Raw genomic sequence first — 144,179 nt, forward strand, 5'->3', positions numbered from 1 at the left:
TTACGGTCTGTTTGCATGTTGGCGCAAGACCAATATGGGAATTATGTTGTACAGGTTTGTTTGTTTTTTTTTTCATCGTTTTATTGGATGTCTTAGCTCTGAAATGTATTGCAGCTGACCCTGTTTGGATATGTGTTCTTTTTCTTTTGGGCTAACCGCACATTTCGTAGTATTAAATATCTGCTCACTAGTTTTGCAAAAATGACTAGTTAACGGAACGTGGCTTTATGACTTTTCTCATTAATAATGGCTTTGTTCACTAGCTTTTTGATTGATACATTTCCATTTACAGCATGTCTTAGAGCATGGAAAGCCACATGAACGTACATCCATAATTAAAAAATTAACTGGACAAATTGTTCAAATGAGCCAGCAGAAGTTTGCTTCAAATGTCATAGAGAAGTGTTTAACATTTGGAACACCTGTTGAGCGCCAGGCTCTTGTGGATGAAATGCTGGGTTCCACTGATGAAAACGAGCCCCTTCAGGTTTGACAATTTTTATGTGCACAGTGCACACCATCTTTAATCCAAAGAATGTGTTAATTCTTATCTGGGCAAATTTTGCTTTTCCAAAAATAACATGAAAAGAAATAATGTAAAATGTACAAGGCTTGCTTGCTTTCTATTAGTAGCACTGGTTCCGTGGAATATTACATTTCTCATTTTTGAGTGATTGAGGATGAAATTGAATGATTTTATTCTATTATGCACCTCCTCTCTCATCTTACCCTTTTTTTGTAACATTTATATTGTTTTACAAGGCCTTTGTTTTGCCATGGTTTCGAGGATTTAATTTGTGATTGTTTTGAATAATATATTTAATTTCACTGTGGCCAATCTTGTTGTTGTCTTTTAACCCATTCTTATTTTGGATTTTGTTTCTTGTGACTTTGTTTTAGGTGATGATGAAGGATCAGTTTGCAAACTATGTTGTACAGAAAGTGTTGGAAACTTGTGATGATCAACAACTCGAACTAATCCTTAATCGTATAAAAGTTCATCTGAATGCTCTCAAAAAGTATACTTACGGGAAGCATATAGTTGCACGTGTAGAGAAACTTGTTGCTGCTGGAGGTACTTTCACCACCCTCTTGTTCTTTATCATACTCTTTGTTTGCATATTTCATTCACTTCAAAAAAATAATAATAAGTTATTATTCCCTTTGTCCAAGTTTTGGTTCAAATTCTTTTTCTCCATCTTTAGTGTCTGCAGATTCCTTAGAATTTAGGCATTTGATTGATCATGGTACTTTCTAAATAACTGACATGGTGATCTCTAAATCTTTTGCAGAGAGGAGGATTAGCATTCTGGCTCCACATGCTGCTGCAGCAGCTGCAGCTGCTGCCGCTGCCGCTGCCGCCGCCGCCGCTGCTGCTCAGACAATGGCATAGGAAATGAAGTTGTTGTACAGCTAACTGAGGATAGTACGAGTGCCCTCTCTCTTTTTTCTTCTTTTTCTTAATGTCTAGTAAAAGCTCCGACTATTATATTCTATGGAATGGACGGTAGCTAATTGAAAAATAAATATTGTTGGTTGTACCTAAACCTGTACATTTTTTTTAGTTTGAGGATATATAGCTAGAGTCAGGCTAGTTGATGATGAGGCTCAGATTGTGAACACACACACCTGATGCCCTTTGCAGAGGAGATAAATTTAGTGTACAAGTTTCAAGGGTGTAAAAAGGGAGGAGGTAGTAAATTATGTGATCGTGACTGTACAAAATGTTCTCAGGTCTAGAATATGCTTGTTTTATGGGAGAGTCCTGAATTTTTCTTATGTATGGGATTCAATTTTTTTCCCCTTAATTTAAGAAACTTTTTCCCTTTCATTTATTATCTGTGGTATATGCATGAGCTGTGAGTAACATGCAATAATGATCTCCTCTTGTTTACTTTTTCGTTATTAGGATTAATATATGTGAATATTCTAGTCATTTACGAACCCATAACTTGAAAAAGAGAAGAAAAAAAAACAATTTGTAATGTCACTAAAAGGTATAATGATGCTTTTGCGTTCTAACTGGAGAAGATTTCAGAAGCCTTTCATTTGATTCATGACTCGTTTTCTAACTTGAGAAAGTTTGTATGAGCTTTTCCATCCATTTTTCTCCCTAAAGAGTGTATAATATAATCCAAGTACTTCATGGTCTTGTACATTCTTGGCTGATCCTGCATCATTGATTCCACAGGACCAAGTTCAATTCCTTCGTGTGGAATTACAAATGTTGCTATTGACATTCTTGCTTTGTTCTCATTAGTTACGGCTCTGTGCTCAATGCTTTTGTACATCCCATTGCTCCAAGCCTGAAAATCAACTGTTTCAGTTTTTTTTTTTATCCCTAAATGTTGATCCCAATTAGAAATGATAAGACAAAATGTCCAAGTTAGACTGTACAGAAAAGACATTAATCACTCAATATTCGTAAACCTTATTTTACTGTCTGTTATGTATTATCATATAGCATATACATTCAACTAGTGTATCTCAATATTAGTAGCTATTCCCATTTAGTATTTAACCTATCTCTAAGGATTACCTCAACAACATCACCGATGTTGACCACCAGTGCGTTTGGGATTGGCTTTACAGGAAGCCATGTTCCCTTATATCTGATTTGAAGACCGGTGATGTCGTCGTCCTGGAGAAGTAGGGTTATGGATCCACCGTCGGAATGTGGACTAACACCGAGAACAAGGTCAGGCTTGGAGCAGGGTGGATAGTAGTTCATTCTCATTGATTGTTTCCTCACTACATGAAGCCTCTTCAACCCATTCTTATCCATTCCCATCAACAAAGACATGCTGGCCATGATTTCCTCACTTACTCTCTCTATTTCTCTTGAGTATTCTTCAACTGCTTCCCTGTTCATAGTTTAAACACAACAAGAACATGGGAAATCTTATAACCTTTAAATAGTTGGAATAGACTGAAAAACACAACTATTTATGTAGGCATATACAGTTGCAATTTTCTGTAGACTTTACTAGTACGTACTTGAAACCTGATAAGGTTGTTGGCCAGTACTTCATGTTTCGAGCTTCAAGTGGGGATGTCATTAAGTATATCAAGTCACCCCAATCCAGTTTTTGGTCTTCTGAAACTACGTATGCCTGGCCATATCCTTGAAGGTCATTCTCTGCCATTGCATACTTCTTTTTCTCTTCCAATGGGAGATTGAAAAAATCTGCGACAACAGCCTTCATTTCACCTAAAACCTCCTCTGGAACCCCGTGGTTTATTATCTAGACAGATAAACATGTTCCCATATTGAATATGATAAGCATAGAAACTATGTAATACAAAAAAAAAAAAAAAATTGTTACTGAAATTGGATAGTGTACCTGAAAGAAACCCCATTCTTTGCAGGCAAAGTCTAGTTTGTGTAGTTCATCTTCATCTCCATTGATCAGCAGAGATAAATCTATGGCTGGAATTTCATTAAACTTGGGGTAGAAGGTGGAATCGAGTGGCCTGTCTTTGCTCTCCTGTATGTATCTTTCCGGAACAAACTCGGAGTCATTCCTCACCATCTCCTGGACACTTGGTACTGGTAAAGACTTTCCCCAACCCAATTCTCCATCAACTTTAATTCCTCCATGTTCAAGTTCAACCTCTGAATCCATTGTACGAACTTACACTACTTTGTCCAAGTAAGCACATATATATTTACATGCAACTTGCCCAGGATTGGAGTGCTTAAATATCGAGTTTATGACTAGTAGAATCTATATTTTCCTCTGATCGAAATGCCCTTTTTAACGCTTGTGCCATTGTCTTTAATTGCCATCTTGTTACGTTAAATTCTATTTTGCCAATCGTTATGTTCAATGATTAAAAATGACCAAACCATTGGAGTTTTCTTGTAGAATCTCGCTGGAGTTATCTGTTTGTCACCACAAGGACAAAAGATAATGAGGGAAAAAGTTGAAATGATTATTGCAATGATAATGGAGCCTGCTCTTTAGTGATAATTGTAAATTTGTGAGGCCATGACAGCTAAACTATCTCCATCTGTTTCGATGGTAATGATATATGAACAAAAACATTACACACTGATATACTTTTTAAAATAGTTGGTTGTAAACACCCCTATGAACAGCAACATCATTCATCTTATTCTAAATTCTAACATATAATATTAAAGTTAAACTAAACTCTAATGAGCATTTGATCCAAAAAGACCCTTTTGTGATCCATTGTGAGTCCAAAATGACTGACTTAACCTCTATTTGAGACATATAAGTCAATGTGTACTAATTTCCAGTATTAGGGTCTTTGACTTTTTTTAAAATCTACAAGTTTTTCGACGTATACACCTACAAATTTTCTGATATTTAGCCTTGTGGGATTCTTTCAAATGTCATGTTTGACCGTGTGATCTTTTAAAGGTCATTTGTTATACACACTTTCCAGACCCAAACGTGAGGAGAGTGTATTAAAGTTAATCCCACATTACTAATGTGTGGAAATAAATTATCATATATAAGATGAATGAACTACACTCCTCCTATTGTCAATTGATTTTCGTCTTATCCCAAATTCTAACATTAAATATTCCAATTTATTTAGAGAAGCCCTTTCCTAATTTCTTTATACCAAATTAACACTATGTTTGGCATTGAGAAATTTTACACCTTTTCTTTCTCTTCTCTCCATGGTTATGTTTGGTAGCCATCCATCTTCAACACTCCTCATCCTTTATTCAATTCTTCATTTTTTTTTTCATTTCTCATTTCTTTTCTTCTTCCTACCAAACATAACATTGGCAAACTATAATTAGTTAATATATTTTTTTTATAATAGTTATTAAATTAAAATATTTAAAATTTTATGTTAAATTATACTAATGACAACATATTATCAATAATTGAATTTTAAGACATTTGAGAGAGAGAGAGAGCCAACTCTCTTTCTATCCCTCTTCATTCACCTATTTCTCCTTCATATTAAATATAGTGTGAGCATTGTTATGGGATATCAGTGGTGTTTAACACTTTTAGATATATTGTTTTGCGATTGGTTAGCAATACTCATTAAAAATTATTATATTAAACTATATAAGACCTGATATTCAGTTGGACCAATTGTTAGTGACGATTAGTGCGTTTTAACCTTTCTCATATAGTGTAAGTGAGCTATTACTTTTCATGAGAGCTACTAGGTATTCATGGACATTATCATCTCGATCTAGTAATGTGTCCAATACATTATGGGTGTTTTTCAAATTACCTACATTGTATAAATATAAATAGTTGTATAAATTCCGATTGAACCATATAAAAAGAGAAGATTATCTTTAATCTTAGTATGATCAGCAATGATTACACATGCATCCATCTTCCTTTATATTTATTTGATCAGAAGGCTAATCGTAAACATAGGTTGGTTCTAGAATCCGCCATGATATTGACTTGCCATTCTTAATCATAGGCAGCCAATGGTGTATTATTAGTCTTATTGATTCTAGGTACAAGTTACAAATAATGGTTGAGTATTATGAAGATTAATATCTGTGATGTATGATTGTGTGTTGATTAAAAATACTGAAGAGAACACTGAACTTGCGCAGGCTGTGTGATTTTCACAGTGAGATGCATTTTGGTGTGGGAACAACAAGTTTTACTTCATCTGTTGCTTAGATTTTTTAGCTAAAACCTGGAAGATGACAATGTTGATGAAATCTTTGATATTAAGTGTGATCTCGTGCTTCATATAATCGAGCTAATTTAGTAGAAGATTACAATGTTTGTATTTTCTTTGCTCTAATATCAGTGTAGATAGATTCTTGAAGCAAAATAATATATATATATATAAATATTTATATATATAGCATAAGATTCTTACATCAACAGAGTGCATAGACAGCACAAGGAAAAAGAAGAGAAAAAAAAAATGAGAAAGGAAAAGGAAAAACAATCGTTTCATTTAAGTGTAAGTTTTAATTTGGTATATGGTTGGCATTTTATTTTAGAGATTAACAAAGAAGAAGAAGAAAAAGAAAGGAAATTGGGGATATTCCTTGGAGAGTATCGTGACAAAATTCATATGTTCATTTTTTTTTTTCTATTTTTCTTTCATTTGGAACTTTATAATTTTTACTCATCTTATGAGTTAGTTTCTCTTCTGCTGGAATTATTTTTGTTGAATAGAAATTGTGATTTAAGTACTTTGTAATATATGTTTTAGTGAATTTATTCTATATATTTAAGTATGTTTATGTGTAATTGCTTATTTTTATTTGATCATTATCAGTAATTTAATAGCTAAATATAAACTACTGTGTTAATGTCGCGAGCTACATGAAATAAATTATCTCTAAAAGTTTATACAATAAAATTATTTCGTGTAAACTATATTACTAGCACACCAACTCAATAATAACATTGCATATAACCATATGTAATGTATTTTTATTCAGTTCTTCAAATTATAGAGTTACAAATATCTATTAGAGAAAGTAAATAACATTGCCACCAATTAAGTCCAAATCAGTTCGAAATCAGCCCGTTCAAATTTTTAAAAAATGGTGTACATGGTCCTAAATATAACTTTTTTCCTTAAAAAAAAATAAAAAATAAAAGTTAAAAAATATAGAAAAACATTAGAAAATAATTAATTATTTACTCTTAGGAAATAACTGGTAAATTTAACTGATTTTCTTATAGTTTCTGATTTTTTTCTGAAATTTCTCACAAAATAAAATTTTCTAGTTTAAGAAAAAAGCAATACTTTGCCAAAAAAAATAATAATCAAAATAAAATTTTCAAATTAAAATATGAAAATATAATTAATCCAAAATATAACCAAAACTTAAAAAAGGAAAAAAAAAACTTTATATTAATTAGGAAGGAGTAGTTATAGGTGGGCAAAATGTAATGACATAAGGAGAAGCCGTACAAGAATTAAGACCCGTTGACTCATCATACGGATAACTGTAAGCTCTCGGGCAAATAGCCTTAAACAAACGGTTATAAACCGTCGGCTTACAACGCTCCGCATTTCCAAACTCCCCTCTACAACAGTACCTGTCCGACCAATTCGCCGCCACGCAAGCACTCTTGCACGCCACCACTTTCCCTCCACGCGCCACCCTCAGAGCCTTCGGACAACACTCATTCAGGTCAGCCTCGCAACCAGCAACCCCGCAACTTCCGCCGCCACCTCCGACCGGCCTCATCGACACCGGCACGTTGAATCCATCCACAAGACTAACGTCATAGTAGTGCAGATCTGAACTCGGTGTCCCCAACGTCATTTCAATGACTGTCGTCGGAGGTTTGCCGCCGGTGCCGGAGCATTGGAGGAGGCCGGCGCAGTCTCCTGTTTGGCATTCACCTCTTCCAGTTGTTGGATCGAAACAACAGCCTTGTCTTGGCCAGATTCTACCTGACCAGTTGTCCGGGAGTTGAAGGGCTTGCTCTTCACCGCTCTTGAGGAGGAATCCGCCGCCGTTTGGAGTTGGGTGGCCCTCCGTGGCTAGTAGTCCCGGCCATATGCTTTCCTTGCAGTTGTTCACTAAAATAAGTTCAGTGCCATCTGCAGATATATACACAAAAATAACTCAGACTAACAGGAAGTGATCATATCAAAATTATATATAGTAGCATATTTTTATATATATATATATGCATAAATCTCACCGGTGAAAGTGGAGAGAGAGATGAGGAGGAGGAAGACGTAGAGGATGATTGAGAAGAAGAAAGAGGAAGTAGGCATATTTGAATCTTTGATTTGATGATTATATGAGATTATAGTTTAGCAATGTATTTATATACATGTAATATACATTTTTATTTGGGTATATATATATGATTATATAATGCAACGTACGTGGATGAGAAAGTGAAGAGGCACGAATCCTTCATTTAAAATGGGTTTTATCGTTTGAAACGGAACCGTTTTTGATGACGGTTCCTAAATATAAAGAAAAATCTTATTTAATTACATAAAAGAAACATAAAAAGAGAATTTTAGACTAGTTTTTATTTATTTATTTATTTAATTTTAGTAAAATACTTGTTATTATAAATTAAAAAGTACCCTATATGCTTTCTCAATGATGGATGTAGTATGGAATCCTTTAATCATTCACTCATCACATTAATTCCTAAGATTAAGGTTCCAAACGGTATGGGAGATTTTAGACCAATAAGTTTATGCAACGTCATCTACAAAATCATTTCCAAGACTCTTGCCATTCGATTCAAGGAGGTTCTTCCCTATGTAATCTCCGAAACACAAAGCGCTTTTCTCTCCAATCGTCTCATCACGGATAATATACTTGTTGCTTTTGAGTTGGTTCATCATTTAAAGCATAAGACAAGAGGGAACAGAAGCTACTCGGCTCTCAAACTAGATATGAGTAAGGCATTTGATAGAGTGGAGTGGACCTATATTAAGGAGGTTATGAGACAGATGGGCTTCCACGATAGATGGGTTTCATTGATCATGAATTGCTTGCACACTACTAGTTTCTCTTTCATGCTCAATGGAGAAGAAGTTGGTCATGTTCAGCCTTCCCGGGGGTTACGCCAAGGTGATCCTTTGTCACCTTATCTATTTTTGATCTGTTCTGAGGGCTTATCTCGATTGCTACAAAGTGAAGAATCATCCAATAATCTCAAAGGGTTGAGGTTAACACGACATGCTCCATCGATTTCTCATTTGCTCTTCGCAGATGACAACCTCCTCTTTTGTGAAGCTACAAATAGTTCGGCAAGGGCCATTAACAAGGTCCTAGATATCTATCACAAAGCTTCAGGCCAACTTTTGAACACAGCAAAGTCAGTCATGTCATTCTCACCCAACACTACACAAGCTGCCCAAGATTTTTTCCATCAAACATTAGGAATGCCTATTAGTGAATGTCATGAACGTTACCTTGGACTCCCTGCATTTTCAGAGAGGGATAAAAAGGAAATGTTTAGTGATATCAAGGAGCGTATTTGGCAAAAATTACATGCGTGGAATGAAAAACTATTCTCAGTTGGTGGTAAGGAGGTGCTTTTGAAAGCTGTCGTTCAGTCCATTCCAACTTATGCTATGAGTTGTTTCCGTTTACCAACAACTTTCTGTAATCAATTGGAATCAATGATGGCAAATTTCTGGTGGGGTTCAAACAAAGATGGTTCTAAGATTCATTGACGAAGTTGGAAATTGCTTTGTAAGTCGAAATTTGAAGGAGGCATGGGTTTCCGTTCTTTTGTACACTTCAATCAAGCTCTCCTTGCAAAGCAAGCTTGGAGAATTTTTGAAATGCCAGATTCTCTTCTCAGCCGACTACTAAAGCATAGATATTTCTCAAACAATACCTTCTTGGAGGCACGTCTTGGGCACTCTCCTTCACTTACTTGGCAGGGCATTCATTGGGGACGTCAACTTTTAGTTGAGGGCCTGCGTTTTAAGATTGGAAATGGTTTTAAAGTGCTGGCTGGTGTGGACAAATGGATTCCCAGTCACTTTCAATTCAAACCAGTAAGCTATTCGGGTCCTAACAATGTCTTAGTGTCACATTTTATTACAGAACAATGTGAATGGAATGTTCCACTTCTCAATGCATACTTTCAACCGATTGATATTGACAAGATTGTCACAATCCCTCTTAGTTTTTTCCCCAACAATGATCGATACATATGGCACCATACCACAACAGGTATTTATTCTGTCAATTCGGGCTTCCATTTGGCTGAAAATTTAGCTGAAAATCGTCAATCTACTGGTTCAAATGCACACAAAGATTGGTGGAAAACTTTTTGGGGTCTGAATTTACCATCAAAAGTAAAAATTTTTGCTTGGAGAGTAATGCAAAATGCCTTGCCCGTGGCTACTGCACTATGCCGAAGAAAAGTCATTAACTCAGCCACTTGTTCTTTGTGTCACAATGCTTGGGAGTCTATAGGTCATGCCATGTTCAATTGCACAAAAGCTAAAGCAGTTTGGAGAGAAACAAAATTCAGTATAGACCATGCTCATGCTCAGAATATGCATAGTGGAGATTACTTAATTCATTTATCTTCAGTCCACTCGAAACCAGATTTTGAATTGATTATTTGTACGATGTGGGCAATCTGGCATGAGCGCAATAAGGTGATTCATGGAGGAATTTCAAGAACAAGCCTAACCATTGCAACTTTTGCTCAATCACACCTGGAAAAATATGTTCGGCACCAACAAAAAAACCAGAAAAACAATTTCAGTGCTGGTGTTTCATCGGCTGCTGCTAGGGCTGTACAGAAATTTTCGTAAACCGCCCAACCCGAATAACCCGACTAAACCAAACCGACAAAACCGAAAAAAAATACAAACCGACATAACTTGACAAAATTCTAAACCGCCCAATCTGTAAATTGGGCGGGTTGAATTTTGACCCAAACCGCCCAATTAACCCGCCCAAACCGACTTAACCCGATTTTCATTTTTTTTTTTTATATTATATAATATATAATATATATTGAAAAAAACATAAACCCTAAATTTTAGTCCCTCAGCCCGCCTCTCTCTCTCTCTCACTCGTTAGTCCCTCAGCCCGCCTCTCTCTCTCTCACTCATTACTCTCTCTCTCACTCGTTAGTGCGGTCGCCGTTCAAGGGGCTTCATCTTCTCAGCCCGATCTCAGCCCGCGTCTCTCTCTCTATCCAACTATCATCTTCATTCTCTATCTCTCTGGTTCAAGCTTCATCAACGCCGAAGCTCGGAAGTACCAGTGACCACGGCAGAGTTCGGAAGTACCCCAACGCCAGCCGATTTATATTAAATGTATATTATTTACATATATTTGATAGTTCTGAAGGGTAAGAATAAGAAATGCTAGAAAAGTACTCTGTTAAGCTATGGATTTTGGGTTGAGAAGAAAGAATTTAGCAGAGAGAGAGAAAGATAATTTAGAGAGAGAAGGGATTATATTAAGCTTAGCGAATGCCACACAAATGAAATACCGTTTGATATTAAGATTTTATTTTTATTTTTATTTTCAATATTTAGTTAATATGTTCACGCACATGAGAGAAAATATATTGGAACAACTGAGCAATATTTAGTTAATAATTATTTAGATATATTGGAACAACTGAGCAATATTTAGTTAATAATTATTTAGTTATTTTCAACTAAATAATTATATATTGACTCATGTGTTAATAATTATTAGCAATATTTAGTTAGTAATTATTCATGTGCGTTGTTATATGTTTCAATTGTTCTGTTTTCATTTTTCCAATTATGAAGATTGTGTAAATATTGGAACAACTGAGCAATGATGTTAATTTTCATGCAATCATATTATTATTGTTAATTTGTAACTGTAGTTGGTCTTGTAAATTTTGTTACTGGTTTCATTGTTGTGTTGTGAACATGTATAAACTTTGTTACTGGTTTCTATTGAGTTGTTTCATAGAACAATTAAACACAATGAATCAGATATCTCAAATAGTCAAATCTTTTTGCTATATCTTTTTTTTTTTTGGCAAATAATAAAATTAAACAAGTGTACTCTAGTGTTAAACCTGAAATTGTTTAACTCTAATCAGCAAACAATATCAATAGGTATAATAACAGTAAGTAACTCAATATACCAAATCAATCAATACAAGCCCTTTTCAAGCAAAAGAAAATGAATAAATGTTAGAGTAAAAACAAATGAAGGCTTATACATATATATAAATTATTCTTATTATTAATTTGGTCTCACTTTGGTGTGCTATTTTTATCATATACATTTAGATTAGAATGTGTATGATGTATTGTTTTGTAGATCATTACTTATGGAGAATGAAGAGGAAAATGTAGATGATGAAGTGCAAAAATGGATTAAGACTGTAGAGAGTGAAGAAACAAAGAAGGCTACAATTAAGATACCGCAGAAAAGGAAGAGGCAAGGGACAAGAACGTCAGGCATTTGGGATCATTTTACCATAGTTAAAAAAATGGTAAAAGGAGCAAATGGTAAGGAAGAAGAGAGGGAGAGAGCACAATGTAATTATTGTGAAGCTGATTATGCAGCTGATTCCAAGAATTGTGGGACTAGTACTCTGTGGAGTCACATTGAACACAAGTGTAAGAAGTGTCCGTTTAGCACATATGTTCAGAAGCATACAAAGCAAGGAATGATAACTGATCATTTTACCAAGACAATTCAAGAATCTGAAGTTAATTCAAGTAAGACTCGAACCTCAATGTTTAGTCAAGCTAAGGTCCGAGAATTGATTGGAAAGTACTTCATTCTTGACGAGCTTCCTTTTAGGCATATCGAAGGTAAAGGGTTCCGCTTACTTGTTAGTCATTTTTTCCCTACATTTGAGTTTCCTTCGAGGGTTACTATTGCTCGAGATATCTACCAATTGTTTTTGGAAGAGAAGAAAAAATTGAGAAAAGCTTTTGTCAATCGTAGGTTGTCTTTAACTACTGATTGTTGGACTTCCATACAAAATATTAGTTATATGTGTTTGACTGCTCATTGGATTGATGATAGTTGGAAGATGCAAAAAAAGATTATTAGTTTCATTCAAGTTCCTAGCCATAAAGGAGATATGGTGGCAAAAGAACTAATCAATTGTCTCAATCAGTGGGGTATTACTCAACTTTTCTCTATCACAGTTGATAATGCCTCGTCAAACGATGTAGCTTTGAGAAAAGTAAAAGAATATTTAATAGAAAAAGATAAAGCTTTAGTGTTGGATGGAGAGATGTTTCATATGCGTTGTTGTGCGCATATCTTGAACTTGGTTGTTAATGATGGTTTAAAGGATATGTCTTATGCCATATCTAGCATAAGGAATGCGGTAAGGTATGTGAGATCTTCTCCAGCTCGGTTGAAGCGGTTTAGAGAAGCTTGTAAGGAAGCAAATGTTGAATCAAAAGCATTGCTATGTTTAGACGTGGTGACAAGATGGAACTCCACATACATGATGCTTGAAGCAGCATTGAAGTACAAGAGTGTTTTTAAGTATATGGAAGGGGATGCATACTACACTAAGTATTTTGAAGAAGAAAGAGTCAATGGGGAAAAACTTGATGGCCCACCAGAAGCTAGTGATTGGAGCAATGCTGAAGTATTTGTTAAATTTCTCAACTCTTTTTATAAACTCACTTTGAAGTTCAGTGGGTCATTGTACGTAACATCAAATCTTTTCTTTCAAGAGATTTTGCAAGTTCAAGTTGAGCTCAATGATATGAAGGCTAGTAAAGATGAGTTGATTAGCAAAATGGCAGGGAGCATGCAATTAAAGTTTAACAAGTATTGGGGCAACGTGGAGAAGGTTAACTTGTTGCAGTATATTGCGTCTATTTTGGATCCAAGATTCAAACTTGATGTGGTTCGGAATGGTTTCCGGTAAGGTTTTGACTTTTTTCTCATTTATTCTCTTTTATTTATTTTTACATATTTAATATTACATATCATATTACTATTTAGCTTTTTATATATACATTGTTTAATGTTTCTATTTAATTACTTGTTAGGTATCTCTATGATGCAACTACAGCTGAAATAATGATTGGAAAAGTTGAAAATATGATGACTAGCTTATATGCTTTTTATGAAAAGATTGTTGTGCTTCCTAATTCCTTCAAGGATCAACAAGCAACTGAAATTGCCACTTCCAATGCAAGCTCAAGTAGCACATCATTCCTTATCAAGCTTAGGTTTGTGTCAAGTGAAGTAACCACTAATGATTTAGATGATTATTTTAATGATAGAAAGGAAAAGTTGCTTGATAATGAAGATTTTGACATTCTAGATTGGTGGAAAAGGAATAGTAGTAAGTATCCTATTGTCTCTCACATTGCTAAAGATGTTTTGGCTGTTCAAATATCTAGTGTTGCTTCTGAATCAGCTTTTTCTACTGGAGGACGGATACTTGATCCATTTAGAAGTTCTTTGTCTCCAAAGACAGTTGAAGCATTAATTTGCTCGAAGAATTGGTTGACTTGTGAGTATGCTGCTCCTGTTGTGTTGAGACAATACATGAATGAAGTTGAAGATTTGGAGATCTCTGAACTAGTTGAATTGGGTAAAATAAATTTATCATTTCCTATATATATAGTTTAATATTCTTATCTTACAAATAATTTGTTTCTAATATATTTTAATTTGATTTTTCTTCTAGAGGAATCATGTATTACAAGCACAGGAACAGAGACAACTACCACAACTACTAGTGGCGCTTCATAGTTAGTCCCATGAAATTGTTTTACTGGACTAGTTTATGATATTTTGAACTATGCATGATGTCTTATTTTGTTATGTTTTTTTTTTTTAACTTTTGGATTAATGTTTATTTCTAATTTGGACTCTTGTATTTCTTATTTTGAATGTTTGGACTTTAGACTTTTGTGTTTTATTATGGTGATGTGAATTTGGATTTGGACAATTGAATTTAGATTTGGAATATTATGTATTTAATGTTATTAATTTTTATTGTAGTTGAATCTGAAAAAAAAAAAAAAACATCCTAATTCGGCTCGGTCGGGTACAGAAATTTTTTTTTTTTAAATTGGGCAGTTTGCATGCAGAATTTTATAACCCGATCTTTATGTTGAGTTGGAAAATATATAATATAAACCGACTAAACCGACCGATGTACAGCCCTAGCTGCTGCAGCAGATCAGCACTGCTCCAGGTTTGTTAATCCTGCTGTGATAGATCAGCGACCTCAAAGGTCCATTCCATGGACACCACCTACCAATCAAGGACTTAAATTAAATGTTGATGCTGCTGTTAATATTGATTTGAAAATTCTGGGATGTGGTGCACTTGTTAGAGATTGTTGTGGTAATGTCATAGCTGCTATCTCCAAATCAGTTCAAGGATGCTTTAGATCTGATGAAATGGAGGCTAAATCTCTTTTTCATAGTCTCAATTGGGCGCTGCAATTACAACTTCCAATCACGCATATTGAGACAGATGCTTTAAGAGTTTCTACGGCCCTCAATTCTGCATCAACGAATCTTTCTAGTTTTAATGATTTAATTTCTGATATACGTTATCTTTTATCCTTTTTCTCAGGAGTAACTATCTCTCATGTTAGGAGAGATGCTAACCATGCTGCACATGGTTTAGCTAAGTATGCTCTCGAGGTGGATGAAGATGTCTGTTGGATGGGTGAAATCCCAAATCCTATTTTCTCTGTTATTGTAAATGATTGTCGGTTTTAATAACATTGAAAATTCTCAAAAAAAAAAAAAAAAAAAAATGGAGGAGTATTGCATATATATTGTCATCGAAAAAGGAGGAATTCAAGTGAATTAACTATATATTTAAAGTTGATTTCCGGTCTCCCTGAATGTGCAAAATCACGTGATCTGCAACATTGAGTAGTGTATGTAGTTCTCCATTAATCTTCTTTCTAGTTTAGTGAGCTTGGTTTATTACCCCAAAATTGGATCAGACCATCTTTTAAGAAAAAAGAAAAATAAAACAACGAAAAGCTGAAGATTGATGTACTATATTAGTGCTAAAGATACTCATTTTATAAATTAGTGACAAATGTCATTAGTGTATTTGTAGTTAATAATTAGACATAATATTATTGTATTACAATAAAATTATCCTAAATATTTATTTAGAACTAAATATAAATATATATCTTAAACAAAATTATAACACCAATTAAAAAAACAAAACAAAACAAAATAAAATTATAAAGTATGATTAGAATTTAATTAACAATTTAAATAATCATATAAATAGTAATTAAAGTTATTTATTTATATGCTTTATTACAATAGTTTTATTATTATTATTAGTTTAATTCAAAACACATATATTACTTTTTTTTTTTTGTTTAAATGTAAAAAAAAAATAAAATCAATATAACTATATATTGGATACTAAATAAATTAGAAAATAATAAAAAAAAAAACAAACAAACAAAGAAAAGAAGAATATGAATTGTTTGTATTTAAATTTATAATAATTGGTTTGACAAAAAAAATTATTTAAATAGATAAAGTAAATAAATATAAATTGAAAAATATAATAATTAATTAAATATGCTAAAAAAATTGATGAACTAAACCGATAAAAATAATTAAAAAAAACATAATAATAAGATTATGACAACTATTAAACAATTAATTAGCAATCTTTTAAATTTTTTTTAAGGGAAAACAATATAAATAGAATACAATAAATAAATTAAAAGGATAAATAAATTAGAAAATTACAAAATAGAGAAAATAAGATTTAAAAAAATGTAATAATATCAATCAATCAATCATCATATATCAATATCAATATATCTATTCTATATAAAATGTGGCTATATAACAGAATTCTTGATTTATGAGAAATTATTGGGTGATTTTTTTTTTTTTAAAAATTTATATTAAAAAATAAGAGAGGTTAACTCTCACGTTAACTTCAAACAAATTGAAATTAAACCCTTTAACTAATTCGAATAATTGATATAGTTAATAGTAATTATATTGAGAATTTTTTTTTTATTTTTTTTGCGTACAAATCCGAATATAGTGATATGCACATATATATGTAGAAGATGTTGCTGTTATCTAATATCTTCTTCCCAATATTATTTAATTGAATTTATTTTATATTAATTAATAAATAGGTGAGTCGATTTCAATCTTATTTAATCGATAGATGAGTCGATTCGTAATCAAACAATCGATTCTAGGTGGGTTGCACATAATGCTTAGATCTTATTTACATAATATAATTTTTATTTACTATTTTCTTAAATCTGATAATGCTTTAATATTTTCTTAACACTATATATGTAATGTATATTGAATATGATCTTACAGTTCTAAATAGTTAATTTGAAAATAATTGGTTAAATATAATGACGATTCAAAGTTAACTAAGAGAAGTCAGTTCAATTTCCTCTCTGGTGATCAAGATGGTAGAATGTCACTTGAATGTTATCATTGAGTGAGTACAATTGGTATTTCAAGCAATAATTTTAGCTTCACAGTGTAACTTAATATCTATTTGAGTGTTTTTCTTCTTCAGGGTAATTATGATTTTGCTTTATTTGTTTTTGTATTTGTGTGGAGACATTTATTGTTTGGGGTTGAATGTGAATTTTTGTGTTCTTTACATTGTAATGTTCTTACATCAATTTATTTGTAAAATCCAGTTAAAGTTTCTATTTGGATTATTTTTCATAATGAAATGCCTTTTTTTTTTTAAAAAAATAATAATAATAATAATAATAACGTGATCATTTTGCTTATAATTTCTCATTTCAAGAATTACTAATGATAAAATGATTAACTTTGATAAGCTTATGTGCAGGTTATATAAGCAGTAGAGGGAGATTTGGGGATCTATTATCTTTACTGCATTTACATGACTCAACTTTTCCATAACTCCTTTCAAATTTTATCTTTCACTTGGTAAAGTTGCTTCTTTCTTTCCAAACAAATTTATTTGATTTTTTTTCTCTTAAAGCTTTTTGTTCAACTCATTAGCGTATTTATTTTTGGAATCAAACCTTATATGGCTCCATAGTAGACTTAGTTTGATTGTCTTGGGGAATATTTTAATCTTTAAAGATACCCATTCGATGTCAAATTCATTATTATTTATTTTGAGGGCACTATTTCTAAATCTAGACAACATTTGTCAGGCTCATTCAAAGACAAGGGCAATGGACTTTCAAGTTTTGGAGAGAACTGAAATTGATGTTGCTGTAGTTATGTGGTTAAGGATAGAGACAAAGCATTCAATTGTTGAAGGAGATTAAAGTATAGATGATGATAGTGATAAGAATTATGCTAGCATTTAGAAACTTATGTTTGCTGTCAAAAGAGAGCCCAACTTTAATTCTACCTTTTCAGAATATGGACATGCTATCTTATGTGTGTAAGGTATTATTAATTCTCTGATGTTCATTTCATTGATTGTTGACACTAAATTGCCCAAACATTAGCACTTTCTTTAATTTGGTAGGAGAAGAATTTCCATTAAAAATCAATAGAAATAAAAGGGATCTTGAATTAGAGTTAATAAGAGTATTCCTTGTTGTAGTGATAGAAATGATTAGATTTTGGAAATAAAGTGTCAATTTATATAGAGTTAATCGATATATTAAATTAATGAGATATCACTCAGAATTCTCCAAACTCTCTTTCTGCCACTATTTCAGTAGTTGGAAATCCTTCCAGTAAATCTCTCTCTTTTGAAAGTGAAATTCCGTATTTTAATATTCCCGGTTTGATTATTTAATTAAATGATTAATTAAATGCGGAATAATAAAACTGGTACTGAAAACAGTTTTCTGTAGTTACAGAATGCAACTCTGTAACTCCAGAGAAACCCAGAAAAACAAACAGTGCATAAAAGTAAAAACACACAAGATTTTTGTACGTGGTTTCAACAATCCTTTCAGATTGTTACTAGTCCACGAGGCCACGCCCAGAGATAAGATTCATTAGATCGGTATCAAAAATACAAAGTAATTGACTTATGCATAAATAGACTCCCTCTTATTGTATGCCGCAAGCTTGATGTATTCCACCTACTAACCGAATCTTGATAAAACTCCAAGAGCTCGAACTCCCTTCGATCACCTTGAAGAGTGCTTGAATCCTCCCGATTCAAGGCTTAAAGGCTATCTCCCGAAAGCCTATACAACCATCTCCCGAAGGTTGTGTGCTTGTATCATCCCGATGCAAGACTTCAAAAGCAATCTCCCGAAAGCTTGTAAATACCCTTCTCCCGAAGGTGCACTGATGTTCTTCTTCGTTGTAGACTTGAATACAGACTCAAGACAATACAAACAACAAATAAACAGAGTAAGAGTAGAACAACTCTTCTCTACAAAACAAAGACACTCTTTTCTTATGATATGAAAGTGAATAAAAGAGTTAACAAAACAAAGACACTCTTTCCTTAAGATATGAATATAATTCTAAGTGTATGAAAAAGATACAAAACCTAGCTACTATAAGATGTATTTATAATGAATATACATCTCATAGACAGCTTACATTCGGTCTGAACAAGACCTCAACCCACTAGAAACTTCCCTAAAATAATTCTTCAATCAGTCCAGGAATTTCTGTTTCTGTACCTACAGAATCGTGGGCAGTAACTACAACTTTTCTTTTATAGAAAAGGAAAGTTTAGCTCCGGTTTTCTCTTCAAGAAACCTGATCTTAGAAAATGGGAAACTCAACACAAGATCAGAATAACAGCTGGTTAGCAAAGAATCAATGTGTAATCAAAACTTACCATATTTACCTCAATTTCCATAAATAGGAAAGCTAGTCAACTTTCCTTCCAAGTTTAGATTTACACAAATATGGAAACCATATCAATAAATGCCAGCTGAAATATACTAAGAATAATAAAATATTTTTGTCAATTAAATATGCCAAAAATGGAATTAACAGAAAGGATATGCTTTAGTATTTTATTTCTTTGCGTTATGTATAAATATATAAAAGTCAGAGATTACCATACAATAAATATTTTAGTACTTTCATAAATACTGCTATATTTATCATGCTAATACTCATTATTGAAGTGATTTATTTTTACTTTGTTTCTTAGAGAATTATTTTCTAAATTTCTATGATTTCAATTTAATTATAAACCACCTAATATAAAATTATGTATACGTGCCTTGCACGTAATTTTTTTCTAGTATATATATATATAAAGGAGAAGTATGAGACGGTGACATAACACTCTACTTTAAAGCTATTTTTGTATCCTCTCCTTAATTCTCTCATTTTTTTAATTTTTAATTCTATAAAAAATACAAAAATATCTCCATAAAACTTAAATTATATTAATAATAATATAATATTAATCCTAAACCTATATATCAATCTATATACAGTAGAACCCCTATTTAAGAATACTCTATTCAAGAATAACCTTTAATTTGTTATAAAAAAAATTAAGTCCCAATTTAGGCCAGTTATAAATAAGAATAACCTCTAAATTGTAATTAGTTATATATTTTCTAAGTCCCGTATTAACAAAGTATAGCTCTATATAAGAATAATTACATCTTAATAAAATATATACATGTATTTTGTAAATTTATTTATGTAAAATTAATAATTTTATTTTAAATTATAATACATGTATGGAATTATATTTACTCTAAAATATTTCTATTATGATATAGTATTAATGATTATTTATTGGTTATTATTGTTACATTGATATTTTTTAGTTTTTAATTTTTTTTTTCTAGTGTAACTTTATTTAGTTATAATCTCCCAATAAGAATATAATTTACTTGATCCTAAGTGTATTCTTGGATAGAGGTTCTACTGTATATACATACATTACCTACACACATGAATTCTCCTCTTTATTTCCTAAAAAATATATATATACATTACACACATAATCTTAGGGCTGAACATTTTGAGCGGGTTTGACCCGAACCCGAGCAACCCGCCCGAACCCGAACTGGTGAACCCGCAAAAAAAAATTTAAAAAAGTTTCGGGTGGACAAAGATAACAAAAACAAACATGGACAAAGTCATAAGTTCAAAGCCATACACCTATCTACAAGGCTTAACAAATTAATTAAGAACATTCTTGCCTTTGGTACAATTGGTATCAGCCACTGCCAACACTATAGTCGCGTTGCACACCCTCCACGATAGTTGTACCATTATGATAGTATCAGTCTATATCAAAAAGTACCATTGATCATAATATCACTCTTAACCAGTACTATACTTGTATTGTCAACCCAATACCATAGTTTGTATTGCTATGACATCATCAATTAATGCTTTATGGAATTAAGTATTAGTCAAAACTAGTACTATACTCACATTATTGACCCAACACTATAGTTTGCGATGCTATTATGATACCAATTCATTCATTCTAGGATCATAAACATGTATATCACATGCACAAACATATATGTATATACATTTTATACTAATCTTACCATGTTTTCGAATTCAAGTGTGCCGGTCAACCTGAATGGAAATTTTGTTTGCTAAATAGAGGCCCAATGTCATATTTACATAAAATGGGTAAATAACTTGATAAAACCTTCTCGGGGACTTCAACTCAAAACTAAAAATTTCCATATCGATAAATAGCATAGAAATACTCTAAATGTCGAGGAAATACAAAAAGAATAAGACTTCAAAAAAACTGCTTGAAAATGGTAGTCCATTTCTTTAAAAATGGCAGACTATTTTTCTAGGCCACTGCCAACAAAATGGTGGTCTGCCATTTTTTGCTGTAGTTTTCCACAAAACCTCATTTCAAGCCCAACAGAACCCCAAGCCTCAAACCAAGCTCCTGAGCACCTAAATACACCTCCATAAACATATCCTAAGTGATAAAAATAGTTATAGCTCACAAAAACAAAAATCACCATTGTTGAGCCAAGTTTGAGTTCTTAAACTCAAACTTGCTCAACTCCTCATACAACCAACATATTTAACTCAAAGAAGCTTCATAAAACTCAACAATAACCTAGAAACTAATCCACAACTAACCCTAGCTCAGACAGAACCATTTCTAACAATTTTTATGCTTAAACCAACAAAATTCTTCAAAAAAACCAAAGGAAAAAGGGTTCTAAGTTTACCTTGGATCATAGCTTCCAATATTCCTTTAATTCTGGCTGAAAAACTACTAAAATTAATGAGAAAAATCTCTAGTTCTTGATGGTTCTCGTACGGCTAAAATTGGAGGAAAAAGCTTGAAGAGGTGGACTTTGTCTTATGTTTCTAAGTAACCTATTCTAATTCTTCTTTATTTTATTAAACATATTTAGAATATAACAAGACGTCTACCAAATCCACTAAATGCCAACACTAATCCTTTAGGAAAAATAACCATTTTCCCCTTTACTTCAAGCTTAACTTATCTTAAGGCTTAGGGGTGAAATGATCAAATACCACAATCCTGCCTAATCTCGATATTAAAATATCAAATATACTTACCCCACTAATTAAAAGGTTCTAAATCTTACCCATGTGACTCTATTGGCCAAACCGTCACATTTGCATTGTTACCGAGCAAAAATTATAAAAATATTATTTTACACATATGTCATACATATTACACCTAGAGTTTAATAAAATATCTAGAATTGAGAAATTATAATTCTAATGCCCATTCTTAAAAATAGGGCTCACATAATCCATTATTCACATATATCATAAAATATATTTAATTAATGCTAATTATCTTACTAATCTCATATCTTAAGTATGTGGTGATTACAAGTCTTCAGAATACTTGGTTAAAGTGAGTGGGAAGAAATTGCATCTTTCGCTGTCACTGACCTAAGCCACCATCATGAATTTGTTTTAGTTGGTTAGGTTATCCCTGGGGTCTGTGCGACCTTCATACAATTCCATGTTGGGCATGCAAAAATTGTCTGGCTGAGGCACTTCTTAAATTCTTTGGCTTCGGGTTTTCATCGTCCAAATAGGACATGGTGCCAATTTCCTTGCAGACCAATCAGTCTGTGATTTTGGTTAAGGTGACGATTTGATCCTCCAACTTTCCGATGTTGTCGTCTAGGACTTCACATCCACAAGCTCAATCATTGATACTATTTTTGAGGTCCCCTCCGCGACGCTTGGCCTTCACACACTTTGAATTTTCCCTTTTAACATTCAAGTGCTCCTTAGGTCTACCATTGACATGCTATCTTTAAGATCCAAGTCTTCTACATCGACACTATAGTTAATAAAATTATTAGGGTGGTTTTTCCTTCCTTAAACTTTAGGCTCTGGTACCTAAGTACAGGGCCTTTCATTTTGTTCAACTCTGCTCTACAGATCGACTAGACAATCTTACCCTCGGGCTCTAGCGGTCTTCTCTTTTTGCTGGAGTGGGTTGGTCACATTTGTGTTTTTTTGTGGAGCATTATGCGTGGCCTCAGTGGATGGTTCTTTTTTTGGGGTTCAACCATTTTGGCTTTACCTTTGTTGTTCACAGGATTAGAGGGTCCAACCTCAGGATGATTATTTCCCCCTCATAGGTTTTTACCATCGAGGCTTCCCTTAGCTACCAGGTTTTGTAGTTGTGTGAGAGTTTCTTGAATGTGGTGTGTAGCTTTTTCCTCTTTTTCAATTTCCTTTCCTGATCTAAGACCGCTTGTCTTAGCCTCACCACCTCGAGGTCTTCCTCATAGCACTCCTCTTCATAGTCTTGTTGTAACCTTCTTTTTTATTCTCATCAAGGCCTTCCCTGTTGTCCTCTTATAGTTGAGGGCCTTTCCAAGGCAAATGACTTTCCACCTCTAATGCTTCACCTTCCCTCATGATGTCTTCTTGAGCGTCCGCTGGTGGGGGTCAGTTCATATCATCAACAACTTTATGTTCTCAGTCTTGACGAGCATGGGGTCTGACCAAGGTGTTTTGAGTTACAACCTTTGCCCTAGATGATAATGATGGAGAATACTTTATTCAACTCTCAATGAAAGCACCAAAATATATACCAATATTTTTGGAAACTGAATTAATAAAAGACTAAGCTAAAAAGAGATGATTTAGGAGTAAATAAGACAAATATGTTTACATGGTTAGGGCGTCAACGAGCCTTAGTCACGAGTCAATATCATATAAGCTCTTTGGCTATGGAGTATTTTACACAATTGTTCTTGCCAATTTTCTACAAAGTTTCTAGCCAAAGTTCGTAACCCTTTGCATGAAGGGATAAAGCATATTTATAGGCTAAAATTGGGTTTCTGGGTAAAACCCAAACCCGATAGGGTTTGATACCTTGAAATAATTTCACTAATGGGGTAAAATACAACATAATATTTGTTGACCTCAAAAAGTGATCAATCGACAGCGGTCTCGTATGGATCTGATGCTTGCTACATCTTACACAAATAGAATAGAAAAGTAATAAACACACAGATTTGTTATAAAGGTTTGCCCCCTTAGTTTGCAGGTAATGACCTACTCCCCTTTTGGTTGTATTGATACCTAGGGATAATACTATTCAGATTGTTATAGGTGGGAGCTGATATAGCTCTCTATAAGGATACAAAACATGAATCAGTAGGCAGATCTCTAATGTGAGAGTGAAATTGCCTTAGAGGCGTGTGAGAGATGAAGAGAGGAGAGAGCCCTTGGGGCGTGTAGTAGAGAGAGAGAAAGAGAAAGAGAAAGAGAGGCTAGGGTTTCTAACTTAGAGTGACTTGGAGGCTTAGCGACTTAGGTTTCTAGGCTATGGTTAAGGCCTTTATATAGGAGGCCTAAACCCTAGATTACAATTTAAATCCCTAGATATTTGCATAGGTTAATAGATAATTATAAAAGACTAAAGTGCCCTTGAATCTAGATATTATTCAGTCATTTTGTTGGCCTTTTAAGGCCCAATTCGCAGCCCATGACTTTTTGTCCACGTTTTAGGATGTACATAGAGTCCTGCCATGTTAATCCTGTCCGCCCATAGACCTACAAGGAGGTCTTTGCCACCCAAGGCGTACAGGATCTGGAAGGTCAAGGTCTTGAGGGAGACACGTAGATGCAAATGGTGTGACTAGTGTTCTTCTTGTATTAACCATGGCATTTGATCAGATACGATAACCACGCTCTCAATGAAAGCACCAAACTGTCGACCTTAAACCATGATCAATCGATAGTAGGGTCGTATGGATTTGATGCTTCCCACATGTTACAAAAATAGAATAGAAAAGTATAAACACACATATTTGTTATAGAGGTTTGGCCCCCTTAGTTAGCATGTAATCCTCTTTTGGTTGTATTGATAACTAGGAATAATACTATTCAGATCGTTACAGGTGGGATCTGATATAGCTCTCTATAAGGATATAAAAAATGAATTAGTAGGTAGATCTCAAATGTAAGAGTGAAATTGACTTAGAGGCGTGTGAGAGATGAAGAGAGGAGAGAGCCCCTAGGGGCGTGTAGCAGAGAGAGAGAAAGAAAAAGAGAGGCTAGGGTTTCTGACTTAGAGAGATTTGGAGGCTTAGTGACTTAGGTTTAAAGGCTATGGTTAAGGCCTTTATATAGGAGGCCTAAACCCTAGATTACAGTTTAAATCCCTACATATTTGCATAGGTTGTTAGATAATTACAAAAGACTAAAGTGCCCTTGAATCTAGATATTATTCAACCATTTTGTTGGGCTTTTAGGGCCAAATTCGCAGCCCAATGACTTGCTGTCCATATTTTGGGCTATACATAGAGTCCTACGAGGTTAGTCCTGGCTGCCCATAGACCTGCAGGTGAGGTCTGGCCGCCTAAGGCCTATAGGATCTGGCAGGTCAAGGTCTACAAGATCTGGCAGGTCAAGGCCTGCAGGACCTGGCAGGTCACTATAGCTCTACCAAGAGGAGGCCAACCTTTGGGTGTGAAAGACAGCTTTGTACATCATTTCCTTGTAGAAACCACCCTTGGTCGAACGAAAGCTTCCTTGGTTTGGAAGTCACTTATTAGCAAGCCAGCTTGTGCACAGATCCCGATTGCCCTATATATAGGCTCACCCTAACTAGCCTGTAGGCTTCTCTTGGTCGATCAGGGGTGTTAGTAAAACTCCTTGAGGGCTCACTTCACTCCATTCAGTTGCTGCTTGACAATTTTTCTTAATCTTGCATGGAGGTCTTGTTCTGAAATTGGCAGGGTTGTACCCTTCCTGTACTCTATCTTTGGCTTACGTGGACATGCCACATCAGGTAGACAAAATTTGAGATAACAATATTGACTTTGGGTTTGGTAGGCTGGGTCTAATGGAGGGATAAATGTCGTGCGTACAACAATTATTATCTAATGTGGGTAGGTGGCCATACGGTGTTGATCATGTACATTGCGAGTCGGAGGAGTGGGCATTGGACAAAAAGGTTGGTTACTTTTTGTGCTACGCGCTTTTCCCAATTGTGATTTGAGTGACAGACCCCTTATTCTATGGGCTTCAGCATTAGAGACATGCCACGTTGGACGAATCCCAAAAGGTTAGTTTTTGCGACACCCTAGAATATTGGCTTCCGTGACAAACTTTAGACTATCCTTCCAGGATACCCGTGGAGTATCCATTTGTGTCTTTTTGTAAACTTGATAATTCATCTATGTTAGTTCTCCAGATTTGTCAGTTCGACGTAGCCCTCAATCAAGACTTAACAAAATCCATACCATATGCCTTTCGACTTCGTTATTGGGCAAAATCGCTATGTGTTTGGGCCTTGAAAATGGGCCCGCAAATTGATTTGGGGACACCAAACGAACACGTGTTGCTTGTTTGGAAATACCGATAACAATACTTTGCTTTTGCTACACGATGAGGATTTATTACAATAATTATGGTTACTTTTATGTTTTTTTAGCTTAAAAATTGAAAAATTTAGTATCTCTGATAGAAAATACTTGATGAAGAATATGAAGCGATATTAGAAAAGTTATTAGGTATAACTCATCATAAAAAAATTGGCTTGTATTAACGGAGGATATTCCTCACCTTATTAAGTGGATAGAGTATATATCTCCAGTCAATGTGAGATTTTAATATGACCTTTAACGAACAATATGGACTATGCCAAACAATTGTAAACAAATTGATATTGGGGCACCCTTTATAAAATTGGACCCGCTCTGATAATATATTAGAAAACTTAGGATGTATATCTCACCCTAACAAAATTGGATTGTTACTCAAGGATTGCCCTCACCTTATTAAATGGATCAAGAATACATTTGTAACCAATGTGAGACTCTAATATGCTTACACTGTAGGTATCATTTTTTCTCTTATTAGAATATGTTATTACCTAAAGAACTTTTAGGCATTAACTTATAAATTTTGTAACCTCCAATTACTATGAGTAGAGTTTAGGCAGAAATTTTAAGCAATTAAAAAATTAATACAAAAATACTTTATTTTATTTACTTATATTTTTTTTTGAAAGAATAAAATATCTTATTTGACATTATCCTTTTTCTCTACTATTAGAGCATTTGAAATGTTTGACGTCAATGCTTTAACTTTTTTACTTGCCATGTCACTTAATTTGGTTTTGTCTCATACCGTCTTAATTGAGCACTTACGAAATGATAATATAATTGAGTATTGTTATTAAATATTAGTAGTGTCTGGTGCTTTATGATTGGTTGGTGATATTTCTTAAAAGTTATTATTCTAAGTTATATGAGATGTGATACTTAATTACACAATATGAGTATGATACTGACGAGAGTAGAAAATACTAATAGTGTGTTTTAGCATTTGTCAATGTAATGTATGGTGCCTAATTGATTACTCTTAATTAATATCCTTTAAATTGTAATATTTTCATTAATTTAATTAAGTATTAAATATTAAAAAATATTACTAATAAATCGTAAAATAATACATTTAGAAAAATCAAAAACATTAGTGATGCCTAATGCTCTATAATACAAAGTCAATTTCAAGCACATTTATGATGACAGACATGCGGAAATAAAAAAAAAAAAAGCACATTTATGATGGGCTAATTAATGTATAGCTCTCAAAACACTTTTGAATGTAAAATGAAACAATTGTTATGGCTCTCAAGCAAGTAATACAACGTGATTATTGATATTCACAACGTTTCAACACTTTGTTCAAATCTCTTTGAAATTAACATTTATGAATGCGTGTGTTTCGTACAGTGGAAATTTGGCCAATGTCTTGGTGCCTCGAGGATTGATTTCCCAATTCCCACTAACATTTTCAAAACATTTACCAGCAATAACCTCATTTTTAGGGAAAAAAATTGAATGTAGATAGATAAATTGGACTTTCCTCAGGTTGAGTTGGATCCGTCTTTATCGAATGGCTAATTCTACTTACCATTTTACCCACCATTTAGCAAGCCTAAAAAATCCTATAATAAAAATGCTCTAAATTTGTTTATTAAAAAAAAAATAAAATAATTTACATTATAAATACTTAAATTTAACTTTTAATTGTAAATAAATACTTTACTTTAATTTTTAATAGTATTAATACTTAATTTATAATTCTGGAACATATATAGGTACCTGACTGTTAAGTGTAAGTCAACGTCCATTTAATAGTCTCTGATTGGTCCAGATTATTAAAATTTTATTTTATTTAAAAATTAATTTAAATATACTATTAAAAAAGTGACACGTGGATAATGACTATCTATATCTATATCTATATCTATATATAAAGGAAAGCATTAGAGATGTTAAGTGACACTCTACATTTTATTTCATTAACCTTTTCTATTTTCTCAAAATTTTATATTTTTATTAATTTTGTAGGCAGCCGATTTTGTGCCCATATATGCAAAACACGGATTGGAATCCGTTGTACCGCAGGGGGGTCCCACCGTACTTTTAAATGTTTTTTAATTTTTGAAATGTAAGTGGTAACCGGTTGTTGTAGGTGTGGTTACCGGTTGGGAGTTTATTCTTTTAATTAAAAAATAATTAGGTACGGAAAAAGTACAAAATGGTACTGTTTGTGTTAGTTAGAGTACAAAAAGGTACATCAGTCTTCACTGTTCCTGGCAGTTGATGGTACGAAAACACTGTAGGCAGTGGGTCCATGTTGTCGGATTAAGGCTATTTTGGTATTTTCCTTCATTCATAAGATCATATGTATTTGTGGGATGGTAATTAAGTACATTATATAGAGTACCGTGTACATTACTTGTTTCTGCGTGATGTTTAGTAAAATTAGGGTACATAATATCACGTACCGAGTACAAAATTTCACGTACCGAGTACGTTCATTTACGTTTCGTAGTATATTGTTTAGAATTTTTTTTTTTTAGTGATGAAATTATTTGTTGTTATACATTGAGTTTTTAGTTGGTGTAATTTTGTAATTTTAAATATTTCGTATATTAAAAATTACCAGAAAAATATATTTTTTCACCTTATAAGATTCAGTTTTTTTTCCTAGGCATAATTTAGTTGTTCGTCAATAATAATTTTGAGATTTGGTGAAGATGAGAGAATTACCTTAAACACACCAAACATAACAAGAAGTATATAAATGTAGAATTTTTGAAGCAATAAGTAGAGTCATAAACGTTAAAACAACAATGGCTAAAAGTAGCTAGTTATAAGAATGACCATAGTAAGACTCTTGTGTGGAGGAAGGCGGTTCCGGGAAATACGCGTTGGAGTGGTCATTGAATGAGTCAGATGCTGGTTGATTGTTTGGAGGTTGTTGCCCCTGAGATCCAGTGTTATGTTGACGATTTGGGCACCGTCGATAATCATGGTCTGATGAGCGACAAATGCGACAATGTCTTGAGTTTCTTGGGATCTGCTCCCCGTTTGGTCCTTCCCTTGTATTTCCCGTACCCTTTGTTCTCACAACTTCGGGGTCTTTAATAATGTTGGGGTTGCTACGATATCTTCCAGGTTGTGGCGTCTCTCCTTCCGGATTGGAATTCAAGTCAAATTCTTCCTTGAACATTAGAGTTAGCCGTTCAAGCTCTTCCTTTGCACGGTTGTACGAGTCCTCTGATTTTGCTGCATAGAAAGTGAAGTTATAAGTCAGTGAACTGAGAGATCCAAACCTAGCCATCTCGTAAATGTGCTGTTGTGGTTGTGCTGGCGGGTTAAAATGTAGGTGGAGATTTATCTTTGCGGATTTGCTCCATCGCTTCATGAGAAGAGAATTAGGTATTCTTCTCATGTTTAATCTTTTCATTGTAGCCCATAAATGTCTACAAGGGTACCCTTGACTTTCATAGAGCAAGCAACTACAGTGTAGTGCTCGTCGGCCTTCACAGTAATGAACTCGGTATTGGACGTCCGGATGCTGGAACTTTCCAATGGTGAATATCTGCCACTCTCCTTCTTGCTCTTGAGTTAGGACAAAATAGTTATTCTCTAAATCAAGCTGCTCAGCAACCTTGTGGTACATAGTTCTTGTGTAGAATTCAGCACATTGGTTGTAGTAAGTGGTCAAGCATGTAGGATTAGGTGGGTGAGGTCGAGTGCATCTACTTTTGAAGTCATTTGCAGTCTCGTTGTGTCTGAGCTTTGAGACTGTCATATCTATGGTTGTTACAAATTCACGCAAGCAATAATTCTTCTCTAAAAATTTTTTTAGAGCGGAGTTGATGGATTCGCAACGTTGTGTGGTTCTCATTCCTGCAACGAATGAACCCCTTAAATACGTTTCTGCCCATTGTTGTCTTGACTCGAATGTTGTTTGACACCATTCATTATCTGTTAGTTGTTGGGTTTGGATGACGTCTAACCATCTTGCTTCAAATTCTTCCTCCTCGTAGTAGTTGTACATGAGATCCTTAAATGTTTTTAAGAAGATCGGATCTTTAACCTTTTTTGAAGCATTTGTATTGAGATGCCAAGCGCAGAGACGGTGCGTAACATCAGGCATGTGTTCAACGATAGCCTGTTTCATGGCCGCATCTTGGTCAGTAACTACAACACTTGGCTTCTTATCTCCATGGCATTCTAGAAATTTTTGAAGTAGCCAAGAATATGATGGAAGCTTCTCGTGGAGGAGGAGAGCAAATCCGAAGATGCATGTGTTGAAATGGTGGTTGACGCCAATGAGAACAGTGAGGGGCTTATTGTACTCATTCGTCATGTAGGTTGTGTCAAATCCTAGTACATCCCCAAAAGCTACATAGTCCACGCGTGAGTTTCCATCTGCCCAGAATAAGTTAGCCAAGCGATTCTCGTCGTCAACCTGATAGACAACGAAGAAATTAGGATCCTTCTCTGCGAGACAATCAAGAAATCCCAGAGCCCCTTCTGAGTCCGTCTCTATCTTCTCTTCTCGCTTCGCACCAGCAACCCTGTTGTACACATCTCGAAGTTGACATGGCATTTTCTCGTAACCTCCACTTTGCAAAGCAACATGAGACATTATGTTGGCAGTTTTAATTCCTACGGAGTTCATCGACCTAACTTGGGCAAGCAACCCATTGGAGACAACTCTATATGATCTCAAAAATTGTACCTCACTTGATGAAGCCACTCGTGATTGTGCATTGTGCTGAACTCTTTGCATTTCCAAGTGTTACACGGTTGTGTGAGTAAAATACGCAATGCTGCCTGACATCCGGTTCTAGTGACATCATGAGGTCTTTTTTTTCTTGGTGTGTCCGGTGATGCGATTTTTTTCGAACCCTCTGAACAACAAACCCACCTCCGCATTACAATGACCCCATGAGAACGTCGTACATCGTCTTTCCTTGTGCCGAAACCCATCCGTTTCGCATACATTTCGTAGAATGCTTCCCATTTTTCCAGTTTGTCGAGACTCTTGCCTAGCACATCCTGTATCTCAATCTCATTCACTGGTTTTATGATGTTTAGCTCTGCTGTGATGGTTTCCCATTCATAAGTGTGTTCGTCATTCATGTTGGCTTGTTATTGATTTGTAAGAATTGTAGATGAGGAGTAAGGTGTAGAGGGTGCTGAGGGGATTGAAATTAGATTTTGTGAGTTTAAAAGGCTGAGATAATAGGGTTGTGTGGAGTTGGTGATCACATTTAAAGCTGTTGGGCTGATATTAATGGGCCTCTTCAATATTACAATCTGAACTCAACTCCTCTCGTACGTCATAACAGTATAATAGTACAAATTGTTTTAATTTCATTCCACATGTAATTGTGAAATAAGGTTATTTGACGAAAAATTTGAAGGGTTGATGTTATTGAGTTGAAAGGTTTGGTGGTGGGATTTAAATAGATTGGGGTTATGTTAATGGGCCTTCACCTAAGTTTTTCAATGAGTTGAACCATATTCGTACGTCCGAAATAAAACATTGTACTTTTATTGTTTTTGAAAAAAAATATGTTAAGAAAAGAAGAAAATTTTAATAAATGGTTAGTTGTTCACATTTAAATCCATTGGGCTTATATTAATGGGCCTATACCAACATCTTTTAATGAATTCAACCATTCCTGTACTTTACAAAGATAACGCAGTACTATTATGAAAACCCCATGCGTGTACACGTGTATTAAAGTGATGACTTTTTTTAGTAGAATGGGTAGTTTTACTGATTTATATATGTTGGGGATTTATTTATGTTGGGCTGATATTAATGGGCCCTTCACCTACATCTTCTTATAAGTTAAACCATCGTCGTACGTTAGAACGATGCGAGTAGGACATTAGGTTTTTTGGAAAAACGGGATTGATGAATAATGTTGACATTTGACCATACTACGTACGCCTACACGTGTATTTAATTGTGTAATTCAGAGATTTAAGCACCCCTCTTTTGACACATCACATTTGCCCAATGGAGTACATCCCAATGGAGTACAGCTAACTAAAAAACGTACTATAGGGTTATTCTCCACGACTTATATAAGACACTTGAGACGTTTTCCAATCCAGCATCAACTTTATAGAGAAATTAACTTGTAACTTAGTTATTAACATTACAATATATCAAGTATGAGTTCAGGTCCACACTGGGTTATTTTCAATGGACCAAATGAAGGTATCTATAGTACGTACGAAGATGCTGTAAGCAAAAACACTACTTCTGATGCGTCCATAAAAATAATTCGTTATGAATCTTTCATAGAAGCTTTTTCTGCTTTATGTCTACATGGAGAGACGGGAGAATGCTTCACTGGGCAGAAAGTTAGAGAACTTTGCTGTGTTAATGAGTTTCCCTGCATGTGGGATTCTGATGATGATAATGATGAAGAGGCTATCCTTAATTCTGTTTGCTCACTGTTTGATGAGGGTGAATGTTCTGGTGCAAATAAATCACCCGAACAGGACAATGTGAAAGATTCGACTGAGAAAGGTGAGGACCAAAATGGAGATGATATAGAAGTTAGGGACAAAGGAGGAGTGGATACTTCTCCCAAAAACAGTAAATGATGCACTGTGTTAGTGTCCAAGTTATGTTATTTTATATTTTAAGCTATAATGTTGTACGATCAGTATTTGTTATGAAATATGTACTTTGGTTTATTTTGGAGTATTAATGTCACTTTCCTCATTAATTAATTGTGAAAGTAAAAGTGAAGTGAATCATTGTGAAATCACAACTGCAAACAGAAAGCAAAAAAACTTAAAATAATATAGTAAAGTTACAAACAAGTAGATATATAATAGAAGTGCTTCAATCTCATTAAATGGCCTAACAAAAAGTTGATTCAACGGCCATATGAGATGAGTTGTAACAAAAGTACAGTATATATATATATGAAAAATACCACGACTGAAACCGAACGGATGTTCAATCAAGTTCTATAACTTGAGGGAACTTCCTTTGAGACGGAGGGCTATTGTCTCTGAACGGGGACTTTGGTCGTGAAGGGCTTTCTCTTGGAGTAGTGCTTGGTGATTCTTGTTTCACATGAAGTGGGTAGTGGGGAATGGACACCTCGATGTAGTCGAGAATGTCATCCATGATACCCTCTAATTTTTCTCTTGAAGTGTTGGCTTCTTGCATGGCGTGGGCTGAATGGTACAGATGTTCCGCGAGTTTGTATGACTTTTGCGTGGCCTCCGTGGCTCGTAAATGAGCCTTCTTTATAATTTTTTCGTGTTCGTGGAGAACAGACTCGAGCCTTGCACAGTTAGGACATCCTGACATGGACGCTGAACGGAGTCTTGGACTCCGTGACGGTGTACCTACGGGTCTTGTGGAAGAAAAAGGATGCGGTGGGGATTTTTGAGGACTTGTTTCAAAAGGGTTGAAGTTTTGGTAAGGGTCCATTTGATGTAGGTAACAGTAAAACGGGGTTTGATAAAATTGCTTAGTAAATAGACATAACCTTTACTTATATAGTGGGTTGGTGGGTTGATGTACACGTGATTGGGTTGATGTAATAATATTGGTTTTCTTTTTCCGAATTTAACCATTTAATAGTTAATAAATTTTGACAATGGTAATATTTACCCATTTATTAGTTAACCAATTTTAATAGAAGGAGAAGGTGAATCAAATCCCACAAACAAAATCTAAGCAATATCGGGAAAGTACTAAGTGATGTGACATGTTTATATTAAAAACAAATATACGTACGGTTTTATGATTTAAATAATAATTTCTAGGATTAAAGTAAAAATAAAATGCTTTTAAGTATTAGTACAGATGGAAGACATAATGAATGATGTGAATTGATTTATTACAGTATAAAAATGTCACATCACCATCTTTAAATAATAAGTACATGGTTTGAAACATAAAAAATAGTGTTTTTATTTTTCAATCTAAAATTCAAAATAATACCCAGATTTTGTTTTTGAAAATATTTAACTAAATCAAGAATTTTTATGTAGACCCACCTTTTGAGTTTATAAAAACATAAAATTGTTTTCAAATCTTAAATAATAAGAGGAGTCACTCTCAATTTTTCTGGTTTTGTTTTTATTTTTTTTAAAATTGTTTAAAATAATGATAATATAAAACATACTTTGAAGTTTTCAAAAAATAAAAAATATTTGTTTGATGTAATTTTCTAAAAACAGAAATTATTTATTTATTCTTTCTTTTTTTCTTAGAAAATAAACTTCAATAAAAACATTAATAAATATATTCATAAAAAAGAAATGCATTTTAAAAGTTTTTTCAATAATAATGAGATAAAGTAATTTGGAAAAAAAAAATTGATGAAATTAAACTCCGACAAATAACTTTTTGGTGTTCTCAAAATTTTATATTTTTTTTATTTTTTCTTTTTAAAAAAAAATCTTCTGAAAATATTGTCAAACACTTATAATTGTATTATTAAAAAAAAAATTTAGTTGTTAAGAATAAAATTTATTTTTTAATTATAGTGTCAAAACACCATCTAAATAATTTGTCAAAATGAGTGTTTGCCTTCTTTTTTGTTAAATGTTGTATTAATATAAATTTACTAGCCTAAATTTAAATAAGAACACAAAATGTTTCTAAATAAAATAATATATATAAAAAAAATCAATATTAATTGAACATAAAGATCAAATGTTAGAATTATAAAATTAATTTTGAGAAAAAGAAAAAAAAATGAAACTGTATTATATGTATTAAAATAAAATGTTATAATATATTGATATCAAATCATGGTGCTCTTAATTGTATTAATCCTAATTATTTTATTAGAAATAAAGTAACTATATGTAGGATGTTTGTCTATTTATAGAGATCAAAATATAAGGTACATAGAATAGAACATTCCCTACAATTATAATAAATAATAAAAACAAGTTTTTTTTTATAATATTTGGCACAATACTCGAAGAATTCACGTGACATGTATGACTTTTTTTTTAATATTTTGGTCGGATCCCACAGAAGGAGTAATTATTTAATGAATACTTTGTCACCTAAATATTTAAATGTTATGGTAATAATAAGTACATGGTTTAAATGGTGAAATTTAAAAAGGTGATGTGACATCTACTCATTTCAGTAGTGAATAATTTATTAAAATTTGACATCATAATCGTTGTTGGTACTACTATCATAATTTATTAAATCTGACCTAATTGATTTGTCCAAATTTTAATAAGAAAAATGTCATATTAGTATATTAGAGCCCAACAAATATTAAATCTCCTTAAGTAATTACTGGTAGGTTTCGTGTTTTGAAATAGTATATTAATTAACTCAAATCAGGGAATCCCATGAGATCTGCATGTCAGAATGTAGTCAGTTTGATTTGATGTTACACTGTGAAATCGCTGACGTACGTTATTTAAAGTGTAGGAAATACTCCATTTAACGTCAGTGAGTACACTGTGGGACGTACACAGAAAATTAAATATTGATAAGACAACTATTGATTTTTTTAGTTAGTATCTACAAATTAAAGAGGAAATAGTCCATACTTGGTTAAGAAGATTACAATATTTGGACAATTTTTAAATAATTCCCAACAACTTAAAAACGTGGTCCTAAATAGGAAATGGTTCAAAATGTATTAAAATAAGTAATGTACGAATAAATATGTTCGAAATTATAGTTTACATTTGAAAAAAAATCTTATTATCTCATTAAATTCAAATATTGAGTAAACATAATTGCACCGTACTGTATTTTCGATTTAAGGTACTCTGCACGTATATTGATGTACGTTATTTTCAAACTTGAACTTATTGAGATATGGGAGATCCAGCTTCTGACGTACATTGAAATACGTTCCAAACATATTTTCATATAATTTATTTCTGTGACTGTTGAAAATTGATTTTAGGGTTGGAAAGACATACGTAGAAATACGTTATTAGAATAAAGAAATCTTTTATATATGCTAATTAATTTGTAGTAACCACATTACAATTTCTCACTTCTTGATTACAATAAAGTATTCAACATTACAATTTTCAAATAATAAAAGTGAACAACCAACTAATGGATTAACATTTGGATTAACCCAACAAAATGGATTAATTTTTGTCTTTTGTTAATAAAAACTCCTACAGTACATATGATGTGACATATATATTTAAAACTCACCCAAGTACGGTTTTATAATAAAATAATAATTTTACCTAAAAATGTAAAAACGCTGACATTTGCCTCCCGCGTATCATTTTTTCGAGAGTCTGGCGCACCGTTGTGTCAAATATGATAGATAACACTCATCCCTCGGTGGCCTTATTGGAGGTTTAGGTTCGGTTGGATGGCATATTTGGGTGCCCGTATTGGAAGTTGTTCGGGCCACCCTACTCCACCCATCCGAAACCTTCGTCAACGTTTCCTGAATATACATATACCACATACATAAAATTTTTAAGAAACAATTCGTAATAATATAATTTTTAAAAAAATAGACGTAAATAGTTGAGTTATTACCGAAATTTCTAATGAGATGATTGATTGAATTGCTGAAATTCCCTTGATGCACCTACAACACACGGTTGTAGTGCATACCAATCCTTTTGTTTACACATCTTCACTTCGGTGCAACAACAATACATAATTTACTTTTTTTTATATATATTATCCCTATACATACGTCTACAGATAGGGAGTGAGTTTTCTAGGAAAGAAAACAATACTAAATTGAGAGGTGAATGAGTAAGGAGAGGTAGAGGGGTATATATAGTACTTGTGGATGTGATTGTTGAGTGTAGTCTTGTCAAATATTACAAAATAATAATTAATATAACCCTAGGTACGGCTAAAGGTGGTATAACCCCAAGACAAATTTGATTTTGTCAATCCCTTGAAAAACGTAATTTGAACAAACCCAACCCCCTATTAACTTTTCCTTGGAAGACGTAATTCCAACCAACGAAATTATCGATTTTGTTGTGATTTGGTTGATTGTGGTTAGAAAAAATTTCTCTTTTATTATTATTATTATTAAAAAACTGAAATAATGAGCTATTCACATATTCTCACTTTAATAATTTTAAAATATATTAATTCAGTGCTTGTACGTTTTTTTTTTTTTTGTTGCCAATTACTTTTTTATTTATTATTTGTATATGACTCATGACATATATAGTAAAAATATATTTTTTTTAATAATAATAATAAACTTGTCAAACATTCTCTTTTTTTTTTTTAATTTTTTTTAAAATATTTTAGTCTTTTTCTTTTTTTTATATATATTTTGTTAATAAATAAAGAATATTTAAATTTAAATAAAATTTAATGTATGAAACAACTGAACAAGTTACTACTTTTAAATTTTTTATATTTAAAATTAGAAAATTAAATAAAAAATAAACTTATTTTTATAAAACTATTTTAATAAGTTACATTTAAAACATTATATGAGTTACATTTAAAAAAAAAAAGTAACTTCAGGGTATCTTAAATAATATAATAACATAATATAGCTTAAAAATATAAAAAAGTAACAAAAAAATACTTTTAATATTATTCTTCATTTTATGTTTCTCACATATTAAAATGAGTACATACTGTTATGAATACAATAGTAGTTTGAGACAACAAGAGACTGTAGTAATAAAGTCTGGAGAATAGTGACTCTGGTACGCTTCATGATGAAATGAGTACATACTGTGCCACAACGGGCCCGTAAACACCGCAAGTCACATTGTGAGTAGTACGAATGGTTGAGTGTCACTCAGTACAACCCCAGGTCGAACTGGATTCGGTGAGTTTGTTGGGAGAGTAGTGATTCCGGTACCCCAAAGCTAACTTGAGTACATATTGTGTGTCACCGGGCCCGTAAACACCGCAAGTCACATTGTGAGTCGTACGAATGGTTGAGTGTCACTCAGTACAACCCGAGGTCGAACTGGATTCGGTGAGTTCGTTGGGAGAGTAGTGATTCCGGTACCCCAAAGCGAACTGGACTACATACTGTGCCACAACGGGCCCGTAAACACCGCAAGTCACATTGTGAGTCGTACGAATGGTTGAGTGTCACTCAGTACAACCCCAGGTCGAACTGGATTCAGTGAGTTTGTTGGGAGAGTAGTGATTCCGGTACCCTAAAGCTAACTTGAGTACATATTGTGTGTCACCGGGCCCGTAAACACCGCAAGTCACATTGTGAGTCGTACGAATGATTGAGTGTCACTCAGTACAACCCGAGGTCGAACTGGATTCGGTGAGTTCGTTGGGAGAGTAGTGATTCCGGTACCCCAAAGCGAACTTGAGTACATACTGTGCCACAACTGGACCGTAAACACCGCAAGTCACATTGTGAGTAGTACGAATGGTTGAGTGTCACTCAGTACAACCCCAGGTCGAACTGGATTCGGTGAGTTTGTTGGGAGAGTAGTGATTCCGGTACCCCAAAGCTAACTTGAGTACATATTGTGTGTCACCGGGCCCGTAAACACCGCAAGTCACATTGTGAGTCGTACGAATGATTGAGTGTCACTCAGTACAACCCGAGGTCGAACTGGATTCGGTGAGTTCGTTGGGAGAGTAGTGATTCCGGTACCCCAAAGCGAACTTGAGTACATACTGTGCCACAACGGGCCCGTAAACACCGCAAGTCACATTGTGAGTAGTACGAATGGTTGAGTGTCACTCAGTACAACCCCAGGTCGAACTGGATTCGGTGAGTTTGTTGGGAGAGTAGTGATTCCGGTACCCCAAAGCTAACTTGAGTACATATTGTGTGTCAACGGGCCCGTAAACACCGCAAGTCACATTGTGAGTCGTACAAATGATTGAGTGTCACTCAGTACAACCCAAGGTCGAACTGGATTCGGTGAGTTCGTTGGGAGAGTAGTGATTCCGGTACCCCAAAGCGAACTGGACTACATACTGTGCCACAACGGGCCCGTAAACACCGCAAGTCACATTGTGAGTCGTACGAATGGTTGAGTGTCACTCAGTACAACCCCAGGTCGAACTGGATTCGGTGAGTTTGTTGGGAGAGTAGTGATTCCGGTACCCCAAAGCTAACTTGAGTACATATGGTGTGTCACCGGGCCCGTAAACACCGCAAGTCACATTGTGAGTCGTACGAATGATTGAGTGTCACTCAGTACAACCCGAGGTCGAACTGGATTCGGTGAGTTCGTTGGGAGAGTAGTGATTCCGGTACCCCAAAGCGAACTGGACTACATACTGTGCCACAACGGGCCCGTAAACACCGCAAGTCACATTGTGAGTCGTACGAATGGTTGAGTGTCACTCAGTACAACCCCAGGTCGAACTGGATTCGGTGAGTTTGTTGGGAGAGTAGTGATTCCGGTACCCTAAAGCTAACTTGAGTACATATTGTGTGTCACCGGGCCCGTAAACACCGCAAGTCACATTGTGAGTCGTACGAATGATTGAGTGTCACTCAGTACAACCCGAGGTCGAACTGGATTCGGTGAGTTTGTTGGGAGAGTAGTGATTCCGGTACCCCAAAGCGAACTTGAGTACATACTGTGCCACAACGGGCCCGTAAACACCGCAAGTCACATTGTGAGTAGTACGAATGGTTGAGTGTCACTCAGTACAACCCCAGGTCGAACTGGATTCGGTGAGTTTGTTGGGAGAGTAGTGATTCCGGTACCCCAAAGCTAACTTGAGTACATAATGTGTGTCAACGGGCCCGTAAACACCACAAGTCACATTGTGAGTCGTACGAATGATTGAGTGTCACTCAGTACAACCCGAGGTCGAACTGGATTCGGTGAGTTCGTTGGGAGAGTAGTGATTCCGGTACCCCAAAGCGAACTGGACTACGTACTATGCCACAACGGGCCCGTAAACACCGCAAGTCACATTGTGTGTAGTACGAATGGTTGAGTGTCACTCAGTACAACCCCAGGTCGAACTGGATTCGGTGAGTTTGTTGGGAGAGTAGTGATTCCGGTACCCCAAATCTAACTTGAGTACATATTGTGTGTCACCGGGCCCGTAAACATCGCAAGTCACATTGTGAGTCGTACGAATTATTGAGTGTCACTCAGTACAACCCGAGGTCGAACTGGATTCGGTGAGTTCGTTGGGAGAGTAGTGATTCCGGTACCCCAACACTTGACCCCGTATAAATGATATTTCAGCTTATGTTCGTTTGGAGAGTATGGACTCCGGTATGGTCAACATTTATAATAATTAACATACATGTTGTCATATGATTAAAAGAAATAAACATACAAATTGCAAACTCAATTAATACAGAAAAAGTATTGCATAGTCTGTTTATTAATTTTGGCCAACATGTGTATTTGGACATAACATAAAATATAAGAAAGTTCATACAATTCCATTAAACCAAACTAAACCGGCTGTATATGTGGTTTATTCATGTGGGGAGAAATATTTATGTGTTGTACTTTTAACTGTTCATAGAGTTAACATAAAATATTATTTTAATTTGATTGGACTGCTTGTGATTGACACTACTTTTTTGTATATAAGTATAGTGCACCAAAGACTTTGAAGCAAATATTTGAGAGGCAGCACGAAATATGCTCCCCAAGTTTAATATACTTTCTAACGTTTTCAAAGAAATTCGGTTTCCCCCCTAAATTTATTTTCACAACCTATTTCCACCATAAGGTTGAGGGAAACACTCCTTTTCAAGCCTCACTAACACCCTAATTTGGTTTGTTAAAAAAAAAAACATGGTAGCTGGTTCTGGAGAGGACCCCTACGGGTTCGAGAGGGATTTCCCTTCATGGAAAAATTCACTTGGGGGACACCCCCATTGCTACTGTAGTGATCTAGCTTATGTTTGGCCTTCTAGCAGTAGAGCAAATCCGGGTCGTCGCTTCTTTGGATGTCCGCACTATGTAAGACTTCGAACGCCTTAATAATATTTTAAACTAGGCTTTGTAAATATGGTGATGTACTTATTTTAAATTCAGGAGAACAACGAAAGTCGAGGATGTGATTACTTTTGTTGGATCGATCAAGCTCATCCTAAAAAACCTGCAGACACTACTCTCGGTTTGCGAAACCAAGTAAGGAGTTTGGAGAAAGAGAAGATGCACCATGAAAACATTATTAAAAAATTATATTTCATTATATTTATTTGCCTTTTCATCATTTGCCAACTTTTATTTCGTTAGAGATATTGTATGTGGTATGATGTTTATTTTATGTTTTTTAAGGACGTAATTCAAAGGAAAGGTAGGCATTTAAGTTGGTTCTATTAAAAATTTCTTAATTACTATTTCGTCATTGATTGTGAATGTCAATATGTGCGTAGTACAGTAATTAATCTAGTGTGAAATACTAGGATTTAAAGATAAATATCGGTAATTTTCACAATATAATCCAAAAAGTGTCATAATAACTTAGTCAATATTGTTGTGTTTCACTAATTTGCATTTCAAAAATACTTCAATTTTTTTTTTCAAAGTTTAATGTTTAATAGATTGCTACCATTTTCAAACGTTGATGTTCAATACATTGCATTTTTGAAAAACAGTAACCTTTATTTATTTTGGTAGCTTTTAATTGCATTATTTAGAAATGGTGAAATTGTGTGAACGCCAGAGTTATTATGTCTCATTACTGTACTGTACTTTAACTATGTGTTTAATGTTGAATAGATTGGTACCATTGTTTATAATTTTTAATATGTTGGAGGTATCCATATAATTGTTGTAAAGGTTGATGTTCTATACACTGCATTTTGGAAAACAGTTTTTTTTTTAGCCTTTAATTACATTATTTAGAAGTGGTAAAATTGTTACAAAGGAAATTGTGTGACAGAGTTATTATTTCTCATAATTGTACTGTACTTACTCTTTTTGATCCAAATTTATGTCCAAGGCCAGAATTAATGCCTTCGTACATAAGTGTAGGTATTTTTATTATTTTGGACATAATTGGAGTAAAATTGGTCAATTTCATTTTGAAAATAATGTACTTCACTATCCAAAACCTAACAAGATGCGGCAAAATATAACAACAGTAATAATATTCACAATAATAATGGGAAAGTACATAAGTATAAGTATTTTTATTATTTTGGCTATGGACATCATTGGACTAAAACAGATAGTGCGAAAAAGAATGTAAAATTGGTTAGTTTCATTTTCAGAATAATGTACTTCACATATTGTTATGGTAAAAAAAAATCCAAAACCTAATAGTAATGGCAAAGTATAACAACCGAAATAATATTCACAATAATAGTAATAATGACCATACAATAATAATAATCAGTTCCACCAAATTCTAAAAACTACCACAAGTCTTACCCTATAGTAAATTATAAAATCACCAAAATTAGTGCAATTCCAAATCACCTAACAGTAGTATGATGCAAGTATATAACATGACTGACTAAATATAATTTACGACCTAAAACCTAACTTTTGTAACCATTGTACTGAACATAGTAAATATATAAATAAAGTAACTTTTGTAACCATTGTAATATACTACTTGTTACTTATGGCCAGCCTTTTAGAATGACGTGTTTTCGGGGACTTGCTCTTGCCAGTCCACATGTTTTCGGACCTGGCCTTCGCTGTGCTGAATCGGGGGTCTCGAGGAGACCTTGATGGACTACGTAATGGTATAGTTGTAGATGTTGATGGAAGAACTTTGGTTTTGCTCAATCCAAATTGCTTCTTAACTCCCTCCATCACAGCATGTTTAGCCTTGTTACTCTCGTGGGTGACAATTTTCCCAACACAATCCAGTCTGGCTTCAATAGGATCAAACTGCATTGTACATTAGGAAACCAATTCAGTAATACACATGACTGTTGGAATTTATTTTACCAGGATCTTAGATCTACTCACAAGTATGTTTATTAACATCCTAAATAAGAACTTTCTAAAACGATGAAATAAACACATATAAAGTTTAGGAAACCTTACATTGGGTGCAGCGGAATAATATGACTCCTTCCGTTCAGATATCTAGCCCTTGATTCCTTTCTGTAGCAGAGCATTATCAATATCTGAACCTGGATCTCTTTCTCTGAATCTTTGATGCTGAATCTCCTTTGCTGATGATCTTTCTTCACGATCTTCCTCACTATGATTGAGGTATCACTTGATGTGTGTGGGCACTACTCTAATCACTAAGAGAGGTTCGAAATATTGAGGAAGAAAAGAGAGAGAGAGTGGCGGCTAGAGAAGAGAGTGGAGGCTCAGGTTTTTCTGATTCAGAAAGTGTAATTTTCCTGAAGCCTTCACTATCTATTTATAGCATTCCTCTAGGGCTTGATTTGAATTATATGGCATTAAAATAATGAAAAAATCATTTAAAAAAGATGACATAAGTGGCCGGCCCTAGGCTAGGTGGACTGGGCCTTGATTTTTGCAATTTTGCAATTTTACCACTTTTGTATCTGTTTTTCTCAAAAATGCCAATTTCCTAATTCAATCATTTAAATGTCAATTCTAACTATTTAATAACTATAAATAATTATTAAATAATATTGTCATTTATCATATTTATTAATTGCACCATACAAAGTATCATAATTAACAAATATGCCCATGTTAACTCTTTCTTTACAATTTCGCCCTTACTTAGTGAAAATTTCACAAATAGACATAGTCTAATTTGTGAATTATAATTGATTAGTCAAAACCAATTACATGAGTCTTACAAGCAATATTATCTCAACTAGTGGGGGGACCATGGGTCTATATAACCGAGCTTCCAATAAGTAGATCAAGAATTTAGCACTAAAATTCACTAACTTATTAATTCTTCGTTGAATCCACGCATAGAACTTAGAATTGCACTCTCAGTATATAGAATGCTCTATATGTTCCACCATATAGACACATCATTAGTTATCCATTGTTATAATCCTAATTTGATCAATGATCCTCTATATGAATGATGTTTACACCTTTGTAAAAGGGATTAAATTACCGTTACACCCTACAATGTATTTATTCCTTAAAACACTTGACCCCGTATAAATGATATTTCAGCTAATGTGAAATGAGTACTCCACCATTTATGTTCGTTTGGTCAAGCTCGAAGGAGATCATCCTTTGCTTACTATTCGCCAGATAGAAGCTATAGATTCCATGTTTATGCTAGCGCTCCCACTCAATTGCACTACCGTGTTCCCAAAATGTACGTATCACCCTGACCTAAAAGTAGGCTTAACTAACAAATCAAAGAACACGAATAGCCTTTCAAGATTGAGCCTAATCATATCAGGATTAAGATCATTTGATCTAGGATCAACTAGGCGATATTGACTTGAATAGATATTACGGTAAGTTTAATAAATCTAAGTCAAAGTTCAATATCGGTCCCTTCCGATGCATACTCCATGCATCCAACCTGAGCTTTACTTTAACCAATGTTCTGGAAAGAACATAGTATTTCTCCAAATACAAGTAAACTCTGTTGTAGATTATCATATCAGTAAAACCCTGTGTCTGATAAATCTAGGAAACTTTATTCACATAGTCATGTTTACTTTCCAATGTGTTGACGACACAATAAACAGGATCAAGTATGTGAAAAGGGTTTCAGATGAATTTATACATTATGTACATATAATCATGAAATAAATCATGTGAACCATGCAACATTAAATGTTATTTCTGATCTATATTAATAAGTAAATCTGATTATATTGAAATGAGTTTTATTTAGGGCATAAAACCCAACAAACTCCCACTTGCACTAATATAAAACAAAAAGTGCGTTTCAAATAATCTCAACACCTTGATATACAAATCAAGTGTAGTAGTAGTAAACTCCTCGTAATAGGATCTGAAAGGTTGAATTAAACACAACCTTTTCTCCACTATTACTCTTCCTTTAATCACAAAATCATTGATAATGTGAAATTCCTCTCTATATGTTTACTCTCTTGGGATACTGGATTCTATATCTTTGGCAACTACTTTTGGTTAATCAGGAAATTAACACTAGTAGTTTAAGGCAATTTGGAATGGTGCCAAAGATGTATAGAACTTTCCTTAGACTGAATAAGTACCTTTCCTGCAGCTTTAACATTCAGTCTCTCTCTGGTAGACCTAGAGACTTCAGATAGGTTTTTACACTTCTCCAAAATCACTATTCCACCCCCAGAGTAACCACCATCTTATCAGAAAGATTTACTAGCACAAAGGCAAATTTCGAAATCTGATATGGTGTAGTCTAAGAGTTTTAAACACACCCTTATAGACTAACATATAGTTCCTCTTCTTAATCTTAAAATTTACTTGATTGTCTTCCAATGTTCTTCTCCTGGATTAATCTGATACCTACTCATTACTCCCACTCAACAGCAGATGTCTGGTCTAAGGCATACAAAAGCATATCTAAGACCTCTCACTGTTGATATAAGAAATTCTTTCATGGCTTTATCTTTTCTGGAATAGTTAAGACTTTTCCTTAGATAAATAAAATCTATACCTAAGAAGTTGTGAAGCTTCTATAGATTGCCATTAGAAAGAAAATGCTTCAGCATTTTACTAAAGTAAGTTGCTTGCATTAGAGTAAGTAATTACCAGGTATACCACAAGCCATAGGTTTAGATAAACTCAAACCTGTAATACTAGGAACAGGAAGTTTTGTTAAGTCCATTGAATAGACTTATAAACGAAAATTTCCTTTTATGTCCTTGTAATAGAAAACTTTAGGTTATTCCATGTGAATGGATTAAACCATAGTTCTATAGGCTTTCTTCTTAGTTTCTTATCTTGACAATCCATTACTTGTTTAAACTCACAATGGATTTTAATCACTAGTGTCTCCCGAGTTCAGAAGAAGGTGAGTTCCTAGAAACTCTCCCACTACGACAAGGTACCGCGAATTATGTCGAAGAAAACTAAATGGTATTAACCTCTTTGGTTGTGACAAGACAACAGAGGCAGTGGGATCATCATATGTCATATAAGATGATAGAACACTTTTGGAATCAAGAATTAAATATCTCCTTTATTTGCTACTTGTTTTTCAGACTTAGTCATTTTCTTAGAAAAGTAGTATTTGTTTGAACAAACACTTTCTTATCTATTGACAATGGGATGGTCCACCCCTAATCACTTAGAATAGCTAAGAAACCATGGTTAACAGTTCTAGCTTTTCTTAAGATTTTGATTAGGTCATCCATGAATCTAGTAATGGTTTACACTAAGTACCCAACCATTACATCATTCTGAAATTGTATTACCATAGAAGGATTTAGGCAACGACTAGTAACTAATCATCAACATGCAACTCGAAATTTCTGGGGAGGTAAGTTTGGATATAATTCAAAAATCAATTTAATGATCTTTGAACTGCATATCTACTAACTATTTCTCCACCCCTATCAGTTCGCAAGATCTTTAACCACTTACCTTAATGGTGTTTAACCATTGCTAGAAATTAATGAAATTTTTCAAACATTTCAAATTTCTTTGCATAAGGTATAATCTAGAGTTATCGTTTTAAGAATACAACGAAAAACTCATATCCACCCCTGAATGTACATTCATCTTCGAATGAGATGAACTACTTTCAGTGGATATAGGCATATTAACTCTTTGCAGAGATTGATCTTGTCAAATCCACTATGAACAAGATACAAATGCCATAGATTAAGAAAATGTGGTAGTGTCTATGATGACATAGGTTTAGTTACATCAAAGAGTTCTTAGAATACTTCAAGTGGATCCTGGTCACAGAATACCTAACTCACATTCCATACAGCTTTAATCCATTAATAAAAGATGGATATTAAACACTTGAGAAAGTGTAACTGTATTGTATTCTGGAATTAGAAATTTAAGAAAATTTCTATTTGGAATCTAAAATTAAAGTCAAAGACTTAAATTCAACCAAATTTAATGAGTAATTCTTTCTTGGACCACCACTACTAATACAAACTCTAAGTCAGATTTGCCCATACAAGTAGGAAATTTCTAAGATTGAGGATTTATATCAATTGGGAATAGAATTTCGGGATTATAATCATATGCGTCATATAAAATGACAAGAAATGATTTATAGACCATTCGTCCAATGATATGTTTTTAAAGCTAATTCGAAATGAATAAGCTAAGAGGAATTAGGATAATTTCGTTTAAAATAAGAATCCAACGATGCTTCGATTAGCGAAAGTCAAAGTAATCTTATTTATACAATCTTCTTGTTTCATATCGTAAAAATACTAGTCTAAGGTGTCATCAATTGATGAACAGCTAGATGTCGCATATACAATATTTATCTTTCGAGATCTAACACTATTATGTATGTCTAATGGTGAAAATCCACTAGGGATTTATCTCATTAGATAAACAAGCCAAGTTAGACCAACAATGAAGATTCGAAATTAAACTACAACTTAATAACAGAAAATAACATGGTTCAATATAAATTCATACACAATTCAGAAATTATAAGCATATAGCAAGTAGGAATGACAAGTGAAAATACTAAAACTTACAATCCTAAATAATTTCCAAGGTTTTTCAACAAACTGATACAGTGTCCCGTTTAGGCGAGAGTCAAAGCATCATCCATTGAATAGAGTTGTCAGCTCATCTAAAATGATAACCATTCTAGCAACCTTTTATTCGATCAAGATTGGAATTCAGCGTTGTCCCGTTTAGGCGAGAGTCAAGGCAATTCTATCTTATGAGCTTCCACCATTGTTTCATAATTTGCAAGTCAAGTATGGTCGCCACCATTAGGGTGATCCATACCATACAAAACACTTACAAACTACTTATCAAGCGAGGTTAAACGGTGCGAAATTGCTAATGAACGTTCCTCCATTAGGGAGGATTACTCACTAAAACAAACGCGGTGTAAAACCCACAATGGAGATCGAATGTCTCTTGATAATAAAGCTCATTATTTAAAAAGAGTTGTATTTTCTTTTATTCTCTTTATTTATTCTATTTATTTTAAATATATATTTATTTATTTAAAATTTCCAATTTAGAATGAAAAATTCTAAATATAAATTTTAATTTAATATTTATAAATTTTACTTAGATGGATATGAAAATAACATGAATTATTTCCATCTTAGTAATAATTTCCAATAAATATTTAGAAAAAAATATTTAAGTTGTTACAAAATTAATTTAAATTAATTTACAACTCAAATTTAATTTTCTATAAATATATATTGCATTTCGAAAAATTAAAGTATATAAGAATACAATTTTCGAAAAATGCATATTAAAATAAAAAATAAATCCTGGAAAAATTATTCTAATTTAATGTTGGCCCAAAATTAATTAATAAAATTAATTTACAACAAAAAATATAATTTTCCTATTTAATTAAATATATAAGAAAAATTACAAATATTTAAGTATGATGATGAAAATCAACTTAAATATTAATTTTCTATTTAATTAAATACACTAGAAAAATACTTCAAGCAAAAATATCACCTATCTAGATTTTCCTTTGACTAATTAATTCTATTTCTAATAATATACTTTAATTTAATTTATTTTAAATTAATCAATAAATGAAAAAAATCATTGATTTAAGTTGATCCAAGAATTAATTAAAATAAATAATTAATTTACAACTTAATCTATTTTTCAAGATAAAATTCGAAATTCTAGCATTTAAGAAATGCAATTTCGAAAATTGATTAATAAAATAAAAAATAAATATATTTTGAAAATTATTTAAATTTAGTTGAAAAATTAAATTTCAACTAAAAATAATTTTCTTTTTAATTAAATGTCATGAAAAAGAAATATTTAAGTATGATGATTAAATCAACTTAGATATTTTATTTTCAAATTAATTAAATGTATTAAATTCAAGAAATAAATAATTAAGTGTAGAGAAGGCTTAATTATTAATCTCTAGTTTAATACTAGGAAAAATATACTTAAAATAAATTGTACCAAAATTAATTATATAAATAATTAATTTCACAATTTATAATATTTTCCTATTTAATATTAGAAATAATAAGTAGTCTAGAAATAACTATCTAGAAAATATCTTATTTGACTAAGTATCTTTTCCACAAAATTTGAAAAAATATCTAATTTAAGTCGTATTAGAAAAAATCTAGAACCTAAATATTTTTTCAAATTTAAATTTAATTAAATATCAAAAATTAAGTTGTAACCACTTAATTTGAAAATATTCCATTTTAAGTTAATATTCGAAAAGATATTAACTTAAAAAATATCTAAAGAATCTTAATAACCAATGCCTAAAATTCCTCAACTTAATTTTGAAATTTGAAATTCAAAAGATATTCGCATTTAAGTTGGTTAGTTGTAGATAACTAAATATTAACTTAAATAAGAATATTTAATGAAAAATTTAAATTAAGTTCCAGAAAGAATCTAGATGGTTATAATTCTATATTTAATTAAATACAAGAAAATACATATAGTTTAGCTTAGAATATAAAATTCCTTAAACTATATTTTTCTTAAATTAATTTCAAAATAAATGAAATTAATTATGTTGCTAATCAATTTTATTAGGTTAAACTAGTTTAATTAACCTAGTACGATCATTCAAATCGGGCAAATGGGCCTTCACAATTGGGGTGGTTTGTGTGAGGGGGAGTCTTTGGGTTCGGTATGTCGTACCCACTTCTATGGCTCCCAACTCTCACACAAGGCCCAAAAGAGAGGAATTTAACCTTAATAAGAACAATCATTATTAATTGAATAAGCCCAAAACTAAATGGGCCTAAATAAAATCTATCAATGACTATGACATTTTATTTAGCAACATTAACCTATATGCATCTATAATAAAATTAAACACATAGGCTCACACAGGCACACTTTGGATGGGTCCTATCATGTTCTTCAGGTCATACACGGATGAAAGAAGATTGTAAAATTTACTGTTACAAATTATTAACTTGACCAAGGGAGCCATCAGATCATTAGATCTGGCAAAAAGTAACCATGGCTATTTGCGATCAAGTAATAATAGGTTTTAAAAAACTTACACATAAGCTAAAACACATACTCCTGCAACAAGGTTAGTTGGATAGTTGGATGTAGGATTTATTTAATTTTAAATTAAATATTTAATTTCGAAAATAATTAATTAAATAAAAAAATAATTTTTCGAAAAATTTTAAAAAAAATTTGAAAAATTCGAAATTTTTTTTTTTTTTTTTTTTTAAAAAAAAAAAAAAAAAAAAATTAAAATTTAAAATTAAACCTACAATTTTTGAAAAATTAGGTTTCAACCAACCTAAATATCATTTCAAAAAAAAAATTTGCTAACTACTTTTAAATTTTAAATGTTATTTTATAAATAAAAATTAAATAAAAAATTAGAAAAGATAAATAAATATCTTTTTCAAATTTTAAATTTAATTTAAATAAATAAAATAACAAAATTTAAAAAAAAATTAGCAAAATATCTTATATCATTTAAAAATTACATAATTATAAATATCTTATTTTTAAATTTAAAATAAGATAAGATATAATCAAATTTTAAAATAAGATAGATTTTTAAGCAAAAAGATAAATACTAATTCTATTCGAATTCAAATTACACTAATATCTTGAATTAATTTAAAAAAAAATTAAATTAATTCAAAATGATAATTAGAATTGAATTAGGAATAGTAATAGTATATATACAAAACCATACAAAAAATTGGAAGTTAATTCCATGAAAAAGTATGAAAAATTGAAGAAAAAGGAAAAAATCCGAAACTGTACGGACAGTTCTGCGATCATGAGAAACTATCGACAAATTTCCGATTTTGTCAAATCTTCAAAAAATCATAACTAATTCAAATAAAATCCAAATTGAGTTCTGTAAAAGGCTAACTTGCTTAATTTTTTCCATACTATCCAATAAAAATAATTCCAGAAACGAAATCACAATTATTTTTCACGAAAATTTCACAAACATCAATCAATCATCAAATAACACTCAATACAACATGATACCATCCAAAGAACATACAAACAATCGTTTTAAAGTCCAAATTACATGTAAGTAAATCAATTACCATGGCTCTGAGGCCAGTTGTTGGAATTTATTTTACCAGGATCTTAGATCTACTCACAAGTATGTTTATTAACATCCTAAATAAGAACTTTCTAAAACGATGAAATAAACACATATAAAGTTTAGGAAACCTTACATTGGGTGCAGCGGAATAATATGACTCCTTCCGTTCAGATATCTAGCCCTTGATTCCATTCTGTAGCAGAGCAGAGCATTATCAATATACGAACCTGGATCTCTTTCTCTGAATCTTTGATGCTGAATCTCCTTTGCTGATGATCTTTCTTCACGATCTTCCTCACTATGATTGAGGTATCACTTGATGTGTGTGGGCACTACTCTAATCACTAAGAGAGGTTCGAAATATTGAGGAAGAAAAGAGAGAGAGAGTGGCGGCTAGAGAAGAGAGTGGAGGCTCAGGTTTTTCTGATTCAGAAAGTGTAATTTTCCTGAAGCCTTCACTATCTATTTATAGCATTCCTCTAGGGCTTGATTTGAATTATATGGCATTAAAATAATGAAAAAATCATTTAAAAAAGATGACATAAGTGGCCGGCCCTAGGCTAGGTGGACTGGGCCTTGATTTTTGCAATTTTGCAATTTTACCACTTTTGTATCTGTTTTTCTCAAAAATGCCAATTTCCTAATTCAATCATTTAAATGTCAATTCTAACTATTTAATAACTATAAATAATTATTAAATAATATTGTCATTTATCATATTTATTAATTGCACCATACAAAGTATCATAATTAACAAATATGCCCATGTTAACTCTTTCTTTACAATTTCGCCACTTACTTAGTGAAAATTTCACAAATAGACATAGTCTAATTTGTGAATTATAATTGATTAGTCAAAACCAATTACATGAGTCTTACAAGCAATATTATCTCAACTAGTGGGGGGACCATGGGTCTATATAACCGAGCTTCCAATAAGTAGATCAAGAATTTAGCACTAAAATTCACTAACTTATTAATTCTTCGTTGAATCCACGCATAGAACTTAGAATTGCACTCTCAGTATATAGAATGCTCTATATGTTCCACCATATAGACACATCATTAGTTATCCATTGTTATAATCCTAATTTGATCAATGATCCTCTATATGAATGATCTACACTGTAAAGGGATTAAATTACCGTTACACCCTACAATGTATTTATTCCTTAAAACACTTGACCCCGTATAAATGATATTTCAGCTAATGTGAAATGAGTACTCCACCATTTATGTTCGTTTGGTCAAGCTCGAAGGAGATCATCCTTTGCTTACTATTCGCCAGATAGAAGCTATAGATTCCATGTTTATGCTAGCGCTCCCACTCAATTGCACTACCGTGTTCCCAAAATGTACGTATCACCCTGACCTAAAAGTAGGCTTAACTAACAAATCAAAGAACACGAATAGCCTTTCAAGATTGAGCCTAATCATATCAGGATTAAGATCATTTGATCTAGGATCAACTAGGCGACATTGACTTGAATAGATATTACGGTAAGTTTAATAAATCTAAGTCAAAGTTCAATATCGGTCCCTTCCGATGCATACTCCATGCATCCAACCTGAGCTTTACTTTAACCAATGTTCTGGAAAGAACATAGTATTTCTCCAAATACAAGTAAACTCTGTTGTAGATTATCATATCAGTAAAACCCTGTGTCTGATAAATCTAGGAAACTTTATTCACATAGTCATGTTTACTTTCCAATGTGTTGACGACACAATAAACAGGATCAAGTATGTGAAAAGGGTTTCAGATGAATTTATACATTATGTACATATAATCATGAAATAAATCATGTGAACCATGCAACATTAAATGTTATTTCTGATCTATATTAATAAGTAAATCTGATTATATTGAAATGAGTTTTATTTAGGGCATAAAACCCAACAATGACAACCAAATCCATAGAAACAAATCCATCAAAAAATAGATTGACAACTCAATTTTCACAATATAAACAGTTAGTTAACTGGATGAAAACTTAAACTAAAGAAATCAACATTACATTACCTCTTCCAATATTTCATTTTCCTCGAACAGTGATTCCATGTACTTCATTACAAACATTCCACAATCGTGGCCATTTTGTTGTTGTGGGTAGTCCTTGCTTGAAGAAATAATTACAAACTCGCTGAAATTCAGGTCTCCTGGCTTGACAGGCGCAAACAATTGGTCCAAAGTCTGGAGCTGCAAAAAAATTAAAACAATCACAGTTGAGATTAGTGCAATTACACTAATAAAACGGCAAACCGTGTACACACGTGCATACCATCTCTACGCAGGTGCTCCGACGTGACCTCTTATGCATTGCAGAAGACAACGAGTCCCTAATTTCCACTGTTGTATTAACCATGCTCACATTCGCCGCAAACCAGTGCGGAGCACTATCGGTATCCAGTAGGGGTACCACCATCTGCGACAAAGTAAAACAAACAACGTCATTGGAAAATTGAACTACACACATTTGATTCAACACAAAAGTTTCAAGAAAATGCAAATTACAGTGTGACATAAACTCAAATCTGCATCGTAATAAAGAGTGGACCACTCTTGCTCCTTCGCCATCCTCTCCACAGTCATCGTTCTTCCAAGTAACTTGCTCTGCACAATAAGCACACATAATAGATTACATTTAAAATAAAAACATAGATTTAACAGAGTTTACAGCACAAATACAAAAGATTCATGTCCACTTTTAAATATCAAATTTCATACCGAAATTCTGGTGGGCATAAACCAAGTTCTCTTACTTCCAATGCCGTTGCGCTTCTTCTCTCGAAAATTCATGATTTGAGCAAAGCAATCAATGACCTGACATTTACACAAACAATATCTGTTATGTTGTCATTCATACAATTTGTAAATGGCATTAACTAAAATAATGAACTACAAATTTCAAAGCACCCAAATGCCAACTTCTACGTACACTGTTTGATATATCAGTCTCCGGTTTCATGCATTTGAAATACCTCCGCTCGACCTCAACCTTCCCAAAATGGGCTAACACTTCACTGAAATACCAAACAAATAATCAACAACGAAACGAATGTACTAATATCAACTACGTACACAGTAATCATGACACATGAGATTACCTCGGATCATTGGCGCTAGAGAAAATGTAACGGAACAACTCGTACTGTTGATTTGAGTAACCCTTCTTCACAGTGAATGGACTAATCACCTTCCCTCCAGATTCTTTGAATCTTTCGAACGCAGCATCATCAAAATCATCCTTCACTGTCTGCTCAACTTCCTCTTTTACAATAGCGGGGAGATCTTCTCCCCAAAAGTTCATAACCTCAAACGAATCATCAGAAACAACCACCTTAGTTGGAACAACGACCTTCTCTTCTGATAGATTAAGTGAAGGGACACTCTCTACATCATCAACATCCTCTTCCAATTGATCCTTCGTCCCTTCACCATCCTTTTCCTCGACACCCACGTCATCCTTCTTCTCGGTCTCCCCGTTGAACGAAAGCGAGCGCTGAACTTTGCTCGTCTCAGGTATCTCCAACACTTCTTTCATAGTCCCCTTCCCAAGGTAAGTGGAGAGTACCTTCGCAATGTACTCTTTTGCGCCGCTCACCTTCAAATCAAGCCGAAGACCTCATCTTTCAACTCACACACGGCTTTGTATATTGCGTCATTTGTGGGTTGCCCAAGCTCAATGCGGATTCAAAACTTGGCAGTAACACATACGTGTTAGTCAACTTCACCTGCTTAGTACACCAAAAAAACTAGTTAGCATATCTCTCAAATAAAATTCTAACGCATTAGAAAATTGAAGTACTAAATGTACCTTTCCACTTGTGTGACCACCCTGGTCTCGAATCCACTTGTACACTGACTTGCAGTGTTTTGTGGTCCAAAAGTCAATTGGAGCCACAGTTCGGTCCACGTGAGTAGCAGTCCAGTCTACGTGCGTCAAATATACAAGCTGCCACCAAACAAAAGTGCATACATATATTACCACACCAGTACACGAGAGAATAAAATTACTACCATCACAATAATTCGAAAACTTACCTGTAAAAATATCGTGCAACCGGAGACATTTTTGGTGTTCTTCGTCTTGTACCGGTGTAGAGAGCTCATTAGATATCGATATCCGGCAGTCGCCCAATTCTTCTTCTTAATTGACCTTATGTCAACTAAAGAATGCATGTAGCTAGTGCTGACCTCGGTACCATTCTTCGGCGACGCAACACGGTTCAATACGGACAAGGAGAAACTTAATGAGAAACGAGGTAGTCACCGTCATTGGTTTCCCTGAGCTCATTCTCCAGCAAAGTCAGGGAATACCTATAGTCCTTGGCCTTGAAGAGGACGTCAAACTCAACCAGGTCACGCTCACTTTCGGTTGCCACGGGTTCTCCGCCATCCCGGATTCCCATGACATCCTCAAACAGCTTGGAGGATAGTTGGATTGTTCTTCCAAATATCTCCAGCCGAGAAGTGGTTGGATCCACGTGATCGATCAGCCAACTAACTATCTTAGCGTCTATGTACGGGGCATCCTCCCTTAAAAATGTTGAGAAACCGGCATTTCTCACCATTTCTTTTTGAGCCTCGTTGAGCAGTGGGACTATTCTCCCCAAACGCTCGAATGAGCAACAACCAGAAACTTGAACGTCCCCCACACCTTCGTTGTTGTCAATCCCTGGCTCAGCAGATAATGTCTCCTTCACCTTCTTCCCTTTCCTTTTACCACCAACCTTGGAGGGGGAAGCCTCGACTTCGTATGCATCCCAATTGTCAATCTCTTCATCGCTAAGAAGCTTGAATTGCTCCTTAAAACTACGAAGCACCTGCAATATTAAGACTCGATTATTAACAAAAGTACGCTAAATCAAAGATAAAAAATAAAAGATCCATAACACAGTCCAAGTCACTCACATCTGCTTTAGGTTTCTCTTTGTGTGCATCAGCATAAGCATAGAAATTGGCTTGGCTGCATCAATTAAATAAAGGAATGGAATTATAAATATTATTTTCAAAACCAAAAAATATTACCACTAAAATAACTGCCACAAATAACTCACTAGTACTTCGCCCAAGCTTCCTTCGGATCCTTCTTCTTTATCTCTGCTGCATCCTTTTTGTCTGCAGCAGCCCCCCTCTTCCGTTTAAATACCATTTTATAAACCTATTACACAAGACAAAATAACTTAAATTAACAAACATTCAAAACACTAAAATATTGGAAGACAAAGACTTTGAATAATTCATGCAATTGTCTAACATTTCAGTGTATTCATGACATCCCGACACTTAATTTTCTATATGTGTACAATAACAGGTAAGCATCTCTTCCCATATAACATAATTTCATAATATGTATTACATGGAAACTGTTAAGTACAATGTACCAATATGCCTAAATAATGGATTCTGTAAATTGTTAGTTTTGTTATAATTCTAATTTCCCAAAAGGAAAATTCAAATAAGATTAAAATTCAATTAAAAGCAATGTCAATTTCCCAAAATCGAGTGGGTTGTACCAAACCAACAACTCCAGTTACTGATTGGAACAAAAAAACCGCAAAGTACAGCAGTTCACAAACAATTAATAAAATAAACAAGTAATAATAACATTAAAAATCACTCATCTTGTTGCAAAATAGTCTCCCTTTGCTTCCAAGTTATCATATTTTCCTAAGATAATTTACTATTACAATACCATCCCAGCAAAGTCAGTTATACAGTATTCACTTTTAACATACAATGATGCCAACATATGTAATATAAAATATAGAAACAATTATATTAAGATTTTATTGTAGGCATCTCAGTGTAGATGCAGAAGGAACATGAAAATATACACTGAGAAGAATAAATAATAAGGATCTACCACAATTTTTTAAACTTATTTTCTATCCCTTCCACATTTTTTCCCTATACCTAACATAGTCAAAAACTCCATAATTCTTCAAAGGAGAATGCAACTAATGTTTTACTTGCTAACTAGAGTACTTACTAATGTCTTATTACACTTCCTCAAGTATGAACATTAAGCTTTGATGGGGTTGCAAAATGGGACTTCTAAACCTTGTCCACTTCTATATTACTTTACAAAATAGCTTTCTTTTGATACTATTTTATAAGATGAATTCTATCTGCATAAGTGAAAAAATTTCGAAAGGGTTTTAATTTCATAAGGTCTCAAAAATGTACGAAAATTTTATTTTCTATAGTACAAATATCTTTACAAAATTTAAAACATATATTTTTTTAAATTATTCTTATCCGAATTTTTAATAGTACTCCTAATTTATCTGTGTTAAGTTTTTAATTCAATACACAACTTGTTTGGTTTGATAATATCTCCTATTTCTATTATGATATTTAAATTGTATGACATTATGCTCATTACCAATAAGTTTAGTGCCTCTAAAATTGGTACCATACTTAAAAATACTTGATGTTTCATATTTTATCCCAAAAACAAGAAAGAAAGCAAAATCAGTTACATAATGATAAGATCACTAAAACAATATCCAACCTAATATTATAGAACTTGTGAATTATATTTTTGGGGTGTTGCTCAAAAACATATGATACATTTATATCTTTAGTCTTCACCGTACACATAACTGAAAAAGATAACATTTTTTTCTCAAATACCTATACATAAGGCCATAATAATAATAACAATACAACTATTTTTATTTTATTGGGTTCAGATTTTTAAATTGAAATGAGTTTTGTCATATTGCTCAAAAAATCTCCATTTATCCAATCCCCAAATATTTAAAATCCAACCAAATCAACTAACACATTCCAAAAATACATACATCAAAATACCCAAATCAAAACCCTTAAATTATAGTACAATGCAACTAATTCAATTTAAACAATGCAACTCTTTATTGCATTGTACTCAATCAAAATACCAAATCACATATTCATAAATAACTAAAACAAAAAACTCATAACACACAGTACATTCCACACTAAGAACCACAACACATGCACGGGGGGAGACAGAGAAAGAAATGCAAACTCCCTTAAACACAGAACCAGAGACAGAGAGATAGAGAGAGAGGGAGAAAAAGAAATACCTCCACAAAGATATGCAAACTCCCTTCACCACCTCACCCTCCACACCTGAGACAAAATGAAACTATTAAGTACACGAAAATGGAAAAACACCACATTCCCTTCAAAAATATTTTTTTTTCTGTCAATAAGAAAATGTATGTAAAGTAGAACGGAGTAATGTATAACTCACCGTCGACACCTCCCTCTAACAACTCCAACAATGGCACTTCGAGTAATGTACACCACAGTCACCACAATGTACAATACGGGTTTTACTACCTCAAACGAAAATAGAAAATGGAAAAACAAAATGGAAAATGAAAAGAAAATGGAAGAGGAAGAACTTTGCCCTAGCAGAGATGAAAATGGAAAAATGAATGACAAATAGAACAATAAAAGAAAATGAAAGTGAAGAAGTGGAGGAGTGGAGGAGTACGACGGTTGATTAGACTTGATTGATGGATGGATGTCACTTTTCACTTTTCCATTTTTAATAAATTTAAATTTCAAAAAAAGTAACCGGTAGCCATTTTTTCATACCTAATTACCCCTACATGAACCCCTACATGAACCCCAACCGTTGGATCAAATTAACTACCCATCAAACGGTTACAGTACATCACGGATTGAAATCCGTGTCCGTACAGTAACGGGACGAAATCCGGTCCCTAATTTTGTATTCATAAAAACTTATTATAATTAGTGATAATAAATATTCAATTACAACCTTTCAACTTATTTTAATGTAATTAGTGATAATAAATATTTAACTACAACCTTTCAACTTATTCATAATTTTACAACCTTTCAACTTCTTCATAACTCTTTTATTTATTGCATTTTATCACTATATATGTAGATATATATGTCCTCTTTTATGCAATATATATTTTGATTTGTGCTCTACTATGTATTGTTTCTCCTCTAATCTTTGTTAGGCAATTATATGTAATATTTTAAGGGTTTAAATATATTTATTTATATATATACATGTTTATATATTATCATATGTACTTACATTTGTATCAATTTAACGTGTAGGTTAGTAGGTTATGTCAATCAACAAGCATTCATGTAAAGAAGTTTTTGCTATGCTAATTAAGGAGAACTAGCACCAATCCTGAAGTATCTTTGAAAGCCTCATGAGTTTTCTATTTTCTTAAATAGCACATTTGTCATACATGTTAATGATGTTTATCAGGTAAATGATGAACAAATTTCTTACTGGAAAATGTTATAAGCTCCTCATATAGAATGAAAGTTTATTTGATATACTTCTGTGGCATGATCTTCTTATTACTTTCTAATTTATTTAGTTTGTGGTTATTTTAAATTTTAATCTCATATTATTCTAATTTTTAAGATTTATTAAATAATAATTAATTAATTAAAAGAGAAAAATTAAATAATTAAAAAAATAAAGTTAACCTACCTAATTAAAAGATGCAAAAATAACCGAATTTTATAATAATACTAACTATTTTAGTTTTATTATCTATTATTATTAATTAATATTATTTGATATGATCATTCTTGCTTACCAAAAGAAAAATGAGATTATAATACAATATAAATTAAAATAAAAAATATGTAGTATTTTTAATTAATATATTGATAATAGGTATAATAGAGTATACTAAGTGATTTATTATATAATAAGTTTTGGTTTTAATATTTATATATATTAATTACATATATAATACTTAAATAATTATTAAAATATATAACAGTTGTTTGAATATTTTTTTATAGAATATTTTATATATGTTATTTGCTTATATATATTTCAATTATTAAAACAAAATAATATGTAATAAAACTCGAATATAAAATCTATGCACATTATTACTCATATAATTATAATAATAAGAAATAAATATTAATTTATATCTTTTATTTATTTATATTTATATCTTATATATCTATATATTCATATAAATTGTAAATATAAAAGTGATTGACATGGCAACTACTATTTCTTTCTATTGTTTCTAATTTCTAGGTTTTTTAATTTTTTAATAATTATAAAAGAAACAATAACAAAAAGAAGAATGTACATTAAAATTGGTTGCATTCTTAAGAATATGAAAAGCTCATATTTAAACACCACTCTATTAGTTATTAAGTCATTATATGTATACAAAGTATAAATATAGAACTATGCATTTATATTAATATGCATTATATTAATTAATATTATGAAAACTCTATATTAATATACCATCCTATTATTAAGTTGTATATAAATAATATATATGTAATATAATAAAGAGATATGAGCAACTTCTTATTATAAGTCATTTTTCTTATAAATATAATTTTGGGATTTCTTCTATTTTAAGCTAAAATTACCTAAAATACACATTTATACTACTCCTAGAAAAAATAAACATTTATACTATCTAATAATTACAAAAATATTATTTTTAAAGTTTGGTATTTACAAAAATACTGTAAAGAAATAAGATTACACAAAAAAATTGACAAAGAGAGCGCGTGAAAGGCACACTCAACTGGGGAACAACATTCAAACTCATTTACGTAAGTGGGTCTGCAACTACAATGTTGTAAAGGCTGCCACGTGAAAAACATATCCTATTATTATTAAAATAAAATTGATAACTATGCTAGAAATTACCTTTGACAAAAAAAATTAAATTTATCTTTAGACACAAAAAAAAGGTTAAATTTATATATATATAAAAAAAAATAACAGAATAATATATATTATTAATTTAGGTATTGTCATGAACAAGATGTCATGTCAATCACTTGACATAATTTTTATTTTATAAAATATAAAAAATAATTTTATATTGTACTTTTTTAGCCAATTAAGAAGTAATAGCTTTATGTCTGTTTTATTATTATTTTAATAATATATTTTTTTAGAGTGCATAAAATTAAATAAAAATTAAAAAATATATTTTTAAAAATATACATATGTATACAATCTCTAAGTATACATGATAATAAATAAACTAACATTACATATATTTGCAACCATAAAACAACTAAAAATATACTAAATACTAGACAACAGTGCTACATAATAACTTAGGCATAATATATTATGTTGACAATCTAAAATCTACGAAAAATAACATAAAAACAATATTAATATATAAACACATATACATATCTATTTATTTTTATCTTAGTTGAGCAATTTAATAACAATTAATAATTTAAACAATAATGAGCAAATAATTAGTCAACAACTCTAATATAAAGTATCAATAATTAGGTATCAAGACATCAACTCAAGATAAACTCAAAAACAACACACAACTAAATTAAGTTTAAAAGAAACTACAAAATACTTGTGTAACAACTGAAAAGTATACGAGGATTTTCTCATAAATATATTTTTTAAAATATTTTATTTACATTTTAACAATTCATATTTTTTTATTTGCAAATTTAATTTTTTAAAAATATTTTTAAAGTTTTAAAATTACAAAGACTTCTCATTTAAAAATAACATTGTGGAAAAACAACAAATAAATAACATAACATCAAATGCATTACAACATCCAAATCAACCTAAGATCAATTATAAATAAACTATAAAACAGCAACAAAACAACATCGAAAAATAACTAAAAATATAGTTCGTTGTACACATTCTAGTCTATTTTATAAATATTTTTAAATATTGTGATAATCTTTTCAATGTTGTTTTAAAGTTTATTCTGAGTTGATTAGTTGATTTGCATATTGCATTAGAGTTAATATTTTATTTTTTTAGTTGTTTTTCGATGTGTATCTTCATTATAATATAGTTTGACAATACAACTATAAATTACTTATTTAACTCAATGTATTAAAAATATATATACTTGATTAGAAAGAAGATAGACATCAAGTAAAAAATATACATATCATTATTTCTCTTTTGTTTGAACAACTAAATAATAACGAATAAATAATTAAACAACAACCTTATTATAATATGCAAATCAACTCAAAAGAAACTTAAAAACAACACCAAAATAACCTCTTAATTACAAACGAAACTTGAAAACAACTACAAATCACGTAATACAACAATTCATTAATTTACTAACAAAAACAAATACTCAACTGAAAATCAGCTCATTTTAATACAATATTTAACCAAATAACTAGATTTTAAAAATAAGTGTAACGTCCCCGCTTCAAGCCTCCATTGGGTCCTTACACCCACGGACTAATGGCTCTTATACACGAGTACACCACTCTAGCTGCTTCCTGGATTGATGACTGACCCTACAGACCAACACGAGTGTTTTCAGCGTGCTTTGTCCTCACTCACACGCATCCTAGGAAAACTTCCCAGAAGGTCACCCATCCTTGAAATTGCTCCAGGCCAAGCACGCTTAACTATGGAGTTCTTTCGAGATGGGCTACCGAAAACAAGATGCACCTTGTTGATATAGGTAGTACCAATCAATTCATTTAAGCTCTCTTCAACTGTATAGTCCCATACCTACACAGTCTCAGAATCATCCCACTTGACCTTCCCCAGGCGGTGTGAGATTGTACAACTTACCCGGTATTTCCCCTTACGGATCACGGGACTACTGACTATCACAATAAGTTTGATGCGATTTGTAATACGTTGTTAGAAAATTTTTAAATAAATATTATTAAAAAAGTGTAATTAAAAAAAAGTGTACTTTAAATATAATAATTTATTTTATGAGTAAATGACTTTTAGATTATTCTTTCTTAGCAACTAAATAACAACAAGAAAGCTACTAGACAACAACAGTACTTTGAAACGTACAAAAATTAACTAGGCATCAGTACATTTTTTTTTTGCTGTTGACAATCTTAATGTAAAATAAATAAAAAATAATACAACAACAATCTTAATGTATTACCCATAAAAAACTAAATATATATATATATATATATATATATATATTCATTTTCTCTCAATTAAACAACTAAATAACAACAAGAAACAACACCAAAAATAATATTGGACAACAACACTACTATAATACATACGAACATCAACTAAGAATCAATACATTTTTTTTGACAATCTGAAAGGCACACAAAAAAAAAAAAAAATACAACAACAATAATCTTAATATGTATTCGCATGAAAAACTAAAAATACATTTCAAACATGATCACAGGGTCCTGACGACCATACAGAACTCAGAGTCTCAGAGAGAATTTTTTAAATCTATCTAAGCTTGAAAGATACATTTCATTTTTTTAAAAAAAATTAAATAAATAAAGTAACCTCCAAATGTGCCAAATGGCGCGTCAATCTTCTCCCACTAGCAAGTGGACCCTACTTGACCCATCACATTTTATGTTGAATCCGTATAAAAGAAAAAATCTGTCAGTCAAAGTAAAAATGTAAATAGATAAAGTTTTTAGTTAGTTTGTGTAAATATTCCTATAATTTTTCTAGATACTTTTACATAATAATTTGTTGTACATGAAATATTTTTCATCAAATTATAGCTAATTTTAAAGAAGGAAGCTTTTTGGATACACAAATGTACAGGTGATGAAAGAAAATTTCTCTATTTAGAGATTAAGTGAAGAGGATTATATTTTTAATTAAATTTTAATTATTTTTTTTCAGCAAAAAAAAATATTTATTATTTAGATGTAATATATAATATATTATGAAAAATGTGTATGATCTCATCTCAATAAAATAAAGAGAGATTTAAAAACGTCTTCCAAGGAATTAAAAGATGATCGAGTATCATTTATATTTAAATAAACATTCTCAATTATGAAATAAAAGTACATCTCAACAAAACATAATTATTATTTTTGTTTTGTCTTTAGAGTATATTATTTAAGCTTATATAAATTGTTAGGATAAGATTATTATTTTTTATTGTGTTTAATAATTTAGAAAATATATGTACCAAAATATTGGACGTTTGAATTTTTGTTATAAACTTAAGTTAGATTAATTTGATAAAATAAAATATATGTAAATAATTAGCTCGAATCAATGAGAAGCTGCTAAATTAAGAGAATTTATATAATTTTGATGTTTTATATTAAAATTATTAATTTAGATTGATGATGACTCTTTAGTTAGTTTTTAGTTTGTCGTATTTTAAAAAATAATATAGTTTAAAAATATTTGAAGAGCTGCGCGAAGCGCGACATTGTTACCTAGTATACTATATAATCAAATACCTATTAAAGTTTCAAAAATATAACTTAGATATTATTACTGTCAAAATTAAACTTAAGTATTCATCTGCAACCGAGAGTTAAACTTAAGTATTTACATCACAAATTATTTTTCAAAAATTTGTATTTTATATTTTTATTATTAGTACCTAATTCATTTTTAATTTACAACATTTAATCTTTTATAAAGAAAAAGGACCCCATTATATTTTTTGTTGACCTCAAATTTGGCCAACCGACAGCGGAGTCGAATATAATACTGATGCTTGCAGTGCTAAGTAGATGGCTTGACTTTCTTGTTGGCGAGCAATATTCTCACGTGGCACTGACACTGGCCACGTGGACATGCCATGTCAGGTGGGCAAAAATTTGGATAATATTTTCCTCCCAAGTCTCTATGCGAACGTCTGTGCAGATAAGGACTTTCCAGCTTAGTTGGGACTGATGAAGCCTTAACTGAACAAATATTGCAGTACAATTAGCCTTTGAAATGTTTGCTCTTGACTGTCTGATCACATTCCTTACCAGTAAGTTAACTGCATTACTCTTCTACACGTATTTTTAGATACATGCTGCATGTCAAGTGAGAAAGGGTCGCACAGAAACTATATAAGCTTATGGGAGGGAAATCACTTCTCATTTCCAACATTTTAGTCTCTCTCTACAAAAAGTAACTCTTGAAAGCTCTTCCTTCTCTCTGGAGCCCGACGCCCATAGTGCTCCATCTCCTAGGATTTTCGTACTATTTTGACAATTCAAGCTTCCTATCTTCTTTATCAACAGTTTCTAATAGCGGGTAAGCTTTCAAATCCCATTATTCACTGCTTCATTTGATTTTTCCATGGTTGTTTAAAGCTTTTATTTGCTTTGAATATTTTTTGATTTCTACGTTAGATTGTAATCATTTTGGTATTTTGATCCGCAAGATAGTTTTAGGATGTATAATGTATCATTTCCTGATGAAAAAGATTTGATTTTAGGCTCCGTTGTGATTCTTGACTCTTTGAGTCACAAAGAGCACGAAGAACATAGTTGAGCTCTTGAAAAACACACACTTTGATTTGTAACACACCTTGACCGGTCATAGGGGTCTTGTTGAAGACCTGGCTTGCCATGGGGCCTTCTCATGGGAGCTGGTTGACCATAGGGATGTACCTTAAAGTCTGGCCAACCTATGCCTGGGCTTGGGGTCCCTGGCCAGCCCTTGGCTGGGTCATGGAACCCTGGCCGGCATTCTCTAAGCTTGGGAACCTTGGGCGGTCAAGGCCTAGGTTCCAAGCGAGCGGCCAAGTTTTTGTCCTCTTTTGACCTCGACAAGGGTTTTTTTAAGGGCTTGTAGGCATATACAACTAAAACGTCATAGGTGATTCCCTTGGAAACTCTGTATAAGACTTAATGGTGAGTCTATTATAGTCTAATGTACAACTTAACACTCCCCATTTGCTTAAGTTGGTATACTTGAGACGGTACTTCACTGATACCCAACCTTGTATGAGTAATTTTTTTGGCAAGTACCGTTGGGTATGGACTGACCAGAGTTTTGTCTATACCTTATCACTTTGTTAGGTTTCTAACCTCCCCTTGTCTCTTCTATGCATGTGATTTCGAGTATCGGTCTGGGGATGTGACAACCGTGTGGTCACAGGTTCAGTAAGTCTTGCCTTTGTGGGCTAGAATCTAGTTCTCTAGAAATTTTCGAAGTGGCCTAGACCACCTGTTCTGGTGATGCTGCAGGACCTTCTCTTCCTACTCCTAAGCATGCACTAGCTGGGCAGCCTATGAATGTTTACCCTCTCGGCCTTCGGGCAAGGGCGCCTAGAGGCCCAGCCGAGGGGCAAATTTGGCCATGGGGTAAAGAGCCATGAAGGCAGTTCGTGGGCGTATTGATAGAGTCTGCCCCCAATCAATGATGAGTGGAGCTCGGTGATGGTGAGCTAGATATGCTGTCATCTAGCGGTCTCCAAGACTTGGCCTCGGTAAGTTGCACATCCAACTTTGCTCACTTTTCAGTATTTTTAAAAGCTGGCTGGCCATAAGGAGCAGTTGTGCAAGGCATGATGGCTAGTGCAGTGTTGTTAAGAGGCTAACCGGCCCTAGTAGCACCATGGAGGGGCTAGCTGTAACACCCTAACTAATATAGGCGTATTACGTGACTTTTAAACATACTGTGCAGCTCGTTGCTAATCAACGAGGTTTATGGAAAAACGTGATTAATTAAAATTTTCGCTTTTTAATTAAACTTATAAAATAATATTACAAACGACTCGGGATCCCGATTATAAAATCATTTACAAAAAGATTTAACCGTTTAACTGATACACAAAATAAATGTCGTCTAACGACCAGTTACAAAAATCAGCCTCGCTGTCCCGATGATCGTACGCTCCAGGCCTAACCGCCCCGACATGTACAATCTTCATAAGCTCGCTCACGGTCCATCAGCTTTAGCCTTGCCTTTACCTACACATAAACATAGATCTGTGAGTCGACAGACTCAGTAAGAAAAGCATAATAATACTCATACATAATCCCGGTTATGATCAGACGCCCATACCCCTGATCATAACCCTAACTGCCGTGTCCAACACGATACTGAGTCCCGCTACTGCCATGTCCAACATGGTACTGAGCCACTACTGCCATGTCCAACATGGTACTGAGTTCTGAACGTTCACAGGGACGGTACTATTGACAAGTATCCTCCTGATCGGTCGAACCGGTCATACTCCGGCTGCTGGTCATACTCCAGCCTGTACCGACGGGATAGGTCAATAGCACAGAACCACCAACCAAATGTCAGCCTGATCGGTCAAACCGGTCATACTCCGGCTGCTGGTCATACTCCAGCCTGTACCGACGTGACAGGGTTGGATAGTTCGAAGCCAACATACAACTAATGTAATCTAATAGGCTTCCTACATGCACGCTAAACATGTAATCTACATATGCATACTGTTATACTAATCTTACCTGGATTCCGAATTCAGGTGTGCCGGTCAACCTGACTGGAACTTTAGCTGAGCGGCGGATTATAGGCTCCTAAACCATAAAAATCACAACACTATAAGTGACACGCTAAATCACTTCCCGGGGACTTAAACTAGGAACTAAAAGTTTCCCTATCGATAAAAAGCATGGCAATACCCCTAAAAACATAAAAACGAGGAAAAACACGGGTTCTGAAAATTCCCCAACCGGTAGACCGGTTGCCCAACCGGAATTCCGGTTCTGGGAAATTCAGGACCCCCATCCGGAATTCCAGATGCACAACCGGAATTAGGTTCCTCGCGCAACATCAAATTTTCATATCTTGCTCAAATCAACCCCAAATTGATTCAAACCTTCCAGACCTATTCCATATATCCCAAATAACATTTCCAAGGCATCAAACCTACCCAGAAACCACAAATACAAAATTTGCCATTAAAGCTCAAGCTTTGAGTTCTAAACTCAAACTTGAGCAAATCCCTCAAACATGCATTCAATCCAGCTTAATTCTACTTAATCAAGCTTAACTAAGCCTCTGAAAATAATTAAAAACAATTACAACAACACAGAAACAGATTCACTACATTTCCATCAAAAATCACATATTTGCATAGAAAAAGCTATAGCTTGCTCAACCTAATAATCATGCACCCAAACAACTTAAATAACCCTAATCTAACAAGTTTAAACCTCAGAAATTAACTTCAATTCACAGCAGCAACAACAACTCAATAAGCATGCATTTACTCAACTTTTTCATTAAAAACCTCAAGAAAACAAGGTAGAGAAAGCTAGACAAGAATTACCTTAATTAGAAACACTCTAACTTGCTGAAAATTACTTGAAAATGAAGAGGAAAATCCAAGCTTCTTGCTGCCTCAAATGGCCGAAAATGAGAGGAAAAGAGAGAGAGCTTTTGGAAAATTCTATTTTTTCTAACTTAGTATTTTTTTGTGAAAATGAATAAATGAAAACAAAGCCACATATACTATTTCATTTCAGCCATAAATTAAACAAATAACATTTATTTTTCAAATAATCAAGTCACTAAAGACAAAACACTAATGGGGCAAAAAGACCATTTTGCCCCTCCACCAAAAAAACCACATAAATCATACTAAAGGGGTATTTTTGGGAAATTCTAAATTCCCGGCCATTCCCGACATTCCCAATGTCTAATAAACCGTCCCAAACTAATAACATGCTAAGTTGTGATTTCTACTGAGCCAAACGCCGAGTTCCGAAATACCGGGCACCGGAAATGCAAAATATGAAAACTACTGAATAACATAACCATGCATTTCTGAATTCCATAAATAACAGTATAATAAATTATTTAAATAGCTATAAATAATTTCATAATTAATCATAATTAACTGATAATTTCCAAATTAACTAAGCGGGCTTTACACTAGCCGACCAGCGTTGTCTTCTGGCATTAATTTTGACTTTGTTTTGTTTTTAAGCCTTTCTGAAGTTTAGCCTTTTTAAAGTTTAGTCTTTCACACAACAACCGTGTTGCCAACCAGTCGAGGGGTAACCGGTGCGCTTGTTGGTCCCTCGACGGCACCTCACACTGGTCGCCTCTCACCAGTCCACTTTCTCTTATCTTGTTAAGAGTCTCGACACTGACAACAGATGGAGGAAAGACCCAACGATCTCCCTACGCTCCTGATTGAGAATCTAGGGCTCAACAACGTGTATTAGAACATGGTCTACACCGATCAGCAAAGGCTTGCCAAGCCTATTCAACGGCCGCCTGTCACCATCATATGAGCCTAGAGGGTTGTTGGAGAAAATAGAACAGGTCTTGTACTGCCTCTTCCTAGTAGGAATAGCCTCCTCAACCTTGGACATGTTGTCCAGGCTCTCCACACCATGGTCGACCACAGGCACCTCTGCTTGGCCAACCTCTAAATTTAGAGGTAGGTTAGTAGCTTATTCTAAGCGTTAAAATTTCTCTACATAAGTTCTCTATGCTAGTTCGATGCATTTTACGGTGTGGGTGCTCCCCAAGTGAACACGCAGACTTACGGCCTCTTAGTCACTTGTAATTCACCAAGGTTCATAGACCTTGCTGGGGAATTTTCTTAGGGTGCTACCTATTGTACGCATGTGGAGCTAGAAAAAGAATAACTTTGAAAAGTTAATCAATAGCAAGTGGTTGAGACACAATAATTTGAACATAAACATTGTTATTTATTCATTAATTTCTCTGTGCTAGTTCTCTCTATATATGTTTTTTGTGCTAGTTCATGCATTGTACGGTGTGGGTGTCCCCAAAGTGAACACGCAGACTTACGATCTCTTGGTCACTTGTAATTCACCAAGTTTCATAGACCTTGCCTGAGAATTTTCTTGGGGTGCTACCTATTGTACGCATGTGGAACTGGAAAAAGAATAACTTTGAGAAGTTAATCTTATTAGCAAGTGATTTAGACACAATAATTTGAACATAAACATTGTTATTTTTTTATTAATTGGTCTTCGTTGTTGTACAACTTACATAAATTGAATCTAAAAGCTTACATAACAAAGTTTTGCTTCTAGATATCAGGTGGCTACCCATGGTTGAGTTGCATAGTAGAGGCGACCATTGAAGAACAGTGGGAGTCCACGCCAAAAAGGTCGTGGGTACTAGCTCTTTTACACTCTAGTGTTGAGTAGGTAGAACTACTACTTTAGAGTAGCGTTTTGTAAGCTGGTTACTGATAGTATTTTTAAAGGTGCTCTCCATTCCAGTATCTTGGTAGGAGAATGAGCTTCATAATTTTGTTGTACCTTCCCAGCTTGTAGGATCCCTTACTAGTTATTTTTGTAAATTGATAGGGCCATTCCCTGTTGGGTCCGAACACTCTTGTTGCTGGATCTTTGGTGTTGAGGAACACTCTTTCAGAGGACCAGGTCTCCTACAAAAAATTTCCTGTCCTTGACTTGCTTGTTGAAGTGCCTTCCTACGTTTTGTTGGTAGGCCTATAACTTTATGTTGGCTTGATCTCTTCTTTCTTCTCCTTCGTCAAAGGTTTCTGCCAGCAGGATGTTGTTTGTATCTTAGTCATAGGTTGTTCTCCTGTGAGACGGTGACACCATCTCTACAGGTAAAATCGCTTCATAGCCATAAGCTAGAGCAAATGGAGTTTGCCTAGTGGTTGTCTTCTCAGTAGTCTTATGCGACCATAGGGCCTCTAGGAGCAATTCAGGCCAATTACCTTTTGCTTCCTCAAGGCACTTCTTTAGGGTGTCCTTGAGGGTTTTGTTGACAGCTTCTACATGCCCGTTTGCTTGAGGATGAGCCACGACAGAGAAGCTTTTGATGATGTCATGTCTGTTGCAGAAAGCAGTGAACATGTTACTGTCAAACTGTTTTCCATTGTCTAACACAATCTTTTTACGGAAGTCTGAATCGACATAAGATATTCTTGACAACAAAGTCAATGACTTATTTGGAGGTGATTGTTGCCAAGGGTTCAATTCTTCCCACTTGGTGAAGTAGTCTACTAGAACTACATTAAACTGTACATGTCCTTTTCCCTTTTGGAGTTGACCAATTAGGTCTATTCCCCACACTTTGAAGGGCCAAGGAGACTACATCATCGTGAGCTCATTACGTGGAGCTCTTGGAATTTTTGAGAACGTCTAGCACTTGTCATATCTTTTTCACGTATTCCATTGAGCCCTAGATCATTATTGGCCAAAAGTACCCTAGCCAGAGTATCTTTTTGGATAGGCTTTGTCCCAGCATGGTTGTCGTAGAAGCCCTCATGGACTTCTATCATTAGCCACTTGGCTTCAGCCTTAGTCACACACCTTAAGAGCAGCATGGAGAAGCTCTATCTATATATTACTCTATCTAAGATTAGATACCTATCAACTTTTCTTCTTATCTTTTTCGCTTCATTCTTGCCTTCTGACAAGGCTCTGGTTTGGGGGTAAGCTGCAATAGGTGTCATCCATGTTGGAGTATCATCCAACATGTCAACTTCTTCTAAGATGGTAATGTTGGGTTCCTCTAGAAACTGTATTGGCACCAGGTTTGCCTTGTCATTAATGGTGGTGCTTGCAAGACAGGCAAGTGCATACGTTGTAGCATTATGTTCTCTGGGGATCTGCGTAATTGTGTAGCCTTTGAGCTAACTTAGTAAGTCTTTAATTTTGCTCAAGCAGGCCACCATATTTTCACCTCAAGCTGTGTATTCACCTAGGACTTGGTTCACAACTACTTGAGAGTCGCTGAATATGTCCAAGTTGTCAGCCCGTACTTCATACGCCAGCTTGAGGCTGGCTATTAAGGCTTCATATTCAGAGTCGTTATTTGAGGCTTTGAAGCCAAATTTGATTGCTCCGTGCACCTACTGCCCCCATGTGTTATAAGGGCAATGCTTGCATCGAAAAATTGATCAGTGTAGCTTCCATAAACATGAAGTTTCCATGTTGGTTCTTCAGGTTTGTGCTACTGCTCTTACTCTTTCTTCTTCTCTGGCTCTTGCTTTTCTCTTGGATCTTGAGGGATTTTAAGAGATGAGTTTTCGCACTCAGCCATGAAGTCTGTAAGGGCCTGACCCTTTATGGCTATTCTTAATTACATGTGATGTCGGAATGGCCAAGCTCAATGACCCACTTGAGTAGTCGGCTTGATGCTTCAGGTTTCTTTAAAACCTGTTGCAATGGTTGATTAGTGTATACCTTCAGAGGGTGTGCCTGGAAGTAGGGCCTTAGCTTTCTGGAAGCCAAGAGCAAGCTGTAGGTTAGCTTTTCTATGAGTGGGTACTGACTTTCAGCTTCGATTAGTCTCTTGCTGATGTAGTATAGAAGGTATTGTGCACCATCTTCTTATCTTGTAAGGACAACACTCACAACATGTTTTGTGACTGCTAGGTACACGCCTAGCTCTTCATTGTCTAAGGGTTTTGACAACACACGTGGTTGAGTCAATTGTTTCTTTAGCTCTTGGAATGTTGAAGAAGGGTAAAATTCTTGGTGGCTGATCAGAAAGGTGATGTGAGTTGGTACTGGCGCAAACTTCTTAATCTTAGGAATGTTTTCAATGGAGAGACAATTTTGGATGATGGAAAAGGGGGAAGATTTCGGGTCAGTAAGCTTTACAATTATTTTCTTACTCCTCATGCTAAAGTTGATAATCACAAAATGATTTGGTGTGGATTATCCGCACCAAAGCATATATTTATTTTTTGGCAAGCCTCTCATAATAACTTATTAACAATAGATCACTTGTTGGCAAGAGGTATCGCCATTAATCCTACTAGCTGTCTAGTTTGTCGGGTTAGTGATGACTATTGCCATAATTATCTTTTCTTTAATTGTTATTTTTCCAAGCAACTCATGCATGTTATTTATTCTTGGATTGTTAATGAAATTTTGTCGGCGTCTTATTCATATTGGCTTTTTGTGGTTGAATGATCATTGAGATCACAATCTTTTTTATAGGGTTGATGTGGCTGTTTGTGCGGTTACAGTTTATTTTATTTGGTGGAATCGAAATACTTGTATTTTTGAGCAAAATATTTTTATGTTTCTTATGTGAACAATTTGATTAGATTTGCTCTAAAAGTGAGATTATTATTTGTTGATAGGAGGAATCTATCTAAGAAGGACCAACAAATTTTTAATTTTATTTGTAACATGTAAGTCTATTTTTTGTTGTATTGTGATGCTAGTCTTGGTAACATTTACTCTATTTTGATTTGTAAAATTTCTTCCTTTAATAAAAAAAATGAATTTTATGTATGGTATATGGATGGTTCGAGGAGATGGCTCTATCAATGAATTTTAAGTATGGTAAATGGATGGTTCAGAAAAATACCTCTATCATTGATGCCTATTGTATTATAACTTTCATGTTTTAATATAATAACATTTTATTTCAAAAAAAATTATTATCAAAATTTAAATTTGGAATGTTAGTGCAAATAAAATTATAGTGGAAGAGTTTAGCCACTAAAAATTTAATAGAAACAATTGTGTGCTACCAGACCAGAATCTAGTAACAACTATACCCATAAATTGTAAAAAAAATAAAATAAAATAAGATAGAAAACCATATCCAAGTATTTTTCCAAACACCAAGTCAATATTCTTTGTTTCTATATTTACAAACCCAACAAAAGATGACTATTAATTTAAATTAACAAAACTCTTCATCAATATAAAATTAAATAAAATATGAAAATGATAACAATTCTTTTACTCGTTCATATTTCACAATCATGGAATCGGCACTACCGCAAAATCGATAGGGGAAATGTTGAAGAAGAACCAACATCCACGTCAGCATCGACGTCATCACCAATAGATGAAAACGTGCTGACTTTCGATAAAATTGGATACGAATGCACGTAATCCTCAAGGCCGCCGCTCTTTCCAACTTCCCCATTCGGCGGCGGAACCACGTCCGGGAGCGGCGCCTCCCTTTCTAGGTACCTAACAATCTGTTTCATAGTGGGCCGGGCCTCAGGCTTGTCATTTGAGCAGATAAGGCCCAACTTGATAGAGACAACAACCTCAGTCTCATCAAACTCGCCCCCTAATCTAGGATCAACTACACCCAAAACGGCTCCAACTCTCCACTGCTCCCACACCCAGTCCACGAGAATCAGTTCCTCCGGTAGGGCTTTGGGCTCAATGGGCCTTCTCCCGCAAATCACCTCCAATAAAAGCCCACCAAACGCGAACACGTCGGAGCTAGTCGTGGGCTTCCCTGTTCGTGTCAGCTCCGGCGCCAAGTAACCCAATGTTCCCACCACCTTGGTTGTGGTCGGATTGGAATCGTGCTCGTACAGCTTTGCTAGGCCAAAGTCACCAAGCCGTGCATTTAACTCTGAATCTAACAAAACATTTCCAGCTTTAATGTCTCTGTGAATCACAGTCTGTTCCCACTCTTGATGGAGATATAATAAGCCTGAAGCAACTCCTTTAATAATCTTAAACCTTTGTTCCCAGCTCAATATCAACTTGGGTTCATTGAAAAGGTACTTGTCTAGACTCCCATTAGGCATAAAATCATAGACCAGTAATAGATCTCCTCTACGCCGACACCATCCCAGGAGTTGGACAAGGTTCCTATGTCGAAGACGACCGATAGTAGAAATCTCGGATACGAACTCTCGAATACCCTGTTTAGATTCGTGGGATATTCTCTTAACAGCAACTTGAATTTTTGTGTTTGGTAGAGTTCCTTTGTAGACTCGACCAAATCCCCCGAACCCAATGACTTCTTTGTCTCTGAAACCTCTCGTAGCTTTCTTCAGCTCGTGATATGAGAATCTGTGTGGACCGATGTCTAGCTCCCAATCTTCGATGACATCTCTGTTCTTGATTTTTCGAACTATGTAAAAGGTAGCCCCAGAAACCAAGACCGTTAAAACCAGAGCCGCCATTAAAACACTTAGTATGAGTGTTGTGTGGCTCTTTTTGGGACCAGGGAGAGATGGTAATGTGTTTAAAGCCAAAGATTTTGCTTCCCCATTCATTTTAAAGCTCCACCCGAAGATGTAGTGAGAGCTCGCAAGAAGCCCAGTTGAGGAAGAGAACCCCACAAACATGGAGTCCTCAAAATATGGAGAAAGATCCACATCAAAGGTGAGAATTGAAGAACTGGGCTTTGTAGAAAAAGGTGAAAGCTTTACGTTTAATTGGGTTTTAGCATGATCATAGTCGATCCAAGCTTGGATGACCTTACCACTTTTGAGATTAAGATTCTGTTTGTTATTTTTCTCATCGAAAAAGGACCCCGGAGCAGATTTGTTTGAGACCAAGCTATTAATGTCTATCCCTACATGATTGTCGTTTATGTCACCAAACCCAAAGTCTTGTACAGTATCGAATTCAACGGCGAATATATGGTTTGTGAAATTTCCTATGTCGGTGGAGTTAAGCAAGCCAAGGTACTGACTTGGAAGAGCCTGACTGAAGTCGATGCTAGGTGAGATCGTGAAAGCGAAGCCATGGCCGCCGAGCTTAGGGTACTCAGGAACTATAGCAAAAGCAAAAGCGGTTGAGAATGAGAAAGCTTTACCAGTGGTCGAGTTCTTAAACTTCAAAGGACGTGAGTAAAATGCGTGGCCAATTACTCGAAGGGTGTCATTTGTGAGCTTCAGTATGCCATTGCTCTGTATCTTTGATGCCCCATCTATGCTCAAGTTGTTGGCCCCATGGTTGAATCTGGTAAAGTAGAGCTCATCAAACTGAGACTTTACTGCGTTTTGAAGAAAAAGGAAAACCCAGATGGTAAAGAAGATTTTTTTCTCCATGGATATGAAGAATGAAGTTTGAGAATTGGAAGTTAATAAAAAACTGTGCCTAATCTAATGTACGGAAAAGATAATAGTTGGTGCGAGAAGGTTTATAAAATATTGCTTTCTTATTTAATTTGGTCGGTTACAAAAACACACTAGAATAAACAAGAAAAACACATACTTTGGGGATTTAGAAAATGAGGAATGTTTTTTCAGGTTTCATATGTGCGCGAGATCATGTATGCTAGTTGACCAATTATAAGGCCAATACATATCCCTTCACTTCAACTTCAACCAGTCAACTTTGAAACCGAACATCATATTCATGGTACTTTTGCAATTTCTAACATTAAAAATTGGTAAGGCGTTGTTTTTCTTTAAATCACTCTTATTTATTCAATTATCTTTGAAAGTCTAAGCTTTAATTAATTCAAGTATTTTTTTTATTCTTTTTGAAATGAATTAATTAAACCATTTACAATATCTATTCTATATAAAGTATGCATATATAACTGAAATTTTTGGTCTATGAGAAATTTATAGGTGACTTTTTATTTTTATTTAATAAAATAATAAAATATTATTTATATATAATAAAATAATAATAAAACAAATCCTATTAATATTTGAATTGATATTAAATTGATTAATTTAGTATATAATCCTACCAAAATTTAATCTTACTAATTCCTCAAAAATAATAGTAAAATTTAATTCCTATGATGCTATTGAATGAGGATAGAAAATTGAATGTGAAACTTTTTTTTGTTCTCTCTAAAGCAAAAACCCTAGCCTCCAACACAACCCATACCAACTTGTATGTATAAAAAGTGGCTATCTAACACAAATTCTTGGTTTAACGCTTTATTACATTTCTCCGTTAACTTTAACACTACATGTTAGTAATTGTTAACTTTGTTACCTATAACGATTCATGATCTTGCTCATTGAAGACTGAGTTTCCACTCCCCTAAACCCTTCTTGTTCCCAAAAGGACCACGACAAGGGGTTTGAGACAGCCAACGATAGCGAGTTTGGGCGTAGTGACAGAGGAAAGGACCATTCGCAATCAGTTAACAGGTTGTCTTTCTTGAAAACCTTTAAGCGTTAACGAATTCCAATCGATTTTAATCCTGTGATATTAAAACTCTTATCTCTTTCAATTTGGTATCTCGAACACTGAATCTTTGTCTCTTCGCCCTAAATATTTGATCGAGGCAAATTGTGAGCTTCCACCATTGAAGCTATCTTGGAAAACCCAGTTCTCTTTTCCTTACCTCTACACCCAACTTTGATCCTCTTTGTCTTCTTACTAATCTTAAACATGGTTGATCAAGTTGAATCTTTGAATTTTGATTGTATTTTATTTTTTTGGTTTATTGACTTTCAATTGTAATTTTTGTGGATTCATCTATCGTGGTAATAAAGGAATGAAGATGGACTTCAATACCACTATTCTTGAGCAGAAGATATCTAAATAAGGTGCCTTTTTTGCCCTGTATTTAAGTTTATTCTTAACGATTACTCATTTTCTCTTCTTGTCAATTTGATATTGATTTGGAGGACATTGTTTACGGCATGATTTAGCTTTATGGTCATTGTGATGGTTTGTTAATGTAATTTCCTTATTTATTATTATCATTTTTTCTATTGTTTTAGCTGATGCCTTCTACATTTCAGCAGTATCACATTTTCTTCATTAATTTTTTTTTCTTGGGGTTGAATTAAAAACTATTATTTGTCAGTTCTATTTGTTTCATACTATGCAACTTTCTTGAATATGGATTTGACTTTTGACTTTAGTATGTGTATGTTGTAAATGAAAAATATTTTGTATCTTTTTTTATATTTCAACTAGATTACTCGGAGGTCGGAGATGATGACATTAGCAATGTGGATGAAGATACCAGACCTTATATTCTCGTTAGAGCTTATTTTTTCTCAAATAGGTTTGGTTTCTAAAATTAGCTTATTGTTGCGTAGTAGTTCTGTTCTGTGTAGTGGTTTTTTCAAAATGTTTCGTAAATTATGTATACCTTAATTTGTGTATTTGCTTATTTATTCATGCTTTTAAATGTGTATCGTGGATTTGAGAAAATTAGTGGAACAGAACAGGATAAATTTTATCCCACCGACATCAAGAATGACTAATTATGTTCTTCTCTAATTCGGGGAGCTTTCTCAAACCATGTAAGCCTTGCCATTGTTTACTAATTACTACTACTGTTTTTAATTATGCTTAGTTTTGTATAATTCTATTATCATAGAAGCAACATCATGAGGAGTTAAGAGTACTGTAGAAAGCAGGATTACTAAATGTCGTATTATTACAATTTGGTGCACATGAAAGAATACATGAATATATATATATATGTATGTTCATACATATATATGTATATATATACTAAAATTAATTTATTGGGTGCACATGAAAGAATATATACACAGATATATTTATACTAAAATTAGTTTATTTGTCTAGGTGAGAATGTATGGATTGAGGAATGACTCATGCAATGCTTGGTTTCCTGTTGCTATATGTTCAATATATAGACGAAGTTGACGATCTGTGATGGACACGATGGAACTGCGTTGTCAAATGGAGATTTGACCAAAGTGAGGTCTACCTATGATGATGATGACCAATGCAAAAGACAGCAACGTGGCCCAACCATAGTTGGCTCTGAAGATGTACCGTTTTTTCTTCTCCTACCAGCATAAATGAGTTTCATAATTTTTTTGAAACCTGTTATTCTTTGTTTTATGAAATTCCTCTTCTAATTTTGCCTAGGCCCACAACTCTTCAGCTACCTTGCGTCTATAAGGTCATTTTCATTTCTCTGTAACTTTTCTGCAGAATGTTTTAATTTTAACTTCGTAATTAGAGATTGTGGCTCTTTCTCAGGTTGAAAAGTGTGAGTAGGCAATCACCTTTGCTTATTCCAAAAATTAATATATATTGGTGAACAGAATAGACAATTGGGAAATCATGATAAATATGCTACCGTCATCTAAAATTTTGGTGCACGTATCAAGAAATTAGATACCAAAATCTAAAAAGGAAAAAACAAAATACTAAAACTATAATAAAATTAAGATTTAGGTGGCTCGACAAGTAACATTTAGGTGAAAGATTGAATTTGATCATATATATGCTGATCAAATTTTAGTCCATCTACCAAATTTATAATTTTATTTTTTAAACAACTATTTGATGAGTAATATATCAAAGAATAATCAACATATTATTTTTTTTTGACGTGAATCAACATATTATCTATTCTATATAAAGTGTGCCTATATAACAGAATTCTTGATTTATGAAAAATTTATGGGTGACTTTTTATTTATATTAAAAATAAAATAGTTCATGAAAAATTCATGGATCACTTTTTATTTAAATATAATAAAATAAATAAAATAAATCCCATTAAATAAAAAAAAATACAGTTTTTGCTGTTTTATATCTACGATTGAATTTTCTTTAATTATTTATTGTATTCCTTTTCCTATTACAATTTAGACATTCCATGAGATCACACATAATATTCCAATCCGCACTTCTCTTTTTTCTTCTTCACAACTTAATAACAAAATATATAAGTAATAATATTAATGAAAAAGAAGCACGACTTTTATCAAAATTCACAAAACCAAGCATCAATGGCAAAAAAACCCAACAAAATTTACAACTAACAAATGATTGTAAGTGCTCGGCATATGCATTAGTTTCTAGGAGTAAAGTTTTTTAAAGTTACGTAATAATTTACATATATGCTGCAAACACAATATACAAAAAATAAAGAAGAATATGGAAGAAAGAAGAGACCATTATTCACATCTAGAAAGGCAGTAGAGATAATAATAGAAACTTTTCATTTTTTTTATCAATTTTTTTTTCTTTTTGAATAAAGATAAATATGAAATTTTAATCGCATAGAGTTTTAGTTTAATAAAATATAGTATTTTAAAATAATTTAAATTCAAATAATTTAATAGTATTTTGTTATAGAATACTATCACTTTTTGTTAAACATGGTTTTCACTTTTTTGTCGACACTACCATATTCAATTTATCAACAAAAAAATAGACAATCCAAATATATGCGGATCAGGCTAGAATGAAAAGTGCAAAATACAAAAATTACACTATTGTCTCTATCGAAACAAATGAAGATTGAAATCCACCAATGACTATCATTAGTTTTCTTATCTACAATTTTTAAACAAATGCTATCTTCAATTATCAACAATTTAGAGATTGATTTTAAATTTTCTTTTTATCTTACACCCATTTAAGTAATGTTTCTTTTAAGTATTGGAACATCAATTTTTAATTTATTTTTGGATTAACTTAAGAACATATTTAAATCATCAAGCTTTCTTAAACACTAATATATTGCATTTGGTATTCACTTTTAATTGACAACATTATAAACTATAATATTTAGATACACATAATAATAATCTCACCTAATAACTAATAATATTTTTTCTTTAATTTTTAATTGTATCACTTTCAAATAACATAAAAAAAAACTAGCATAAAATTTAGTATATACGTGCCTCGCACGTAGCTTTTCGCTAGTATATATATAAAGGGATATGATTTTGTTCCGTTATTGTACTTTCACGGATTGTAATCCGTGATGTACGGCACCCGTCAGATGAGGGAGATATTTGATCTGCAACTGAGATTGATCTAGGGGTAATTAGGATTAAAAAGTATATACGTAATTTGACACTCATTTAATGTATCCTGAGACCCATCTAATGTACCACGTAATATATTTTGTGAAAGTACATCACGGCACAAAATCATATCCCTATATATAAATATATATATGAGAATTATCAAAAGGCACCAATTGTATTTAACACTCTTTTCGGTATCATGCCGATATTAATGCAAATAAGTATCAAATCTAATATAACCTTAAAAAAAAAAAATATTTACGAAATATTGCTAGCAAATTATAAAAAGTTACCTATTAAAAGTGCTATACATAATAAGAGAATCATATTAATTCAATATCACTTATAACCTTAAATTAGTTCCCTGTATTTAAATTTTATAAACGCAACACGTGTTTTGCTGCTTGAACACGTTTTATTTTCATTTTGATCAATTAAGTTGATAGTTGTAATTTTTGTTTATTTATTTCAAGCTGGGAAACGAAAGTATATTTTTTTTTTGACATGGTGATAGAATATTATTATCGGAATTTATGATACTGACATCCGCCATCGAACTATGATAGCTTAAGCTCATTATCTAATCGAAGGACGTGCTATATCAAACTATGAGCTGCAGAAGAAGAAAAGCAATAGGGGATAAAATAATCCTAAAAAATTTAGACAGTAAAACTATAACATTCTCAAACAATACACCAGAAGAGCTAGAACTTTAGCTTGTAACATTGAAAATCTACCTCAAACATCATAAAACAAACACACCAAAAAAAAAAAAAATATTAGAATGAGAATCTACAAACAAAATAATATATCAATAAAATACTAAAATCTTACACTCTACAACTTGATTCTATCAAGTAAAAATCAATGAAAAAACCTAAAAATACCAAGCCGAAGGTGTTACTCTTTGGCTAGTAGCAACATACTATCACCTATACTACCCTAAAAAATTAGGGACAAGCCATAAAAATAGGGGCAAAGCCTTAAAATTAGGGATGCACACCAAGCGGGAAATTAGCGGGGAGTGCTCTCCCCTTCCTATTAAGGATTTTAATCCCTATCTCCGCTTATTCCCCATCAGAGATGGGGTAGGAAATTTCGTAATAAAAAATAAAGTTTGTAATAAAAATTTTACTATATAAAAATATTAAACTACATAAAAATTAAAATATTATACATTAATTATTATTCAATAAACTAATTATTATCCAAAACACAACTTAAAAGTAATAAAAAAGATACTAATATACTAAAAAAAAATGCAAACATAAATTACAACTTATAAAATGTTATTAGAAATATAAAATAAAATACTAAACGGATTCCCGTCGGGGTGCAGAGTGTGATCCCCATCCCTACCTCGTTTAATATTCGGGGATAAAAAATAATCCCTGTCCCCACCCCGTTCCCCATTTAGTTCGGGAATCTCCGCCCCATCAAGGACGGGTCCCGCGGGCCCCCATCCCCATGGAAAAAATGTGCATCCCTACTTGAAATACATCAAAGCCAACAAATTGTGGTGTATCAAATCCTCACAATGTATAAAATTTTCGTAAGACTTGAAATAGACATTAATACTATAACACCCTACCAAATTATGCATGTTATCGTGATTTCAAATTACTATGCATTCCTTTACTACTCAAAGGGTTTACTAAAAAAATGTGATAGTAAAATTTTCATAAATAAACTTAAACTTACATAAATACATGTAATACATATTCTGGGATCCTATTTTAAAAGTTACAAAAATTTACAAATACTTGTACTACAAGATTCGTCACCTAGCAACTATCAAAATAAAGCCCAATTGTCCTGAAGATCTGCACACTCTAAGTCTAATTGCCTCGATATGTACAATCTTCATCTATCCCGAGCACACTATTGTTTAGCCTTTATTTTGCGTTTACCTACACATTTAAACAATATCTGTGAGTCGACAGACTCAGTAAGAAAAGTATAAACATAAACCAGATTATAATCAGACACCCATTCACCTAATTACAGTCTTATCCCGCCTTCTACGCGTACAAGATCTGGAACGTCCGTATGACAAAGCCTAACATATATCTATTGATATCTCACTGCAACTCTATGTACACTTTACTAATATCATAATATGCTAATCTGATGGCTACTAATTTGCCTAACATATATCTGTTGGTATCTCGGTGTATCTATGTACACCTCACCGATACCCTAATATGTTATTCTAATGGAAACTGACATGCACATTAAACATGGATACATATATGTAATTATTATACTAATTTTATCTCAATTCTAAATGTAGGTGTATCGGTCAACCAGAGTAGAAACTACTGCTTGACATTTTAAAACCCTTAAATCACAACATACATAAACTAGTAAATGATTCGTTAAATCACTTTTTAGGGACATAGACTTAAAACTAATAGTTTCCCCATTGATAAATAACATGTCAATACCCTAAATATCGGAAAAAAATAGAAAAATGAGGCTTTAGGAAAATACCCTAAAAAGTGATAGGTCATTTCTAAAAAAATGACAAACCATTTTATTGGGTCCCTGCTTGCTGAAAATGGTATACTCTTTCTGCAAAAATAGTCTGTCGCTTTCTACTATAAATTTTTCAAAAATCTCATTCTCAACTCAAAACTACCCCAAAACTTCTTCAAATCTCCAGAACACCTACATAAACAACATATTCCAATAGAAAATTTCATCATCAAGCATCAAAAACAAAATCTACCATTAAAGTCTAAAACTTGAGCTTAAAAGCTCAAATTTGATCAAATCAAAGAAACACCAACACAACTAGCTTATAACAACATAATATACTTTAAAATTGTTATCCCAATTTTTACACTCTGACGTGGCATCACACGATGGTGACACATGGAATCAACTCTATGTACCTGCTCGCAAGAAATATGCCGAACAGGGCACCACATACATTCGCTCGGACGAAGCCTTCTTAGCCGGGCAGTGAGCAATCCGCACAAGGTGACAACACTTAGCAATTTCAGCTTTCGCATCATGAGTCACCGAAGAAATCCCTATAATTTTGGGATCAGATCACATAGATATGGAAAGCTGTTCGAATCCCTTGATTAGTGTATTCTGTATTTAATATGCAATCTTTCCACTTATATCCATTGTAATCAGAGGGGAAATTTTTCCCTCCCAAGCTTATAGCCCTATTAATAGTGATTCATACTCACTGGACAAAGGGGTCAAAAAACTTATCTAAGAATTCATATTCAGAGATACTATTGTAAGAGCTCTAAGAAAAGGGATTATTTTCCTTGTTCTTAAGTCAATACAAACCAAGAGGATTAGGCTATTACCGAACTGCTCGGAGCTGAACCTCTATAAATTCTCGTGTCTTTATTTACTTTATTATATTACACATACACATTATACTACTTATCGCTTACAATTTAGACTCACTGTCGTTGGCTAAAAGCGAGGTCAACAAAAATAATCAGTAAAACATACCCTAATTGACCCAAATTTCGTAAATCGTAACCCCCCCCCCCCCCCCCCCCCAAAAAAAAAAATGCATGAAGACCTAACTTGAACCTTAGGGAGATGCTTACCTTGGCTTCGCTATCAATCAACCTTGAATTTGTAAGCTGAAATCCTCTGAATGCACTTCAAAAGAATGAAAAAACACTAGTTTAGGGGGTAAAGTTACTTGGGGCCTAACCTTGAGGGAGAGAAGAGATGACTAGTTTATTTCTTTTATTTTTTTTTTGGTAGCTTATGATAACAAAATTAATTAATTAATTTTTTTTAATAAATTACTCTTTTCCAAACACTGGAAATGCTAGATTCCACTAAAAACAAATTTCCATAATTTAGGGTAAATGACTATTTTGATTATACTTAGCCATGAAGTAATCTCTATACTTGGGGGTAATATGGTCTAAAGCAATAACTCCAACATTCCAAATTTCTAACTATATTACCTCGCTAATTGTAAGATACTCTACCATATCTAAGTTACTCTAATGGCCAAATCATTGCATTCTACTGTTACTGAACTTAAAAATATAAAAAATATAAAATTTAATATATATATACATACATAATACATTTAGAATTAAAATATATCTTCGTTATTCAGAAAATATTAATCTAAAGCCTATTTTCACTAATAAGCCGTAATTATTTGCTAATTTTCAAAATAAAGTTAAGCGGTCATTACAATTATTCCCGTTAAAAGGATTTTTTCCTTAAAATCTAACTTGAATAACTTCAGATACTGAGCCCTCGTATCAGACTCCGATTCCCAAGTGGCTTCGTCCACCTTACTGTTTCTCCAGAGTACCTTAACCAATGCTATGGTCTTGTTCCGGAGAACTTTGTCTTTCTTATCAAGGATCTGTATGTTGGGCTTTGTACCCTAAATAAAACTTTATGTCAATGTAATCTGTTCTATTCAATTATCAATAAAGAAACAGAATTAATTTCATTACTTATTTAATGTGTTATTTGGTTCATGTGATCATTTATTAATTTATTTGATTTATAAATTCATCCAAATCCTTATCACACTGATATTATTGTTTATTGGGTTGTCAACACAATGGAAAGTAATCAAGATTGTGTGATTAAATATATTCCTATGATTTATCAGTACACAGAGTTTAACTAATAGGATAATCTACAATGTAGTTTACTTGCACCTTGGATAAGTGTTATGTCCTTTCCAGTGCATTGGTTAAAGTAAGCTTGGGTTTGATGTACAGAGTATGCATTAGAAGGGCCCGATATTGAACTTGAAATAGATATGATAAACTTACCGTAATATCTATTCATTTCAATATCACCTAGTTGATCTTAGATCAAATGATCTCAAGCCTGAGATGGTTAGGTTCTAGTTCAATTGTATTATTTGTGTTCTTCAATCTGTTCTTTAAAGTCGACCAATGGATCTTCTCGTGACATATAGATTAAGGACATGGTAGTTCAATTGAGTGGGAGCGCTAATCATAGATACAAAATCTATAACTTCTATCCGGACATAGAAGTGAAACAATGATTTCCTTCGAGCTTGGTTTAATAGAGATAAATGATAGAGTGCTCTTTTTAGTGATTATATTATTTTACTGGAATATTATTTATAGGTAGCTAAGTATTTTAAGGATAAAATCCATTAAAGGGTGTAACGGTAAATTTGTCAATACTCAATGTAAATCGTCTATAGAGGATCATTGATTATTAGGATTATAACAAATGGATAACTCATAGTGTATATATATCGTAGAACATTTAGAGCGTTCTGTATAATTGAGAGTGCGATTCCAAATCTATAGTGGTGTAAGGAGGAATTAATAAGTTAAAGAATTTACTTGGTAAATTCTAGATGTACTTATTGGAAGCTCGGTTATATAGACCCATGGTCCCCATACTAGTTGAGACAAACTGCTTATAAGACTCAGTTAATGAATTATAATTCTAAAATTAGACTATGTCTAGTTTATAAATTTTCACTAAATTATGGCTTGATTGTGAAGAAATAGGATTTTAGGGTTTATTTGTTAATTAATAGACTTTGTAGAGTCTAATTAATAAATAATATAAATGACAATTTTATTTGATAATTAATTTTAGTTATTAAATAAATAGTTTTGGCATTTATGGGATTAGAATTACAAAATATGGCAATTGTGAAAAATAGATAAATGGTTGAAAAAAATGGAAAAACTCTAACTAGTGTTAGGCCCACATAGGGGCTGGCCACTAAGCCCTATTTTTGCTATTATTTTATCATTTTTTATTCCATATAATTCAATCATAACCCTAAGTGAATTGGTACAAAAAGAAAAGAATGGTCTCTTAATCCAACTAATGACTCTTGACCTAGTTTTCATCTTGTCAGACAACTAGAGAGTTTGAGACTTCTCCTTCTTCTTTTCTCTCTTCTATATTCAAATCCTATAGTGTTCTTCACCATTAAAATTCAAGCCTTTAGTGATTGAGTGCATGCCCACCCATAGCAAGTTAGTCCTCAATCATAGTATGTAAGACTGTGAAGAATCCAAACAACTGAAGGAGTTTCGGACTCAAATCTTGATTATACTCTGCGACCGAAAGGAACAAGGATTAGAGATCTGAGCGGAAGGAGTCATTTAATTCTTCTGCAACCAATGTAAGGTTTCTCATACATTTTATGTGTTTAATTTTCATCATTTTAGAAGTTCATATTTAGGATGTTAAAAACATACTTGTTAGTAAATCTAGGTCCTGGTAAAATATATTCCAACACTGTACTGGTTTCTCCTCAAAAGATAAATCTATGTGGAGCTTTAGGGTTTTATAGCTCAGGACATGTGTCGGGATGAGCCCTTATGAACTGCTCTATGGAAAAAGGTGTAGATCACCTATTCACCAGGACAAGTTAGGTGAGATAAAGTTTCTTGATCCTGAAGTTGTTCGAAAAATGAGGAAGGCATTTAATAAGACTATGGCTCAAATGCTCATTGCATAGAGTAGACAGAAGAGTTATGCTAATCCAAAGCGGCAGAATGTTGACTTTCAGGTTGGAGATATGGTATTTCTCCATATTTCACCCATGAAAAGTGTAAAACGCTTTGGCAAAAAAGGAAAACTCAGCCCGAGGTTCATTGGACCTTTGGAAATCATGAAGAGGATAGGGCAAGTTGCGTACAGGTTGGCTATGCCCCCAGCGCTAGCCGATATACATAATGTATTTCATGTTTCAATTGTTCAGAAAATATGTATCAGACTCATCTCATAGTTTGAGTTACGAAGCTTTTGAACTTCAGCTAGATCTTTCATTTGACAAACAACAGTGGATATACTTGATAAAAGAAAGAAATTTGAGGAAAACGACCCTGGTGTTAACAAAAGTATTATGGAGGAAGAGAAAGATCGAAAAGGTGACCTGAGAGTTTGAATCTGATATGGGTAAAAATATCCTTAGTTGTTCAGGTAAATTTTAGGTCAAAATTTCTATAAGGAGAGAATAATTATAATATCCTCAGATTAGTAAATGGATTAGAAAACCTAATTAAATTAATTAAGTATAAATGGGTAATCATATTATTATATGATTAATGATGTGAAATTATTTTAGACTTTTTGTATTTAAAGGCCCCATTCACGAGTTAGGGGCATTTTTGTAATTTTTTTCTAAGAAGGGTAAAATTGTAATTTTATTATATACTGTGATAATGGACTATATTATTATATAGTATGTTTGTATTATCTTATTGTAGGTGATTTTTGACAAGCTGGCACGGTATAGTCACAATTGAGTATTTTGGCTCGAACCGAGTTCGAGGTCCAAGATTTATGAACTATGTTGTTAGGGCAATAATATGAATATATGCTTCTATAGAAATATTTCTTGAATGTGAATAGACCAAACTGCCCTTAATTATATATTGTGTGGAATTTTAGCCTTAGGGGCAACATGGTCATTTGACCAAAAATATAATAAATGAATTATACGTTTCATTTTGTGAAAAATTAAAGAAAAACAATATCATTTATGGATTTGAACTCTCTCAACCGAACCCTCCCTTTCTCTCAAACCTCTTTTGTGATTTTTGGATCTTGAAGAAGAATTGAGGCCATATTTGGTAGATTTTGGGAGTTAGAACACTTGAAGTAGTCTTCACTCTCTAATTCTTGATGTTTAATCTTTCAAAAGGGGTTGTAATATTTAAAAATGTTTGTTTGAGTTGAGTTTCATGTATGTATATTGTGTTTTTATCTTGATGAACTTAATGTGGTTTATATGTTGTTTTCATTAATTTTAGAGTTTGGTTGTTGCAATTAAGTTAGTAAGGCTTAATCCTTGTGATTTTAGATTTTGTTATGTTGGGTAACTATTGCTCAAAGGATTTGAGCTAAGTTTGAGTGATTTGTAGACTTAAAGTATGAATTTGTGTTTAGTTTCTTAATGCTTTGATTTGGTTCTTATAAAGCTTTGATTTTGTGATTTGAGCTTGTGGTTATGTGTGTTAGGCATGTATACTTTGGATGGGTTTATACCATTTGTACTTTATTTGAATTTTAGTATCAAGTATGTTAAATTAGGTGAATTTGGTTAAGATTCGATTTCGCGAAAACTTGATTTTTCGGCATTTCGGGTTTTAAGCCCAGTCGTTGTGACCAGATATGGGCTCGCCACAACGAGCCTCGAACCCAGAATAGGGTATTCCCTTGCTCAATTTGGTCGCAGAGAGCCTATATCTGGTCGCAACGATAAATGGTCACGACGAGAAGGCGACGACAGTTCAATTTTTGCTATTTTGTTTTGAGCATAACTTTTGACTCTGAACTCCATTTTGGATATTCTATATATTGTTTGAAAGCTCATTTTGAGCTCTATTACTTGGTCCAACATTGGAGTCTTAAATATAAATATTTATGAATGTGATTTTGGAATTAACCCTATTATGTGAAACCTGGGAAATTGTGATTAGGAATACCGAAGCTTGGTTAGAATCACATGTGGATTGGGATTTCTCTACATACATTACAAATCAGGTAAGACATCAAACTAAGCACATAAGCGGGGTAGCGCAATGATATGTTATTTGATTGCTATTATGAAATCCTGAATTAGGGTTATTACCCTATGTACATATTGTGATAAATATACAATAATATGTTAAGTGGATAATTGAGAAGTTATGTGAGTAAGACATAATCATGTTAGACTTGATAACTATAATTGAGATAAACCCTATTAAGGCGTTATATATATTAAAGAATCATGTGAGCGTAACACTTACATAAATTATAGTGGCATTATTATATATGAAATAATGTGATATATAGTGCGGTGGCACAATTATATATGCACATGTGTAATGTATGAAATGTAATTATTATAATTGTTCATATTGTATTATTTTCTTTCTTGTTGGGCATTAGATCACGGGTGCTCTATTGCGCAGGCAAGGGTAAAGTAGTGCCGGGTCAGCCGTGAGTTTGAGGGTTTTGAGGATGACTTGTACAATTTTGGCCAAGCTAGACCACGAGAGTTGGGTCTAATAGGGAATTTTATATAAATTCTATTTTGCTGTTTAGGTCGCTTGTAAGAAATAACTTAATATTTTAAAAATAATTTTACGGTATCCCAGATATGTAACTTTGAATGTTTTTATTTAAAAGTAAAGTATGTTTATTGCAAGTTATTTATTTAATTAAATTTATTATTTATTTCAAATCACTTAGCTTATGGATATCGATTAATGAGATTAGTATTTTTCTAATTACGACACATGACATTCCTCTTAGTAGGATATTACAATTTGGTATCAGAGCGCTAAAGTTTTTAAACTTCTTGAAGATTAGCTGAACATGTACAATCATCGTCAAAGACAAGCTCAACTCACAGTACAGTAAGTGTTGAGAGTAAATACCGATCTGCTTATGTGATTAATTATTTACTGCTTTTAGTAATAAGCAACATATGAACATCTACAAGATAATATATTTAATGAAGACCATGCTTATTAATTGTGAGTAATAATTTCTATATTTGGGAAAGAAAGTGTGTATGTTAGTTAGGATTTTAGCGTGAAGTGTGCAAGTGTGGAATTAGTATCTCACTCGCTGTGATTGTTGATTTTAGGGTTATTTGAAAGAATGGACCCTACTAAATCAAGTAGATCACAAGGCGACAATGTAGAGCAGGATATTAGTGCAACCAATCCATTGACACTACTAGTACCTCTGTAAAATTTTGGGAATACTGTAGGGATGAACAATGCTAATTCTCCTGTCGATTGGCAGCAAATATTTACTGAAATGTAAACCATCATACTTTGTCAAGAAGAAGAATTGTGTCGGATCAGGCATCCAATTTAGGCAGCTCTAATAGAACAAGTGGTTCCTCCAAATTTTGTTCCAATGGTAGCTAACCCTGTATTAGCTCTACAACCACATAAATATTCAGTTTTCAAATGGTTTGTCAAGCTTAAACCTTCAACATTCTTGAGTGGTACTGATATTATCAAGGCATAGTAGTGGATAAATACTATTACTCATATCTTAGATAATATGGGAGTAGTTGGAAATGAGCGGGTTAATTGTGTCGCTTTCATGTTTCAAAAGCATGCCCGCACCTAGTCGGATTTGGTAGGTCAATCTCAAGACCTTATTATTGTTTCTTGGGAAGAGTTTAAGAATTTTTTTGAAAAAAAGCTGTACAACATTAGCATCTGTACAACTCACATGGAGGATTTTTTGAAATTGGTTAAAGGTGATAAGGCAATGGCTGATTATATGCTTGAGTTTGATCACCTATCTAAATTTTCTAGTGACTTGGTACTAATAGATTTTACTTGAAAACAGAATTATGTTACTAGGTTAGATACCATGATTAGTCAGGACTTGAAGATTACCACTAATCACGACACTTTGTATAAGAAAGTGGTAGAGAGAATTGATTACCGAGGATGTTGAACAACAAATCAAAAGCAGACGGCTAAGGATGTCGGTTCGACATCAATTCCTAGTGCTGGTGGTAATTTTAGTAAGGGGACTAGGAGTGGTAATTTAAGCATGCATTTTTTTTTTGAACATTTCTAATTTGCATACTTTGGCTTTATACTCACTAGATATTTGATGCATATCTAATGAATTTTTACTTTGCTAAGTTTAGCTTTGCTTCTAGTTCCTTGAGATTTTGGTTCCAATGACATGAAACTTAAGAAATTTTCTTTGACAATTATCTTTATTTTTTCTTTTGACAAATCATTTTTATAGATTTCTTGGAACATGGTTCCAATGTCCTAGACCTTGAAATTAAGCAATTTATTATAAGAAAATTTATCAAGTACTTTAGAGACCTAAAGTTTAAATTACCATTAACCTGAGTTAACTGATTTTGAAGCTTGAACTTCTTTCAATTTTAATTACCTAAGTTAATTTTTTTAAAAAAATTGTTTTGCAAATATGGTGAAGTAGTTGTTTAATCCTAGATCCATAAGGCTCCATTTTAGGCATTACTACTTACTTCCATACTTGGTATTAATTAAGTTTGAAGCCTAAACTTTTGATAGTCAACCTGAATTGACTTATTGAATTTATTAACTTAGGAATTATGGTAAGATGGTTGTTTACTTCTAGATCGTTAAGGCTACGATTTAAATTAGTACTTTCTAGTCCCATACTTAATGTTAATAATTTTTGGAAAGGTATAAAATATGCTACCCCAAGTGATTAAGAGTCTTGGCTCTTGGTCACTTATTTCAAGACTTGGAAAAATTACAATATGACATGGAAATCCCTTCTTGTTTTTATTTAAATGATTCCTTCCCTAAGGTAATCATGGAAAAAAAATAAAATGTAAATAAAAGAAATGGAATTAGACCACCCTCAGTTTACTGATAGTATCAGCGAATATGGTCAGCGTTCCATGCTCTTGGGAGTTATGATCCATCCGCACCAAATGCTGTTATACCTAAAATTCGAATGGCACTTCAGAGAATGACACTTGTCAATTTTGGAGAATACGAATCAACAAATATAATAACAATTATATTAAAGGATATTAAAATGGAATAACTCATTAAATGCAGAGTTGATAACACATATATATAATTCGCTGACTGTATGGTCTTAAGCAAGACAAAAATGTACAAACTATTAACTCATGTATTGACGAGAAATCATTTTGTGTCTGAAGACATAAGGATGACCCCAATAATGCATAAAAAGGCATCAACCTCATTATACATAAAAAGATATTGACGAGATGTGTTGGTAGTCAGAACACTTGGCATATAATGTACATCATACAAACTAAGTACAACAGCTGGAAGAGCTTAAGTAACGGATAGCGAGGCATCCATCTCGCAATAGGAAGGCATACTCCTGGTACCTTCATAAATAATTTTTAGACATCATTCAATGAGATTCACTGGTCCATCGAGTCAGCTCTCTCAAATAGAAGCTGATATTCAAATGATGTTGACTACTGAAGTTCACCTTGTCACCAAGAAATGCAATTGTCAAATGGAGCGTTATGTCTTCAATCGCAGCAACGACGAAATTTATATTATCAACCTGGAAAAGACATGGGAAAAGTTTCAGCTCGCTGTCAGGGTTGTTGTTGCTATCCCAGCGAGATGCCCCAGTGAGATACACATTGTAGTGTATTTGAATCCTTGTCAGCATTGACCCAGTAAAAGTAGATAAATCACAGTTGTATGATTTTTCAAATAATAATAACCGCATGGAAAACAACACGCAAAACCAACCTGGTCCTGGAGTGAGGAGACCACGAGGAAGACCTCGCGGCTCACGAACCAGGAGGGTGGAGACGGCTCAGGAGGACCCTCAAAATGCTCAGGAAGAACAACCTGAGGAAGCTGAAGGTCCCCCTAAAAATGAACAACCAAATGATCAACCGGAACCTTCTCACAAAAATGAGAACAAAAGGCGACCCGGGACTAGGGAACATGTTATCCCTTGTGAGAATGAGGAAAATCTTGGGACTCAACCTAGGACAGGTGGGTTTCCACCGAGGCATCGTCATCGTCCTTCTTGAACCAATAGGAAAAGGGCACGTACAAACCCTAGTAGGGGCAATGCAACAACCCATACCCAAGGGAGAAGGCCGGTACGTGACGAGGCAAGTGCCAGCTCAGGATGCACAAGAACCCGTAGTCGATCAGCGCGAGGAGGGGACGGAACTTGTTGTAGTACTGATCGAGAGAGTACAGGCACAAGTAGAATTGAGAGTTACTCAAGGACGAGGTCCATGAGTAGGACAAGGTCCGTGAGTAACTATAACCAGTAACAGCTAGATCTTCGTAATCACTTGAACTAGAATAGACCTGACCTTTGCCAATAACTCAGTCAAAAGTAAGAGGATCCTATCCAATTACGAATTAATGAGTTGGAGGACAAATTCAGGAGGTATCAAGTTGGGCAACATGGAAAACAGTCTGGATACGACTCGGATGAGGAACTCGAGCCTTTCCATCCAGACATTATGAGTACCGAATTCCCCCAGGGATTCATGAACCCTCACGTCTCGTCATATGATAGGACTACAGATCCTATCGTGCACTTGAATAATTTTAATACTATCATGCGAGCTAGCAATGTTACGAATAATTTACGTTTTATTTTATTCCCCACTTTGCTAGTTGGAGCAGCGACCAACTAGTTTAACAAATTTACCCATCATTCAATCACCTCTTGGGAACAGTTGTCTATGGACTTCAAGAAACAGTTCCAGGCAGCAAGGGATAGGTGACCCGAGGTGTCTTGTCTCACTAACATAAATCAGCACCTGGGTGAGACACTTAAGGCCTACTTAAGTTGTTTTAGCACAACTTCTGCGAGGGTTAGAAACTTGGATGATAGTACCCAGCTTACTGCTCTTCAGGCAGGGATCACGACTGATCTTTCCATTGCTGGAGGCAAGCTATGGGATGATCTGCAGGGTCGCCCAATGAAAAACATTAGTGAGTTCAATGAAGGAGCTCAAGTGTTTTTTCGAAAAGAGAAAGCAAGAAAAGAGATGAAGTTGTTAAAGACTGGCTCGGGAAGTAAACCCAGCACTGTCTTGACAAGCACCATCTCGACCAAGGCTAACAATCTAGGAGCCTCTAGCTCAAAGAGGAAAGATAACTCTAAGGAGTCAGCCAAGGACAAGAAAAAGCAAAAGAAGCATGACAAATACGTACCAATCTACACCGTTTACACTGAGCTTAATAAAATTCAGGAAAACATCTATCTCGCACATGAGCATAGGGTCGCATTTCGTAAACCTGAGCCCATGAGGCATGCGAGACATAAGAGAGAAGCAATTGAATTTTGTAAGTATCACAAGGACATTAGGCATACGACAGAGGAGTGTCGTCAACTGAAAGACGAGATAGAGAGTCTCATCGCGCGAGGTCACTTTCAGCAATATGTAAGGGTGTTCATCAAACCGCTCAAACTGCCCGCACCACACTGCATCGCAAAAAAATGCAGTTTGAAATTTTTTGAGGTGCAGTCGCAGTTTAAATTTTTCCTAAACTGCATAGTGCGGTGCAGTTAGCAATTTTGAATTGTTAATATACGGTTCAAACCGTACCGCACCGCACATTATAAAAATACCGATTTTTATATTTTATTTAGGTTCAATATGTGAATATCCAACTCAAAGCTCGCTAATTATTGTGTTATTGAAACTTATTTTTTTCATATTTATTTTCAAGCCTTATGGTATTTTTGACAAGTGTTGCTCAAGGTTTATTATCTTTGTGATATATTAATAATTGGTGATAGTCCAAACTGCAAAAAGTGCACCGCACCACACCATTTTTTGTGGTGCAGTTTTTTAGTTTCGCGGTGCGGGTGTGGTTTGGGAAATTAAAAAAATCGCATGTGCAGGTTGGTTTAAAAAATGGTCAAAAATCGCACCACTCACACCGCGAACACCCCTAGAAATATGTGAAAAGACAAGGCAATGGACAAAACAAGCCAAATCTGCCCAATAACCCAGGCAACCAAGAATTACAACCTCCTCCTCTTGAAGGAGAGAATATTCTAGTTATCTCGGGAGGGCCACATATTGCAGGGGAAAGTAACAATGACCAAAAGAGATATGTATAGGAAGTTAAGAATGAGCAGTCTGCTTTTACTCCAGAACTTTCTAAAAAAGCTAAGACTGAGGAACCTCCGATTGTGTTTTCGGAAGAAGATGCAAAACACGTGAGGTATCCTCGCGTCGATCCATTGGTTCACAAACAAAAGGATAAAAAGGGTGCTAGTGGACAACAAAAGTTCAGTGAGCATCCTTTATAAGGATACACTGAAGAAAATGGGACTTGAAAAAGCCAAATTAAAACCTTGCATGGTAAATCTATCTGGATTTACAGGCGACAGTGTCGCCATTCAAGGAATAATCAAGCTCCCATTAACCATGGGAAAAGCACATTTATCTACCACTATCATGCAAGACTTTCTTGTTGTTGACTTGCCATCATCCTACAACATATTGCTGGGTCGACGAGTGTTAATTGGACTAGGGGCAATTAGTTCAATTAAGCACTTATCGCTGAAGTTTCAGACACCGATTGGTGTGGGAGTGGTGCAAGGTGACCAAATACTGGCTGGCGAATGCTATCACATAGAGTTGCAGAATAGAAAGGTCGGTCACCAGCTAATGGCAATCATGATTGAGGAAGGCGAGAAGAAGGATGATGATCTTGATCCTCAGATTCAAGAAGAAAGAAATTTATTGAAACCGATTGAGGGGCTACAAAAGTCTAAGGGATTATAATGAATATGAACACTCTATTCTCTTCTCAAGCTTGTGAGCTAAAAAATTCCAACCTTTTGCATGAAGAATTCAATGCGTATTTATAGAGTAATAGGTCATATTAAGTTACCTTTTCCCAGTAATAGGGAGTTTACAAATTGTTCATCACTTTGGGCTTATTAGGTAAGCCCATCACATGAGGTAGTGACTGTATACTAACTTGGCATGTTGATCAATGTTACAACTATTTATACTGTGTCCCATGATTGTTGATAATAAATGCAATATTAATTACTTGATCTTTAATTATATAGTTTTCTATTCTAGCTTGATATTTATTCTCTCCCCGACATCTTAGGAAAATGATTTCCTTATCCTACACGAAATAGTAAACATGAAACTACAGCTGTCTTCCATGTACACACCAGAGGGTTCTTCTGGTTACACATAGCTAGGGTCCTTTTGGACACGGAATAGCCTTGGCGAAGACTTGTCTGAGTAATTATCTTCTTAGAAGGCCAGGTTGATATTGGGCTTAGCCCAATTCTTGTTGTTAAGGTCCCACGAATGGGCTTTAAATAGTTATCTTGAGTCCACGTGTCCCTTGTCGAAAACACAGACAACACACCTGATGTTGACAGGTGGCAAGTGTGGGTTGCCTTTGCGTAGTGTAGGTGTTAGAGTTGTCAGATAAAGGGTATGTTCCCCTTAGTGGTGTGGGCACTCTTATGATCTGACGGTAGGGAAGAAGGTCCTAACATTGCAGGGTTTAGTTTCAGAGGATCACCACATTAGCATACCCTTTTGCGACGTCTCTTGGAATGCCCTTACATAAATATACGAATAACTCACCCGAAGGGTCTTTGTTATACTTTCCTATTTTATTTGTTAGGTCTTCTTCGATCTGAAGCAGTTCGAATCAGAAGGTTACACTACTACAAAAACCCCCTTTAGAGGCAGTTTTTAAGCCCTTTCAGCGTCGGTTTTTGCAAAATTTGATACCGACGCAGATCAGGGCGACGCTAAAGGGTTTTGAGGAACCGAAGCCAAAAGTGAGGGAATTTCAGTTTTTTCAAATTTAATTATATAATTTATTAATTTATATATTATTTTATTTAATTTAAATTACATATTTATTTTTTAAAATATAAATTAAATATTATTTAAATTAATTTTAAATTTGGCTAAAATACATAATTTCATTTCATAAAAGTAATTAAATATTACACAAACACTAATGTAAAATTAGTCAAAAATATTAATAAGTTAATAAATCTAACTACAAGTTAATCTATAAAAATTACATAATGAAGAAAAATTCTTGGGCCTTTCAACCTCAATCGTCAACGTGAATCAGTGCCATCAATTGTTCTATCCACTTTCGCTGTAATGGTAGCAACTCAGTTTTGGATCGTATTGGTTCTTACCCCCAAACTGTTAAAAAATTAAAAATTTATATTAGTTTATATATAAGTATATTATATATTTGTTATTATAATAAATACTATAATCAATAATTAAAACTTACAACTTTTTGATCTTGTATGTAACGGCTGGGGTTTGCACGTGCGACGATGTCAGTGATATATTTCAAAACATAAAAACCACATTCTTGGCTTTTAGGTTGTCTTGGACAGTTTGCTTGTGAAATTCCTAGCCACGGGCCAAGATACTCATGTGCGTCCCCTATATATCTGAATGCACTGCTTTGAAAAATTATATTAGCATTTCAATTTGTTAGTTAATTTAAATTTGTTACATAAGAAGTCATTTAATTATTACCTTCCGATTATTTGAGTAATTTCTTCGGGAATTGGGTAGCCACGTACAAGGTTTAAATGGATAATTTTCCTTGACGTAACCACCACTAGCGTCCAATGCGCACTAGAAAATTATATTGGAATATAAGTAAGATAGTATAAAAATAATTTGAAGTCATAATATAGAAATGAACAATTAGCACTAAAGAATTAAATAGTGTTTACCCAATATAAGGAATAAAGAACATTTGGTGGTTGTTATTCATTAATGATAACCAATCAGCCAATTGTCTTGCCACATCGTCAAAAGACTCACTCTTTTCTTCATCGGTGTTCCCATGCACTACGAGAAGCTCTGGGTCGTAAAACTTGAAAATTTTTCTCATACCGTTGATGCTCTCCCAAATGTGCTTGCCAAAAAAAGTGTTAGTCTCTTATAATAATTAAACTAGAATTTGATATATAAGGTTTGAAAAACCGTGTTTTTGCAAATGTCAATTATATATACGAAAATATAAAACTGTATGCGCACACGAAGCGTAAAGTAATTATTCTTGCGAAACCAATTTTGCAGTGACAAAACAGAACAGGCAGAATATAAAAATATTTACAAAAAAATAAATAACTTGACACAAGAGATTTATACGTGGTATCAGTGTTCTTCCGAACACTCCTAGTCCACGGGGCCACGCCCAGAGAATGAAATCAATTAATAAAGTATCAAAATTACAAAGACAATTGACTTAAACAAGTTTAGACTCCCTCTAAAGTATTTCTGCAATCCTTTGTAATCCACTTTACGAATCTGACTTCTTGAAACACCTTCAAGCCCAAACTCCCTTCGTCTTTGAAGTGTGAGTGCTTACTTCCTCCCGAAGTAAGGCTTCAACAAGTCTTCTCCCGTAGACCAAAGTGCTTACTTCCTCCCGAAGTAAGGCTTTATCAAGTCTTCTCTCGAAGACCAATCTCTTGTTCAATCAAGTAGTTCTTCACAACCTCTAGGACAGAGTAAGAACAGAAATGTGATAGCCAGTAGTCCCGTGATCCGTAAGGGGAAACACCGGGTAAGCTGTGCAATCCCACACCGCCTGGGGAAGGTCAAGTGGGATGATTCTGAGACTGTGTAGGTATGGGACTACACAGTTGAAGAGAGCTTAAATGGATTGATTGGTACTACCTATATCAACAAGGTGCATCTTGTTTTTCGGTGGCCCATCACGAAAGAACTCCACAGTTAAGCGTGCTTGACTTGGGGCAATTTAAGGATGGGTGACCTCCTGGGAAGTTTTCCCAGGAAGCGTGCGAGTGAGGAAAAAGCACGCTGGAAACACTCGTGTTGGTTTGTAGGGTCAGTCGTCAGTCCAGGAAGCAGCCAAAGTGACGTACCCGTGTATAAGAGCCATTAGTCTGTGGGTGTAAGGGCCCGATGGAGGCTTGAAACGGGGACGTTACAAAATGGTATCAGAGCCTTGACCCAGCCGGAAGTGTGGTCGACGAGGACGTCGGACCCCGTAAGGGGGGTGATTGTGACAGTCAGTAGTCCCGTGATTTGTAAGGGGAAACACCGGGTAAGCTGTGCAATCCCACACCGCCTGGGGAAGGTCAAGTGGGATGATTCTGAGACTGTGTAGGTATGGGACTACACAGTTGAAGAGAGCTTAAATGGATTGATTGGTACTACCTATATAAACAAGGTGCATCTTGTTTTTCGGTGGCCCATCACGAAAGAACTCCACAGTTAAGCGTGCTTGACTTGGGGCAATTTAAGGATGGGTGACCTCCTGGGAAGTTTTCCCAGGAAGCGTGCGAGTGAGGACAAAGCACGCTGGAAACACTCGTGTTGGTTTGTAGGGTCAGTCGTCAGTCCAGAAAGCAGCCAAAGTGACGTACCCGTGTATAAGAGCCATTAGTTTGTGGGTGTAAGGGCCCAATGGAGGCTTGACACGGGGACGTTACAAGAAATAAACTACTAGAACCTAGATGAACAACTAGGCTCTCACAAAACAAAGAAACTCTCTTCTCTCAAATAAGATAAGTGCAAAAATGAATATTGGAAGAGCTAATTCGAATGGCTGCTCTCTAGGCTCTATTTATAGAACATAGAAACCTTAGAGACAGTCACAAGATCGAATCTACAGCTGTACAAAAACTTTCCTAAGAAAACACGATCTGCTGCATCAGATTCGGATGCTGATGCAGCAGATCAGACCAGAAACGGGAAACTTGCTATAATCGGGTCCGATCCTCTATTAATGCTTGATTCATGCCAAAAATAGATTAGATATTCTGATTGTATCAAGATACAATCGAAATCAATAAGGAAAAGGCAATAAACAAGGTTTCCTTAAAAAACACAACTTTCCAAAAGAGAATTGTTTCTCTTTCAAGAAGTTTCCAAATAAAGGAAAGTTCAGCTGAAAAGTGCAACTTTCCTAACAAGGAAAAGAGCAACTACAAACCGAATAAACAAGGTAAGAAATCGGTTCTGAATGCAAAAGAATCTTACCATAAAAGTAAAAATATTTTGTAAACTAACTTGCCAAAAAAGGACTTTACAATCTCCCCCTTTGGCACTTTAGATGAACAAAATATTTTTTTTAACACAAAGTACCTGCAAATTAAAGTTAGCCATAACAGATAACTACTCCCCCTGAGTAACACAATCGAAAACCAAAAATAACAAAATAAACATGCTAACTTTTAAACCAAGTAAGTTCACAGGTACCAAACACAACTCCCCCTGGAAAAATTGTCCAGAGTTGATAAAAACAAATTGAATGCTCAATAAAATACACATTAATTAAAAAATATTTTGACAACTAAATTACTAAAAAAAATACCTAACAATCTCCCCCTTTGGCACTTTAGATAATCAAAATATTATTAATTAACAAACACCTACAAAACAAAGTTAGCGAAACAAACATAAAAACTCCCCCTAGACAGTTGAGTATACAATTAAAACCCCAATTACTCCCCCTTTTTGTTTATCTATAAGGGCCAAAGACAAAAAGAAATGAAAACATAGAAATATGTCCAACAAAAAACAAAAAGAAAGAAAACTTACGCCCCATAAAGCTTGATCAATGAGGACAGCTGCTTGGACATCTCTTGCTGAACCTCTTCCATGGCAGCAAGGCGATTGGAGCAGCAAGAGGAGAATGTGAGGGGGGACTTGTTTAGATTCCACCATCTTGCTTAGATGCCCTAGGTTCTTAGTTTTAGCCATGAATTTCTGAAAGTAAGAATGAGAAACAAAGAAGCAAGAACACAAAGAAATAGGAATCAGGTAGCTAGGTTATGAAAAAAAAAAAGACAAAGGAAGTTGGTTTATATAATCATGTGAGAGAGGATCAAAAGAGGAAACCAACTTAACAAGAGAAACTACCAGCCCAAGAACACAAACGGAAACCGCCTCACTATCTTGCAAAAGAAAAAAAAAAATTCTCCTTTCCTTTTAAGAAAGGGAAACTAGAAATACCAACATTATTTCCAAAAATATCCTATTTAAGACAATCTTTTAAGATTAAAACACATTACCATATAAGAGATCAATCTTTAAATGGAAACATATCAAAATAAATCAAGAAAGAATAAATATTGATACTTACCAATTAAGCACAAATTTCCTTAGCCCATGAATCAAGTCACCAACACCTCCCTCTCTTTATTTTTTTAATTTTTTAATTTTAAAGAACCAAAAAAAAATAAAATAAAAGATGTACAATAAATATGAGAAATTCTAAACCAAGCAATTTAATCAAAAATCATTACAAATGACAAAAAAACATGTTATGCTTTCGAAAGAGAATAATTAATTAGAATTTCAACAACAAATCATACTTAATTGATGTTGAGGAAAAATATATGCATGTTACTAACAATTGTGAACCAGGATTTTTAATTTATTTTAATAGAGGAGACTTACAAATTTGAACACACTTGTCAGACATAAGTGTGTGCGGTGAAAATAGGATCATTGTCCTTGGAAGGATTTTTTATTTTCGCCTTTTTCAATTTGATCCCGCAACTGGATGCTATCACACCATACTGAAGGTACCCCTTTTCTATGGTAGTGCTGTTGGAAATTATTTTACCAGGATCTAGATTTACTAACAAGTATGTTGGATTAACAACCTAATATGAATTCTAAAACAATGAAAATAAACACATATAAAGTTAGAAAACCTTACAGTGGGTGCAGCGGAATAATATGACTCCTTCCATTCAGATCTCTAGCCCTTGATTCCTTTCTGTAGCAGAGCATCACCAAGATCTGAACCTGGATCTTCTTTTCTCCTTCTTTGATGCAGAAATTCCATAGTCTTCCATACTATGATTGAGATATCACTTGATGTGTGTGGGCACTACTCATCTCACAAGGATTTCTCTCTCTTTTCTCTCTTAATTTCGTGGCTGATAGCATCTTATGATGTACAAGAGAAGAGAACAAGGGCTGCTATATATAGGGAGAAGGGAGAGCACAACTTTCCAAATAAAACAGTTTCCTCTTTTACTGTGTATTTGATTAACTGCCTTATTTAGTGTGATTCACCACTTTCCTATTATAGCTAGGCTTTGATTAGCAATTATATGACAATTAAAAAATAAAAAATAATAATTGGGAAACACAAAGGGAGTGCTCGGCCCATAGAGGGAAATGGGCCTCGCTTGGATTTTGTAGTTTCCTCAATTTTATTTCAATTTCTCCAAAAATGCCATTTTTCCAATTCTAATCATTTAAATGCCAAAACTAATTATTTAATAACTAAAATAGATTATTAAATAATATTGTCATTTAAAATAATTATTAATTAGACATACAAAGTCTCTTAATTAATAATTGAACCTAGAAACCCTTTTATTTACGATTTCATCCTTAAACTGTGAGAATTCATAAAGTAGACATAGTCTAACTTTTAGAATTATAATTGATTAATTAAAATCAATTAACTGAGTCTTACAAGCAGTATGGCCTCAACTAGTATGGGGACCATGGGTCTATGTAACCGAGCTTCCAATAAGTCGAACTGAATTTACCAAGTAAATTCCCTAACTTATTAATTCCTCATTGAATCCACACTTAGAACTTGGAATTGCACTCTCAGTCATATAGAAACGCTCTATATGTTCCACGATATAGACACGTCATCAGTTATCCATTGTTATAACCCTAATGTGATCAATGATCCTCTATATAGATGATTTACACTGTACAAGGTTAAATTACCGTAACACCCTACAATGTATTTTATCCTTAAAACACTTAACCCTGTATAAATGATATTTCACCTAAGTGAAATGAGATCTCCACCATTTATCTTCGTTTGGTTAAGCTCGAAGAAAATTATCCTTTACTTCTATTTGCCAAATAGAAGCTATAGATTCCATATTTATGTTAGCGCTCCCACTCAATTGTACTACCGTGTTCCCAAAATGTACGTATCACCCTGATACAGAAGAAGGCTTAACTAACAAATCAAAGAACACGAATAACACTCTTGAAATTAAGCCTAACCATATCAGGATTTTGATCATGTGATCTAGGATCAACTTATGATATTGAATTGAATAGATGTTTACGGTAAGTTTCAAAATCTAATTCAAAGTTCAATATCGGTCCATTCCAATGCATACTCCATGCATCCGATACTGGTAAACTTTGCCAATGTCCTGGAAAGGACATAACACTTTTCCAAGGTGTAAGAATACCTATCGCTGATTATACCATGTCAGTCTAAATCCAGTGTTCTGACAAATCAGGGAATCTACTTTTGAACATATAATAAAGATTATATTCCACTGTGCTGACAACACTATAATCTTTAACCAACTCATATGTTCTGGACTTAAAAAGAATTCATACATTATATACATATAATCATGAAATAAATCATGTGAACCATGCAACATAAAATGTTATTTCTGATCTTTATTAATAAGTAAATCTGATTATATGAAATGAGTTTTATTTAGGGCATAAAACCCAACAAGTGCATCCTCATCATAGTTGCTAATTACAATGTTCCAGCTTACTCAAAAGATGGCTTTCACACCTCAGTATGGGTAGCTCTATTCCAGCAAGGGGCCTGACAAGCAACTGAAACAAAAATCGCTCAACTTTGTATAAGAACATTATTTCATCCCAGACACAAATAAAAAGTAACATGAACCTTTTAACTCAATTTCAAAAAGTATGATAAAAATGAGATCCTAACTAATTATAATCCAAAAGCATAAATATAATTTGTCAAATTAAAATGAAAGAAGATTAAATGCTAGAAAAGAAAAACTTAACAATATTGTACAAAAAAATATGAACAAGAGAGATTAGACAATGCAAACTCCCAAAGACTTTCTGAGGGAGTCAAGGCGACTTGAATCTAGGGTCTTGGTGAAAATATTAGCTAATTATTTTTTAGTATCAACATATTCTAATTGCAAAGATTTATTTTCAACAAGTTCCCTGATAAAGTGATGCCTTATATCAATGTGCTTTGTTCTAGAATGTTGAACAGGAATTTTGGAAATATTTATGGCACTGGTATTTTCACATGCAGAATGACAAGTAAGAATAGATGTGAGAGTATAGCAATTATCAACAGATCTAAACCCTTGTAAAATACATTGTTTATCACTGTTAAGAACAAAACAATGATCATTGTCAAAATTGACGGTATACCCTTGATTACAAATCTGACTAATGCTAAGTAAATTAGCTTTTAGTCCCTTAACAAGCATAACATTTTTCAACCTTGGTAACCCTTCAAAATTGAGAGTTCCCATACCAATGACATTTCCTGTTAAACCATTACAAAACGTGACCTCACCACATTGCTTTGGTCTGATATTCATTAAAAAATCCTTGTCACCTGTCATATGTCTAGAACAACTACTGTCAAAATACCACATTTGAGAAGCAGCACTGTTATCAGAAAAACCAGCTAGACATTTTCTTTTTCAATCTATTTTTGTTTCAAAGCACTATGTTTCTTTTGAAAAAATTTCAAATTACCAAAATAATTTGTTTTAAACATATTTTGCAACGTGAAACATTTAGGCCTGATATGTCCTTTAATACCACAAAAATGACAGATTGGAACAAACCTTCTTACCTGAGATCTTATCCTTTTTGAACTTACTGGAGACTTTGCTTATGTAGACGACATTTTTGTTGCAGCAGATCTTAAATTTGCAGCAGCAGGTAAATTCGCTGGAACACTAGATTTTACAAATTTTGCTTTTCCAAAACTTTCAGTACCATTTGATCCAAGGCCAGCAAAGCCTCTTTGACCTGCATTCTGAACTTCCTCAAAAATAGAAGATCCAGGGTTAAGCATTTGAATATTTTTCTTGAAATTTTCAAGTTCCTTCTTTAATAGAATAATTTCTTCATCTTTTAAACAAAAATCAGCCTCAAATTCTTTAATTTTCAATTCAAGAGATTCAGTTTGATTAGACAATTGTTTATTTATTTTTGACAATGATCTATTTTCAGAAGTAACCTGTATCCACTTTTCATACATAACCTTGTAAGACTCAGCCAGAGACTCCTCATAGATGTCAGATTCATCAGAATCAGAATTTTCTTTTTCAATGGTATTATTCAAATATACCAATCTTTCTTTCACATGTGAATCACAAACAAACTTAGAAGAAACTGAGGTTAGTGCAACATTTTTAGAAATATCTTCATCACTATCAGTTTCACGTCACTCCATGTGACATTGAAACTTTTCTTATTCTTTTTCAGTGTATTTGCACATTCAGATTGAATATGTCCAAAACCATCACATTCCCTGCACTGAATTCCCTTTTTATTAGTCATTGAAGGTTTTGAAAAAAATATTACCTTTGGAGAATTTTGAAGAATTCTTTTTGTCACTTATCTTTTTCATGTATTTTTGAAAGTTTTTAGTTAAAACATCCATCTCATCATCTTCTTCATCATATGAAGTTTCTTTTTCAGCAACATTAAAAGCAATACCTTTACCTCTATCAGCAATGGACTTGGGTTTGTCCTTCTGCCATGATTTGCTGATTCAATTCAAAAGTGCGCAAAGAACCCATTAGTTCTGCCACCTTCATTGTGCTAAAGTCTTTAGCCTCCTTCATTGCTAAAAGTTTAGTATCGAACCTCTCTGGAAGAACTCTAACAATTTTTCTCACAAGAACAAAATCATCAAGTTTTTCACCAAGAGCAAAATATTCATTAGCAATATCAGATAGTTTTTAATAGAATTCAGTTAGGGTTTCATTATCTGACATCCTAAGATCATCAAATTTGGTCTGAAGCATAATATATCTAGAACGCTTAACATTAGATGTTCCTTCAAACTGAGTTTGAAGGTTCTGCCAAGCATCCTTAGCAGATTCACAAGAAGATATAAGCTTAATATAACCTTCACCTACTCCATTAAATATGGCGCATGTAAAGCTTTGCTATTATAAGCAGACAAATTATCATCTTCAGTAGACCATTCAAGTTCAGATTTTAATTTAGAATTACCTTCGGAATCTACCACAACAGGAGGAGACCATCCTGAAAGAACCATCCTCCATGCTTTCTCATTTTGAGACTTGATAAAGGCTCTCATTCTAACCTTCCAATAAGGATAGTTGGAATCATTGAGGAGTGGTGGGCAAACAATAGAAGTTCCTTCTGCAAAGGGAAACATATTGCAAAAACACAAGAAAACGTTAAAAGGACCACCTTAAGAGTTTAGTGTCCTGCTCTGATACCAATTGAAAAACCGTGTTTTTGCAAATATCAATTATATATACGAAAATATAAAACTGTATGCGTCTGCAGAAGCAGAAAGTAATTCTGTTACTGTAGAAACCAATTTTGCAGTGACAAAACAGAACAGGCAGAATATAAAAATATTTGCAGAAAAATAAATAACTTGACACAAGAGATTTATACGTGGTATCAGTGTTCTCCCGAACACTCCTAGTCCACGGGGCCACGCCCAGAGAATGAGATCAATTAATAAAGTATCAAAATTACAAAGACAATTGACTTAAACAAGTTTAGACTCCCTCTAAAGTATTGTCGCAATCCTTTGTAATCCACTTTATGAATCTGACTTCTTGAAACACCTTCAAGCCCGAACTCCCTTCGTCTTTGAAGTGTGAGTGCTTACTTCCTCCCAAAGTAAGGCTTCAACAAGTCTTCTCCCGAAGACCAAAGTGCTTACTTCCTCCCGAAATAAGGCTTTATCAAGTCTTCTCCCGAAGACCAATCTCTTGTTCAATCAAGTAGTTCTTCACAACCTCTAGGACAGAGTAAGAACAGAAATAAACTACTAGAACCTAGATGAACAACTAGGCTCTCACAAAATAAAGAAACTTTCTTCTCTCAAATAAGATAAGTGCAAAAATGAATATTGGAAGAGCTAATTCGAATGGCTGCTCTCTAAGCTTTATTTATAGAACATAGAAACCTTAGAAACAGTCACAAGATCGAATCTTCAGCCGTACAAAAACTTTCCTAAGAAAACACGATCTGCTGCATCAGATTCGGATGCTGACGCAGCAGATCAGACCAGAAACGGGAAACTTGCTATAATCGGGTCCGATTCTCTATTAATGCTTGATTCCTGCCAAAAATAGATTAGATATTCTGATTGTATCAAGATACAATCGAAATCAATAAGAAAAAGGCAATAAACAAGGTTTCCTTAAAAATCACAACTTTCCAAAAGAGAATTGCTTCTCTTTCAAGAAGTTTCTAAACAAAGGAAAGTTCAGCTGAAAAGTGAAACTTTCCTAACAAGGAAAAGAGCAACTACAAACCGAATAAACAAGGCAAGAAGTCGGTTATGAATGCAAAAGAATCTTACCATAAAAGAAAAAATATTTTGTAAACTAACTTGCCAAAAAAGGACTTTACAAGGTTAATTAGATTAAAGAAGAGTATACATCATTCCAAACAACATTCCCTGGTTACCGATGAAGTCACACGTAGCAACCTGCTGCAAATCCTTTCCAGATACCGTGATCTGGTTACTCGGTGCTATGAATCCTCGGGGTACAGGAATTGTGATTATATCACGTTTATCTTTGAGGCTCAAGAATTCAAGAACCATCCATTTTAGCGATTTAGGGATCAAGGCCATCTTCTTTTCCGAGAACAATTCATCTTCCCGTGCACCACCGCCTTGTGGAGAAAGCATCAAAGCTTTCCTCTTCGACGCATCACGTCTTGAAGGCGGTTGAGCGAGTGGACCCTAAACAAAACGGAACATAATATATCAAATTTTATCCAAATTCTACCGAATTTTCGGCAGCATAACGGTTGTAATTGGGAAGGAAGAAGACGAAGCTAACATATTTATATACCCTGGACGACCCTATGGCGTTGGTTCCTCTATAGGAATCGACGACATAGGGTACACGTGTCAGCAAACCGTGCACCCTATGCCATCGGTTCCTATAAAGGAACCGACACCATAGGGTCAAGCAGAAAAAAAAAATTAATTCTCAACCGCCTCTAAATGGTATAATGCAATTTTATACCTACAGTTTTTATCAAAAAACTGCCTCTAAATGTCAATTTCGAACAAAGCGGCTATTTTCACACCCTTTAGTTTCTCTTTTTATAAATGGAGGTGAAAAAACAACCTCTAAAGGCTAACATTGTAGTAGTGTTAGTGACCCATAGTCTGGATGTACTCTTGGCCTATCTCTCTGCGTAGATCCAACCAGTTACCTTAGTTGGGACTGTCTTGAATTTCAGTTACGTTGGTTGCATCTTAGTGGAATATGCCATGTGCCCTCTTTCTTGAATCATGGATAATAATTTATAACAAAAAATCTTTTGTTATTAAATGTAATCTTAAGTTAAGTATACATATATATAATATTACCTATACACGAGAATTTAACTCAGGAGAATAACATAGAAAAAATGTCTGTAATCGTTAATATTAAAAATAGGAGCTTTGATATTAATTAAGATTATGAGCATAATCTATCTACTGCCTTAGACAGAATAATCTATCTGGATTGTTAAGTGTAGTTGACAATGTATTAGATGTATCGTATACAATGTAGAGGAGAGAAAAGCAGAGAAGAACTAAAGAATTTAAAGAAAGAGCTCACTTTATTATTGATTATGCACCAGTATTTATACAGATGAAAAATACAAACAGACAAGGCAATACAACTAACTAGTAACAGAAATAACAAACTAACTAACACCTAATCACAGTAACAGATAACTAACTATGACTAGATACAATGTTAACACCCCCCCTCAAACGAAAAGGGGTGGAAGCCATTTTTAGTTTGGACTTGAGATATACAAAGCGATCCTTTGACAAAGGTTTAGTGAGCATATCAGCCACTTGATCATGGCTGGGAACATATCTAACCGAGAGTTGTTTTGCCAAAATTTGATCACGAACAAAGTGCAAATCGATTTCAATGTGCTTTGATCGTGCATGGAAAACCGGATTGGCTGCCAATGTAGGAGCACTCTGATTATCCACCCAAATAACAGGACAAGAGTGCAAGGAGACTTGTAATTCAGTGAGTAATGAGACAATCCACTTGAGTTCTGCTGCAGTGTTTGCTAATGCACGAAACTCACTTTCGGTGCTTGAGCGTGCAACCACATTTTGTTTCTTAGCTGACCAACTGATTAGATTTTCTCCCAAGTAAATGACATAGCCACCAGTAGACTTACGGTCATCCACACAGCTAGCCCAGTCAGCGTCTGAGTAACTTTCGAGGATCATATTGGCTGCTGGTTTGAGAAATAAACCGTCTGAAATGGTGCCTTTGAGGTATCGCAGCAAGCGTTTGCAGGCCTCCAAATGAGATACTGTAGGAGCCTTCAAAAATTGGCTTAATTTGTTGATGACAAAGGCTACATCTGGGCGTGTTAGTGTGAGATACTGTAGAGCACCGATTGTGCTTCTATACAAAGTAGGATCCTCAAATAACTCACTGTCATGCAAGGACAGCTTTGTTGTGTTGCTGATGGGATTAGAACAGGTCTTAGCACCTTCCATATGCAGCTTAACCAAGAGATCAATTATGTACTTGGTTTGAGACAAGAACATACCCTTTGAATCTCGAAAAATCTCAACCCCGAGAAAGTAGTGAACATCACCAAGAGTTTTTTAGAGAGAATTCAGTATTGAGATCATTGATTAACTGAGAAATGAGCAGCTGATTAGGGCCTGTTACCAAGATATCATCTACGTAAATAAGAAAAATTATGAGAGTGGAACCCGATCCATGAACAAAGAGGGATGTATCAGACTTAGAAGCTTTGAATCCCTTCTGAAGTAAACTGATACGCAGTGTATCATTCCAAGCTCTGGGAGCTTGTTTGAGGCCGTAAAGAGCCTTATGAAGATGGCATACATGATCGGGTTTATCCTGGTCAATGAACCCTTGAGGTTGATGCATAAACACAGTCTCAGTTAGTAGTCCATTGAGGAAAGCATTGCTAACATCGAGTTGTGTCACACGCCAGTTTGAAGTCACAGCCAATGATAATACAGTGCGAACCGTGACTGGTTTTACAACAGGAGAAAAAGTCTCCTCATAGTCGATTCTTGGGGCTTGCAAGTACCCTTTTGCAACTAATCTGGATTTAAATCTATCCAATGAACCATCAGAATTCAACTTGATCCTGTGTACCCACTTGTTGTCGATTATGTGCATGCCTTGTTGTCGTGGAACTAATGTCCAGGTGCCAGCTTTTTTAAGAGCATGATACTCAGTCTGCATTGAACTGAACCATCTAGGATCTTTGAGGGTAGCTTGTAGAGACTTTGGTTCAGAGGGCAACAATGACTCAGGTAAAGGATGCTTTGTTGCCAGAAATTCTTTGGGCTTGACAATGCCATTCTGAGATCGGGTAACCATTGGATGAGTCCTGGGAGCAACATTGTGTTCTGAGACAATAGTGGATGGTAAGGAGGAGGTATTGGTTTGAGTGAGGTTTGGTAAAGGTGGGTCTGCTATGGTGGTGTTGGTTTCTGTCAGAGCATGGACTTGTGGTTCTGCAGAAGAGGTGATATTGGAGTTATTCAAGAGAGGAGAATGCTCAGGGATAGTTGGCAAGGGCTGTATGTGATGTTCAGAGATACTTGGTAAAATCTGTGTTGGATTTTCAGATATTGGTGGTACAAAGGAGTGATTCTCGGGTATTGGAACAGGGGAGGCCACCATTGTCTCAGTAGCAGTGTTGAAAGAGGCAGTAGAATCAATGTTAGTGCAAGGTGTAGTAAAAAAACTTGCACTAGGAGAAAATTGATTACAAGTGGCAGAATGTACCTCTGATTTGTTGATGTTGTGAGACTTGCCAGGGTATAAATGTTCATTAAAAATGACATTTCTGGCAATAAACAGTCTACCATTCTTGTTTTCACACAAATAGCCTTTGTGTATTGGAGAGTATCCCAAGAATAAACACTGCTCAGATCTGAAGTCCATCTTGTGTGAATTGTAGGGTCTCAAATGAGGCCAGCAAGCACAGCCAAAGGGTTTTAAGATAGAGTAATCTGGTTTAGTGTGGAATAGACATTCATAAGGACTTAAGTTACCAAGAACAGGTGTGGGTAACCTATTAATGGTAAATGTGGCACATTGGAAGGCATGCCACCAGTATGAGAGTCCTAAGTTAGCCTGTGCAAGTAAGGTAAGGCCTGTTTCAGTAATGTGTCGATGCTTTCTTTCAGCACGACCATTCTGCTGGTGAGTATGAGGACAAGGGTGGGAAAATAAAATGCCTTGGTCAGCTAGAAATCTAGCAAAAGGTTTGTACTCACCACCACCATCAGCTTGAACACTCTTAATTGGCAAACCAAATTGTTTTTCCACCATACTTTTGAACTTAATAAAGCTGTCAAATGCCTCAGATTTTAGTGTTAGAGGGTATATCCAAGTGAATCGACTGAAATCATCTAAAAAGTGAATGTAATATCTATACCCATCTTTGGAAGGTTCATGGGAGGGACCCCACAAATCAGTGTGGATGAGTTGGAGAGGCTGAGTGGCTCTTTTTGGGGAATGGGAGAATGGAAGTCTGTGATTTTTGCCTTGTTGACAGGCATCACAGAACTGAAATTGTTTTATTGTGCCACTGTGGGGAAGAGAAGGCAGTAATTTTTGTAAAGTGGACAATGTAGGATGGCCTAATTTTTGGTGCCACAGATTAACATCAGATAATGTTGACACATGCAAGACAGAATGCTCAGTAGAAGGAAAAGATGTACTTTTATTACAGTATTTTGTATTACAGAGATGGTGTGAAGTATCACACATTTTGGTACAAGTACATTTATTATTGGAACTAAATTCAGATGAGTCAATCTCAGAAGTGGCCAAGTGACACTGCAGAGTTGATCTCGATTGAGAGGAGGGATCACCAAGAAGGTAGAGTCCATCTTTAGCTTTCTCTTTGAGCAACACAGACTCGGTTGTCTTGTCCTTAAGAAAACAACAGTTTTTGTGCAATTCAACAAAAATGTGATTACCGTGAGTGAGTTTAGACACACTAACAAGGTTCTTTGTAATAGAAGGGACAGTCAAGACATTATGCAAATGTATAGGACAAGCTTTATTGTATGATGGAATAGAAACATAACCAGTGTGAGAGATGGATAATCTCTTACCATCTCCAATAGCTAGAGCCTCAGGACCATGAAAAGGTTTGGATTCATCAAGATTGTTGGGATCAAGAGCAACATGTGTAGTGGCTCCAGAATCAACATACCAGGAGAGCCATCATCTCCAAAATCTTGGATCATGGTGGTGTGATATGCCTGTGGATCACAATCAAGATCAATTTCAGTAAGATAGGCACGATTAGAGTTGTTACCTGGCTTAGGTGTGGTCCAGTTCTTGTCGAACCGATAGTGACACACAGCAGCAGTGTGTCCTATCTTCATGCACACTTGACAAACAACCCTCTGAGATGGAAATCTTGTGTATCTGCGACCACGACTTGTAGAGGGAGCAGAAGAGTTTGCTGAAGTAGGATTGACAAAAGATCGAACACTTCCTGATCTATTTGTGCCAAGAGCTAAGTGTGACTGCAATTTGACATTGATATCGTTCATGGCCAGATGATGTTCAAGGCGACTTTCGTGGGACAGCAGTAAGGCCTGAACCTCTTCAATAGACAAGGCATCGCTTCTTGAGGTGATGCCAGAAACAACTGAGTCAAATTCGGGTCCGAGGCCATTTAGGACTTGAAGAATCAAATCTTGATCGTCTACAGGAGACCCTGCTATGGCCAGAGAATCAGCAATACTTTGAACCTTGTCAATGAATTCAGAAATGGATGAATTTCCTTTGTGAAGATGGGAGAATTGTCCCTTCAGTTGGAGACGTCTAGCTCTTGTTTGAGAAGCAAATTTTTGTTCGAGTGCGCGCCAGACCGCGTAAGAGCTATCGTAATTGGCGACAGAGGCAAGAACAGTTTCAGACATGGAGGATCGCAACCAGGAGAGAAGAAGCTGATCCTTGCGTCGCCATTGAAGAAATTCTGGATTGGAGGTGTCGTTGAGCAGAGTAGCAGGGGGAGGAACACCAGTGAACAAGATCTCATCGAGATCGTGTCCAATGACCGTGGGAATAACCCGAGACTTCCAAGAGAGGAAATTGACACGATCAAGTTTGACTGTAAGAGACGATGGGAGAGAGTTGGAGAAAGGATTCCAAGATCCATGAACAGCAGCAGTGGCAGGTGTCGGAGGAGCTCGATTTGCATTAATGGTGGCAGGGGCCTGAGGATCGGTGGTTGACGAAGACATAGTCTAGAGTCAAGACTACTGATACCATGTAGAGGAGAGAAAAGCAGAGAAGAACTAAAGAATACAAAGAAAGAGCTCACTTTATTATTGATTATGCAGTATTTATACAAATGAAAAATACAAACAGACAAAGCAATACAACTAACTAGTAACAGAAATAACAAACTAACTAACACCTAATCACAGTAACAGATAACTAACTATGACTAGATACAATGTTAACATACAATACAAGATTGTATAAGATTAGAGACACGATGAATGATTAGAACTTTTAACAATCTTTATTTATAGAAATTCATCATTCATCACACAATAGACGTCCTACGAGACTTGATCTTAGTCCTGAAGTGACACATATATATAGTCTTATAATTTTTGACTTATCGGGTAAAGTTTATGAATGAAAACAGAGACTTAATTCCTGATATGCTTGAGTTATAGGATTATATATAGGTTGCCAAGAACATATTGCACAGATATGGAATAAACTCTTTCCTTAATTGGCCAGATTAAATATTTCTTTGAGTATTGGTAGCGGTACTTGAACATAAAGCAGTCAATTTATATTAGAGAATAAAAATTTCATTTGTATTTGATTTATAGAAACGTTCATTAAAATATCAATAACACTATTTGTTGAACATATAATTAGGGAGATTACCATACAAAAATACTTAACTCTAATTAATTATGAAATATTTAATGGAGAATCATATAACTCATATAATGAATATATCAATAGAAATAAATTAATGTGATTAATCTTCTAAATAATAATAGATCGTATGTGTTGAAAGTATAATTATAATTTAATTATTAGTGGAATAACATCATAATTAATAAATTAATTGTTGAGCCAAGATTTACCATTAATTTATTAGAGCTTACCACTACAAGTAAATCTGTCCCGGTACATAATTTTCCCTCATAAAAATATATCTATAAAGGATTGTATCATATTTTTATTTTATTTATTTTTTTTTTAATTGAAGTTTGAATTTTCTATATTTTTGTAAATTCCTCACGTATTTGTGAAGCCCACTTGGTTGTTAGCCCATAATAAACGTAAAAATTCACAACAGTAATTTAGCGTTATACAGTACACTAACGTTGATGTAGAGAATAAGAAATTCAGTAGAATTACCCTACAAGTACAACACCAAAATGAAATTATTTTAATTTGTTCAACGTATAACCCATCAAACCGAAGGTAAAAACAACATAAACAATAATATTGTTTTACTTATTATCGATCATCCTTACAAAAGAAGCTCCTCCACATAAATCAAAGGTAAAAAAAAAAAAAAAACGAAAAAGGAAAAAGTAAAAAGCGATAGAAAACGCCTTAGAAAGTATAGAGGCAGCTACCATCATCACTCCTAGCAGTAGGGTCGAAGTTCTCAGCATTGGGATCAGTACAACCTTCGGCCACAGGAACACTCACTTGTTGGGCTGCTTTGCCTGCTCACCCATGCATTAAAAAAGATGACAACAAATATCAAATTAGAACGATACATTATATATACTGATCATCATATAACTTTATATGTGCATTATTGGTTCTGAACTTTGTTTAATTATTAAGTACAAATAATAATTATAAGATGAGGAATCAAACCTCCCACCAAGGCGTCAATAGGATCAAGGAGCTAACCGTAGAAACTTCCACTCTTAATGGCATCTTCGTTAGCCTCACCAAGAGCAGCCTCGCTCAAGTACTTGTCGGCCAACTGAACTCTCTTCACGTTATCTTGCTCTTGCACAAGCATGTTTCCATACTCCAACAGCTTCTCAATTGTCATCTTTGGTTGCTCGAATGTTGGTGGTCCTTCTCTCGAGTTCACAAGCTTCTTCCCAATGGTTTCCACTCCCACTCCTGCGATCCACTTTCTCACTTCGTCGTCGTAAACTCTCGCCCTCAACGCACCAAAGAAATCTAATAAATCACCATATAATGGAAAACAAAACATTAATTATATTTTAATTATTATTATTATAAAAACACAATTATATTTGTTATGAAAAATAAAAAGAAAAAGCGCGCGCGTACCAATGGATTGTCCTGGGAAAGTGTCGACAAGCTTGACGATATCGTCGGTGGCGACATTGTCGGTTTTGAAGATACCAATGCAGACACCAATACGGTCTTCACGGGTGGGTGCCCAGTAGAACTTCTCCATACGACCGTCACGGATGAGAGGAGCGTACAAGGTGGAGAAATCGTTACCTGTGACGATGATGGGGACACGTGGGTTATCTTCCTTGTTGTACATTCCGGGGAGCTGGACATTGGTTGGGTTATCGGCGATGTTCATGAGGGTGGCGTTGACCATCTGGTTGTTGACTGTGTATTGGGTGGTTCCACCCATACGACCAGCTCCAGCATCGAGATCGTTGATGAAGAGGGCACACATCTTTCCCTTCTTGATGATATCTGCGGCTTCACGGTACCTTTGCCTGATCAGTTTCGCTGGCTCTCCGGCATTTCCACTTTCCAATTCTCCGGCACTCATCATGATAGGGCTGCAACGTACACATTCTTACTTATTACACTCCACAGTAATGTAATTTAATATGTAATGTAACTTAGTAATTAATTATATTGAAATATAATATGTAACATCTTTATAACAATATAGTATAACAGATTTTACTTTATTAAGTATCAAATATAAATATAGTTTATAGGCCACTTGGTGGTGTTATTAGGTTGTAAAGAAGTTTTGTTGGATTAATATCATCTTGCTTAGTAACCCAAAAAAGACATCAAATATAAATTGAAGCTATAAGACAATGGAGGGTTCGATTTGGATAGCTAAAAAAAGTATGATATATAAATTAAAGCTACTAGACATATATTTTTTTTTTTAGAAAAATGAAAACATGCTTGAATTTGAACCTTATAGAGCTAAATTATTAAAGCGCAAAGCAATTATATATATAATAATTGTGAGTTTTCCTTGTATATATACTATATCTAATAAATAAAAATGAGTTTTTTTATTTTACACTTTTAATAATTTTTTTTGGTATTTTTATAAAAATTCACATAGTAATCTACATAGTAATTAACAGAATAACTTAAGTCGTAACTAAAATTCATTTAAACACTCACATAGAAATTAATCAAGTAACTCAAATCGTAAATTAAAAAAAATATTAAAAAATAATATATGGATTATTCCCCTAAAATAAATAGTGAACACGTGGGTCCACCTTTTTTCATGGAGCATTCCTATATGAGGCACACATAGTGTTTAGCATCACGATAAAGTGTCGCTCTATAATTAGTTAGTCATTTTTTGTTACACTAATAACGATATTACACCTCACAAGAATATTAAGCACCAGCTCTTTAACATTTTTCTTTTTCATCAAAATAGATGTGAACCTAGAATTGAGCAGAATTTAAAGTAATACATAAAATTTTCTTACTTGATTCCCATCTTGGCAAACACAAGCTCACACTGGAAAGATTTTCCTTGACCCTTGCCTCCCCAAATACCCAAGATAAGAGGTACCTGTTTCATTAATATACAGTTAACTTCATATATTGACTATTATGAAATAATTAGTTAATAATATGATGAATTTGATAGTTTTAACTCGTTTACGTACCTTGATGTTTGGCAAAGTCATGTAGTTCTTGGTGATGTGAACAACAAGCTTGTCCATGAAAGCAGGGGCAATGTAGAAACCATCCATGCTGTTGTCCAAGTTGTACCTAATAAATAAACAATAATTAAGTCAATTAATAAAATAAAGAACTACACAAGTCATATTATTAGTAACCGAAACATGTATAGAGATAGAGATATGATTAAACTCACTGGCGAAGTCCAGTACTGAGGTATTCATAAGAGCTGAGTACAGCGTAGTGAGTTCCAGTTCCCATGGGAGCTTGGAAGAGTGAGTCAACCAAACCCTTTCCTCGGGTGATGTCTTGTTGGTCATCTGATGTGTCATAAGCAAGACCCTTCCACTTGTCCTTGTCTGTCTGTTTCTTTGAGTCCTCATCTGGAGCCGCCGCTGAAACAATCTTAAACTTCCCAGCTGAAACCTTGGAGTTGTTCACTCTGGATGTGTTCACAACTTTCTTCAAGCTGTTTCCCATGAAGCTTGAGCTTGGAACTGAACTGGTTCCATTGTTTGACCCATTTAAGCTCAACTGTATGCACTCAACCAAAATAATTAAGTACACACACTCATACTAATAGTTATTATAGAAAGTTATGAACTTGATTTGATAATTAGATACACAGAAATTAAAGGGACAAAATTAGGAGAGCCAAAGCTAATTAATTAAGTACGTACTGGAGCTCGGTTAACGGCTCCGATGGTGGACACAGCGGCGGCCATCGGTTTCGTCCGAGATGGGGCGGCAGTAGTTAGACTTCAAAAGATTGATTTTGAAAAGAGAAATTGTAATAGTGCAGTGTTATTCTCCTAAAGTCGAAATTTTGGGAAAGGAGAGAACTTATAGAGGAAGAGTTTTGAGTGTACCAAAGGGGATATTGTGAGGATTGGTTTTTCAAATGACTAACGGCCACACACTCAAGATTGGTTGAATGACACGTGTCACAAGAATTGTGTGCTTGAATTGAAACTGGACCTTTCTTTTGGTCACTTTGAGGTTGAAATTTAATCTATCTCCTTCTCCACAAAAAACTTTTACTTATGTAGATTATTGCATACAGAACTCTCGAAAAACAAATTGATGTTTTTTTTTTGTTTTTTTGGTTCCTTGTTAATTTAATTTTCTTTTATTGGATGAGGAACATTTATTAAAAGACAAAATTGTGGATGACGTGAATAAGATGTTTGTGATTGGCAATTGTTCTTGTGGATTATATTTATTTTATTTACTATTATTATTTCCAAATATAATGTGTGGAAGTAATTGAGGTAGATATCACTATTTGATCTATATATGGTAGTAACTGTTATGTCCTACCAAAGCTTCCTAAGAGAAAGAGCTTCGCATAGCACCAATTCAACACAAGCATCTCTGCTATACATTGCTTTCCAACTGGTGTTAAATTCCAGTTTTTTAATATTATATATATATATATTTATTCATGAATGTAACTTGGTATATTATAGTTACCAGAATAATTTCAAAGTGATAAATCAAAAATCAGTCACTCATTCCATACAAAATAATAAATAAATTAATTCAGTCATTCCATAAAAATTGATGTCAATTTTGGTGGGCCGAAACAATTAATCCTTCTTAAATACTTAGGTGGTGTTTGGTGTTGAGAAGAATGAATGTAAGCCCCTAATCCTTACATGTATGTATTTATAAATTAATTTATAATCATAAACCAGCAGTTTAAACAAAATGTGCATAGTCCCTTTTTGCAATTAGAGACCCCTATTTAAAATATTACAAGACATGTTATTATAGTAATATTATAAAATGCATTTAAAAGTTCTAAATATTTAAAATACAATTCCTGACAATTCAGCACTACCTGTTGGATAAGCTGATATATATAATTGTTGGAGAAGATTCTTGATTCATGGTTGTCCAAACGTCTCTACCTATTACGTGCACCACATAGCACCCATGAGTCACAAGGACTTAGTAAGAAAAGTAATAACAACAATCATAAAATATATTATTCAAACATCATCATTTATACTCAGATAATCAGAATCAAACAATCACACATTACTCATGAGATGAAATACAATTCACTATTGACAAAAATACAATTTTTGATTTCCCTGAATTTTCCAAAAACGGTAAATCAGTTAGGAAACAATTAACCGCTTCCCAACGAATCGCTAATCGGTTGCACCAAGCGGTGGAGTGATTCGTCGCAGCAGAAGTGGAAAATCCTAAATTTAACACTCACCGAAACACCACCCAAACCTATCAAAATCATTCTAAACTTCACATGGCACATATATACCATAATTACAACAATCCTTACGTAACAAAAATTAAAATCGAACCCTTAAATGAAAAACGTCATTAATGTTCGAACTTAAGCTTTAAATAGTTCTAAACTCGATTTCTAATTCAAAATCACCTCAAATTCAATAATAATAAAAAAAAAAACATCAAAACTAGTCCTATAGCTACCCAAGAACAATTCCATGAAGTCATAATCTCCATAACTACTCTAAATCACAAAGTTACTACATAAAACTAATTGTATTCAACTTAAACAAAATCAATATTTATCTTAAGCTCTCCATCTTTGATGATTTACTATCCTGCTACTACCGGAGCTTTGATTGTTAAATTTTGGATTGAAAATAAAAAAGAAATTAAATAATGGAAGTGAGGGTTTCATCGCACCGAAGGAAGAAGGTTCATTCGTTCTTTTATTTTAAATTTTTAAAACATATATATACATATAGTATAATAAATGATAAGAATAATAATAATAATATTATATATATTACTAATAATATTAATTTTATAATTTTTTTTATTAATTATAGTTATTTTATCATATTTTAACCACTAACAAATCTTTAACCCTATGATATTTGGTCAACTCCGAGTATTTCAAAATACCTTGATATTTTTAAAATCAACTTACCTCAATAATCTCATCAAGATTACTAACTAAAATTGCTGTGACACTTGGCTTCTAATCGGGTCTTCAAGGTCGCCGAACATAAAAATATTTTTATTGTACAAATAACTTACATTATATCAACATATTCCAAATAAATTACGCTTATTTATCCACTTATAGTAAAATTTATAATTTATACTAAATTAGATTAGCAGGATCATAATCCTACTCATTACTACCTAATTAATACATAATACATAATAAATCCTAAATATTCATAATTGGGTTTCTGAGATATTATAATCATCCCCTCCTTATAAAAATTTTGTTCTAGAAACTTACTTAAACAATTCGGAATTATGTTCCCGCATTTACAACTCTAACTCTCAAGTTGTTTCTTCCACTATGACGTTTTTCTACAACACTTTTAATTAGTGGAGTTGTCTTATTCTAACGTACATTTGCTTTCCAGTCTAAAACCTGGACATGCTATTTTCCAAATAATAAATTTGTCCGAAACTTAAAATTGTTACAACTCAAAATATGGGTCGGGTCTAATACATACTTTTTCAGCATTGAGATATGAAACACATTATACACTCCAGACAACGCAGGAGTTCAGGCTAGCTAATAGGCTATCTTGCCTACTTACAACTTTATAAAAAGGTCTAATGAATCTAGGGTTTAACTTTTCTTCCTACATATCCCTCTCATAGGTGATACCTGGAGATAAACAGAATCTCTCATTTGGAACATGATATTCCTACACTTTTGAATTAGCATAGATTTTTTGTGTACTCAATGAGACGAGCATACAACTCAAATTCACTCTATAGTTTTATAAGTTCCTTGGATCTTTTCAATCTGTCGTATATATTCTTTTCTCACCTGTGTTATTCTAGTGAATAGGTGTCTAATATTTCTCTCGTACCACACTTATTAAAGTACCTAACCAATGGTACATTTAATTGTCACTTTTAAATAAACACTCCATCAGGGGAAGAGATTATTCTAAGATAATCTAACTTTTATCAAATATTCTCACAACATGTTTCTAATATTCCATTGGTCTTCTCATGTTGTCGAGTGAATTTCGCAACACCAAAAAGTATTATTTAATTGATATAAAAGAGAATTTTTAGGGAAATGACAAGTGCGAGTATTCAACCTAGAATGGCGAGTACTCGACTGGGAATGCATGAACAAACAACAAGGCTGGAAAAAGTAAACAAGACAATGAATTACAGTGGTTCGCCGTATTTCGATCTCGCTAGTCCACCAGTAAAGAAAGGATTCGTAGGTGCATTTTCATGGTGGATCACCCCTTTATATACAAAGTAGGTGTCCAATCGGTTACATGAGGATCACATTCATTGTTAATCCATTATTTACACATTGAATTGCAATAACTAAACTCAAACAACATTAATATTAATAAATGTGTGACAGTTACTAAGTTCATCAACGTATGCGTCTTCCGCATCTGCGGGTTGACCGTTCATGTTCCGTTTGTTGAGCTCGCAGGATCGCCAGTACGTTTGGAACGTCTGCGTCCTTAGGTAATCGCCCCTTGTAGCCGTCGCATGTCGGGAGCTAGTAAAGTCCGGACATGCGAATTTATATTGGCCTCAGTAAGTATTATCGGGGTCGTCGGGGACCAAACCGCATCATAGGAGTTGGTCTCCATACTTGTCGCTGAGATATAGGGGACACTCGCACATGTTCCCGACATATGCGAGTTGGATCTACCCCGGCATGATGAGAATTACGGCAGCGGTGCGACTTAAGTCACACTTGGCGTATCTCGCCGGGTTTTATCCCGAGCGAGGTCTAAACTTCGAGAAGTTCTCTTACGACATTCAAATTTCTTCATTGGAAATCCGAATACACGTGTCCTTTAAAGAGAGTCTCGGTCTCGAGTTTCTAGGTGAGAGAAATCTCACTATAACACATGCCCCTAGTTTCGCGGGAAACGTGACAAGAGCTGGCCACCGAGGGAAACTATTACTCGAGAGACAGTGAAAGGTTGTCACGAGGAGGTGACCTTTTGGCTGCCATCGAGGGTTTCGAAAAATGACGGCTCGTAATTATTAATTTTTATTACCTCTAGGATGCCACGTCACAAAACTCTTCTAAGCCAGTGTAGGCGTGGCCATAATTGGCCGTTAGATTGGGCGACCTTAGGCATTCTGGCTGCCACGTGTCTCAATCCCAATTAATAAGGGATATGGGTATTTAAACGCTTTGATACGAATCAAATTTCCCATTTTTCCCTCTTTTCTCTTAACTTCCTCCAAAGGCATACACTTCGAAAAATCCATTCCCGCATTTTCTCGCCACTTTCCACAACATTTTCAATCTCAAAGAAAGGATCGAGAGCAATTCAGAATCAAAACTAAAGGTTAGTTTCTAAATCACTGCATTTTCGTTTTCTGTTTTTGGAGAAAATGTGCTTTACTTTCTGGGTGTGGATGTTTTTAAAGGCTTTTTAGGAATGTATGCTAGTGGGTATTACGTGTTTTGGGTAAATGAAACTCGGGTAACATTCATAGTATAAAGACCCGTAAACCGACATAACCGCACATAATTCATAGGCACCGATTCACGTCTCGAATACTCGCTGGATATTCTGGATGAACAATTTGAATGTTCGGCGGTGTTCGATGAACAGCCTTGAATAATCGCATATTTCCAAGACTTATTTCCGCTTAACCGTTAGCTAGACCTTTTAGGATCTTTACATGTTGCGTGGCCGAGTGGTGAGAGTATTAATTGCCATTCCAAATGGTGTGTGTCACGCATTCCCTAATGGCCATATATGCGATTATATGCCCCTCGAGATACCGTGATACACCTGCCCATTTGTTGACGTGCGTTAATACTCGAATGATCGCACTCTTTGGTTGATAGGTAGTCTCGAAACGGCAGGGGGTCTCCTGCAACTTTAGGGTTATGCTCAAAAATGCATACCCTCGAGTCATCGGGAAACTCCTGCGTTTCTCGAGGTATATCGTTTAACCGAGGATGCGTGAATTACTTCGCCCAAGATACCGTATCTCTTCTCGCATATTGACGGGATGGCCGGCTCGCATGGAGGCCGACCTTTCGTCGAATGCGACTTTATAATCTATCATGCGTGAGATCACTTACTTTTATTTTTCACACATCCATCACGCCGAAAAGATCTTCTATCTTTCGATGAGCGATCTATCTGATAGCCAGCTCCTGGGCCAGAGGTCACGCCTTTTACGGAGAGCTCCTGACCGAGCAGAGACAGCTTTTCTCCCCTACGACATCTCCGAAATGGAGGCCGCGAAATAGAGTTAGTCCGATGTCTTCCGTAGACATCGAGAGGATGGCACAGAGCTCGCCGAACCTCGGGACAATCGATATCCGGACAGCGAGTCCACAAGGCCGCACGCGATTACCTCATACATACGAGGCATGCTCCCGACATCGAGGTCGAGGAGGTGGAGGAGGAATGGACGACTCCACCGCGAGTCGTGGGGAAGAGGAGGAAGCCGAAGGGGAGTGGGGACGATTCCTGGCCGACGACTCCCGATTGAACGAGCCCTTCGCGTGCGAGGATTTAGTCTCGAGGGTTGCCAAATCGACTTCACCACCTTTGTGAGGTTGAATTTGTTGCGACTTGCGTTTCAACGTCCTAAACCATCTCGTAGAGCGCACCTTCCATTCACCAACCCCCGCGATCATCCCTACACGCAGGATGTGGTAATCTCAATACCCATCCTTCGATGTGGTGTATCGGCCCCTTTCATCCCTTCGTCGTGCCCATTCTTAGGCGATATGACGTATCGCCCTTTCACTCGACACCCAACAAGCTTATCGCACCGTATTGGCTTTCTATGCGATGTACATGGAGTACGTCCATAGGCTCCGTCGTAGAAGAGTTTAGTTACTTCTACGATATAAAGAGCGTGGGCCTCCATAACGCTTCTATCGCTTTAGCAAATGGGCGACTTCGAAATAAACGTGCCGAGGGGATGGTATCGAACATGGGTGGATCGGAAGTCGAAGTGGTTTTACGTCTTTAAGGTTCCCGGGATTAGACCGACTTTAATCGCGTACCCGCATGTCGCGTATTTTTTGACTTGTACATTTTTTACTTTGCTTTTTGAAATCTTTTGCTAACTCGCTTTTTGTTGTCATCGCAGATAGACCAGCTCGACCAACTCTTGACGCGACTAGCAAGGAGACAGCTGAAATTCTCGGGAGCCTTCCGGTACAAGATCGCGATTGGCGATTATTGTGTACAACTGCGAAGTTGCGAGAACATCAGCTGATTCCCGAGAATACGAGTCTTCAACGGGAGCCAGTATACAAAAAACCATCTGAGAAGCAGCAAGAGCGAATAGACAAGCGTCTTTCTAAGCAAACTCCTCGACAAATTTCAGGTAACTCGTCTTTTGCTATAAACTGACGGGTGGGATTGTGATTTTTTACTTATTTGTCATTTATGCTTGCAGATATGACTTTTCTGAAGTCTGCCCCTGTCCTGAAGATCAAACCAAAGGGTGGAACAGCGACGACTTCGCCGGTCATTGCCCAGAAGAGGAAAAGCGATGTGATGGCTTCGCTTGTCGCAGACTCTTCCAAGAAGCTGGCCAAGACCACTCAGGACAAGGGGAAGAAGGTCGTCATTGACCCTCCAGTTCGCGCTCGCGACTTCCTGGCCATGCAGGAAAAGTTCCTGGCTGAGATCCCTTACGAGGATCTCGTTACTCGATCCACTGAACTGGCCGTGCAGTCCATGGCTTTGTTTATAAAAGCTGCGGCTACTCCTTCGAAGGAGGCCGACTCGCTGAGGAGGCAGAACGCTCATTTTCAGGAAAATATAAAAAAGCTGAAGCAGGATGTGGCGAGGATGGAGAGAGAGCTTGAGGAACTCAACAAGGCCAAGGAGAAAGAGCTCGAGGAACTCAGCAGGGCAAAAGAACAGGCAGAGCTCGAGGTCAAGAAGTCGCAGACAACGATCGCTGAGATGGCTCGCGATTTGGAGGCTGAAAAAGAGAATCGGAAGAAGCAGTATGATCAGGCTGTGTCTGATTATATCTACACCACTCTTTCCAAAGTCCCCGACTTCGACTTCTCTCTTCTTGGAGCTGAAGCTGCTGAGATGGCTGAGGCCTTTCGCGCCATGTCGCCTACCCAGACTCAAGGTGGGGGAGGCAACCTTCTGGACGAGGTCGAGGGCGTACAGGCTGAAGAAGTCGAGAATGAGGTCGTCAGCAAAGTCGCGGACGAGACTGCTCCTGATGGGACTACTCCTGCTGCTCCAAACGCTTGATTATCTTCTGATTTATGTTATTTTTTAATTTCAGTACTTTTTTATATATGCGGTACATGGGTACTCGCACTTTTGTACTTAGATAAATTTACCTTCTCTTTTGGACAAATTTCTATCCTCGCGGGGATAGCTTATCCTTTAATATTTACGCAGTACACGGGTAGTCGCGATTTTATATATATTTTTAACTTTGATTACAGCTCGGTGTAATCGCAATTTTATATACATGTGCGACTTTAATTACAGCTTGGTGTAATAAGTAGGAAAATTTTCAAAGTTGGTAAACTAAATTTAAATCACTTGAAAAACTTAGCAAGTAATTTTATTCATATAATCAATAGTACATGCGGGCATATATCCCCCTATACTTAGGATTTTTTGAACAAAAAATATCTAAGTATAAGTACACGAATTAACATAATCGAATAATGCGAATACTACTGATAATAAAATTTCAAGCTCTCGCTATTCCATGCTCGTGGAATCGCAGTTCCATCGAGTGTTGCGAGTCGATAAGTTGCATCACCAATTTGATATGTGATGAGGTATGGTCCTTCCCAATTATCCCTAAAAACCCCATGCGACGGGATTTTGGTGTTTGGCATTACTCTTCTAAGGACCAAGTCTCCTGCTCGCAGGGTTTTTACCTTCATTTTGGAGTTAAAGTACCTTGCGGTTCGCTGCTGATAAGCCGCATTTTGTAATTGCGCTTTATCACGTTTTTCCTCCAAAAGATCAAGGCAGAATAGCTGATTCTCGTTGTTCTGCGAGATATTGAAAATATCCCTGCGTAGGGAACCTGCCCCAACTTCAACTGTCAACATGGCCTCGCACCCGTAAGAAAGTGAGAAGGGTGTTTCGCGAGTTGTAGATCGAGGGGTCGTATTATAGGACCATAGGACTTGCGATAATTCATCTAGCCAAGCCCCTTTGCGACCTTCTAATTTTCCCTTTATTGTGTGCTTAATTATCTTGTTAACTGCTTCAGTCTGTCCATTACTCTGCGGGTAAGCAACTGCGGAAAAAGCTTTTTTAATCCCTAAATCGTCGCATAGCTGTCGCATCTCTTTACAGTCAAATTGTTTTCCATTGTCCGAAATGAGTTTATGCGGAATGCCAAAACAACAAATGATGGAGGTGTAGACGAACTCACGTAATTTCGTTGCAGTGATGGTTGCGAGTGCTTTTGCTTCAGCCCACTTCGTGAAGTAGTCAACCGCGACCACAGCATATTTGACTCCGCCTTTTCCCTTGGGTAACTCGCCGATTAAATCGATTCCCCATATTGCAAAGTGGCCGGTGGACTCGTGATGGGAATGGAGGTTACTCGGGCCGCGTGTGTGTGCTGGCTATTCGCTGGCATCTATCACACCTTTTTGCAAATGCGAGGGCATCTTGTCCCACTGTTGGCCAGTAATACCCTTGCCGCATGATTTTTAAGGCAAGGGAATTACCTCCAGTATGATTGCCACAAATTCCCTCGTGCACTTCACGCAGTATGTAACCGCAGTCTTCTCCACTGATACATTTGAGAAGTAATTGACTAAAACTTCTGCGATACAAACTCTGGTCATATATCACATAACGGCCGTCATTGCCGTCGTCGCAATTTGCTTCTATTTTATCATCGTAGGAGCCCCTCGTCAAGGTATGCGAGGATAGGAGTCATCCGTGCAATCTTCTCGACATCATCGATTTCCATGATCGTTTCTCGATCTATGGTTGCGTGAGCCAATACATCTACCGAATTACATCGAGTAATTCGCTTCTCTCGTGGAGGCCACGGCCAATGCGTCGCGTGGGCATTTTGAGTACGCGGTACTCGAGACACAACTACATGTTTGAACTTCTGCATTATTTCACGAACGATGGCTAAGTATTTAACCAATCTTCCGCCTCTTGCTAGGTATTCTCCATTCACTTGGCATACCACGATTTGAGAGTCGCTAAAAGCTTGTAGACACTCGACTTTCATCTCGAGGGCCAATTTCGCACCTCGCGATTAAAGCCTCATACTCGCTTCATTGTTAGATGCGCAGAATTCAAAACGCAAAGAATGCGTGTACCTTGAAATTATCGGGGACCGATTAACAAGATCCCGCTGCGAACCTTCGTTATTTCGAGGCTCCATCGACATACAATGTCCATACTTCTTTGCTTGCCACGCAATGTCATTTCCACCCTCTACAACCTCACCTCTGCTTGGGAATTCAAGTATAAAATCTGCCAAGGCTTGCCCCTTGATCGCAGTTCTCGGTTTATACTTGATGTCGAACTGACTTAACTCCATCGCCCACTTTAACAATCTCCCCGATGCTTCTGGTTTTGCCAAAACCTGCCTTAAGGGGAAGTTTGTCAAAACTTCAATGCTGTGAGCCTGGAAATAAGGTCGCAATTTTCGAGGATATTATCAAGGCGAATGCCGCTTCTCCATTTGAGGATAACGCGTCTCGCGTCTAATAATCGCTTACCGACGTAGTACACCGGTGTTGGCGTCCTTGGTCCTCGCGACTAGTAATGAACTAATCGCGTATTCGGAGACTTTCGCCAAATAATAGACAAAACTTCTCCGGACAACGGTTTTGATAGAACTGAGGTTGCCCCAAATGCGTTTTTAAAGCTTGGAAAGCCTCGCTCGCATTTCTCGTTCCATCGAAACCTTTTGTTACCTTTCAAAGTCTCGGAAAAACTCTTTACACTTGTCGAGGATCCGGATATGAAGCGGCTTAAAGCCGCGACTTTGCCCGTGAGGCTTTGAACCTCCTTTGGCTTAGCTCTGGTGACGACATTTCTACCAACGCTCTAATCTTCGGCAGGATTGGCTTCTATTCCTCGCCGATTTACCATAAAACCAAGGAATTTTCCTAACCCACTCCAAAGACGCATTTTAACGGATTTAGAACGCATCTTGTATCGTCGCAATATGTCGAACATGACCTCGTAAAGGCGTAATATGATCCTCCGCATGCTGCGATTTTACGAGCATATCGTCAACATATACCTCCATTGTCTTTCCAATAAGATCTGCGAACATCATATTCACTAGCCTTTGATAAGTCGCACCTGCGTTTATTAAACCGAAAGGCATTACTTTGTAACAGTATAATCCTCGATCAGTAATGAACGAGGTATGTTCTTGGTCCGGTTCATACATCGGGATTTGATTGTATCCCGAGTACGCATCCATGAAGCTTAAAAGCACGTGACCTCGATTGTATCTTCCGCGGCTTGGGCTGCGGCGGTGTGATCAAGGATTCTTGGATCCAAGTCTGGTTTGTCCACGTGCGGTACCTCCTCGATCCTGAGGATCTCCTGGCGAGGTGGTGGTGCATCCAAAAGGTGGATAACATTCACTGTCCTTTTTCTCGCGAGTTTGACAAACTCGCATTATAACATTCTCGAGAGTCGCATTGGACTCCCTCACCGATCCTACTCCCGTAGGTGGGGAACTTCATCGTTGATGATAGATCGAGGTTATGATCTTCATCTCCTTCGAATTGGTCGACCAATCACGCCGTTATACGCCGAATATTGGTCGATTATTGCGAAGTCGGCCATCGACTTGGCAAGCATTCGGCGCTCCCAAAGTGATTGGGAGTTTGATCATTCCTTTGATTGCTATGACATCTCCCGAGAAGCCATAGATGCTTGATGACATAGGTCGCAAATCCTTTTCTTGCAATCCCATTTGCTTGAAGGCTTGGAAATTCAGTAAATTCACCGAACTCCCATTGTCGACCAATATGCGATGGACATTGTCTCCACCAATATTGGCGACTATCACCAAAGGCGTCGTAGCGGTGGTGGACCCATCTCGCATCGCTCTCCATAAAGACGATGTCCTCGCATTCTTTCGAAGAGCTTCTCCGGCCGTTCACCAAGATTGTTCACATTGGTTAACCCGCCCCTCCTTGGCTTCTCTAAAGCATACCTTTCGTGATTTGCGAGAGTCGCCCGCGATATTCGGTCCTCCGATTATGGTTAAGATATTGCGAGGCGTTCTCGAGCCACTCGCGTTTCCGGCTATCTCCTTGCCATCCGCTCGGGGGATGTCCCTCCTCGCTTCTCTTATACTTGTCGAACTTCCTCTTCTCGATCGTTCCTCTTATCTCGTCCCGCAAGACCCAACACTCAAGGGTAGTGTGACCAATGTCTTCGTGGTACTTACAAAATTTTTTGGGATCTCTTCTGGCCGCGATTTCCCCGATGGGGGGCGTCGAAGACGCCGTTCCTTTCCTCAATCGCATGATATGGTCTCGAGGTACGGCCAGGCCGGTATAATTGACGAAGCGAGGTCCCCCCTTTCCTTTCTGGGCGAGGACTCCTTCTTCGGGGGTGACTTAGCCAACTTCGGTTTCGCGTCCGCGCGGGCTGCGTCTTCGGGCTTCGCCCCTCGGAATTCTTCCCTCGCGGACCGCGAGAGCGCGACCGCGCATGGGTGATCGTCGTTTGTTCTTGCCCTTCTCTAACTCGCCGCAGAATTCTCGATTCTCTTGTGAGGTTCGGCCATGGCGAAGAACTCTACCAAGGATTCCGCCTTCGGCCCGTAGCTCCTTCCGTGTCGGCTTCGGCAAGATACCCGTAATTAACATGCAAACAAGCGAAGACTCTGGGGCCTTCTCGACCTTTGTTACTTCGTTAAAATGCTTGAAATAATCTTGTAAAGACTCACTGTGCTCTTGTTTGATGTTGGCCAAAGTCGTATGGTGGCTATACGCTCATCGTGGCCCGGAAATGTGTGAGAATAAGTCGACGAAGTTTTCCCACGTCGATATCGATGCCTCTCGGTAATCGGGTGAACCAATCATGGGCATTCTCCTCGAGTGTTGCCGCAAGAATGCGACACTTCGCAAGTTTGCGTACTCGGTCCACTTCCATTATAGTATTAAACTTTTCTAAGTAATCTAACTAAGTACCTTTATATTCAGGATCTTGATAAACGAAACCCTTTTGGAAGTCAGCCCGCCGCACTTCGCGGTAAAAGGCGAAGTGCCATGCAGCTTGTATATGGGCTTATGCCGCCGTCGAGCATCTTCAAAGCTTGCGTGCTACATGCTTTGATCGATTCTCCCGTCGCAGGGTTGAGTCGCCGCGATCGCGGGGCTCGCAACTATCGCGCAAGGTTCGAGGATATTAATCCCGTTGATCGCGATCGGCGCGATAGGAGGGTTGTTAATCGTATTGACACCCCGATCGCCCGCATGGGGATCATGGAGCGTCTCGTTGTTATGTGGGCCGCGGAGCGTGCCCTAAAACCGCGAGGTGATCACGCATCACCTCCTGTACACGATAACGTCCTCCCCGTTGTGTCCGTACAGAGCCCGACCTCGTATACCGTCGGAGTGCGGGCATGCGAGGATGAAGAGGCCGATTCCCCGCGTCGTTATCTCGAGATGGACGATCGCGAGGGTTGCGCGCTCAGATCCTCGTCGATTTGCGCGCTCTCGGTTAGGAAACCTTGCAGATCGATCTCTTGACGTCGGGTGATTCAAGTCCGTAACTTCGTGGTCGGCTTCTTCGTTCCTCGCGTACACGATTAGTTTGACGTCCGGAAACCGTTACCCGAGGGTTTTCGTTGCGAATGGCGGTGAACTCGAGGAGGGCGTCGAGCTCGACTCCGTCCATCTACCTCGCCTTGTAGTGCTCGCAGCGCTGATCCCGACCGCGCATATTGATCTGGCCGTGAGTCCGGACCATTCCTTCGGACACTACCGCCGGGTGACGGGGAAAATGCATGGTCAGCCGGTGGTGTGGACGTGTCTCCGACTCGAGGGCCGCCTGTTTCGGAATAGGTTGAGAGGTCCGATGTTGCCCCTCCCTACTCCGTCGTTGATGACGTCTACGTGTGGCACTCCAGCCTGTGCAATGGTACGCTCATCATTCCAATATTGATGGATCCGTTGTTAGCTCCGTTAACGTGATTTCACCATGATGAATGGTGTTCTTTGAAGTGAATAAAATCTTTCGCCGATTTCCCACGTACTCGCGCCAAATGTTGTCGAGTGAATCTCGCAACACCAAAAAGTATTATTTAATTGATATAAAAGAGAATTTTTAGGGAAATGACAAGTGCGAGTATTCAACCTAGAATGGCGAGTACTCGACTGGGAATGCAAGAACAAACAACAAAGCTGGAAAAAGTAAACAAGACAATGAATTACAGTGGTTCAACGATTTCGATCCGCTTAGTCCACCGTAAAGCAAAGGATTCGTAGGTGCATTTTCATGGTGGATCACCCCTTTATATACAAAGTAGGTGTCCAATCTAAGCTATACATGAGGATCACATTCATTGTTAATCCATTATTTACACATTGAATTGCAATAACTAAACTCAAACAACGTTAACATTAATAAATGTGTGACAGTTACTAAGTTCATCAACGTATGCGTCTTCCGCATCCGGCGGTTGGACCGTTCATGTTCCGTTTGTTGAGCTCGCAGATCGCCAAGACAACGTTTGGAACGTCTCGCGTCCTTAGGTAATCGCCCTTTCAGCTCGTCGCATGTCGGAGCTAGTAAAGTCTGACATGCGAATTTATATTGGCCCGTCAGTACATAGGTCGTCGGGACCAAACCGCATCATAGTGGAGTTGGTCTCCATACTTGTCGCGGAGATATGAGGGGACACTCGCACATGTTCCGACATATGCGAGTTGGATCTACCCCGCATGATGAGAATTACACGCGCGCGCGACTTAAGTCACACTTACAGTATCTCGCTGGTTTTATCCTGAGCGAGGTCTAAACTTCGAGAAGTCTCTTACGGACATTCAGCCTTCATTGGAAATCTGAATACACGTGTCCTTTAAAGAGGAGTCTGGTCTCGAGTTTCTAGGTGAGAGAAATCTCACTATAACATCTCAGGTTACCCATCTTTTAGGAATAAAACATTATACTATTTTTGCTTTAATCTCCATGGTTCTCAAGAACTTTATTTAACTCTTAACATCATATCTAATGATATCAACTTTGAGATTTCACAAGATTAAACTATTCCTTTGTATGAACTCCATATCCTTGTTTATTATAAGATCCCATAGTACATAATTCGCAATTATGTCTTTCTATTCTTCCAATGGGATCTTTTAAGTTGATGTACTAATTTAACTTATTAACAAGTTAAATATTCATTTCCGAAAGATATCAAATTATAGCATTTCTTACTTCCATCTACTAATATATACTCATCTTAATACCTTATAAATCTTGATCTATTAATACTTTCCTTCCTCTTAATAATTTCTAGAACGACTGTTGATTCTTCATCCCAATACGAATCTTTCCAGCGTACTTTGTCCTCACTCGTACGCTTTCTGAGATGACTCCCCGAAAGATTTTTTATCTGGAGATTACCCCAAGTTAAGTATGCTTAACTCCAAGGTAAGCTCGTGGTGGGTTATCAAAAAATAGATGCATTATTGTCGTTCCCAATTATATTTCCCACTTTCAATCCCTTTGTTAATTAAATGTAATTTCTATCATTTCTTTTTATTGACCTCTTACAATTCCTTATTGATATTGTTCACTTAACCTTGAGGAGTTCCCATCTTAATGTTAACTTGAATCTTATTCATCTCATCTTATTTCAACCTGTTAATTCCATTTTTGGCATATTTAATTGACAAAAATATTTTATTATTTAATGTATATTTCGGCTGGAGTGTTTAATATGGTTTCCCTATTTGTGTATATCTAAACTTGGAAGGAAAGTTGTCTAGCATTCCTATTTATGGAAATTGAGGTAAATATGGTAAGTTTTGATTACACATTTATTCTTTTCTAACCAGCTGTTAATCTGATCTTGTGTTGAGTTTCCCATTTTCTTAGATTAGGTTTCTTGAAGAGAAAACCGGAGCTACACTTTCCTTTTCTATAAAAGGAAAGTTGTAGTTACTGCCCACGATTCTGTAGGTACAGAAACGGAAATTCCTAGACTGATTGAAGAATTATTTTAGGGAAGTTTCTAGTGGGTTGAGGTCTTGTTCAGACCGAATGTAAGCTGTCTATGAGATGTATTTTCATTATAAATACATCCTATAGCTGCTAGGTTTTGTTAACTCTTTTATTCACTTTCATATCTTAAGAAAAGAGAGTCTTTGTTATGTAGAGTAGAGTTGTTCTACTCTTACTCTGTTTATTTGTTGTTTGTATTGTCTTGAGTCTGTATTCAAGTCTACAACGAAGAAGAACATCAGTGCACCTTCGGGAGAAGGGTATTTACAAGCTTTCGGGAGATTGCTTTTGAAGTCTTGCATCGGGATGATGCAAGCACACAACCTTCGGGAGATGGTTGTATAGGCTTTCAGGAGATAGCCTTTAAGCCTTGAATCGGGAGGATTCAAGCACTCTTCAAGGTGATCGAAGGGAGTTCGAGCTCTTGGAGTTTTATTAAGATTCAGTTAGTAGGTGGAATACATCAAGCTTGCGGCATACAATAAGAGGGAGTCTATTTATGCATAAGTCAATTACTTTGTATTTTTGATACCGATATAATGAATCTTATCTCTGGGCGTGGCCCCGTGGACTAGTAACAATCTGAAAGGATTGTTGAAACCACGTACAAAAATCTTGTGTGTTTTTACTTTTATGCACTGTTTGTTTTTCTGGGTTTCTCTGGAGTTACAGAGTTGTATTCTGTAACTACGAAAAAACTGTTCTTCAGTACCATTTTTATTATTCCGCATTTAATTAATCACTTAATTAAATAATCAAACTGGGAATATTAAAATACGGAATTTCAATTGGTATCAGAGCAAGTCACTAAATTCTTAGTGAGATCTTGAGGTTATTCCGTTTAACTTGTTTTATGTGAGATGTCTTTGTTTGCAGAAGGAAGTTCTATCTCTAGACCTCCTCTATTGAATGAGTCGAATTATCCTTATTGGAAGGTCAGGATGAGAGCATTCATCAAATCACAAGATGAGAAGGCATGGAGAGCTATTCTTACAGGTTGGTCTCAACCTACTGAAAATGATGAAAAAGGTAATACTCAGGTAAAATTTGAACTCAGTTGGACCACTGAAGATGAAAAATTATCTGGTTATAATAATAAGGCTTTACATGCTATTTTTAATGGTGGTGGTGAAGGCTTTATTAAATTAATTTCATCTTGTGAATCTGCAAAGGAAGCATGGGAAATCCTTCAAATTCAATTTGAAGTTACTGCTGATGTAAACAGATCCCGATTTACCATGCTGCAAACTATATTTGATGAATTGAGAATGTCAGATACTGAAACTTTAAATGATTTTTATGAAAGATTATCTGATATTTCTAATGAGTTTTTTGCCTTGGGAGAAAAATTAGATGAATCTGTCTTGGTTCAAAAAATTGTCGAGTTCTTCCTGACAGGTTTGATACAAAATTGCTTGCAATGGAAGAGGCAAAAGACTTTGGCAAAATGAAGGTTGAGGAACTCATGGGGTCCTTAAGAACTTTTGAGTTGAATCAACAAATCAAGAAAAAGAGTAAGCAAAGTCTCTCGAATGAGAAAAGTAAAGGTATTGCCTTTAATGCTTCTGAAAATATTATTTCTGATGATGAAAATGATGATGAAATGGTTCTGTTGGCAAAGAATTTCCAAAAATTCATGAAATCTGCTGGAAATAAAAAGAACTTTTCAAAGAACCCAAAAGGTAACATTTCTGGTAATATTCCCTCTAAACCTTTTCATCTAACAATAAAAAAAGGTATTAAATGCAGAGAATGTGAAGGTTTTGGTCACACTCAATCCGAATGTGCTAATACCTTAAAGAAAAATAAAAAGGGATTAAATGTTACTTGGAGTGATGATTCTGAGAGTAGTGAGGATGAAAAAGAAAAGGTTGTCCTAACAAGTGTTTTGTCAAGAAATTTGCAGGAAAAAGGAAAGAGCATTTGCTTGAACAATATCCTGATCGATGACAACAAGGAAGAATCTAGATCCGAATTAGATGAGTCAGAAGTTGATGAGAATTCTATGGCTGAATCCTACAAGGTAATGTTTGGTAAGTGGTTCAAAACATGTGCTGAAAATCGCTCCCTGGTTAAAGATGATAAAGTTTTGTGTAACCACATTAATGAGTTGGAAGATAAACTTAAATGTTGTGAATCTGAATTGTCTTTAAAAGAGTCAAAAATTATTTCTTTAACCAAGGAAATTGATAACATTAAAAAGAATGTTAAAATGCTAAATCCACGTTCCAGCATCTTTGAAAAAATTCAAAAATCTGGCCAAAGTAATCAGGCGGGGCTGGGTTATGTTCCAAATCAACCTGATTCTAATACCACTTTTGTTAAAACTAATGGTTTTGTTTCTGGAAGAACTATTTCTACCTCGCAGGTTTCTGTCTCTATAGCAAAGCACTCTGCTGTTACAGAAAAGAAGCAGCACGGTAAGTTTGACAATTTCAAAGGGATTGGAAGACGTTTCATTCCTATTTGCCATTTTTGTGGAATAAAATGTCACATTCGACCTAAGTGCATAACCATGGAAAACATGTTTAAATCTAATTATCTTGGAAATAAACATGTTGTACAAAAACAAAAATGGGTTGTCAAAAACAAATGTTTGGTAGGTTCTACTTATTTTAAAACTGCTGCTTCTAACATGTGGTATTTTGATAGTGGTTGTTCTAGACACATGACAGGTGAAAAAGAATTTCTTGTGAACATAAGACCAATGCACTGTGGAGAAGTTACATTTGGTAACAGTCTTATTGGAAAAGTCATAGGAATGGGAACTCTCAAGTTCGAAGGGCTTCCTAAACTAAAGAATGTCATGTTGGTTGAAGGACTAAAAGCTAATCTACTTAGCATTAGTCAGATTTGTGATCAGGGTTATACTGTGAGCTTTGATAGCAATCATTGCTATGTATATAATATTCTTGATGAAATTGTGTTACAAGCGCTGAGATCTAGTGATAATTGTTATACTCTCACTACGTATGCTACTTGTCATTCTGTCATTGAAAATGTTACTGATCTATGGCATGAAAAACTTGGTCATATCCATTTTAAAAATCTGAAAAAAATTGTCTGTTTCAGGGATTGTTCGAGGATTACCTAAATTAGGTAAATAGTCATTGGGAAAATCTAGACCATGCCAGTTAGGTAAGCAACTGAAAATTTCTCACAAGAGTGTCCCGGATGTGAATACTTCTAGAGTTCTCGAACTCTTGCACATGGACTTAATGGGTCCAATCCAGGTAGAAAGCTTGAATGGTAAGAGGTATATTTTTGTTTGTGTTGATGATTTTTCTCAATTTTCATGGGTGGATTTTTTGAGAGAAAAATATGATACTATTGAAGCTTTCCAATCTTTGCGTTTGAAATTACGAGTTGAAAAAGATTGTAACATTGGTAAAATTGTTAGGATTAGGAGTGATCATGGTAAGAAATTTGAAAATACCATATATGATGAATTTTGTAAAGCTAACGGTATTTCTCATGAATTTCTACTCCTAAAACTCCTCAACAAAATGGAGTGGTTGAAAGAAAGAATCGTACTCTAACAGAAATGACTAGAGTAATGTTGAATAGCAAGAAGCTCACGAAGCGTCTTTGGGCCGAAGCTATTAACACTGCTTGCTATACCATCAACAGAGTATTCTTACGTCCAAGTACTCACAAAACACCATATGAAATCTGGAAAGGTAAGAAACCAAATGTAAGCCACTTTCATGTGTTTGGATGTGTTTGTTATATTTTACGAGATCGTGATTACATAGGTAAATTTGATGCTAAAAGTGATGAAGGTGTTTTCTTAGGATATTCCACAAACAGTAGGGCATATCGTGTGTATAACATGAGAACCCAAACTGTTATGGAATCTGCTAATGTTGTTGTTGATGATCTAAAAGATTTTTCTGAGTTTTCCAGAGAAGAACAGATTGAAGATCTGCTCGAAAAGCCTACTGCTGAGGAAAAGGAACCTGACGAAGCTACAGAAGCAGTTGTCAAGGCTACTGTGCAGGAATCTTTTGCTACAGAAATCCCAACAACAAAGGAATCTGAGTATCCTTTAAATTCAATCACTGATCCAATACAGAGGGAACCATCATCCAGAATTAAAAAGAATCATCCTTCAGATCTCATCCTTGGAAACTTGGATGAAAGCATGGTTACAAGAAGAAAATATGCTAATATAATTCAATTCTTATGTTTTATTTCTTCTTTAGAACCAAAATCTGTAAAAGAAGCGCTAATGGATGAAGATTGGTTTCTTGCTATGCAGGATGAGCTTCATCAGTTTGTTCGAAACAAAGTCTGGAAAATGATTCCAAGACCATCGTTTGTGAACATCATTGGAACCAAGTGGATCTTCAAAAATAAGAGTGATGAGTTTGGCACTATCATTCGAAACAAGGCAAGATTGGCTGGCCAAGGTTACACTCAAGTTGAGGGTATTGATTTTGATGAAACATTTGCTCCAGTAGCTAGACTTGAATCGATCAGGTTACTTCTTTCCATAGCTTGCATTCTTGGTATTAAATTGTATCAAATGGATGTCAAATCCGCTTTTTTGAATGGGTTGTTAAAAGAAGAGGTGTATGTGGAACAACCTAAAGGGTTTGAGGATCCTCATTTTCCTGATCATGTATATAAGTTAGACAAGGCGTTGTATGGTCTAAAACAAGCACCACGTGCTTGGTATGAGCGTCTAACTGAATTTTCGCTTTCTCATGATTACAAGAGAGGAAATGTTGATAAAACACTTTTCATCAAAAACATTAATTCTGATGTGATTGTTGCTCAAATATATGTTGATGATATTGTGTTTGGCTCTACTTTTAACTCTGAAGTGCAGGTTTTTGTTTCTCAAATGCAAAAGGAGTTCGAAATGAGTATGGTAGGTGAACTCACTTATTTTCTCGGTCTTCAAGTGAAGCAATCAGATGAGGAAACGTTTGTCACTCAAAGCAAGTATGCAAAGAACTTGGTGAAAAAGTTTGGTCTTGAGAAAGCCAAACATACCAACACTCCCATGAGCACAACTTTGAAATTAAGCAAAGATGAACAAGGAGTAAAGGTAGATCAAACTTTGTATCGAAGTATGATAGGTAGTTTGCTTTATCTTACTGCTAGTCGTCCTGACATTTGTTATAGTGTTGGTGTTTGTGCATTATATCAGACAAATCCCATGGAATCCCATCTTTCTACTGTGAAAAGAATCATTCGCTATGTAAATAGCACTATTAATTTTGGGATTTAGTTTTCTAAAGACACTAACTCTAACCTTGTTTGTTTTAGTGATACTGATTGGGCAGGTAATGCAGATGATAGAAAAAGTACTAGTGGTGGATGTTTCTATCTTGGAAACAATTTGGTTTCATGGCATAGCAAGAAGCAAAACTCAATCTCTCTGTCCACAACTGAGGCTGAGTATATTGCTGCGGGTAGTTGTTGTACCCAATTGTTATGGATGAAACAAATGATGGCAGATTATGGGTTTGATTTGAAAACTTTAACAATCTTTTCTGATAACACTAGTGCGATCAACATCTCTAAGAATCCTGTTCAGCACTCTCGCACAAAGCACATAGTCATCACTTTATTAGAGAACTTGTGGAAAATAAAATTCTTGTCTTAGAATATGTTGAAACTAGCAAACAAATTGCAGATATTTTTACTAAAGCTCTTGACTCGGTCCGCTTTATTTCTCTAAGGAAATCCTTAGGGGTTTGTACTGTTTAATGCTTTTGTTTTTCTTAATCCTTGATATCTGAGTTGTCTTAGAGTTCATAATGTCTTGTCCTTGTCCTAGAAGAAAATTTGAACCTTATAAGAATTTCAGTCATTATTGTATTGCTAATGTCGTAATGTTTGGTGTCATACAGGTTTATCAGGAAAATTGTTCACTCCTCACATGAATATTCAGGTTCATTAAACAGTGTTATGTAAGCTACCATTTTCGAATAATGTTGTTTAAAAATTGTGTGTTCAAGCTCCATTGGATGAATAGAGCTACCTACTCAATGCGTGAAAGCCATCTCTGAGTAAGTTGGAACTATGTAATTAGGAGTTATGTAGAAGATACGCTACCATTGAAAAGGGCTACCATTGAGGTAGTGTGACAGCGTCTCCTATGGTTACAATTTATTAGAAAAAGTCTTTTTGATAAATTGGGCAATGTTCCCTGCTTACACTTTCACACACTTATGCTTGACACAGTTTGTGGTAAAAAAATTTTCTATTCTCGAAAATGGTGTTATAAAGTTGTTACATACTGTTTGATTTGCTTTAATATTCTTTGTGACTGAGTCAATTTTTCTTGTGTAACCGGTATGACCTCATTCTATTACTTCTTTAGCTTGATACAATAATTTCTGACTATTCTTATGAGTTTGATTTTTTCATCAGGACAAAGACAAGTGGACATTGTGAATTCTAGTTACAAAAATATCAAGGTCATTTTATTTTTGTCTTTTAATCAAAAAATAAAAAATAATAAAAAAATAATAAAAAATTGTGACCGAGTTTGTCAATTGAGCTTTCTTAAAAATTCTTGTTATTTTACTTGTTATGTTTCATTATATTCTTAGACACTATTTTAGCTTTTAAGTGGTGATTAGTGCTTTATGTGTCTCTTTGTGTTCTCTTGTTCATTATTTACAAAAGTTTTTTTTGGGAGGGGGGGGGGGGGGGGGCATTTTTTTAAAAATTAAAGAAAAAGGGGGACATGGTTTAATTGTATTATTTATTTTGTGTTTCCTTTATTTATGGAGATTTGGTCTTATTTTGGTGTTTTTAGGGAACTTGTACTTAAATAATTAATTATTTTTGGTTTCCTTTTTGGTGGCAATTTCGGTTTTGATAAGGTATTTAAATTCTTAGATTTTGTGGGGATATTTGGTTTCCTTTTTCCATTTAAGGAAACATTGACCATTTTTTGAAAAACCTTTTTTGGTTTCCTTTTTCTCTCCACACGTGAGTCAAAGGTAAGGAAGTTATTTTCATTTTCAGTTTTTTTTTATATTGGGTAAGTAAAATCATGTGTATATATTCTCAACCACCCTCTCACCCACAATCACCACTCTCTCATCTCTTTCTATTTTTTTCTCTCTCAAAGGTCTAATATTTTTCAAAGTGTAAGATTGTTTGTGTTCTAGGGTTCCAAAGAGAAATGGCCAAAACTAAGAATGCCCAACCGTCCAAGAAGCCCTCTCGTGGCTCTGCCTCTGCTTCTCCGGTCAGCTCGCCTGCGGCGCCTGCACCAGCAATTGGAGCTTCTAGTTCGTCCTCTGCTCTGACGAAGTCTGCCAGAAAATTGAAGACCCAAGCTCGAAAATCAGTGGTAAATCTCGCCTCTCCACCTGTTGTTGCTTCTCCTATTGCTTCTTCAACACCTAGGCTTGGTGATCATGATGAATCCCATTCATCCGATCACACACTGTCGAAGTCCTCTTCTTGGAATGGTGCTCCTAATGTTGACAAAGCTTTGGTGACCTTACCCACGGTAAGTTCTCAAACAAGGTCCAAGGTTTCCACTCCTCAAAAGCCCGAAGTTGTTCAACCTAAAAAGGTTTCTAAAGGGAAAAAGGTGATGTCTTCAACGTCAAAGGTCAAAAATCTCAAGGAGAATCCCCCTTCAGTCTCATCCTCGGATTCTGAACCAGAAGAAACTGAGGAGGATCATGATTCAGAGGGCTTGTCCGATTCAAGTGAAGAATTTGTGCCCAAAGATCAACCTGTTGTTGATGATTCTGGATCCGAGAGTGAAGAACCAGAGACTGATCCTGTCACTATAGAGCCTGTTCCTATCCCTGCTGAAGTTCCAAAGAAGGACAAAGGAAAAAGGCCCATTGTCTCTCCAAATCCTGTTCTTCCTCAGAAAAGAAAGAGGCCGTCTGGTATTTCTCTTGATAATTTCAAGCCCCACTCTCATTATTTTTGTTATAATGATCATGCTAGAGATATGAAATTCTATGAGAATAAGAATTTTACTGTGGAGAAAAGTTTTAATGTTATTGCTCATAAGCCTTTTAGAGTGTATAACATGTTGAAAGAAAGACAATGGGTAGATACCTTGATCGGTTTTGATGGCTATGTGGATAGAATTGTGAAGGAATTTTTTGCTAACATCATTGATGAGTTTCTCGATGAGGACTCTTTCATGTTTGGCAAAGTTTTTGTCAGAGGACACTGGTATTCCTTTACTGTGAAGGATGTTGCTGAGGCTCTCAATCTGCCTATGGGAATTGAGCCAACTGATGTGGAGTTTGATCGTCAAAAGGTGTTCGGTTATCTCACTGGCGATAATGAAGCTGAACTTTCCGACACCATGCATATGTCTCAACTCACCTATCAACATGCTGCTCTCATGAGGTTTGCCCTATCCAATTGGTTTCCTTGCTTCAATCCGGTAAATGTTTCAAATGAACTTGCATTCTTTTTGTATAAAGTTTCAATTGGCGCTAAAATTGATTTGGCTGACTTGATTTGGGAGCAAATTGTTTCTCTTCGAAAGGGCAAGAAACCTAGGCTCAATCTTATTTTTCCTCATTTAATCTATAAGATTTTATCTGATCAAGAGGAGTTGATTCTTGAATATGAATCAATAGAGATGCCTGTTGTTGGAACCACTTTCAAAATTCCTGAGAAGCCTCCTCAAGGAAAAGCTGCTCAAAGAAAGGCTCGGTCTGCTTCCCCTGGTCTTACAAATGATCCTGCTGCTGCCTCTGTTTCAACTTCTGCTCCTACAGAAATGGCAGAATTCAATTTGCGTTTGGCAGGAATGGAGACAAGTCAGGCCTTGCTACTTAGGAAGATGGACAGTATCATGAAATACTTCTGACCCAATGATGATGAATACGTGGTTCAATCTTTAATCTCTTGGTTTTTATTAATGTATGTTTGAACTTATGACTTTGCCCATTTTTTTTGTTATCTTTGGCTCCTTGATAGACAAAAAGGGGGAGTAGTATTATTTTTTTGGATTCATTGTTTGGATTCTATGTTTCAACTCTGGACCCTTGGTTTTAGGGGGAGTTGCTTGTTTTCGGTTTGTAAGCTTTTCCGTCCAAAAAAAGTTCTTTGTTTTATGTGTTAGAGTGCTTTCATGCAGGGGGAGTATTTTCTATACTCTTGTATCTTTAAAAAGCTATTTGATTTGGTTTCTAACACTTGATGCAGGTTTTCTCATAATAAAATGTTTTGTCAATCAAAGTGCCAAACGAGGAGATTGTTAATTCCATTTTTGGCATATTTAATTGACAAAAATATTTTATTATTTAATGTATATTTCGGCTGGAGTGTTTAATATGGTTTACCTATTTGTGTATATCTAAACTTGGAAGGAAAGTTGTCTAGCTTTCCTATTTATGGAAATTGAGGTAAATATGGTAAGTTTTGATTACATATTTATTCTTTTCTAACCAGCTATTAATCTGATCTTGTGTTGAGTTTCCCATTTTCTTAGATCAGGTTTCTTGAAGAGAAAATCGGAGCTACACTTTCCTTTTCTATAGGTACAGAAACGGAAATTCTTGGACTGATTGAAGAATTATTTTAGAGAAGTTTCTAGTGGGTTGAGTTCTTGTTCAGACCGAATGTAAGCTGTCTATGAGATGTATTTTCATTATAAATACATCCTATAGCTGCTAGGTTTTGTTAACTCTTTTATTCACTTTCATATCTTAAGAAAAGAGTGTCGTTGTTATGTAGAGAAGAGTTGTTATACTCTTACTCTGTTTATTTATTGTTTGTATTGTCTTAAGTCTGTATTCAAGTCTACAATGAAGAAGAACATTAGTGCACCTTCGGGAGAAGGGTATTTACAAGCTTTCAGGAGATTGCTTTTAAAGTCTTGCATCGGGATGATACAAGCACACAACCTTTGGGAGATGGTTGTATAGGCTTTCGGGAGATAGCCTTTAAGCCTTGAATCGGGAGGATTCAAGCACTCTTCAAGGTGATCGAAGGGAGTTTGAGCTCTTGGAGTTTTATCAAGGTTCGGTTAGTAGGTGGAATACATCAAGCTTGCGGCATACAATAAGAGGGAGTCTATTTATGCATAAGTCAATTACTTTGTATTTTTGATACCGATCTAATGAATCTTATCTCTGGGCGTGGCCCTGTTGATTAGTAACAATCTGAAAGGATTGTTGAAACCATGTACAAAAATCTTGTGTGTTTTTACTTTTATGCACTGTTTATTTTTCTGGGTTTCTCTGGAGTTACAGAGTTGTATTCTGTAACTACGGAAAAACTGTTTTTCAGTACCAGTTTATTATTCCGCATTTAATTAATCACTTAATTAAATAATCAAACTGGAAATATTAAAATACGGAATTTCACAACCTATATCAATTCCTCTTATGCTAACACATTTGTTAACTTTCTCAATTACTTACACATGACCATTGTGATAAAGTTAGCTGATTCAACGCATATGATAAAAGTAGTACTACTCATAATGAATACACATAGTTAAACTGAGTGTATTCATTTCCTGATTCCCTAACCAACAATAATTAATTAAAGATCATACCTTGATCCTAAATCCTATTCTTTTTTTCAATATAAATCTTAATAATTTTTCTAAACATCTCCAAAAGTATACATATCTCAAGTACACATCTCAATTTTACTGACAATTCCTTGATATAAATTACCATACTAACTAATAGTGAGTCTCCCATTGACAATGTTGATACATCATAATCCAAAAATCTTGTATTCCTTTCCTATTATTACCACCAAGGTTTCACTTCCTGATTCATACGCTACCATTATTATATTGCAATCAATGGTATCTTCTTACTTAGTGAATCATTCTAATTCTCATATTACATTTAATTATATAGCTCATTGTTTAGTAAAATAATCTACTATGTTATCTATAATATAACTAATAACCAATGTTACTTAATCAAGTAACCAATTTCTTCTATTGCTTACTTAAGATAAGTATATTAACCCTACAATATGGGTTTGTAGAGTAATCATTCTATCACTCTCACTGTTACTTAACAAAATAATCTAACACTTCCAATCGTCCATTAAAATAATCCATATATAAACATTTTATTCTTTACATTCACAAAAAGAAATTTTCCTCGCGTACATTAATCTTTTTACAGGTCACAATTGTTGGGTTGTCTATCTTAAATAAAACTAATTTTAATATAATCAGATATATTAATTAATAAAAGATCAGAATTTATTTTATGTTGCATGGTTCACATGATCTATTTCATGATTATATTTAATGTATAAATTCTATTAAGTCCAAAACATATGTAA

At 35.0% G+C, this 144,179-nt stretch overlaps 8 protein-coding genes and 1 long non-coding RNA gene across 11 annotated transcripts in view; 2 read left to right on the forward strand and 7 right to left on the reverse strand.

The window, feature by feature from the left end:
* Positions 1-1,831, forward strand: part of LOC115706937 (pumilio homolog 1) — a 6,838-nt gene extending 5,007 nt beyond the window's left edge. Inside the window, exons 6-9 of the mRNA XM_030634715.2 lie at positions 1-54; positions 293-487; positions 901-1,075; positions 1,293-1,831. The exon at positions 1-54 is cut by the window's left edge and continues 57 nt beyond it. Coding sequence (XP_030490575.2) covers positions 1-54; positions 293-487; positions 901-1,075; positions 1,293-1,393 — 525 coding nt within the window. The 3' untranslated portion in view covers positions 1,394-1,831. The remainder of the gene's footprint in view (positions 55-292; positions 488-900; positions 1,076-1,292) is intronic.
* A 35-nt stretch (positions 1,832-1,866) lies between these two features.
* Positions 1,867-3,946, reverse strand: LOC115706938 (protein SRG1). Its single transcript, XM_030634716.2, has 4 exons — positions 3,345-3,946; positions 2,998-3,245; positions 2,540-2,864; positions 1,867-2,306 (listed from the first exon to the last, which is right to left on the reverse strand). The coding sequence occupies exons 1-4, from the start codon at positions 3,624-3,626 to the stop codon at positions 2,055-2,057; spliced, it is 1,107 nt and encodes a 368-aa protein (XP_030490576.2). The 5' UTR covers positions 3,627-3,946; the 3' UTR covers positions 1,867-2,054.
* A 2,811-nt stretch (positions 3,947-6,757) lies between these two features.
* Positions 6,758-8,193, reverse strand: LOC115703769 (thaumatin-like protein). Its single transcript, XM_030631002.2, has 2 exons — positions 7,644-8,193; positions 6,758-7,539 (listed from the first exon to the last, which is right to left on the reverse strand). Exons 1-2 carry the CDS (start codon positions 7,717-7,719, stop codon positions 6,845-6,847), a joined length of 771 nt encoding a protein of 256 aa, XP_030486862.2. The 5' UTR covers positions 7,720-8,193; the 3' UTR covers positions 6,758-6,844.
* A 20,799-nt stretch (positions 8,194-28,992) lies between these two features.
* On the reverse strand, positions 28,993-31,283 carry LOC133034024 (protein FAR1-RELATED SEQUENCE 5-like). Its single transcript, XM_061109065.1, has 2 exons — positions 31,069-31,283; positions 28,993-30,922 (listed from the first exon to the last, which is right to left on the reverse strand). The coding sequence occupies exons 1-2, from the start codon at positions 31,281-31,283 to the stop codon at positions 28,993-28,995; spliced, it is 2,145 nt and encodes a 714-aa protein (XP_060965048.1).
* A 21,799-nt stretch (positions 31,284-53,082) lies between these two features.
* On the reverse strand, positions 53,083-54,737 carry LOC133039899 (uncharacterized). 3 transcript variants are annotated; one of them, XR_009688849.1, is made up of 3 exons: positions 54,277-54,737; positions 53,451-54,192; positions 53,083-53,368 (listed from the first exon to the last, which is right to left on the reverse strand). XR_009688849.1 is itself a non-coding variant. In XM_061118999.1 (3 exons), exons 1-3 carry the CDS (start codon positions 53,759-53,761, stop codon positions 53,183-53,185), a joined length of 408 nt encoding a protein of 135 aa, XP_060974982.1. In that variant the 5' UTR covers positions 53,762-54,737; the 3' UTR covers positions 53,083-53,182. The 3 variants fall into 3 exon arrangements, 2 of the variants coding, with proteins under 2 accessions (XP_060974982.1, XP_060974978.1); XM_061118999.1 differs by having other exon boundaries at positions 53,451-53,594; positions 53,684-54,737; XM_061118995.1 differs by having other exon boundaries at positions 53,083-54,192.
* A 64-nt stretch (positions 54,738-54,801) lies between these two features.
* Positions 54,802-55,379, reverse strand: LOC133034069 (uncharacterized). Its single transcript, XM_061109097.1, has 3 exons — positions 55,214-55,379; positions 54,987-55,124; positions 54,802-54,903 (listed from the first exon to the last, which is right to left on the reverse strand). The coding sequence occupies exons 1-3, from the start codon at positions 55,349-55,351 to the stop codon at positions 54,802-54,804; spliced, it is 378 nt and encodes a 125-aa protein (XP_060965080.1). The 5' UTR covers positions 55,352-55,379.
* An 18,047-nt stretch (positions 55,380-73,426) lies between these two features.
* On the reverse strand, positions 73,427-75,961 carry LOC115708228 (L-type lectin-domain containing receptor kinase S.4). Its single transcript, XM_030636447.2, has one exon. It carries the CDS (start codon positions 75,646-75,648, stop codon positions 73,618-73,620), a length of 2,031 nt encoding a protein of 676 aa, XP_030492307.2. The 5' UTR covers positions 75,649-75,961; the 3' UTR covers positions 73,427-73,617.
* A 516-nt stretch (positions 75,962-76,477) lies between these two features.
* Positions 76,478-78,546, forward strand: LOC115704705 (uncharacterized). The gene is made up of 5 exons (XR_004009298.2): positions 76,478-76,713; positions 77,062-77,115; positions 77,492-77,582; positions 77,736-77,823; positions 78,116-78,546. It is a non-coding gene; the product is annotated as an uncharacterized LOC115704705 (long non-coding RNA).
* A 35,711-nt stretch (positions 78,547-114,257) lies between these two features.
* Positions 114,258-117,795, reverse strand: LOC115708105 (ribulose bisphosphate carboxylase/oxygenase activase, chloroplastic). Its single transcript, XM_030636295.2, has 7 exons — positions 117,420-117,795; positions 116,936-117,273; positions 116,724-116,829; positions 116,541-116,626; positions 115,156-115,628; positions 114,760-115,041; positions 114,258-114,566 (listed from the first exon to the last, which is right to left on the reverse strand). Exons 1-7 carry the CDS (start codon positions 117,462-117,464, stop codon positions 114,451-114,453), a joined length of 1,446 nt encoding a protein of 481 aa, XP_030492155.2. The 5' UTR covers positions 117,465-117,795; the 3' UTR covers positions 114,258-114,450.
* Between the last annotated feature and the right edge of the window lie 26,384 nt (positions 117,796-144,179).

This window comes from Cannabis sativa, chromosome 1 (genome assembly GCF_029168945.1).
Source record: "Cannabis sativa cultivar Pink pepper isolate KNU-18-1 chromosome 1, ASM2916894v1, whole genome shotgun sequence".
NCBI classification, from domain to species: Eukaryota; Viridiplantae; Streptophyta; class Magnoliopsida; order Rosales; family Cannabaceae; genus Cannabis; species Cannabis sativa.

What these genes read in the sequence shown, in the direction of transcription:
- LOC133034069 (XM_061109097.1), bottom strand. Translation starts at nt 55,351, where the DNA reads ATGCATTCTTTAGTTGACATAAGGTCAATTAAGAAGAAGAATTGGGCG. An exon ending in GTTGCACGATATTTTTACAG is followed by an intron (nt 55,125 to 55,213) that starts GTAAGTTTTCGA and finishes GTTTGGTGGCAG; the next exon opens with CTTGTATATTTGACGCACGT. An exon ending in GTGGTCACACAAGTGGAAAG is followed by an intron (nt 54,904 to 54,986) that starts GTACATTTAGTA and finishes TGTACTAAGCAG; the next exon opens with GTGAAGTTGACTAACACGTA.
- LOC115708105 (XM_030636295.2), bottom strand. Translation starts at nt 117,464, where the DNA reads ATGGCCGCCGCTGTGTCCACCATCGGAGCCGTTAACCGAGCTCCA. An exon ending in CTCAGTACTGGACTTCGCCA is followed by an intron (nt 116,830 to 116,935) that starts GTGAGTTTAATC and finishes TTTATTTATTAG; the next exon opens with GTACAACTTGGACAACAGCA. An exon ending in TGACTTTGCCAAACATCAAG is followed by an intron (nt 116,627 to 116,723) that starts GTACGTAAACGA and finishes TTAATGAAACAG; the next exon opens with GTACCTCTTATCTTGGGTAT.
- LOC133039899 (XM_061118995.1), bottom strand. Translation starts at nt 54,713, where the DNA reads ATGAAAGAAGTGTTGGAGATACCTGAGACGAGCAAAGTTCAGCGCTCG. An exon ending in TCTAGCGCCAATGATCCGAG is followed by an intron (nt 54,193 to 54,276) that starts GTAATCTCATGT and finishes TTGGTATTTCAG; the next exon opens with TGAAGTGTTAGCCCATTTTG.
- LOC115706938 (XM_030634716.2), bottom strand. Translation starts at nt 3,626, where the DNA reads ATGGATTCAGAGGTTGAACTTGAACATGGAGGAATTAAAGTTGATGGA. An exon ending in AAGAATGGGGTTTCTTTCAG is followed by an intron (nt 3,246 to 3,344) that starts GTACACTATCCA and finishes TTATCTGTCTAG; the next exon opens with ATAATAAACCACGGGGTTCC. An exon ending in ACATCGGTGATGTTGTTGAG is followed by an intron (nt 2,307 to 2,539) that starts GTAATCCTTAGA and finishes GTTGATTTTCAG; the next exon opens with GCTTGGAGCAATGGGATGTA.
- LOC133034024 (XM_061109065.1), bottom strand. Translation starts at nt 31,283, where the DNA reads ATGAATGACGAACACACTTATGAATGGGAAACCATCACAGCAGAGCTA. An exon ending in GGGGTCATTGTAATGCGGAG is followed by an intron (nt 30,923 to 31,068) that starts GTGGGTTTGTTG and finishes GGAAATGCAAAG; the next exon opens with AGTTCAGCACAATGCACAAT.
- LOC115708228 (XM_030636447.2), bottom strand. Translation starts at nt 75,648, where the DNA reads ATGGAGAAAAAAATCTTCTTTACCATCTGGGTTTTCCTTTTTCTTCAA.
- LOC115703769 (XM_030631002.2), bottom strand. Translation starts at nt 7,719, where the DNA reads ATGCCTACTTCCTCTTTCTTCTTCTCAATCATCCTCTACGTCTTCCTC. An exon ending in CTCTCTCTCCACTTTCACCG is followed by an intron (nt 7,540 to 7,643) that starts GTGAGATTTATG and finishes ATATATCTGCAG; the next exon opens with ATGGCACTGAACTTATTTTA.